Source organism: Phoca vitulina, unplaced genomic scaffold (genome assembly GCF_004348235.1).
Source record: "Phoca vitulina isolate PV1807 unplaced genomic scaffold, GSC_HSeal_1.0 scaffold10, whole genome shotgun sequence".
Classification (NCBI taxonomy): domain Eukaryota; kingdom Metazoa; phylum Chordata; class Mammalia; order Carnivora; family Phocidae; genus Phoca; species Phoca vitulina.
In genome coordinates this window covers 3,928,127-4,072,305 of record NW_022589713.1, presented here as the reverse complement: position 1 = coordinate 4,072,305, position 144,179 = coordinate 3,928,127, and the positions used below count along the sequence as shown (strand labels likewise).

At 38.8% G+C, this 144,179-nt stretch overlaps 1 protein-coding gene and 1 pseudogene across 1 annotated transcript; one reads left to right on the top strand and one right to left on the bottom strand.

Annotated features, from left to right (window-relative positions):
* The first annotated feature begins 40,467 nt into the window (after window positions 1–40,467).
* On the top strand, window positions 40,468–137,872 carry MME (membrane metalloendopeptidase). The gene is made up of 23 exons (XM_032409190.1): window positions 40,468–40,663; window positions 45,241–45,407; window positions 46,134–46,169; window positions 73,226–73,387; window positions 74,352–74,432; window positions 74,519–74,614; window positions 74,734–74,852; window positions 76,542–76,607; window positions 87,137–87,271; window positions 89,423–89,524; window positions 91,126–91,262; window positions 91,372–91,465; window positions 92,612–92,740; window positions 93,501–93,599; window positions 95,974–96,054; window positions 97,346–97,449; window positions 117,637–117,695; window positions 123,688–123,807; window positions 125,286–125,419; window positions 126,237–126,302; window positions 129,115–129,210; window positions 129,541–129,617; window positions 137,429–137,872. Exons 2-23 carry the CDS (start codon window positions 45,251–45,253, stop codon window positions 137,526–137,528), a joined length of 2,250 nt encoding a protein of 749 aa, XP_032265081.1. The 5' UTR covers window positions 40,468–40,663; window positions 45,241–45,250; the 3' UTR covers window positions 137,529–137,872.
* LOC116635202 lies at window positions 102,139–102,627 on the bottom strand (annotated as a pseudogene).
* Window positions 137,873–144,179: the final 6,307 nt, after the last annotated feature.

Genomic DNA, 144,179 nt, shown 5'->3' with positions numbered 1-144,179 from the left:
CGAGTTAAGGGATTTAGGAATTTGAATGTGACGTTGACATAGGGATGTTTGTCACAGGATACAATTCCTAAGAAGTTGCATATTGATATGTATATAAACCATAAATGCAGAACTTATATAATAAATAAAAATGGGGAATTGCAGCAAGTATGTTTGGAAGCCCAGGAAGGACTATCAAGCCACTCAAACCCATGCCACAAGAGAAAATAGCTGACCAGCTTGGAGAAACAAGACCCACTGAATATAATAGCTGTCTCTAAATATTTGAAGGCCCTCTGGCAGAAAGAAGATGGGGCTGATTAGGTATGGTCCAAGGGGCCGATAACGATGCAACCTCCTAAAAAAAAAGGAGCAGAATGTCTGTGACCCTCCTATTCTGCTCCCAGCTCTGAGAGGAAATATAACACCCAGGTGTGCAACCCAGCCATGGTGGTCCCACGCCTCCCAACAGAGAGGACACACAAAACTGGGCAGTATGGACAGGAAGCCTCTGCTTCGCTGATAAACTGGGATGGGCATGTGATCTGTTCTTCTGCAACCTGGCCCCAGGGTGCACAGTAATCAGGAATTGGGGGAAACTGGTATGTGAAAGGAGAGGCAATGTAGATACCAGGTGGCGGCAGATTTTTGTAGAGATTAATAGTCACCAGGTATCAGATTTTTGCAACCCATAGAGATAGTGGCAATCCCAAAGGAAAGCCTATGTGAAGAGAAAGGGCAGATTGTGCCGCTCCAGCCAGGGCAGCCCTGGACACTTACTTTCGCAGCACCTCCATTGATTTGGTCCACTGTGTACATGCCCCATGCTTTTTTCTGGGGAAATCGCTACTGTGAGGATTTGAACGCCTAGGGTTTGGGGGTGTTTGTTGGTTTTGTCCTTAAAAGGAGCACTATCCCAGCCCAGTGTCTGTTTATGGAGGCCCCTGCAGCTCATCTGTCAGAAGAATCAAGTGGCTAAAAGAACTGAAGAGGTTAAGAATGTGTCACTCCAAAATGTAAGACGGGCAGGGGCGTGAGGAGCATGCTACAGGATCCGGCAGGCATGAGAAATATGCTTCAGGATGGGTCTGACAGGTGAAAGGTTGCCCTGAGCCAGGGTGCCACGGTTTAAATCCCACGTTGACCACTGCTTGGCTGTGTGACTTGGGCCAATTCCTCTTTGTGCCTTTGTTTCCCCTCTGGTAAAATGAAGAGGACAATTACGGTACCTACCTCATAAAATGAGGATTCAATGAGTTAATTCATGGGAAGAGCTCATCCCAGTTCCTGATTACAGTCAGCAATCAATAAATGATTTTTATTTGAGTATCAAACTGTTGTTATCATCACTGTGCTCAAGGGCAACAACAGAATCAGACTCCTGCTTCCCCATGGGAAAAGTAAGCCTCTTAAGTAACAATCGAATTCGTTACTCAGTGTCTGGGTGTGATGCTTGATAAATAAAATTACAGAAACACGTATGTCCAAGGGTACGTTGGCGATGCTTCCTACCTCTTTCCTCCTTTATGTCTCCAATGAAACAAGTTCACAACAGACACTATTCTGTCCATCTGACCACTCAGACCATAATTTGAACTTTAACAAAGGTTCATTCAAATATTAAGCTTCCCAGTAGATCTGTAAGCCTCGATACCTTGCAAGCCCCTCACTGTCAATGTTCCAGAAATTGAAGTCTTCTCTTTGTATTCTCTTTGTATTTCTACTATTTGTCAATATATTTAGCCATTTCCAGAATCATCTTTGGTTTAGCAGTGCTACCTTGCTGAATTTCCCTCAAATCCATCTCTCTCTTTGAAGCTCACTACTGAACTTCCCCGATTCAGGGCTTCCTGCCTGGGCTCTGAGACAGGATTCCTACTCTAACCTCTCACTGCCTCTGGTCTCTTTCCTCTCTTCTAGCAACCCTCTCCTCTTCAGCATAGTCATCGTGATGACCTTTCTAAAATGCAGATCTGATCAGCTTATACTTTCTGTTGCCTACAGTTTAAAGTCTAAGCCCCGGGCAAGGTATTTATGGTTCTTCGTGGTTTCAATTTGCCTTTCCAGTCTTGCCATACCCCCCTGCACTTTAGCCTTTGAGGCCACTGGCTGATCCCTCCCCACTACCTCCCTATCCCCACCGCACAGGAGAAGGAGGACCCTTCTGGAGGGTTGCTTTTGCTAGTTGCATTCTCTGAATGCCCTTCCTTCTTTCTCTACCCTGAAAACCTCCACTTAGTCTTTAAGGTCCAGCTCAAATGTCACTGCTGTAAAGATTTCTTTGCCTTAGGCTATCTCCCACAAACTCCCTTGGCCTGGGCTTATCTAGCATTTTAGCATTTTAGTAGCATAAAGGTATAGTTCACTTAAAGGCAACAAAATGGTTTACTGTGCCAATTAGATTAGGGGCTTTTTAAATATGAACTCTCTTCTTAAGCATTTTAACCTCAGTAACTAACCCAATCCTTAGCACATACTAGATGCTCACATAACAGGTTTATTGAGTGAATGAATAAAATGAATCTTTTACCTACAGTATATATATATATTTTTTTTTTTAAAGATTTTTTTTTTATTTATTTATTTGAGAGAGAGAATGAGACAGAGAGAGCATGAGAGGGTCAGAGGGAGAAGCAGACTCCCTGCCGAGCAGGGAGCCCGATGTGGGACTCGATCCCGGGACTCCAGGATCATGACCTGAGCCGAAGGCAGTCGCTTAACCAACTGAGCCACCCAGGCGCCCACCTACAGTATATTTTTACTTCTCATCAGTACAAGCAGATAAAGGGAGATGTACTTCCTTGCCTTGTTTCCAGTTATCTGTTTATTAATTTCTAGCAATCTATTTATGCATGGGTCAATGCCACACTAAAAAGTTGCTTCTGCCTCTCTTTTGGGATGTCAGTGGACTCAGCTAAAGGAAAGGGGTGACAACCACCATTTATTCATTCATTTGATTGTCCGTTTTGTGTCACTCCCTATTCTAGGCTCTGGGGATTTGGGGAAAAGAAAAACAGACAATATCCCTACTCTCCAAGAGCTTCAATTCTATAAAGAAGAGAAAGAAAATAAACAAGTAAACAGAAAAATAAGGTAATTGTGTCTGTTGTTAAGGGCTACGAGAACCATGAAATGGGGTGATGTGTAATATTGGAACTAATTAGGGATGGGGGTTAGACTAGGTGGTTACTTCCCTCACCAGCTGAGAATGTTGAAAAGGAGCCAGCCATGGAAAGATCTGGAGGTAGAGGGGATAGGAGAGCAGTCTAAAGACAGGAATGAGGAGAAGCAAGGAAACAAGTGTGGCTGGCACATTATTAGCAAGGGAACTGTACTGTGGGTCAGATACTGTACTATCTGCTTTCCGTGTTTCAACCTAATACCTGATTACATCCTTGAAAGAAGGCTATCTACATTTTATAGAAGGGGAAACAAGTGGAAATGGAAGGTACAATTATTCAAAATGAATTGGCTGTCTCGAAAGAGCAGGATCAAAAATCAAGCTTAAGCCAAACGATCATTAGATATCATTGTCTCTTTACTGTCTCTCACTAACCCACTGTGAACATGATAAGCAGCAAGTATAGTAGACGCTCTTAACATATGGTTGATGTCAGAATAAACAATATTGTCCACCATTGAGGCTAAGTCTATTATAGGAAGCTTTTTCTTATTTGCAAATTAATATATTTCCAAAAAATATTATTTATTCAAACTGTGGTAAAAACAAGCTTCATTATAATGGAATTCTAATAGATCATACTAAAATACTTATTGACATAAATACCAATAAAACTAAAACTCATGATTAGATGAGGATATAGACTATTTGAACCTTTTTCTAAAGTTTAAAGATAAAATAACAGACAATTACAACATTAAAAGGCAACATTTATCTCTCCAACATTTATCTCCTAACATTTTCCTATTGATGTTAAAACATTCTATCCATTGTTCAAGGCTGAAATAGCAGATTAAACAAATAAGAAAATGCTGCCATGAAGCAACTATGGGCACTTCAAAAATAAGACTTAGTTTGTTTGTTAAAGTTTAAGTTTGTTCTGTTAAAAAAAATTAATCTATAAGAGGTAAGTAACCACCAAAAGGCTAATTAAAATGTTAATAAAAATCCCATGCAACTTTCTTCCCTTGGGCCAGAATGATTTTGAGGTAATATGCAATTTGATTATACCTACATTGGAATAAATTCCTTAAACCAAAGATATCAACATCAACATTAGAGTAGTACCTCAATTAATATATATAGAAAACTTGGCCAGTTGCTTTAAAGAATCAGGCTTCAGATTTTTAGAATGTCCACAAGGAGAAAGATGACCTCCAAAATCCTGTCTAAGAAACACATCTTCCTCTCAACTTAACAAGTAAGATTCACGTTTTGAGGAACTGGTCTTTGGAGAGGAGTTAAGATAGGAATACTTTACCTGTCTAGCAAGTACCAGAGGGTCGTGACAGAGATCATAGAAAGGAAGAGAAGGATTTGGGCCAGTATGTTCCCCAACCATCAGAGAAACCTGTCACCAGTAAATTCCTGATTTCCAGACACATGGCAGAAAATCTATTTTTCCTTTCAGATTTGCTTTTCCTGTCCTGGTGGGAATCCCTTGGTAATAATGAGTATCTGACTTTACATTCAAAAACCTCATTAGAAACAAGGACCACAGTTATCAGTTTGATTTTAGGAGCAAGAGAGGGGAAACAATGTTTCCCTGACCTCCTGGAGTCCAGGAGGTACTTCAGAAGAGGTAGAGGTACAGAGGGGGCTCATAAAGGGCTCCCATTATCTACAAGGAAGCCAACAATTTGCAGGGTTTTCTGTACTTGCCTTTGAGATCTGTGATTGATTAGACTTTAGGAGGCTATGAAGGAATATGATTCAATTAAATTGAGATTTTTGTTAAGGCACAGATAAAGGAGAACTGGGAGTTTTATTTTGAAACCAATGCCCTAGAGTCTTAATAACATATGCAGTAGTTATTATTTAAGGTACTCTCTGCCTTTTTGGTCCTACCCAGCAAAGCTGGAAGAACTTTAAAGAGCATGTAGTTTCCATTTTACCCCATGGGTCCGTGTCTCTTGGTCAGTTTGGAAATCAAGCCTAAAACAACAACCAAAGAAAGTTTGAATTTACATGTAGGATAACAAACAGGTTTCACATTTCCTGCCAAATCCAATCAATTAGAGGTGGCTGCTTGCAGTTTTGCGTTGATCAGAATGGCAAAACACACTGGTCATAATAGTGCTGAAGAAACCAGAATGGATTATTTATGTTTACGGTAGACTCTGAGAGGGACTGTGACAGCACTTCTAAGCATTTGCTGACTCTGATGAAGACATTCAAGCAACAATGGAGACAGATGATTGTTTCAGGAAATTATGATGGAGGAAAAATAAAACTTCCATAGCAAGAAGGGAGAAAGTATAAAATGTGTATGTGTGTATAATGCCTCAAGAGTAAATCCATTCATTCATTCAATAAATATTTGTGTGCTTATTAATATTAATAACATTATAATTTATATATTACATATAAGTATATTTAATGTTTAAGATATTTATGCATTAAGCATATATAAATATAAAAATAATGTAAATTATATGTTATATATGACTAATAAGTTAATAAGCATTTATTGAATGCATCATTCCAGGTGCTAAAGATAGAGGAAACAAAACAAATTTCCAACTCATCAGAAAGATGAGGAAGAACCAGGAAAGGAGAGTGAAAAGAAGCAGTGAGTGAGAGAGGAAAACCACAAGAAAGGAGTAACCTATAAGGCAAGGGAAGAAAGTGTCTCAAGAAGGAGGGAGTGATCAACTGTGTCAAATGCTGCTGGTAGATCAAATGAGGTGAGCATTGGGAAATGATCATCGAATCTGGCAACATAGGTCTGATTGTGGTGGAACTGTAGGGGAGAATAATTAGCCCAACTGGAGTGGGTTCAAAGGATGATGGGAGGAGAGGAAGTGGAGACAGTGAGTGTATACAACTCTTTAGCAGTGTTTATTGTAAGGGGAATGGGTGGTAGCTGGGAGTGATGGTGGTAGGGAGAGATGAAGTCAGGTTTGCGTGGTCAAGTGGATGATCTAATGAAGAATATATTGATGACTCAAAAGTGGAGAGAGAAAACCACAGAACCCAAATGCGGGAGGAGGCACTTGAGAATGAGGACCAGACCCAGTGCCAAGAGGAAGGGTGGGGGCCGTAGGTTGGAGGAAAAATAACCCTTTCATAGTGGCAGGAAAATAAGGCGGAGGATGTGTACACAAGGGGTACAGTGGTTTGATAGGCTTTGTGGTGAGAACGTGTGAAAGTCCTCTTCTGGTGGCTGTTCTTTTCTCAGTGAAATAAAAAGCTAGATCATCAGCTGAGAATAAGAGAAGCAAGAAAGTAGTAGCAATGCAACAGAAATAGAAAAGATGTCAATTAGGAGAGTGAGAATTAACTAGATCAGGGAGATACAGTAGAATCACCAGGTGGTAGCACCAGGGGCCCACTTGAGGGTAATGATCATAAATTTAAAATGAGATTCAGTCCGTTGATACTGAGTAAGTACCTCTCATTTTTTAAATGCCCACTTGTAGTCCAATAACATTGTTGGGAAAAGATACTAAGCTAGATCTTTGAATTTAAAAATAATGGCCAGGGGCGCCTGGGTGGCTCAGTCGTTAAGCGTCTGCCTTCGGCTCAGGTCGTGATCCCAGGGTCCTGGGATCGAGCCCCGCATCGGGCTCCCTGCTCCGCGGGAAGCCTGCTTCTCCCTCTGCCACTCCGCCTGCTTGTGTTCCCTCTCTCGCTGTGTCTCTCTCTTCAAATAAATAAATAAAATCTTTAAAAAAAAAAAAAAAAAAAAAATAAAAATAAAAATAAAAATAAAAATAATGGCCAAAGGAATTTCTATCAAGTTGACTGATTATAGTATTGTATTAAAGATAATTTCCTGATTTTAATCATTTTATAGTGGTTGTGGAGGAGAATTGCTTGTTTTTAGAAAATCCACAGTGAAGTTATTTTGGGGGAAAGGGACATCATGTCTGCAATGTACTCTCAAATGGTTCTAAAAAAGAATAATGTATAAGTATAAAATTAAATATACCTAAACATACATACATATATGTATATAAACACAATATATATTATGTATATATGCATATATACTTAGAGAGACAGAAAGACAGGGAGAGTAAGAGCAAGACAGAGACAGATTAGAGCAAATATAGCAAATGTTAATAATTTGGGAGAATCTGGGTAAAAAATATCTAAGATTTCTTTATAGTATTCTCGCAACTTTCCTGTAAGTTCAAAATTACCTCAAAAAAAGAAAAAGACTGGCCAACTATTTTAAGATCTGTATTTGAAATGAAATACACTTGAAAAATTACCAGAATTTTTTATTTTATTTTGATTCCTCCATATAGTCTTATAACATCACAATTTAGAAATTTTGAGTAACTGTTTAGGATTCATGTTTGAGAAAAAAGTCAAGGCAAGGCTGATGCTAGTTTATTTTGAATCTGTGTCTCAAAGCCTTAGAGAAATCTGCCATTGAAATGTAAATTTCTATTATAAAGAAAGAACATGGCTACACTAGGTGTTACGTAGACCCTCTCTATATTTGCATCTTCCCCTGCACTGTGCAACATAAGAAAAAGCATCTTAGTCAACACAAAATTCCATGAACCATTGTTGCTTCTTCTCACGCCCTTTCCACATTTAGTCCATCAGAAAATGCTGTTGCTTTGATCTCCCAAATCCATCCTGAATCCCTTACCTCAGTCTTCCTCTCTGATTGTCCCTCTGGTCCATGTCCCTACCATCGCTCCCCTGCAGACCTGCTCGCACTATTCTTCTCCCTCCAATCCATTTTCGATGCAGCAACCAAGGGCATCTACTGAAAGTCAGTCATGTCTAAAGATAGCACTGTATGTTAACTACACTAGAACTGGAAAAGAAAAAAAGATGTTCGTGTCATTAAAAAAATAAAATAGGGGCGCCTGGGTGGCTCAGTCAAACAACTGTCTTTGGCTCGGGTCATGATCCCAGGGTCCTGGGATCGAGCCCTGCATCAGGCTCCCTGCTCCGCTGGAAGCCTGCTTCTCCCTCTCCTACTCCCCCTGCTTGTGTTCCCTCTATTGCTGTCTCTCTCTCTCTGTCAAATAAATAAATTTTAAAAATCTTAAAAATAAATAAATAAATAAATAAATAAAATAAAGTCAGTCATGTCTAAATGTTTAAAATATTCCAATGCATCTAGAATTTTCTGGGCCTTGCATATGCCTCCAAAATCTCTCTCTCTTCCCTATCATTCCACATGCTCCAACCACACTAAACCTTCTACAGCTCCTGAAATAAGCCATATCTGTTCCCAGATCAGCAGTCTTGGACTGCTCTTCTCCTGGATCTCTCTCATCTCAATATTTTTTCAGCAAAGATTTATGAAGCATCTCCTATGTGCCAGACACTGTTGTAGGCCTTGGGGGGTTACAATAATGAAAGCAGCAGATGTGGCCTTTTCACAGGCTTACCTTCAAGTCAGTGACAGACTCAGGATTTGTAGAACCTTAAGTGAACATAATTTAGCAGGCTCTCTCTAAAAAAAAACAACCTACAATTCATGGAAGCAAAATTAGATACAATAGTCAATACTTATTTGGAATAAGAGGAAAAATTTCAACCACTTCCTGGGCATTGGAAATTCAGGCCCCTTTCTTCTGAGATACCCGTAATCAAATTACTAGACATGCCTACATGCTAAGGCTTCCAGATGGCAGCCTGCTTCCCCCTCTTTACACTGAATACACCATAGCTTACAGAAATTCCCTGCATTCACAGGGGCTCCAGGTAAGACAGGGGCCCTGAAGCTTAAACTTCATTGACCTCATGGAAAATTGGCCTCCAATCTATGAACAAGACAGATAACATACAATTATACCAAAAAATATTTCCAGACAGTCATAAGTAATATAACAATTTAAAAGTAGGCAATGTGATACAAAATGCATGGGCAGGTGGTATTGAATATAGTGGCAGTCAAGTCCTTAAACTTGATTCCAAAGTAAAGATCATACAAAAGCTAAACACCTACAAAAGTCACAGTTTCTTTGGTTTCTTGACTATTTCTCTTGCAGCAAATTTTCAGAAGGGATTACATGGAAGGGTAGCAGAAGGCTATGTTGCACTTATTATATTACAAAACTGTTTTATATCTTTAAAAAGAGCCATAAATTTAGTTTTCAGAGAAAAGAAGGATTTTGCCATGAGATAAATAAAGCTAATAAGGAAAAGTAATCAAGACAAGCAACTGTCACTTTTATCTTTGAGATGGTGGTTCACATCATCTTGCAGAGTATTTAAGGCATATCAACCTACCCAAAGCACTTTTGGAAATTGTCTTCAAACTCCAGGGTCTCTATTTAAATAGAAGTGCATGGTGTGGTGTCTTAGAGAAATTAATGAAAAGAATGGAGAGGGAGTTCAATTTTAATAGAAGACAAAGAGCTAGAGATGAAAAGAAAGGAAACGAAAATGAAAAAAAAATTCTCAAGTACCTTATCTTAAATGCTATGTATCAAGTTACTAAAAGGTATGGTCATTTAGAGTCAGAGAGAAAAAAAGATTGTCAGTAGCGTCATACTGTCTCAATCTGGGATGAGGAAAGAGATAAACACTCTAAATGTTTCTAAACTTTTATTGAACCACTTCTTTTAATCTTCTTGAAATTGAATTTTGCCATTTTACAAGAACTCTACTTAGCTCTGAAAGATTATTTTAACAAAAGAGTATTTCAATTGAGGAGTTTAGAGAAATTAGTCAAATGGGGTTGGCTGTCTTAATGACCACGCTGGCTTCCATCTTCACCGAGATAATGTGCACAGACACTCAGGAACAAAGAGCTTTTCCCAACTGCTCATTCAAATGCTTCGGTCAGAGAAGTTCAGAAAAAAGGATGCAGATTAGCTGCTGAGAATTCCTGTAATGGAATTCCTTCCATCAGCCTGGTCATCTTTTGTGAGGGTGTGAGGGGTAGGGGCCTGGCTAATTTCTTTTTATTTTAAGATATAGACAAACTGAGGGTTGCTGAAGCAGAAGTGAGTAGGGGGAAAGGGGTAATTGGGTGATGGGCATCGACGAGGGCACTTGATAGAACGAGCACTGGGTGTTAGAAGCAACAGATGACTCACTAAATTCTACCTCTGAAACTAATAATGCACTATATGTTAATTAAGTTGAATTTAAATTAAAAAATTTTATTTTTTTTTAAGACTTTTTAGTTTTTATTAGAGAGAGAGAGTACAAGCAGGGGGAGCGGCAGATAGAGGGAGAGGGAGAAGCAGGCTCCCCACTCAGGAGGGAGCCCGACGTGGGACTTGATCCCAGGACCCCGGAATCACGACCTGGGCCGAAGGCAGCCGCTTAACCGACTGAGCCACCCAGATGCCCCTAAATAAAAAAATTTTTAAAAGATATAGAGCTATGGTTTAAAAAGAAAGGGAAAAACGTGTAAAGAAATCTGTATATGATGAAAAGAAAATGTCTCTCTTCCCATTTCATGCACAGTCCTTCTCTCCAAAGGTAACTAATGAGAACAGTTTCTTAGGGATCCTTCAGGGAGAAGGGGAAAGATACAGACACACACAAATTTAAGCACATATGTGTTTAATGTTTTACACAAATTACATTATATAACAAAGAGAGTTCAAATCTTCACATTTTTTCAATTTGAATAACAGTTGCCAAATTACCTTTCAAAGAAGCGGTATATATTTTTTTCCTACCAGTAGTGTATGAATGTGTCTATTTCTCCATACCCTCCCCAACATTGGATAGCAAACCTTTTTTAATTTTGTTAGTCTGAAAGGTGAAAAAGATCACCATTTTTTGCTTTTGTTGACTTTAATTAGGAAGGAAAGTGAGTATGTTTGCATGTTTTTGGCTATTTACATTTCTTCTTCCATTAAGTATTTATCACCTTTGCATGTTTTTCTACATATATTTGCATGTTTTTCTGCATTCATTTTCTTTTATGTGGTCATTTGCATAAACCATTTGGAAATTTAGAAAAATCGCCATTTGTACCCTTTATCTGTTACAAATACTTTTCCAAGTTAGTCTTTTTAATTTTTTTTTTTTTTACAAAATTATGCTTAGCATCTTCTTGCAAGTATAATTTTTTAACTTTTATGGCTTTGGTGTTTGGTGTCCTGCCTGGAGAGCTTCTCCATAACAAGATTGTATGTAAATTTACCCAACTTTTCTTTTAGTAATTTTATTATTTTATTTTTAATCTTTGATGTATTTAGAAACTATTTTGATATTCACATTATATATTATTTATTCCAGGTATATTTATTTATTCCAAATTTATTCATATTATTTTTCCCAAACGGTTAACAAATTTTTCCGATGTTATTTATGAATCTTTTTTTTCCCCACTGATTTGATATGGCACCTTCATAATATGCTAATTTCCCATAAATAGTTGCACCCATCACTGGATCCTTTATTATGTTTCCCAGGTGTATTTCTTGCTGGTACTAAACTCTTTTAGTTATTTTAACTTGATTACACATTTTATTATCTGGTAGACCAGTTTTCTCTTACTACTTTTCTTTTCCAGGATTGTTCTTTCTTATATTCATACTTTTACTTTCACAAATTTGCTCTGGTAACATTTTGTCTATTTCACCCAGCCCCTCCACCTTTTGGTGTTTTAATGAGATTGAATGACTTAAATTAGTAAGTAAATTAGCATTAATTGATCATTTTTCTTATCTACCCATAAATGAGGTATCGTTTCCTTTACTAATCTCAATAGTTTCAAAAATGTAGTCATAAAAGTCTTACAAATTCTATACATTTCTCATTAAGTATTTATCTTTTTATAACCATTGTGAATGGGATTTTTTCTTCCTTTTTATCCATGTTATTGTTTACTGTTAGAAAAGGTTCTGACTTTTGTATATTAATTTAAACCAAACATCTTGCTAAAATTTATTTTATTAGTTGTAAGAAGATTGTTTTGTGTGTGGTTCTTTTTTTTTTTTTTTAAGATTTTTTATTTATTCATTTGAGAGAGAGAGAGACAGAGAGAGCACAAGCATGGGGAGAGACAGAGCAAGAGGGAGAAGCGGACTCCCCGATGAGCAGGGAGCCCAATGCGGCACTCGATTCCAGGACCTGGAGATCATGACCTGAGCCAAAGGCAGACAGTCAACCATCTGAGCCACCCAGGTGCCCCTTGTGTGTGGTTCTTTTATTTATTTATTTGACAGAGAGAGACACAGTGAGAGAGGGAACACAAGCAGGGGGAGTGGGAGAGGGAGAAGCAGGCTCCCGGCAGAGCGGGGAGCCTGACGTGGGGCTCGATCCCAGGACCCTGGGATCATGACCTGAGCCGAAGGCAGACGCTTAACGACTGAGCCACCCAGCCGCCCCGTGTGTGGTTCTTTTAAATTTGCATCTCTCCTGCAAATGATAGTTTTTTTTCTTTGTTTTTCCTTTTTTTCCTTCCAGTGTTTATGTTTCTTATTTCTTTCTCGTTTAATTTGTATTCACTATTACTTCCTGAACAATATTAATAATATTGTTAACCTTGGGAATCCTTGCCTTCAACCTGATTTTATTTTAAATGTTTATAGAGTTTCTCCATTAAGTACTTTTGTTATGCTGGGTGTTTGTCAAGTATCTTTGTTTGAATAGGGTAAAACTGATTATACAATAATCAGTTTTCCTCTTTTTAGGCCAGTATTATGAGTAATTATATTAATTAATTTTCTAATGTGTAAACATTTTTGCATTCTTGGGATCAACCTCATCAGGTCAAGAAGTATTTATTATTTATTTATTTGAGAGAGAGAGAGAGCATGAGCTGAGTGAGGGGCAGATGGAGAAGCAGACTCCTCAGTGAGCAGGCTTGATCCCAGGACCCTGAGATCAAGACCTGAGCTGAAGGCAGACGTTTAACCAACTGAACCAACCAGGCGCACCTCTTTTTCATTCCTGATCATGACAATTTATCTTCTTTTTCCTTTTTCTTGATCACTTTACCTAAAAGTGTGTCCATTTTGTTGGTCTTTTCAATGAATCAACTTTTGACTTTGTTAATTTTCTTTATTATTTCCTCTCTTCTACTGACTTTGGATCTATTTTGCTCTTTCTTTAGCTTCTTAATGTGGAATGTTAGGCATTGATTCTAGATTTCTTCTTTCTAATATCAAGCATTTAAAGGTGTACGTTTCCTTCTTAGCACAGCTTTATCTCATAAATTCTGCTTTGTTGTATTTTAAGTATAATTCAGTCTACAGTATTTTCTTATTTCCCTTATTTTCCATGGTATTCTTTGAGTTTATCCTGTTTACGGTTTGCTGATCTTGAATCTATAAATTTATGACTTTCAATGCATTTGAGAAGTTTCAGCCATTTTTTCCTCACTTTTTCGTGCCTCTATATCTCTTGCACTGATTCTCTGGGACTCTACTTATGTGCTAGACCTCTTGATATTGTCTCACTAGTCCCTGAGAGCTGAAGTGTTTTTTTGTTTTGTTTTGTTTTTGTTTTTGTTTTCGTTCCCAATCTTTTTTCTCTCTATTCTTCAGGTTGGGTAATTGCTATTGACTTATCTTAAAGCTTACTGACTTGTTCCTCTGTCATCTCAGTTCAACTTGTGAGTCTACCAGTAAGTTTCCTTTTTAATTTATTGATTATATTTATCATTTTAAAATTTCCTTTTTATTTCCTTTCTATAGACTCTACTTATCTGATGAGACTTCCTCTCATTTCATTCTTTTTAGGAGTGTTTTCTCTGTATCACATTGCATAGTTATAATATATAATAGTTGCATGAAAGTCCCTGAGTGTTCCACTACCTAGGTATATCTCAGGGATGACAGCTGTTTGTTCTTTTTTTTTCTCAGGAGTTAGACACATATTCTTGGTTCTGTGTATATAGAGTAATTTTCTATTGCATCCTGGATATTGCAAAAGTTATGTTGTGTAGACTATAGGTCCTGTTGTAATCCTCTGGAGAAACTAATATGACTGAAACAGTAAGATCAGTCATCTCTCTGAGTGGGAATTCTAATCTCAGTTCAGTATTTTGAGATTTCACTAATCTCTTTCAGATCTGGCCCACGCATTCATGAGTTGGTATGAGAATTTTTCGAGTAGTCCAGTTTTCAGATCAGATCTTTTTAGGCCTTTGTTTGGGTCTTTCCTGTGTAAGCATTGTTCCAGGGAGGCATTATTCCAGGGTGAAGCTGAAACTTGTGCATATGGCTCAAAGCTCAGCTCCATTCTTGAAGGCCTTGCTATGGGCTGGTTGACCAGTGCACACAGAGATCAGGAGCTAGGCTGAGACCTGTGTAGGATTCTGTACCCGTGTAGAAATCCCCTTCTCTACGTCCTTCCATTCCAGGACTTGCCTTCACACACACTCTTCAGCTTGTGGTGGCCCCTTCCCCTGATTTCTGTGGGGCCTACTCTTAGAGCAAGGCCACAGAGGAAAGATAAGTTCATAAATAAGTGAGAAACTCACCCCACGTGGCCCATTTCACTCAGTTTTTGCTCTTTTACCATATATCTGCTTTTCTTTCTTTCCAGAGTCCTCGAGCAATTGAGTTTTTGTTCATTTGTTGTTCAGAGTTTTTTCATTGTGATCAGTGAGAGAGATGGCCTATAGTGAGATTATTTCGTGAGATTTTTGCATTTGTTTAAAGATAACCTTTGCCTTAGCGGCTCCTGGCTGGCTCAGTTGGTAGAGCATATGATTCTTGACCTCAGGGTTGGGAGTTCAAGCCCCACATTGGGTATCAAGCTTTTTAATCCATAGTTTCAGTTTTTCCTTTTTCTTATAAAAATACTCATTATTCTATCTTGGAATACTTTTTTCTATTCTAGTGTTTAGTTTATCTTATTCACATATACTGAAGATCTTCATGTGGGATTGACTTTTGTTCTCCACATCTATGACCTGCCCTCTAACTGCTTTAATCTTTGTTGCTTTTATATGAAATCACTGTGATGATCCCAAACCTTTCCTTCATTTCAGAAACTCTGTTTTTGACATGCCTATTCTAATCCTTACTAATTCTAATTTGTTCATTATTTTTGTATTAAGTACTCTGCTTATTTCCTTAGCTCTGAAATCTCCCATTTCATCTTTCTATTATGCCACTATTTTATTTTGTATTTTTTTTTCTTTTTTTTCTGAAATCATGTTCTTCCTAATTCTTTTCTGGTCAGATCTCTCATGGTGTGTGCAGTGGGTTGAATTGTGTCCTTTGTTTTTTCAAAGCCACCAGTTTATATTAATCTGTTATGGCAGCACTAGGAAACTACCCAAAATACCAATTTTGGTACTGGAAAGTGAGATGCTGCAGTAACAAATATCTAAAAATGTGGAAGTGGCCTTGGAATTGGGAAGTGGGTAGAGTCTGGAAGAATTTTCATAGAAAAATCTAGATGCCTTGGGGTGCCTGGGTGGCTCAGTCGGTTGAGCGTCCGACTCTTGGTTTCAACTCAGGTCATGATCTTGCAGTCGTGAGATCGAGCTCTGCATTGAGCTCTGCCCTCAGCATGGAGTCTGCTTCAGATTCTCTCTCCCTTTCCCTCCTGCTCTCTCTCTCTCCCTCTCAAATAGATGATAGATAGATGATAGATAGATAGATAGATAGATAGATAAATAAAATATTTTTAAAAATTAAAAAAAGAAAAATCTAGATGCCTTGAAGAGATAGTTGGCAAAAATATGAATGTTAAAGGCAATTCAGGTGAAGTCTCAGATGGAGGTGAAGAACACAGTAGACAAAGCTTCTATCATCTTAGAGAATACATCTATTGTCATGAACAGAATATTGGGTAGAAACCTGAACATCAAAGTTGCTTCTGGTGAGGTCCCAGGAGGAAGTGAGGGATATGTTATTGTCAAGTGGGAGAAAGATGATACTTGTTATGAAGGACCAGAAACTTTGGCTGAGTTGTGTTCTATAGCTTGGTAAAAGTAGAATTTATAAGTGATGAACTGGGATATTTAGCTGAGGATATTTCTAAGCAGATTGTGTTAGGTTCAAGCTAGTGTCTCCTTGCTCAAGCTGATAGTCAAATGTGAGAGGAAAGAGATAAATCAAGAAAAGAACTATTCAGCAAAAAAGAACCAGAATTTGATGATTTGGAAAATTCTCAGCCTACCTAGATAGTATGCTCTAGAGGCAGGACCAAGGATTCTGGAAAACCTTTTGCTGAATAGATTAGGTATGTAATTCCTGGATCCAAGCAACCATCCCAACCAAAACCGGGAAAGATCTCTGGAGGACTTTCTTGTGTGACGACACAGACTGCTATAAATTACATGGGAGACTAGCAGGCTTCTGAGAATGTTATACCTGCAGAAACACTACCAGACTTGACTAAAAAGGACAGAGGTGGGACAAAAGGAAGGCAGGCCATCAGATTTCTGCAATTCTACCAGGAAAAAAAAAAAGCTGATAAACAGCTTGGCTGCAAATATGTGCGAACCTTCAAGGAAACAGAATGGTTCCAAGAGCAGAGCTACAGATACAAAGACAGAGGCCAGAGAGTGTAAGGCCACTGCTACAGGCCCAGAAGACAGAGCATCAAGCCTTAGATAATTATTCCCAGGCCTTGAATCTAATGGAATTTGCCTTGCTGGGTTTCATACTTGCTTGGGACCATTGGCCCATTTTTTTCCTTCCAATTTCTCCCTTGGGAATGGTAATATCTATCCCATGCTTGACCTACCATTATATTTTGAAAGCAGGTAACTTGTTGTCTAGTTTCATAGGTTCACAGATAGAGAAGATGGTCAAGGATTGCCAGCAATCACCAGAAGCTATCCTCCAGAACCATGAGAGAATAAATTTCTGTTGTTTCAAGTTGCCCAGTTTGCAGTACTTTGTTATGGCAGCCCTAGGATAGCCCTGATGCGGTGTGCAATTTACCATTATCTCTTTGACCTTGGTTTTTTAATGATATATTTCATCTGTTGGAATTTTTTATACTAATTCCTTTTAATGATTATTATTATAATGCTTTTATGTAGCTTTCATGCCATTTCTTTTTGCCTTCATTGTTATTCATTTGAATTTTTTGTCAAAACCTTCTTTTGGTCCCAAATAATTTTGGTTTGTTCTTCTTGTCTTCCTTCCATGTTACTGAGACCAAATTTTTTATTCCATAGAGCTTTGGTTCCCTCATTATGCATGAATGGAAAGAATTAAATCTGGCTATGAACAATCTCAGATAGGTGACCTTGCCTATGTGCTCTCTTATATCACTGTTAGAAATTCACTATACATGAAAATGGGCTAAAGACTTTTTTTTTTTTTTTAAGATTTTATTTATTTGACAGAGAGAGACACAGCGAGAGAGGGACACAAGCAGGAGGAGTGGGAGAGGGAGAAGCAGGCTTCCCGCTGAGCAGGGAGCCCGACATGGGGCTCGATCCCAGGACCCTGGGATCACGACCTGAGCCGAAGGCAGACGCTTAACCGACTGAGCCACCCAGGCGCCCCTGGGCTAAAGACTTTAATGACTATCTTTTGGCTGATAAACATATGGCTAAAATAAAAATGACTGAGTTGGCAAGGATCTAAAATAATCAGAAATCTCATAAATTGCTAACATAACCATCTTGCCAACTGCCACTTGACAGTATCCATCTACTAAACCTGAATCACATGTATACTCCATGACCCAGCAATTCAACTTCTAGATATATACCCAACATGGGTATTATATTCATGAGCTCTCCAAATGTATTCAGGTGTTCTCTAAAAGACATACAAAATATGCTCATGGCACTTCCAAACTGGAAACTCTTCAAATACCTCGACTATAAAATGGGAAAAATGTGATATGCTCTCACAATGAAACCATATAATAATAAGAATGAACAAACCGAAACTACAAACAATGTTGAGCAAAAAAGAGAGAATCTGTTATGGACTTAATGTGTCCACCCAAAATTCATATGTTGAAGCCCTAACCCCCATTGAGACTGCATTAGGAGTCAATTAACATTAGAAGAGGTTATAAGTGTGGGGCCACAACCTGATAGGATCTGTGTCCTTATAAGAGGACACACCAGAGAACTTGCTTTCTCTGCCATGTGAGAGCCCAGCAAAAAGACAGCCATCTGCAAGCCAGGAAGAGAGCTTCCCCCAGAAACTGAATTGGCTGGAACCTTGATCTAGGACTGCCAGCCTCCAGAACTGTGAGAAAGTACATTTCTGTTGTTTAAGCCAGCAAGTCTATTGTACTTTTTTCCCCCCTGGCAGCCCAAACAGACTAATACAGAATCTATTGCGTGAATTCTCCATTTATATAAAGTTCAAAAACAGGCAAAACTGATCTACGGGATTCAAAGTTAGAATAATGGGTGCTTCTGGGACGGGTAGGACATGACTAGAAGCGGGCCCCTGGGGGACCTCAGAGGCACTAGCAACATTCTATTTCTTGATGGAATTGTGCAGTTGTCTTAACTTTGTGAAAATTTGTTGAGATGCACACTTACGACTTACGTATTTTTCTAAATGTATGTTATACAAAAAATATAAGAAAAGTTGGTTTGCTTTTATTTTATTTTTAAGAGCTCAGGACCTTAGTTCACTCCTTCTAGTCAGGCCACAGAGTTGGGGGGTTTTGTTTTTTGTTGCTTTTTTTCTTTTTTAACATGGAACTACTCTTAGATATAGCTCATTCTTCCCCATTCATCAACTTCAAATAGAGAATCACAGATCTTTAATTCCCTTACTATATTTTACTAGCTGTAATTCACAATCTCCTCCCACTCAGGTTTTTTTTGTTTGTTTTTAACTGTAAGACATTGGTTCATAGAAAAGAAAATTGATTGGCTTTAACCTACAGTTCTCCAAGTGTCTCTTCCCTCAGATGATTTTATCTTATTTTCTCATTCAGCATCCTTTATACTAGGTCCCTAAACACTTTTGAGAGACCAGTTAGTTTGGATGATTATTATAATTTTTCGGACTTCTCTATTCAGCTCACCTCCCAGGGGGTGAGCCCTAGTGGACTTGCCTACCTCTCATGTGATGGTAGATAGCAGTTTATATTTCAGACTCTCAAAGGATTTTTCCCCAAGCTGACATCTTTATTCATTCATTTTTCTTCAAATTATAATGACTGTGTGGGAAGGGAAGAAAGGAGTGAGAGGGTGAAGATCAGTGATATTTTTTAGTATATAATTCATCTTCTTTTCCCCTGCGGCTTAGGGGATGGATGGAAGAAAGAATCCTCACAATGCCTGTTACATTCTACCTCTCTTTCTCTGGCTTGGTTATGTATCTATTTGTTTGATTCCTGCTGCCATACTGAAATGTTCTTTCATGCATGTTTGCAGTTGCTGTTTTAAACTTGTTTTTAATTTTTTTAATTTTTTAATTTTTAGAGAAGGAAGGGTATAGGATATGACTTTTTTTTTTTTTTTTTTTTTTTTTTACCATCTTGCTCCAGAAAGCCTAGGCCAAGTTTACTTAACAAAAGAAGATATCAGCTTGGGGCGCCTGGGTGGCTCAGATGGTTAAGCATCTGCCTTCGGCTCAGGTCATGATCCTAGGGTCCTGGGATCGAGCCCCGTGTCCGGCTCCTGGCTCAGCGGGGAGCCGCTTCTCCCTCTGCCTCTCCCCCTGCTCATGCTCTCTCTCTCTCTCTCTCTGTATCTCTGTGTCTCGAATGAATAAATAAAATCTTTACAAAAGAAAAAAAGAAGATATCAGCTTACTTAGCTATCATATATTCTAAGATGCATCAGTAGGTAGTTGATTAAAACAAACTTGTATAAATCCCTATTAATAATAACAATGATAATAATACATGGGTACAGTTAAGTTAAAATTGTCAAAATTTTTAATAAAGACTCCTGATCAGAATTGACCCCAAGTGTTAGGCAGTAGAATTCTATCAGTTCAGATCCAAGAAAGAAGAAGAGCATCTCCCTCTCGTCCAAGCACATTTAGCCACTACATTTTTTCTTGAAGGCAAGGCCCATTTTGTTTACTCTTCACTGCCCTATGCCCCCTGCCAGCACCCTGGACAATGTCTAGTTCTAAATAAACATTTGTGAATGAATAAATTAATTAATTAATGATAATGTAATCACAACAAATAACATATCAGTATGCTCATGTTAGACAAAGAGAAAGAGAAGAAACATCTTTTAACTATCTCTTCACACTTTTAAAGCAGTTTGCCAGCATTGTACCAAAGAGCAAACTAAAGCATTTAATGTAAGTTAGAAAAACCCAAGAAGAGAAAATAATTTTAAAGGATTACACCAGAATTAAATGGGAAAAAAGGACAAATAAAGAATAAGTTGATAAACAAAACCATAACCTGACTCTTTAAAAGGCCACAAATGAACAAATACATTTTAAGCCTCATTAGGAGAAGATTAAAAGCAACAACCCTATATTGATACATTTGAAAAATCTTAATTTTTTCAAATATTAGGGTAATTTTCCAGTAAACCACCACATCCAAAACTATTCCAAGAAGATAAAGAAAACGTGGACTCGTCAAAGAGCTATCCCCGCCTCCTGCCAAAGGATACAGGTTTCAGGTGATTTCATAACTGAGTTATTTCAAATCCTCAAGGAATAAATAATTATTCTGCTTTTAAGTGTTTCCAGATCATAGAAAAAGAAGGATCACTTCCAAGTGTATTTTATGAGGTTAGCATATTGATACCAAAACTTGGCCAGAATGACATTAAAATAGCTAATGCTCATAAAGAGCTTTTTGTATAACAAGCACAATGGCAAGTATTCTAAGAATATACATTCATTTAATTCTCACAAAATGCTTATGAAATAGATACTATTATTATCACCTTTTACAGATAAGAAAACTTACACACAGAGAGGTTAAGTAACTTCCCCAAGATCCCATGATTAGTAAATGGTGGAACTGAGATGGAACCCAAGTGACTTGGTTCTAGAAGACAAGCTATTGACCATTACCTTGCCTGCTTCCCATAGAGAACAGAAACTACAGGCCTTACCTCATTTATGAATGAAGATGCCACCATCTGAGATAAATTACTAGTATGTTAAATGATAAAATGTAGGATTTATTCAAAAAAATCAAAGCTAGATCAATAGTGTAAAAACTATACAATTCTTAAATTCTAGGTAAATGAAAATTTATATGCAGTAAATTCAATTAAAAAAACAAAATAAATCATGTATATATATGTAGGAAAGAAGAAAAAATTCTCATTATTCACAGCCAGTATAGTAAACACAAGAAAATAAAATGAAAAAAAAATGAATAATATAAGAATTCAGTAAAAAGGTCATTGAATAGATTTCGACCCCGGGGAGACGAGACCCGGAAGTCTCAAAGCAAAAGTCGTTAACCTGTTGATTGCTCTCTTGAGTGATAAGGGTAAGGGTAGAATGTGACCACAGATACTTTATGTGTCACCTAAAATTACACTGGGCCATGAGATCATAGGTTACTGACTCCAAGAACAGACCTTTATACCTGCCCTTTGGGAGGCTGGGGACAAAAATGATATTCTGAGAAGTTGCAGCAAAAAGATAGTTCATCTATGTGAGACATCCTCTTTGATCTGCAAATGTCCCTTTGGGCTGGCTGAAAGCTAAATCCCATTATTAAAGGTCCTTTCCTTTTGCTGTGTTAAGTGAAATACAGTTATGACGGTTTACTAATTTTCAACAGGCATTTCTACCCTAATTAGTGCAGGTAATTTAGAGCAAGTATGTTGGCCTCTCTGGTCCTTAGTTTACTTGTTTATAAAATGAGGGGGTTTGAACAAGATAATCTAAGATTTTTTTCCAGCTCTAACGTTCCATGATTCTAGAGTCCTCAGATCCTTCCCAGAGAGCGAGCACCAATGGCTGTACTGGAGGGGAAGTCCTAGGGTCCTGACGACAATAGGAGCAAAATGGTGGTGGGTTGGGGAGGGGGCCTGACACAGGGAGAGTTAAAGACAAACTCCAAATCTTTCACAACTTTGTCTGAGATATGCCTTATAAAAGGATAGCTTTGCATATAACATGTGAAAAAGATGTGCTGAGGTGAAAAACAGCTATATAAATAAAAAGTATCCTAGAAGGGACAGATTATCTTCAGTACACCATACTCCTTAAGGTGTATCCTTTTGGGGTTTCAACCCAAAGCACTGAGGGATTTACTAGTTTCCTTCTTTTGGTAGGCTCTAGCCTCCACTGTTCCTTTCTTGCTGTACAAAATTGTCAAAACACTGCCCATCTCAGGCTCTCAGACCTCATCAAGAATTGATACGTGATCCTAGGGGAAAAGTGCCCCAAATTGAAGGCTCGCTTTCTACGTTACCTCTTTCTCCTGGATCTTGGCCCCATGGTTCTTCACTATTTTATCATATTCTCTTCCTTTGTTTTTCTGTTGTTCACAGTGGGAATTTTGTTCTGAATTACACAGCCTGCTCTTATTGATGGTCACTTTTTAATTCAAACTCCTGTGGTCTCTCAGTCATTTAAAAAAAAAAAAATTTCTCAACAATGATATAGGTGGATAAAAGCTGCTGAGTGATCACAGAAGTACCTTATAAATTTTATCTTAAAAGAGGTAAAAGAATTTTAAAATTACATTTCTAGTTCTCCCAGGTATAAATCAGGCAGAAACATTTATTTTCCGGGCAGGATAACATGATCCTGTGTTCATTATATGATTGATTTTGTTCTGCCAACTAAAATTGATCTCAGCAAATTTTATACCACATCATTGTCTTATAAAGGATACAACAGTTATTGTCAAGCAAAGGCAACCAAAGCATAAAATAATCCTGAACAGAAAGTTATTTAGAATCACATTTTATCATATGATGACCTTCCTGTCAGTGAGATAGTTAGAATGTACTGAATATACTGTAAAATATATCCTTTAGCAACAAAAATACCTGTGTTTGAGTTTTAGCCCCGTCACTGGCTAAGGCAAATTAATCTCTCCATTTTAGTTTCCTCATTTGTAAAATGAGAATACTATGTACTTAATCAGGGATATTTCAAGGGTAAAGAAAACATTGCTTAGGAATAATTATTTCTTAGCATATGGTAGTAATCATGTTCATTATTAGTCATTATGCTTGATCACAGTTTTCTAACCCTGGTTCTACTGACATTTTGGATTAGATAACTTTTTTTCTGAGGGGATGTCCTATATATTGTAAGATGTTCAGATCTTGGCCTCTGTCCACCAGATGCCACAGTATCCCCTCAAATAAAATGTCTTCAGACATTGTCAAATGTTGCCTGAAAAGCAAAATTCTCCCTGTGGAGAACCTCTGTTGCTGGAAAATCACATATATATATAGGACAATCATCATACTCAAGTTGGAAAAATGCTAAATTTGAAGTTAGAATATACGAATTCATAACCTGGGTTTTCCCTTTATTAGTTCCATGACTTCAGAGAATTCCTTGATTTCTCCTCATCTCAGTTCCCCCACTGTAGGTACACACACACACACACACATATGCACACACACACATACGTGTTATAGGATATGGATGAATATATGTAGCTATTTAATATTTGTGGCAGTTCTTTTTATACTTAAAAGTACCATACATGAATAAAATGTAAAAAAAAAAAAAAAAAAAAAAAGCTCTGTTAAGCTATCTCAGAATTTCACTGGCCTGGCAAAAAAACAAAAATTGCTGGTCTATTGATGACCCTACCCTCCAACTTTGAGGTCTTTTTTTTTTTAAATTCCATACATCACCAAATGCTCACCATAGCAAGTGCACTTCTTAATCCACATCACCTATTTCACCCATCCCCCACCCACCTCCCCTCTTGGTAACCAGCAATTTGTTCTCTATAGTTAAGAGTCTGGTTTGTCTCTCTCTCCCTCTCTCTCTTTTCTCCCCTTTGCTCATTTGTTTTGTTTCTTAAATTCTACATATGAGTCAAATCATACGGTATTTGTCTTTCTCTAATTCTTTTTCACTTAGCATTATACTCTGTTCCATCCATATTGTTGCAAATGAATGGCAAGATTTCATTAATTTATATGGCTGAATAATATTCCATTGTATACATATATACCACCCTTTCTTTATCCATTCACCTATCAATGGATACCTGGGCTGCTTCCATAATTTGGCTATTGTAAATAAAGCTGCAATAAATATAGGGGTGCATGTATCCATTTGAATTAGTGTTTTTGTATTTTGAGGGTAAATACCCAATAATGTGATTGCTGCATCGTAGAGTAGTTCTATTTTTAATTTTTTTGAGAAACTTCCATACTGTTTTCTACTCTGGCTGCACCAGATTGCATTCCCACCAACAGTGCAAGAGGGTTCCTTTTTCTCCACATCCTTGCCAACACTTGTTGTTTCTTGTGTTTTTATTTTAGTCATTCTGACAGGTGTGGGGTGATATCTCATTGTAGTTTTGGTATGCATTTCCCTGATGATGAGTGACCAACGTTTGAGGACTTTTAGAAACAGAAAACTGGGCATCACATAACCTTTTACAACAAAGTTGAATCTTACTAAGGAGTTCGAAACTCAAATCAACAGGTAGACAAAAATTATGCAGAGCCAAAATTACCCTTGAAAACACATTGGGAAGGTGTCAAATTGGAAACCTGTAAAAGACCTCAGTAATTAAAATATGTCCAGTGTTTTGTCCATATTGAAATAGATACCTGTTTGTTTCGTTGAGAACCAAATAAAGTGTTCGGTTCATGTTTAGAGGCCATGTTGTTTTTTTTTAAAAGTATATTTCACAACTGTATTAATCCTCCAATTGGCAAAATACTCAGGAGAGGCACAAGAGACAGGCCCAGGAAAAGTAAAAAAGAGGCAAGCTTTGTGTTTCATTTATTTGTTCACTCTCAGGCACATACTCATTGTGTGGAATAATAAGGAACAGCACACACTGTTTGTGTATTTATTATTCATTGAACTACACAGATCCTGTTGAATTTAAGCAATTCAATTGCTTTGATAGGATTCCTCTGGGTACTTCTCCACTTCTCTATGCCTTTGAACCTACTGTGACCTATACCTGGAAGATTTTCCCCCTCAATCTACTTAATGAGCTCCTAGATGTCAGCGTTAGTTTCCTAGGGCTGCTTTAACAAAACACCACCACCGGTGCCTTAAAACAACAGAAATGTCTTGTCTCGCGGCTCCAGGCTAGAAGTCCAAAAGCAAGGTGTTAGGAAGGCCACGCTTCTTTTAAACTTGTAGGGGAGAATTCTTCCTTGTTTCATCTAGTGATCAACCAGGGACTACAGTAAACAATGAATTGAGATAAAGAAAAGAAGAAGTTGTGGGTTTTTTTGTAAGGATAATAGTTAAAATATTGATATAATAATCCTGGAAAAGTAAGAGAAAAGAACTCATGCTGGCTAATGTTGGCTTTGGGAACGGAATGTAGGGAAGAATAGAGATAAAAATGTTAGGATGTGGGAACTTACTATATGGGCAGTAATAAAGAAGTCATTAAAGACCACTTGATGTGGCAAACCTAGATGAACTTGGGCAATGCTGATTCTGTGAAATTTGCTGGGTCACAGGAGCGTGAGTATGTGAAGTGTCCCACAACTGGAGGAAAAAGGAGGCCTGCCACTCAGGAAAGGCCCTGGACGAGTTGATGAAGGTTTGTTAGTTGTGTGCCATGAGACCAGAAGCCTCATGAAATTATAAAGAAGGATGGGTAAGCACAATCAAGGAAGAAATGGTAGGGAGATGAAAGGAGGAGAAAAGATGCTTTGTTCAGTGGACACATGGAGGAAAAAAAGGGTGGGATAGACCAGAGTTAGCACCGTGCTGTGGAACTGAGAAGTGAAAAATTCAGGAAATACATGTATTAAAGACTTTTAAAAAATCACAGGGCTAGAAATAATGGAGAAAATTCAAGAAGGTTTTCCATAACAAGGGGAGAGGATTAGTCAGAGCGGGACAACTCAGAGTTGAGAGGTTTGTCCAGGCCCAGGGTAAGGCTGAGCCCGCAAGCGACTGATTTGGACGGCGGATGAGCATCCTCGTCATCGAAGAGTACTAACCTGACCCTTTTTCTTTGAGACTTTAGAGTAATATTAATCACTCCCTGCTAGAATGTGAAATTGTGCCTTAGCAATTTATTGGAGATATTAGAGGGGGAGAAAAATTGTACTTTACTGAGACACCTTTTTTAATTTTATTAACACCTACTTTGAAGTGTTATTGGAGAAATTAATCTGACCCTGAATTCCTTAGCAGAAAGAAACTCATTGAGTTTCAAATGAGTAAAAAGCAATACTGTCAGTTTAGCAGACTAGGGATAGGCTCCATTACCTTTAGCTATTTTAATACCCTGATACTCACTCAATTTAGCAAGAATGTGACCAAACCTATCCCTTATCTTTGTGATGTCAGACAACCCCAGCAGAAATACCTTATTGGGATCTGCCTCCCTCCCCAGCTCCAGAAGCAGGGAAATGGGCATAAGCAGAGGGAACAGGAAGAGATTAGTTTCCCTTAGGAATGTAATTGCCTCCTCCGCCAATAACCATAGATATCACAGGTGGGCTGGGGGACAGACAATAACTCTTCTATGATAATACAGTTAGTTTGCTAGGAGCGCAAACAAGACAGAGCACATTGTTTAATATTTTTGGAGCTTTCAATTACATAAATTTTGCCCTAGTCAAATGGATCCTACTAATTCTTTCATTTCTTTAATTTTTCTGGCCTAATTTTAAAAGATATGGTGTATTAATGCATACTGAACAAACTTGTGAAAGAATATTCCCAAATCACTATACTGGAAAAGATTTTATAACAATTAGTTACAGCAGTGAGTTTTGCTTAGGATTTGGCATTCAGATATTTTAAATGGTATACTAAAAATATACACTAAAAGCCTCTATGTGCATACATCTGCATGTACAGATCAGGGTGAATTTTCAAGACTTTTCATTTAGACGTAAAGAATGTAGGTAAATGCAATAATCTGAACTGGTAAGAATGACTGACTGACTGGTAGAAAGGATTAAGAATGTTGGGGTTAAAGATAAGCTTTATCTTTGCAAATGAATTGCTACGGGGCATAAAGTAGAAACCGTCAGAGTCGAAAATCAAGATATTTCTATTTCATTTGGCACTTTTCCTGGAAACTACGGATCCAAGCGAAGTTGGGAATTGATTACATTTACCATGTGATTGTATCAAGGTAAGATGCAAACTTTCCCACTCAGAGGTTGCTTAGAAGCCACATTCCTTTTCTTTATCTTGCCTGTCCTAGTTTCGACTATTTATAATCAGCACCCCCGTTCAAGGTCAGAGTCAGAAAGAACCAGAGATTTAAAGGTAGGCTGTGCCAAGGCTGAACAGCTGTCCCCAATCTGGGTTCTTCCTGTCGCTGCTGTGGTGTAGTACTCAACCCCCTGCTCTTGCCGCAGATGTCCACAGGAAATGCATCAGAGAGGTCTAACGGGAGGGAATCAGATGCACATGTTCCTTAGTATGTGGTGATGGGCATCCTCAAAGTGCCTGCCACAGACAGCCCTCCCTCCGAGCTAGAATTGGTTCCAGGCTTGTGAATGCCAAGTGTCCACAGAAGCTGTGCTGCAGAGTCCCCACTCTTCCCCTTTCTCTATTCGTTGTCAATAAAGGAATTTCAGAGCTGCTCGGGAATGTGGGGGGATGACCACAGCTCTGTAATTGAGCTTAGTCACGTCCTCATGTGAGGGGAAAGTGCAGCATGTCCCCGTTGGGACTTTGCTGCCCTGCAATATCAGACCACATGGAACAGTTTAGCTGGAGAATAGGCTCAATTCCATGTTTTGAAATTTAATTTTCGATCCGTCAGTTATGGTCAATCAGAAAACTGCTTGGTGACTGAAACATGAAGTTACAATGTTTCTGAGTCTTATTTGTCCCATCGGCACAGTTAATAATTGTGTTTGGCCCATAACAAATAATGTAGACGTTTTGCTGACCTGCCGGAAGCAACAAACATCCCATTGTTATATTCTATCACATGACAGAAATGCTACAATTTCAACAAGATGTCCAACATCCTATCCACCGCTCACCGCCAAATGTTCCCTATCTCAGTGAAGTGGCAGATTCACCTCGTTGTCCCAAACTGCAGGAGTCACTCTAGATTCCTGCTTCTTCTTTACCTTCAATATTAAAAAAACACAAATCCTCTGGATTCCACCTCGAAAATATTTAACCGCCTTAGATCATTCAGTTATTTCAAAAACATTTCTTTTTTTTGTTTGTTTTTTTAAGATTTTATTTATTTATCTGAGAGAGAGAGAGAGATCACAAGCGGGGAGTGGGAGAGGGAAGAGCAGACTCCCGGCTGAGCAGGGAGCCCGATGCTGGGCTCGATCCCAGGACCCTGGGATCGTGACCTGAGCCGAAGGCAGATGCTTAACTGACTGAGCCAGCCAGGTGCCCTCAAAAACATTTCTTCTAAGAATCATTGCACTAGCTTTTTAACAGACGTCTCTGCCTACATTTTTGTTTCCTCTGTCCATGCTTTCCATGACTAGCAATGCAGCCTGGTCGTTCTCACGTACACTCTGAGCTTCCTGCTCCCTTGATCAAATTCCACCTGATTTTCTATCGCCTGCAACAAAGTATACACAGTTTGTAAAAATTCCTTCATTATCTGGTCCCTACCTCTTCAGTCTTCTCTCAAGACACTGCTCCCCATCTGTTCTCCCTCCCCATGCCTTTTGTGTTTCAGCAATACTAAACCATTTGAAGTCATCAAAATATTACAATGTATCTCTCATATAATATTCAAGGCAGAGAGAATGTTCTCTATGTTCTCTCTGTCTTGAATGTGTTTTCCTCTCCTCTATCTAGCAAATTCCTCAAATCGAATAAAAAATGTGTTAAGTGATGAAATATTCTGATATGCCCAATGGTAAAAAGTTGCCTATCACATATCAAATGAACTTTGTATATAACTCAATTATGAAAATTACCATGTTCTATTGTAAATGCTTGTTTGCATTTCTCTTACCCACTAATCTATGGCTTCCTTGATTACGAAATCATCATATCTTTTGTTTTCTTTGTATCTATACAATCCTGCACAGGATTTGCTTGCTTTTTCACTCAACATTATTTTTCTGAACCATTCATCCTGATTTGTTTGGCTGCAGTTACTTATTTTGCATTCTGAGTAATAGTCTAGTATTCCATTTTATGAATGTATTACAATATCTTACCCACTCTCCCATCAATGGACTTTTGTGTTGTTTCTAGTTATTATTATTATTATTATTATTATTATAGATGATGCTGTGATGAAGTCTTGCTCATATCTCCAGGTGCACATGTGCAGGCTTTTTTCTAGAATATGTATCTGCAGGTAGAATTGCTGGATTGTAAATCATGTGCTTTTTCAACTTACCAGATAATGCAAATGTTTTCCAAAATGGTTTGCTAGAGTTTGGTTTTTCCCAAATCTATATTGGTCTGTCAAACTTTTATTGGCCTAGGACAATGAAATGTAATGTTTGGGGCTGTCTTTTCAATGGAAATCATTACTGTCTTTGCCAGAAAAGATTTATTGGCATTGTTTTAAACAAGAATCATTTCCATTGCTCTCATTTTCCTATAAATTCCCAAACAAATGCATTTGCATTACTATTGGTTTCCACTAAAGGCTACCATTTTATAGTTGCAAAATAGCTTGGTCAATAGAAAGCCACCCAAGGTATACATCCCAATAAAGTCAGATTATCCTGGGGGATCTGTTAGCCAAGGATCTGCAAACTATAGCTGGCTGGCCAAATCCAGTAGTGGTCAGTAGCCTGCTTGTATAGAGCCCACAAACTAAGGTACTTTTTAAAATATTTTTAAGGAGTTTTAAAAGGAAAAAAAAAAGGTATGCAACAGAAATATATGTGGACAAAGTCTAAAACATTAACTATCTGGCCCTTTACAGAGCAAGTTTTCCTACTCCTGTGCTAGCCAATGCTCCAAATTCCATTGAAAAGATAGCCAATAATATCATTTGCCCTTTATAAGGACAACTTTTTTTTTTTAAAGATTTTATTTATTTATTTTAGAGAGAGAGAGAGAAAGAAAGAGCACGGGAGGGAGGGGCAGAAGGAGAGGGAGAGAGTAAATCTTAAGGAGACTCCAAGCTCAGTGTGGAGCCCAATGCGGGTCTGGATCCCAGGACCCTGAGATCATGACCTGAGCTGAAACCAAGAGTCAGATGCTTAACCAACTGTGCCACCCAGGAGCCCCAAGGACAACTTTTTTTTTTTCCTTTTCTGGCAGATTGTACAAATACTCTTCCCAGTGATGTGTAAGAAGTCAGCTCGAATAAAACTTGGGTTTATGTTGGAGTTTTAATTGGCATTTACCTATTAATGAGATTGTGTATCTTCTTATATGCTATGGTCATTTTTACTTAGCCTTTGTTTTAATGTCTGTGTTTTATCCATTTGGGGGGATTATCTGGCTTTAATTTGCAGTCCTTTATATATTCCAATAATTTTCCACTTAGTATGTTGTAGATCTTTCCTTAGTGCACTGCTTTTTATTTTCTTTACAAAGTTTTTTGGCAAACAAATAGAATTTAATGTGTAATTAAATTTATCCAACTCTTTATGTTTTAAACCTTTTGGGCTTTGAAATCATTCCTTATTGCAAGGTCATAAAGACATTCTCTTATATATACTGCTAAAAAAAGAAGAAATAAGTCCCAGATCGAGTCACTTGTGCTAAGCCCCACTTCAGCAAACCAAGACTTAATACCTAATGTAATTGCAATTTCAACCTCTCCCTGGAATGTGATCTTAAACCAGTCAATCTGGTTTAAGCAGTAGAGAAGTAATCTGCCTGATAGACCCCTTTCAGTCCCCAGAGGAAGATGACATAACCCACTCTTCCATTGTCCCTGACCCCTTTGCCTATAAAAATCTCCCATTTTGTACAGCTCTTTGAAGCTCCTCTCTCTTTGCTAGCTGGGATGCTGCCTGATTCATGAGTCATTGAATAAAGCCAATTAGATCTTCAACTTTCCACAGTTGACTTTTTTAAACAGATTTGGTGGCAGCAGGGGCAAACATCAGATGCAAACTCCTGATAGCTTCAGAGAGGACAAGAAAAACAGGAGTGGTAACCTGAGAACCCTTTGAGTTCAGTCCTTCTCGCCATTGCCATTTCCGAGGGCTGTGGGTAAGTTCCTCTCAATTCTGGGCTCCACTCTCTTTATGTCAAGCTCCAGATCTAATTGACTTTCCAGCCAGTTCCCTATTTGATTAGAAACCCCAGCCCTTGGTTCTGTCCCCAGATTTCTACATTGGGAACTGCTGGTGACTTAGTTGGCAGTTTCACATTTGTTTGGAATCCTTCCCCAGATTCCATGTTGGGAACTGCTAGTGGCAGCTGGATTTCCCCATTTGTTTGCAATCAGTCTGCAGTCCCCATTCTTTGGGGTCCATTGGTTCAGTCGTCTCCCCAACCCTTAGATTCCACATTGGGAACACAAGGGAACCCAGCTGGACTGGGTTCAACTTAAAAACTGGGCTGGGTCCATGATCATACTGGATCCAACTTAAGAACTGGACTGGATCAGGGATCAGACTGGGTCCAGCTTAAGCTGGACTGGGTCCTCTAAGTAAAGGCTAGTGTTCATGGGAATCTTGGAAGATAAAAAGCCACAAAACTTGATGGGCATGGGGTGAGCACTTAAAAGCTGTTAGAGTGTTTGCCACCTAACTCTAAAGACTCCCAGGTTAGGATAAGTTGGTCCCAGAACAGGTTAAATTGACACTAGCTCACCTGCCAACCCTAAGAAAATCTCTGGGCAATGAGGTTCACTCTAAAACACCACACAATCTCCATCCCAGTAGCACATCTTCATTAGTATTAGTTTGGCTCCAAGAGACCCACAGGGTTAGCTGAAGAAGAATGGGATCCTTGTTCTAAGGAGGTAAGTGTGCCACCTTCCAGCACACCTACTTATTTGATGTCTAATTGCTATGGTCCTGGAACTTATAAATATCTACAATAATGACAAAATCTTGCCAAAAAACCTTTTGTCTCCTGAGAACTTATAACTCTCAGGTTGGGGTTTCCAAAATATGGCTGGACAGAAATGTGGGTTGGATTCCATTTGTGGTTAGGGTCCTACAAAATTTCTGCCAGCCCTCCGGGAGGGAATTTACAATGGCCACTATGAGGACTGTTCCAATTAGATAAGATCATTTAAGAAGTGCACTTAAAAATAGTGTTCCCAAATTAAACAAACAGAATGAGATACCTATTTTAATTGGTATGCAGAAGGCTTCAAAAGGCTTCAAGGTTCCAAAATAACTGTGTTGAAAAAAAATCACCCACACAAAAATGACACAAGAAGTACCTAAAACGAAAGATGGACCTAACTCCTATAGCCCCACTCCTTCCTCCTTTATAGCACTCATTCCATCATTTATCCTCTGTCTAAATTGTCCTTCCACTCTGAAGAGACTATAATACTATAAACAAAAGTTCATCAAGTCAGAGGTCTCACGGATGCCCCTGTATCTGCTGTCAAAGGAGGACCTCCATATGGACCCCTCCCAGAGTTGACAAGACTCTTGAGAATTATCCAGTAAACTGCTACGTTATCCCCTTAAACAGCTAAGGGAAACTAAAATTAAAATTAGTGAAAACCTTGCCAAATTCTGGTAGATACCAGAGCTACACCCTCTGCTTTAAACGCTACATGTAGCCTGCGGATGAAATCCTAGGAAAACTGGCAGAAGCCAGCTAAGGGTAAGGGTTCTCACCAGAGTTAGCTCTTCAGATCTCTGTGTGTAGCGCCTGATAAAGAGAGAAAAATAAAATAGCTTTTGCACTCAATTTGTGGGTGTCTCTTTTTTTTTTTTTTAAGATTTTATTTATTTATTTGACAGAGAGAGAGAGACAGTGAGAGAGGGAACACAAGCAGGGGGGAGTGGGAGAGGGAGAAGCAGACTCGCCGCTGAGCGGGGAGCCTGATGTAGGGCTCGATCCCAGGACCCTGGGATCATGACCTGAGCTGAAAGCAGACACTTAACCACTGAGCCACCCAGGCACCCCAATTTGTGAATGTCTCTTAAGTCCAAGGTGCTGCTTAGTATTGCCAGAAATATTTACTGTTTCCCAGCTGAAACTGAAGGATATTTAAAAGGATTTTTTTAAATTGTTGGTCAAACTAGAAGTTGATATTCAGAACCTGATAGGATTTTTTGGTCTTCTCCCCTAAGCCAAACTAACTCTTATCTTCTTATCTAGGCCATCTCCTTGAAATGCAAACTTCAGGGAGGTAATTCTCAACAGATAGGAAAAAAAAAGGGAAAGAAGCTTTAAGATATAAACTACTATAGAAGCTCCTTTACCCAAAATCTAGCCCACAGCTTCCGTAAGATTACTTATCAAGGACAAGTGTGTATTCTCCAATTCTTGGGTGAAATGTTCAGTATGCTTCTATTAGATACGTTGTTAGTATCGTTATTCAGATCTTCTATGTCCTTACTGATTTGTGCACGTGATTTATCAAATATTAAGAAAAGTTTGTTAAAATCATCCTTATTGTGGTGAATTATTAATTTTTTTCTGTAGTTCTTCTGTCATTTTTTGTCATATTTAAAATGTATGCTCCCAGATATAATCAAGTTTAGAATTGTATTACCCTGCTGAACTGATTACTGTCTTTTTTTGGGTCAAATTTAAGTCTATTTTGTCTGATTACAATATTTCTATACCAGTTCTCTTTTGGTTAATATTTGTTTGATGTATCTTTATCCATTGTTTTGCTTTCAACCATTTTATAGTCTTATGTTTTAGGTTGGTTTCTTAAATAGAAAATAGCTAGCTGCGTTTTTGTTTATTTATTATGTTACAATCTTAGTCCTGTAACTGGAGAATTAAGTCCAATTATATTTATTGTAATTGATATATTTGGATTTATTTCCACCATCTTATTTTTGTGCTTTCTGTATGTCTTTTCTAATATTTCATTTTTTTCTCTTTCCTTATTTTCCTTTAGGTTGCCTTTTATTAATTCTAGTTTTTTCTCTCTGCAACATTTGAACTTATGCACTCTATTTCTCCTCACTGAGTAGTTACACTAGTAATTTTTGCATGTATAATTAATTTAATAAAGTCTAAAATTAATCAATATCATTATCCTCCTTTCTAACAACATAAGTGAGTGCTGTAAAGTGCTTTAACTCTAATTAAACTCTCAAGTTATACACCATTATTGTCTAGTATTCCAGTTGATCTTTTTTTTCCCTTTATTAGTTTTTATTTAAGTTCCAATTAACATGCAATGTAATATTAGTTTCAGATGTACAATATAGTGATTCAACGTCTCCATATACCTGATGTTCATCACAACAAGTGCCCTCCTTAATCCCCATCACCTATTTAACTCATCCCCCCACCCACCTTCCTTCTGGTAACCCTCAATTTGTTCTCTTTAGTTAAGAGTCTACTTCTTGGTTTGCCTCTCTCTTTTTTCCAACCCCTGATTGTTTTTTTTTTTTTTTTTTTTTTTAAAGATTTTATTTATTTATTTGACAGAGAGACAGCGAGAGAGGGAACACAAGCAGGGGGAGTGGGAGAGGGAGAAGCAGGCTTCCTGCGGAGCAGGGAGCCCGATGCGGGGCTCGATCCCAGGACCTGGAATCATTACCTGAGCCGAAGGCAGACGCTTAACGACTGAGCCACCCAGGCGCCCCTGTTTGTTTTGTTTTTTAAATTCCACATAGGAGTGAAATCCTATGATATTTGTCTTTCTCTGACTGACTTATTTCGATTAGCACTATACTCTAGCTCCATCCAGGTCATTGCAAATGGCAAGATTTCTTTCTTTTTGATGGCTGAGTAATCTTCCACTGTATACATATATCACATCTTCTTTATCCACTCATCAGTTGATGGACATTTGGACTCTTTCCATATTGTGATAATGCTGCTACAAACATTGGGGTGCATAAATCCCTTTGAATTAGTATTTTTGTAGTCTTTGGGTAAATACCTAGTAGTGCAATTGCTGGATTAGAGGGTAGTTCTATTTTTAACTTTTTGAGGAAACTCCATACTTTTTTCCAGAGGATGGCTCTGCACCAGTTTTCATTCCCCCAACAGAGCACTAGTGTTCCTTTTTCTCCACATCCTCACCAACACCTGTTGTTTCTTGTGTTGTTGATTTTAGCCATTCTGACAGGTGATATCTCACTGTAGTTCTTTTTTTTTTTTTCATTTTTTAAAATTTAAATTCAATTACTTAACATATAATGTATTATTTGTTTCAGGGGTGGTACAGGTCTGTGATTCATCAGTCTTATTATATAATACCCAGTGCTTATTACAACACCTACCCTCCCCAATGTCCATCACCCAGTTACCCCATCCCCCCACTCCCCTCCACTCCAGCAACCCTAGTTTGTTTCCTAAGATTAAGAGTATCTTATGGTTTGTCTCCCTCTCTGGTTTCAACTTGTTCCATTTTTTTCTCTCTTCCCCTATAATCCTATGCCTTGTTTCTCAAATTCCACATATCAGTGAGATCATATGATAATTGTCTTTCTCTGATTGACTTATTTCACTTAGCATAATACCCTCTAGTTCCGTCCATGTCATTGCAATTGGCAAGATTTCGTTTTTTGATGGCTGCGTAATATTCCATTGTATACCACCTCTTCTTTATTCATTCATCTGTCGATGGACATCTGGGCTCTTTCCATAGTTTGGCTGTTGTGGACATTGTTGTTATAAACATTGGCAGGTGCCCCTTCGGAGCACTACATTTGTATCTTTGGGGTAAATACCCAGAGAGGGAACCCTCCTACCTTCTTTGGTGGGAATGCAAGTTGGTGCAGCCACTCTGGAAAACAGTATGGAGGTTTCTCAAAAAGTTGAAAATAGAGCTCCCTTATGACCCAGCAATTGCACTACTGGGTATTTATCTCATTGTAGTTTTGATTTGTATTTCCCTGATGATGAGTGATGCTGAGCATCTTTTCATATGTCTGTTGGCCATCTGTGTGCCCAGACTTTTTTTTTAGTCAATGTTTGCTTAGATTTACCTATGTTGTTACTATATTCTTTGCTTACCACTCCTTCCTTAATATCTGATCTATGTAGTACTAACTCAGGCAGGCTGACTCCAGGAACCCAGGGGAGGGTCCCACAGGACCTATCAAGAGGGTCCTTGGCTTCACACAGGATAGAAATCAAATGTGAGCTGGAGAAAGTGAAAACAGTTTACTGAATAGGGTGACTGACAGAGAATAGCAGCAGATGCAACATCTGGGAGACTCGGAAAGGAAAGGAGAATGAGTCTCATCATTGCTTGGGGCTAGGCGTTTATATTGGAAAAGGGTCTAGGGTATGTGTTTCTTCAGGAATCCATGGTTGGGTCCAATCAAAGGTGAGTGTCAGGGCGCCTGGGTGGCTCAGTTGGTTAAGCGACTGCCTTTGGCTCAGGTCATGATCCTGGAGTCCCGGGATCGAGTCCCGCATCGGGCTCCCTGCTCAGCGGGGAGTCTGCTTCTCCCTCTGACCCTCCCCCCTCTCATGTGCTCTCTCTCTCTCTCATCCTCGCTCTCTCAAATGAATAAGTAAATAAATAAAATCTTTAAAGAAAAAAAAAGGTGAGTGTCAGGTGAACAATAGGTGTTATTCCATAAATTACTGAATATAGCGGTATTGATGCCACCAGGCGTCAGCTGAGATTTGTTTGAAGCTAATGTCCTGGAAAATGTTTGGGATCTGGCTCGTCTTAGGTGTTATCAGGTGTTTGGGGCCTAGGACAAAATTCAGAGAACAATTCACTTTCTTGCTTCCCCTTGAAGCGGGAACATACCTTCTTTGACTTATTCAGAGGCAAAATGTGGAACTTGAGTAAATGGGGCCTAGCAGACAAACAGCAGAGACGGAGCCTAGAATTTCTAAAATGGAGTGCCTTCAGCTTCCCTACTTCAGTATCATTTTGTTTTATAAATTCATCCTCAGTAAGTTCCTTTAGTGAGAGTTAAGTAATAATAATTCTCTCAATTTTTGTTTGGCATAGTCTAGCTGGAACCGCTTTATTATAGATTTTTAACTTGGGAATTTTCAAGTCACATAATTAGTATAAATCCTAGCCCTACTGTCCATCTGAAGTCTGGCCTGATTATGAATTTTCACCAGAAGTTTTTGGCATAAATATACCTACCTGAGTAAAGCTGAAAAAAGCAAACATATTTATGTTTGGGTGGGCAGGCGAGGGAGGGGGTGGGAATAGGGTTTGAGTTTTGTTTTTTCTTTTTTCTAGTTCACCTTTGCACTACAGATGTTTCTTTTCAGTGGCCTCAGCTTTATGTAGGAGTCTGTGACCTGACTTTTCACCTTGCTCTGTTAGTTGTCCCTGGCACTTCTAAGTCCTGTTAAAATTGCAGCTCTAGGTTTGGTGAGGCCTACAGAGATAGGGAGATGCCCCCAGGGCAGCGCCATCTTCAGTACTTACAAGGCTGTCTGAATTCCTGGCTCTTTACGATTTTGGCTTTTCCTTCACTTTCTTGCTGGCTCAGTGGTGCATTTAAAGGGCCTTTAAAAAAAGACTTTTATCAAGTTATCAAGCATTTATAAGTGTTGCATATAAGGACAGCTTTTAAGGATCTATTCTGCAACTGGCCAAAGCCAATGCATTCCATTCTTAATAACTTAAGCATGGTAGCCAGGAGGACTACTTTTTCCTCCATTTCTATAACTCCTCAAATTGCATGACCTTGGACAACCTCTGTAAATCTCAGTTTTCTGAGTTTCATCATGTGGGGGCTCTTTATTAGATCCCTCAAAAGAGAAATCTTCTCAAACTGGCATAACCTCCTTCTGGGAAGGGATTTAGCATATTTGATAAAACCCTTAAATTTCTGGTAAACTTTAATGAGATTAGATTTCTTGTGGGAAACATACTTGACTATCAGCTGAAAGACAGTCTACAGATAACTAACCATGCCATTTTTCCTTTGCTGTACACTATATATCCACTCTTTTTTTCCTGTAAAATACCCTTATCAAGAGTGGATCTTTGAATTGGCTTCCTGTAGGGTTTTTCTTCCAGCAACAAGACAGGATTAAAACTATGATATATGCTTATAACAGAATAGTCTAAAAAGTTCTCATTAACAAATCTTTAATTTTCAAAAGAATTTAAATGAATCACCTTTACTTTCAACTTTCAGCTATAAGTTTAGAGGCACTATACACCAACCAGACTGCCTTATTTTCTACTGGTAATAAGATATTCATGAACTGCAAGGATATTCTATTACCTTCCAAAAGAACTTTTCCTGTTTAAAATTTTTGTGCAAATTGGAAAACAAAATGTAGCTTGAAAAGTTTAAATAGGGGTGCCTGGGTGGCTCAGTTGGTTAAGCGACTGCCTTCGGCTCTGGTCATGATCCCGGAGTCCCGGGATCGAGTCCCACATCGGGCTCCCTGCTCGGCGGGGAGTCTGCTTCTCCCTCTAACCCTACACCCTCTTGCGCTCTCTCTCTCACTCTCTCTCTCTCTCTCTCAAATAAATAAATAAAATCTTCAAAAAAAAAAAAGAAAAGTTTAAATAGAAGTGTTAAGATCAGGCATAAGTTTGACTTGCATTTCCTGTTGATATGCAAATTTGGGGATTATTCTGGCCACGGCACCCCCCAACATTCATTATTATGTTAATGAGAATAAATGTATTACATTTTTAATACATGGGACTCGCTATGAAGAAACTGAGGACTGGCTACATGGGGAAAAAAAGAAAGGACTTTTCTAATTCCTTTTAGTTCACTGTTGATTGTGTAAGGTTGAAATAACATTTTGGTAATTTAGCTGAGCAGTAATAAAAATTCAGCACTGGAGTGTTAGAAGATCTAGGTTTTTCACACAATGAATTTTAGATCACCTATGTATGCTTCAGTCCTTTCTGTAAAATGAGGATACCAGTAACTCAGCATTTGAATCAAAATAAACAAGGTTCAGGGGCACCTGGCTGGCTCAGTCGGTAGAGCACAGGACTCTTGATCTTGGGGTTTGTAAGTTCAAGCCCCACGTTGGGTATAGAGATTACTTAAAAATAAAATCTTAAAAAAAGAGAGAGAATGAACTGGGTTCAACAGTTCACATTCCAGTTGAAACAGTTCCGGATGGTTTTAACTTAGCCAAGCTCCTTATGCTCAGTTGTAGGGCAATTACGTCCGTATTTTAGGGTTGCGTGAGGATTAAGTGGCATCTACCACATGCACCAAGAAAGAGTAAAGCATAGGGATATGGACAGAGTACTCTTGAAGCCTTTATATTAGATTTATCTATATTAATCCAGTTATTTAATGATTGCTTTAACTTTTAAAAAACGTCTCTCCATTGTATTCCATTTACTATTTCATTAGCAAGTATCACTTTTTCTCCTTGCCTTTCAGCTCTACCATGTAAAGAATGTAAAATCTGTCAGTCGCTTGATGTTAAAAACAGATAATTGCAAGTTCAGGAAAAGTCACTTGTATTTCAGTATGACTTCCCCAGGGTGTGTGTGTGCGTGTCTCTGTGTTTGCAATTAGACATGATTCGAAAAAGGAAAGGGATCACTGTTAAAGCTACTCATATGTGCTTGGCATCGAATAACTGAACTAAAAATCATGTAAGCAAAACAACAACAACAAAACCAATAGGGAAGGTCTAGTTCTTCTGAGCTCCTTGACACTTACAGCTGCTAAAGGCAGCTTTTATAAAGGAATCACCTCTGTACAAAAAGTATTTTCTTTTTCTTAAAACTTCCTCGAGAAGGAATCGCACATCTTATATGAAAATGGTGTGCTGCTTGGCTCCATTAAAATGACAAGGGTCCAGACACATAACTAATTTTATTTAGTAGGTAGAGCAGACACACCTTAGCCTATTTTTCCTGTGACTCTCTCACTCCCCATCCCCAAGCCTTCAGATATACACATCATTAGATTCCCAAGAGTCAAGAGGTGGGAGTGGGGAGTTTCAGTACAGAATATAGCTCTTGACATCATTTTGGTCTGACCAAGAAAAAGAAAGGAAGAGAGGGAAAGCAAAGAGAGGAGGAGAAAGAGAGGAAGAACGAAAAGGGGGAGAGGGGGTAATGAAAGAAAAGAAAGACAGAAAGAAAACAAAAAAGGGGAAGGGAGAGAACCTAAACAATGAGAAAGGAAGGAAGCTTGGATGGAGGGAGGAAAAGGAGCGAGAAAGAGAGCGAAAGAAGAATGTGAGAAGAGAATCATTTTTGTCTCAGGTTGACTAGGGAGAACAACGGAACCTTCATCAGCACTACACAATCTCGTAGAGGCCATGTACTGTTTTCTTGAAAGCCCCGAAGCTAAGCAATTCCAAGAATATTTGGCAAAGCCCTTTTGGGAAGGGTGAGGTGGAGAGGGGGGTGGGTGCTTTCTCGCACACTCGCACACCCGGCCCCCACACAAGATGTGACAGGGTTCGGGAGACCTAGAAGAAACCTTCAGGTCACCCGGGGAACTGCTCCTCTCGCTCGTCCTGCGGCGGTGAGGCGGGGGGGTGAGGGCGCCGAGACGCGCGGGGCGCGGAGATGTGCAAGTGGCGAAGCTTGACCGAGCGCAGGCGGGAGCAGCCGCCCAACTCCCGGTGCGGGATCTGCTGAGAGGCCACGGTGAGTCTCTCCGGGTGCGGGTCCGAGGGATGCCCGGTTCCCCCTCGCTCCCCCCCGGGCCCTGGCCGACGCGGGGCCCGGAACGTCCCCGGAGTCCCGCCTTGGCTCGGCGCCGCCGCCCGCAGCCCGGAGCCCGCGCCGCTCGGGGCGCGCTGGGGCGGACGCACCGACCGACCGGCGCTCGGCGGGGCTCCCCACGCCCGGCCCCGCACGCTCATTGGTCGGGATGTGTCTGCTCAGCAGCCTCCAACTTCTCCCGAATCCCACTGGTGAGTCCTGGGAGAGCGAGCCAGCACCTGGGAGCTGGGGAGAAGGGTCCGAAGGGCGCGAGAGCGCGAGAGCGCGAGAGCGCGAGAGCGCGGGCTGTGGGAGCCGATGGGACGGGCACGGGGCGGGCACAGCCGGCCGAGGGGAGCGGCTGCCCGGGAGGCGCGCGGAGCAGGGACGGCGGCGCGGGTCTTGCGCGACCGAGCGCCCGGGACCCTGCGGCCGTGGGCGAGGGAGGCGTGCCCTAGGAAGGAGCCGCAACTAGAACCTGAAGAGTGAGGGAAAGGGGCAAAGAGGGTGACCTGGGAGGAGGGCTCTGCGAGTGATGTCTGGTCGACTCCTCAGGTTCCTTGCCACAGCTCCCTGCAGCCTCTGCCTCGGGGAGTTAGGTTTGGTTGCCGACATCAGCGCTACCGAATTGCAGGGGGACTGATTTGGGGGCTGGAAATTTGCCAATCCGCTGCACAGACACTGATTTTTTTTCCTCTTTAAAGCAAGGTTTGTTTTCATTTTGGTCTCTATCGGATTCTCTCCTCATTTGTAACTCACTTTTCTATTTTTACTTTTCGTAACCTGAAGATCCTTTCGTTATCCCACCTCTTCAACTTGCCTTAACCTTAGTTTCCTATTATATAATTTATGCTGAGAGCGTGCTTGAATCACGGAGGGTTGGTTGGCGGGAGTAGAGGGGAGTTCCTTTGTAGATGAGTTTCCTTACCTAATCGGTCTCATTCTATTTGTATTATTTGGAAACAAGGGTAATTGCAACCAAACGTTCCTCTTCAGCCACTTGATTGAGTCTGTTCCTCCCGCATAGGTGATGCAGACGGTAATTTTATTAAACTGAAAAGTAGTACCTGACTTGCAATGTCAGCATTTAGAACCTGCTAATCCGCAGATCAGCTTGAAGGCTTGCAGCGTCTTCACTCTCTTGCATTATTTCTGGGTTCCAGCACATACAGAAATTTGTCCGATACTTTCTTGAACTCGATGCTGTGACTTTTACTGAACAGCTACACTGCCTATGGGAGTAATGTGCTTGGTACTTTGTGTCCAGAACTCCCTATCCCAGGCCCGGGGAACACCTGCAAATTAATGTCCTGGCAAAAAAGGGAGATGATTTCTCTTGAATACCTGCCTCCTCAGCTTCTGCAGCCACAGCCTAAATATGGAACCTGTTTCTCCTGCTTCCTGTGCCTCAGTTTCCCTAATACAAACTGTTTCAGTAGTGTACCCTCAGGGGCTTGCAGAAATGCTAAAGTGGTCAAGTGCTGCGAAGATGAAAATCGCTTTGGTTTATAGACTTCTCTGTAACAAAACGGTTATCCTGTAGGGTCTTTGATTTGACTCTATCGTGAAGTGATGCCTATTCTCAACTGGTGTAAGAATTGCTGCGTTATATTGCTTTGAAATGCAGTTTCTACTTAAGCAAAATAATCATTTATTCTTTTGGTGATGTTGTTAAGCTGAAGTTCACAGATTTCTTGTTGGGTTAGAGCTTCTAGAACTCTGTCCTCTCCTGTGGAAGTGTCTACTTTTTGGTTTAAGCTTTTCTGACCATATCTCTAAATTGAGATGCAGTATTTTAAACGTGTTAGGCATTTTTTAATGGCGTTTTACCTTATATGGAACTGTAAGTACCAACTTCATAATTTTTTTTGTATTCTTTTGTGTAATTTCTCCCTTCCCTGCCTTCCCTAAAACGGGGTTGGGTGTGGTTGAAGTGGATATTTCAGTGGCTGGGAGTTGGTGATATGTTCCATCCTGATGTTCGAGATTCTGACCCCTGTTTACTTACAAGAAAATAGTGAATCTACCACAGGTATCTGGACATGAGTGACAAAGTTAACTAGGAAGTTACACTGGCATCATTTCTGTTTTTGCTTGGTGTGGTTCAAAAGTGCTACTTAGGAGCAAAAGACTAAAATTTTGCAGAGCATTTACAAGAGGGGCAGATGGGGAGTTTGCAGGTGATTCAAAGATGATATCCTTTTGTTGCCAGTAAAAGAACTAACAGCTTTAGTCGCTGCCTTTATTTCCCTATAACAGTTTCTGCAGGCTTAGGTGCACAGCTGTTCAGAGCCCAGCTGCCTCTGTACCCCCATTTCAAGGGCAAGGAGGAGAAGTGAGGAAAAAGTCACCCAGCAAGGAGAAAGAAAGACATGCCTGCCTACTAGTTTTCTTGCTAGTTGGAAGCCTGGTGGTGCCAAAGAGCACCTTTAATTTAACCCTGTGGCTGCCCTGATTCCTAGCTCTAGACAAACTGATTGTTGTTTCTAAGAACTAAAAAGAGAAGCGGGTCATATTATTTCAGAAATGCTTTTCTCTAGATTGTCTTCTGAAACATTAGAGCAGGAGGACAAATGCTCCAGAAAGGGAAATGTGATTAATATTCAGATGCTCTTTAGGTCACTCTTGAATTCTTCTGGGGAAACTGGGAACATATAGTGTCCAAGTACTAAATTCGGTTCCATCTTTTCTTTCCCCAATCACCATCCCTATTAAAACTCCAAGGACCACGATCAATGCAATTCTATATCATAACCTCAGGGGCTGTGAGACTAAGCCAACATGAGTTACATAACCATTAAGTAAGACATTTTAACATTCAGGTACATTACATTCCACTTTTATTGAGCAGACACAGCTTTCATGGTCTAATAAAATATTTTTATTTGATAGTCTGTCCTTGGTTATAGCCTCGTGTAATCAAGAGAACAGCATGCTTAAGACTTTGTATCCAGAACTCTAAAGTCCAGTTGTTGTTCACTTATTAATAACTCACTGGGGAGATTAAATTCCTAGTTATCAGCGGGATCCCCCAGGCCACACTTCAAATATAGACTCTATTTCGACTTTATCCTGTGCCTCAGTTTCCACAAAACACACTCTCAGGCAATTGTGGGTATTCAACGAAGATCTTTAAGAGTATTTCTGAGCGGTCGCTTCATCTAGGAACTAAATTATACGCTTAATTTGTATCAAGCTATAAACAGCTAGTCTGTTAGTTTACGATGCTCTTTTCTACAGTTGTGCAGAAAAATTGAAGTCTGAGTTTTGGTGGATGGTCGATAAAAAATCATGAGGCCTCTAAAAGAAACATAATGAAATTTAATATTTAAGCTTACATCCCCTCGATTACCCTTCCCCTTCTCAAAACTTCTGCAATAAGATCTAAAATAGCTTTTATTGTGTGATGATATATTTTTATTTCTAGCAGTGACCAAATGTGTTCTTTTTAAAGGACATTTACTAGTTGTGTAGTTGGGCAAATTACCTGAATTTTCTGTGCCCCAGTTTCCTAAAGTACAGAATTGGAATATTAATGCCCACCTTACAAAGATTAAATCAATTAGTACGTGTAAAGCACTAAGTGTTAGTAGTGACTAACACATGGGACTCAATAAATGTCAGCTAGTATTAGTAGAAGTATTAATATTAATTTAAATACAAATTAAATAAGTATCTTAACAATAGTTACCCTGACCTGCAGGGTAGAATTTTTTTTAATCATATATTTTTTCCTTCTTCAGTTGCACAAGAAACATTGATTAAGGTTAATATCTTTCATCCCTGGGTGTAAACCACTGACTTGTGACTTAGCGAGTGACCATTTTCAGAATGTTGTCTAACCAGTTAATATATACCCACATCAGCAGTAGCTGTAATTTTGAACTGTAAAAATAAAAGTTGTTTTTAAGACTAAAAATTAACTATCACAAGTGTTTGTTCCTTTTTGTTTTTATCTGTATTCATGTTTCAAATTATCGCTTAGTCAAAACCTCGAAGTATTAGTCATTGATTTCCATGCTTATAAAGGAAGCTACTGGTACAAGATATAAAATTCACCTTTGACGTTGTCCAAAGTTCAGAAGGGTGAGTTTAAAACTTTGCTGTATGATGGTGCAGCAATTATTTGCTTATGAACTGCCGAAGGAATCCTATGTGAGTATTACCCGAGTCTTCTTGTCTAATTTTGTTTGGGTCTTCAGTGATATATCAAAAAAGAAGGGAAGAAAGAAAGGAAGAAAGAGAGAGAGAGAGACAAAGAAAGAAAAGGAGGAAGAAATAAAGGTTGTGACTTGTCATGTCAGATTCATTGGCTCTATACTCTTTGTTTTCAGAATCAGAATTCTGACTTTCAACAACAACAACTACAATTTATTTCTATTTAAAATGAATTAACCTGTTACTTTTATTTAGCTGCATTAAGCATTTGGAAAATTGTACATACTTTTCCTCTTCTTTTTCTCTATTTATTAATTTGTTATTATTAGTATTTAAAGACTTAAAAAATTTTTTTTTTACAGATTTTAGGTGATGGGCAGATCAGAAAGTCAGATGGATATAACTGATATCAGCACTCCAAGGCCAAAGAAACAACGATGGACCCCACTGGAGATCAGTCTGTCCGTCCTTGTCCTGCTCCTTACCATCATCGCTGTGACGATGATCGCACTCTATGCAACCTATGATGGTGAGTTACTCCCACACCTGTGCACACATCCATGCACAAGTGAGTGGAATCTTCATCTTATGCTTTTTTCATCTGCCAAACGAATGTGTTAAGGAGAGGGACACTTAAGGATGGTGGCATAAAGATTCCTTTATAAAATGTAACATCAATATGTCAAAACAATTAACTCTGACTAAAGTACAATGTCTTTTATGTTTCAGCTAAGTTATTAATTGCCAAGCGTATTTAGTGCACTCATGCTTATTTTATTAGGATTCTAATGTATAATTTTATTTGATTAAAGTGTACACAATTTTATGGCCAACCTCAATTAGTGAAATTTGTTGTGTCATTGAAATTCTAAAAGGCTTCACAGGAATCTAAGAGGTCTAATTTAAGTCTTAGAAGTTTTTCACAATAAGGATTAGAAAAGATTGGCTCCTTAACAGGAAAAAAAAGATTACCAGACTAAAACGACTGATTATTTCAATTTAATAGACCTTAGTGTGTAGAGATGATACTGCTGAATGCACTGCTTTCTTCATAATAAAAAATTTAAATTTAGGATTTGCCTATTTTATTTCTGTATGTTTTTTCTAGCTATTGACAATGATATAAAATACTCAGGTTTTAGCTCTTCCTTTAAGGAATTGATTATTTACTTGGCAGTTTTTAAAAGAACAAAAGATAGGGAGAAATTAGAAGACTGTACTGCAAATATTTACGCATATACCCTTCTTTTTCTAGATGGTATTTGTAAGTCATCAGACTGCATAAAATCAGGTAAGAAGATGGTTTTTAAATTTAATAGTTTTACAAGTAATGGATAACATTTAAAAATCAAATGCTAATAGGCAACCATCCCTACATTTTCTTTGTGTATACTTTTATTCCTTATACCTCATTTATTTATAGTAGAGGAAAATCTAAATGTATTAAAGTAGTAGATTAATTAGCTAGTTTATTCTAAAAAAGAATTCAGTCTTTTCATACCTGGAGTGTTTAGTAGGGTGATAGAGAACTATATCTCTAGCTTTATGGAGCTTGCCATATAGTTGGAGAAAGAAAATCAACACACTGAAATGGTGAGCATCGTATCATTATGTTACTTTCTTGATGCAGGTCATGAGAGGGGTAAGAACTAAGGAGGGAGTGAAATGTAGTCTGTAAAGCTAGATGGAGAAGTGAAGATTTGGGAGGGGCCTGAAACAGGGCTAGGGTTTGGAAGTGGAGGTACAGAAGAGGGGATGCCATACAGCGAGAAAGAACAACAGGAGTAAGTCATGTTGTTGAGAAGCAGTGAATGTGTAGGCTTGATAAATAGGGACACATTGTGGAGAGCTTTGAAAATCCATATGTTAGCCTTGATGTTGTAGTGAAGGAGAAATGGCTATTTTACAGAACAGATCACTCACTAAGGCAAAAGCTGAACAATGATTCCAGGACTGCGGGGTTGGGTGGGTTGAGTGCGAAGCCGTGAGCCAGAGAGGGTGGGCCGGTGGGGGCCGCTGTAATGCAGGTGTGCATTGAAGAGCCAGCCTGCGGTGGGATGAGAGAGCTATGTGACAACATGAAGGGAGAATGGGATGGCTCAGTGGAATGGACTTACTCAATGAAGGACGTGAAGGATTTGAAAATGAGGCCAAATTTGAAAACCTAAGGACTCAGGAGAATGGTGGCAATGTGCACAGAAATAGAGAAGTTAGGAGGTAAATTTGTTTTAGGGAGAGATGTGATTAATATGGATTTGGACATGTGGGGTCTGAGCCAGGGGTTACATGCAAGTGGAGAGAGACAGCAGAAAAGTAGAGACGGAGTGTAAGAAGATCTCTCATGCAGTGCATTTAAGATCTGTCCAGGGGTGATAGGTGAAGCCTTGGGAGTATTTGAGTTCCCAAAATGGAGATGAGCTATAAGGGCCAAACTTAAGAAGACACTGAGAATTAGAGTGGAAGGAAAAGAAAAGTCAGAGAAAGGAACAGAGAAAGTGTGTGGAGTTATAAGATGTCACATCAGTTAGAGTGTGGTGCAAAAGAGAACATTTTGACAAGAAGAAAGGTCGCAGCTGAGCACAACACCCTGGGATATGAATACAGTATTTATATCTTGTCTCCTTTGGCAGGAGATTCTAAACCTCCTTCCTAATGTTTACATTTCTTCCAAGAAATAACCTGTCCCAAATGATTTTGAACCATTTGAACCATTTAGATGGTTTTATCTGGGTTTTTGCTATTCATTGACCTTTGCAAAATAATGATAAGAAAATATCTCGGGATTTTAGGTGATAGTCATGATCTGAATGTTTGCCCTTTGTTTTTCTGTATTGTTTTTTGATATTTTCATTGCTATAGTCATTCTGGATCTCATGTGCACTGGCAGGACACCTAAGACATGATATGGGTGGCTGGAGGGAGGTCTGATTGGGACATCAGCCATTGGCTGCTCAACATACTAACAGGGACTTGCCCATCCAAGGGCTTTCCCAGAACAAGAGCAGTTTCTTTATTCCCCAGGAAATGGCTGCACAGATACCCTGGCTGGGAGATGTCCAGGGTCACTGTGCCAGAATCGGTATGGGCCCAAGTTGTCAGTTACCATTTGCTCCTCCCCCAAACCCTGCCCCACTTTTCTCTCTACCTGCTGCTCTTATTATATGCTCATGACCTATCCTGTTTCAAGAAACTCCTGCTTACATATCAACCTCTAATTGTCTCCAAGTTTCTCTGTCCTTAATACACTTGACATGTTTTTTAAGTCTCTTAGTCTATAGATTCTCTCTCGCACTTTCTCTCTTTCTCACTCCGTTTTTCTCTTTTCTTTTTTTATTTTGTTTTTGAAGAAACGGAATCCTTTCCCTAGTTAGGCATAGAGATCTAGGTAGGTTCCTCTAGTGGTAGCTACCCCAATTAGCAATGTGATATCTGGAATGTGGAATCTCAGATGTGACTTACTGCTTAGGGGTAGGGCTCTGGCCTTTTTTAATAGTGTTTGGCAAATCTCAATTCATTAAGACATGTTTGACATGTATCCTTTAATTGTAGGTTATAAATCATACCAAATGTAAAACACTTGCAAAACTCTTTCTTGGCAGAGAAATGTATACTATGGAAATACTGTCAGTGGTAAACAAAGTTGCTGAATAACTCTGTTTTTATTCAGCTCTGTTTGTTTACAAGCTGCTAGAATACTTTCATGTTTACTATTCTTCCTGGGAGAAAAAATAAAGATGAAACTCACTCTCATGGATACAGTATTCACACCCGTGCCTGTTCACACACCCACAGTCCCCTGCTGGTTAGTAAACTTTTTCTGCTATAAAAGATACAACTACTGTTTTTAGAAGTTGCTGCAAATTAACAAAATTCTAGGGGAATTGTTGGGCAGAAGAAAGTATGAAAGAAAGGGAATGAGCAGAGTCCAGTAGATGGAAAGGAAGAGAAAGACGGGAAAAAAGGATGTTGAAAAGAATATGAAGTCTCCTACTGACAATTCTAGATGACTTTAAAAGACTGGGAGAATTCAAACCTAAGCACAGAAATCCTTGAGAATTGGAAAAGTAGGTATTGCTAGACAAGGTGCTTATTTTCAGTGAAAGTTGGTTCTAACTTAAATCTTTCTCTGGGTGGATAAGGATGTCATGGCAAATGATCATTGAGCTGCACAGGCTCCCAGAGACCCAGCTGCCCGCAAAGGGCTGACGTGGACATAATTGGAAACATTGGTCATGACACCCAGGTTTTGACTGAAATGTCACATTTGAGAGAAACGTGCATAGACTCAGGTATGACCATACATCTTTAAGGAGCTAAAGTTGACTTTATGGAGCCAATAAAGCTCTTGAAAAAACAGCCTGATACCTTGCTTACAAGATTCCTAGCAGCCTAACCAGCCCTGTAAACTGAATATGAATGACCTGATGGGAAATCACCACAAGAGCTCACATATAGACAGTCTATGTGCCTCTTGCTCTCTGGGCCACTCAGAAGGATCACCGGACACATTTAAATTACAAACGAGGGGGTGCCTGGCTGGCTCAGTCGGGAGAGCATGCGACTCTTGATCTTGGGGTTGTGAGTTAGAGCTCCACATTGGGGGTAGAGTTAGCTTAATAAATAAATAAATAAATTACAAGCCAGGGGAAAACAAAACCAAAAACTCTTTGATTCTTTGAAGTCAAGTGATAGAAGTCAAGTCATACTGAGGCAAAAATGAAATGTTGTAGAAGGCTGTGGAGCATCTGGAAATGTATTTGGTGTTAGGTACTTTAAATCTGAGCATCTGTAAATTTAAATATTTATAATATACATAAATGATGTTTACAATACATACTTAAAGATAATTTGCCTGTGTATGAAATGTATCAGTTTGAAAGATTACACCAAACCTAAAATAAAACAAACACTACTTAACAAATAACAAGTTAAGGCAGTGTTCAAGACCCTACTATTAAAGCATGAGTAATATTATTCATCTCTTATTTACCCTACAAGATTGTCAAAAATATGGAGTTATAGAGCTTGCTTGTGATTCCTCAAACTTCTCCATGTAAATCTAAATCCTGAAACTGGCTTCCTGTGCATTGCAACCTTACTAACTCAGAAGATTTCAAGGAATCACATGCTTTAAATCAGGGCTTCTCAACTTCATCACTGTTGACATTTTGGCCCGGATAATTCTTTGTTGGGGGAGGGGGCTGTCCCGTGCATTATAGGATGTTTAGCGGCATCCCTGGCCTTTTACCCACTAGATGTCTAGTACCATTCTCCTCCCAACTCAAGACAACCAAAAAATGTCTCCAGACATTGCTATGGTCCCCTTGGGACAGTAGAATCACCTCCAACTAGGTACCACTGGCTTGAATGATCTCAAGAGATCATCCAGTGCCTTTCCCATTGTTGTAGTGGAATAATGCCTCCCTAAAGATACCCACTTCCTATCCCCAGATCCTGTGAATATGTTACCTTATTTGGAAAAAGGGGACTTTGCAAATCTGATTTAGGATCTTGAAATGGGGAGATCATCCTGAATTATTTGGGTGGCCTTATGTAATCACAAGCATTCTTTTAAGGGGAAGGGAGCAGGAGGGTTAGAAACAGAGAAGGAGATACAACCACCCAAGAGCAGGAAGCAGAGGTTGGAGTGAGGCAGCCACAAGCCAAGGGATGCGTGCAGCCTCGAGAAGCTGGAAAGGGGAAGGAATGGTTCTCCATTGTAGCATCCAGAACAAATGCAGCATTGATAACTTTTTTAGAGCTCTATGATAGTAAATTTCTGCTGTTTTAAGCCAGTAAGTTTGTGGTAATTTGTTAGAGCAGTGAGAGGGACCTAAGACACCCTCCATGCTTACTTATTTTAAGGCTATCTCTGAAGAATTCAAACATGCACACACATACACACACAAGTGTTTCCCACCAAGCTGCCCCTTCATTACTAAATTGAGGGGTGTAATACAGAGATATAGGGAAGGAATGTTAAATAGATTTGTAGAGGAGTATAATAATAGAATACAGGTGAATAATAATAGAATATAATACAATAAAATAATAATAGCTAACAGTGAATATTTATATGTCCAGCACTACTGTAAGAAGTTTATATGTATTAACACATTTGATTCTCATAATGACCCTGTGAGGTAGGTACCTTTATATCTTATTTTTACAGATGATCAAACTTGGGCTAGGATTCCAACCCAGGCAGTCTGGTTCTGGAACTTATACTCATGACCACTTCTCCATGTTGCCTCAAAGGAGACTAGGAGTCTATCCAACTTTTAGTACCCTATGTCTGTACATATGAAAGCAGATTGCCTCCCGTCCTGCTAGAACCTAATGCTCAGGGGCATAAGAAGACTCTCTGAGAGTTGAAATAATTAAATCCACACTGAGAAGGAGGAGAATAAATAAATCTCTCTTCAATCCAAAAACCAGCTATTTTACTGAGAACATTGAGCATCTTCATCAGTGATTTTAGTACATCAGATACAACCTGGAATTGAGGGGTCTAAAGAAGCAAATATTAGCAGTGTTGTCTTAGACTGTCCAGGGGATAGAGAAGCCAAGTTTAGATACATGAGCAATACAATGCACAAGAGAGAGAGAAAGACTGCCTGTATAATTGTGCAGGTTGTATATTGCATAATTATGGTAGCCCCGAGAGACTGGTTCATGGAGCATCGAGACCTGGATGAAACCTCTCAGAACTGTTCATTTCCTTTCCTCTTTAATTTTCTACTCACCAAGGCAAACTTTTTTTTTCTACCAAGCAAACTTTCGGTGAGTATTTAATTATTAATAGAAAGAAAAGAGACATTCTGTTCACTTGAAAGATAGATTCAGCATGGTGAGATAATGTATTCATATTCTGAATATGAACCTACAAATTCCTGATCATTTTTGCAAGGGTCAGATTCTGGTAATGCCCTAGGTCAGGTATCTTGGCACCAGCTGGCCTTTTCCTGGAAGCAACAGGGACTCTCTGGCTCACTATTGGCCCTGGTCTCTCCTTTCTTGCCTGTTAACAGCCCAGAAGTCTCCATGAAGAAAAATGGCACAACTAGATCAGTCCAGGAATGACTACAGACGACTCTGGAGGGCTACCAGGCACAGGCCAGCCTTTTAGAGTAGGAGATGAGGCTATTTCATTATGTAATTAAGATGGAAAAAGTCCTCCCGGCAATAAGCACGCAGCAGGTACCCACAGCAGGAATCTTAGTGGAAGCCGGCTGAAGCGCACCTTTGTTAATTTAAATGTGGCATGTGATGGTTTGCTTTGGGCAGCTTTCCTGGTGCCATTCTCCTGACAATTGTGGAGCAATACTTGCTTTAAAAAGTCTCCAGTTAAAATTAGCATCTGTCAATCAAATCCTTTCCAAGAAGGGAATCAATTATGTGATAAATACAAACATATGTAACATATTTTTCTTACCTGCTGGGTAGAATTTAAGCAGTAGTGCACTGTCATTTTTTTCCCCCTAAATGCATGGCCAAGGCATGGAAAACATAGATAAGTTGAATGAAATGACTACCGGGGAAGAAAATTAGCAATGCCTGGTAAGCTTATTTGGAATCCTAAGGTTTGTTTTACAGCTGTGAAAATTACCTGTATAGGAAGGAGAGTGGCTATAAACTGTAGCTTAGGCCGGGATGAGGACCCTAGCTTTACACTTACCATTGTAGAATGAGAGGTATGGGGAAGACCCCTCTGTGGTTCAGGGGTCTTGCTTTGTTCTGTTCATCACCAAATCTGTGGGCTAGCAAGGTGCTTTCCAGTAACCCTCTGATATAATATGAAGATCAAGTTGATAATATTAATAGATTATTTAAGGGAAATTTAAAAATAGAGAATTAAAAAATCATAAGGGGGAAATTCCCAAACCCTTGAATCCTGAAAGATTTCATTCCCTCTGATCATTTAGGAAGGGAGATAACAGTGTAGTGGTGGAGTGGGGGAGACCACTTTTGATCCTATTTCTGACTGACTGAAAACTAGAATATATTCTCTCTATTCAACACAACCACACCTCATACCCACTAGAAAGGCTGTAATAAAAAAAAAAAAGTACTAAGTGTTAGTGAGGATGTGGAGACTGGAGCCATCATATATTGCTGGAATGGAAAACACCTCAGTACATCCCAGCTGAATATATAAAAATCATTTTGGAAAACATTTGGCGATTTTCATAAAAAGTTGAACACACTCTTTGCATACGACCCAGCAATTCCACACCTAGCTGTTTACTTAAGAGAAATGAAAACACATGTCCTCACAAGAACTTTTATGTGATTGCTCATTATGGCATTATTCATAATAGCCCAAACATGGAAACATGGAAATGTCTATCAACAGGTGAATAAACAAAATATGGTATAGCCATAAATGGGAATACCACACAATGATAAAAAGTTGACACATACAACAGTATGTGTGAACCTCAGAGACATTATGTTAAGTGAAATAAGTCAGACACAGAAACTGGCCTATTATATAATTCCATTAAATTTCCAGAGAAGGTAAAATTACAAAAGAAGCACAAGGCAGGATAGCTATTGCCTGGAGCTGGGAGTGGGGCAGGGTTGTTGCAAATGGGTACAAGGGAGCCTTTTGGGTGGTGGAAGTGTTCTAAAGTTGGATTGTGGTGATGGTTTTGTACAACTGTATAAATTTACTAAAAAGTCTTGGTTGAAGTTTATGGTATGCAAACTGTAACTCAATACAACCATTAAGAAACAAAACAAAACCACCCTCATCCCTTTTTTTCATCTCCCCAATGTCCATATATAAATAATTATATTTTGATCCTCTGATTGCTATTATATGTTGAGTCCCATTTCTGCAATTCAAAATGAGTATGTGTTGTTTTCAGTGCCTACCAGATCTTCACTAAATAACCTAACTCAAGCTTCTCCATTTGAGCTAGTATCTATTCTTGGATTTTATGAGGGTAATGTTGACGAGTCTCTGAAAACAGAAAATCAAGTAGGAAGTTAAAATTACATCAAAATCGGACATGGGACGCATTGTTTGCATGAGCCGGGGTTTCACTTTCAGAGGGAGTCAGAGATGCATGTGGTATCGGAGGGCTAGGTGAACCAGCCATTTCTGAAACAAGGTCAGAATACGGGGTCTACCACAGAGCAGTTACCATGGATAGTCCTGCTTTTGGAAAAATGTGTTGGTTTCATATATGGGTTCAGTGAAATATTTCCATTTTCACCTGGACTGCTAGTAAGAGTCAAATATGTTTCTACCCTGTAATCATAGGACCTCTTTGTATGCCATTTGATTCATTAGCGTTATTCTTATCCTCCTTTTTCTTTCTCATCCGTTGTATAGGAGTTAGTTTATGTTGCCTTGTAAGGCCACTTTGGATTCATTTCAATAGGTTAATAATTGGATGAATAGGATATAGACAAATTCCAGCAGTAGATATGGGTAGAAGAAAGGCTGTTAAATAGTAAGCTTTATTTCAAAGAGATAGAAGTGTTATGAATAATTAAGGCACAATCTTTTGAAAGATTATGGCTTCTTTTCCCACTAAGCCAACGTAGCATGGGGGAACTAGGATGCAAGTTTTGGCCACATCCTGTGTTGTTAGCATGTGATCTTAATTAAGTCAGTTTAGCTTTCTGCGTTTTATTTTCCTTATCTACAAAATTGGAATTATAGTGTCTCATTTTACAGAGAAACAGTAAAGACTAATGACAGCCCATTTCACATTACATATCCTTCAGGGAGGTGCCCCGTAGGTATAATGCACAGATATATTCCATTTCATGTGTTTTCTTCATGCAAGTTACAGATGCACTGTTTAAAGCTACTTATGGAGAATCAAAAAGCAATCAATATATTTTTAAAGACGAAAGCGTGGTCAAAAGAGAGAGGGAAAGGGGCGCCTGGGTGGCTCAGTCGTTAAGCGTCTGCCTTCGGCTCAGGTCATGATCCCGGGGTCCTGGGATGGAGCCCCGCATCGGGCTCCCTGCTCGGTGGGAAGCCTGCTTCTCCCTCTCCCACTCCCCCTGCTTGTGTTCCCTCTCTCGCTGTCTCTCTCTATGTCAAATAAATAAAATCTCAAAAAAAAAAAAAAAAAAAAGAGAGAGGGAAGGGAAGGGGGACGGAGAGAAAGTAGTACATTCTATATATTCTCGGGTAAAATTTGTCATCCCTTATTAACATTTTCCTTGACTTCTGTGCTCTATCTTAGCACAGGGGATGACAGGTCAGCCTGTGAAGAAGTTAAAATGAGCGGATTCAGAAATGGGCGCTTAGATCCATGTTTTCTATAAAGCAAAACCTACCCACAGGCACACTGATTTGAATGCGTAGTTACCCTATGCTCACCCTTGCATACTCTCACCGTTAGCCCTTCCCTTGCCACTGATTGGCCCCTTGAAAGTAAATAAGCCAGAGACCTGTTGCAATAAGAGAATAACCGGATCCTTGCTGTTCAAAGTCTGGTCCATAGGCCAACAGCATCAGCATCGGCATCAGCTGGGAAACTTGCAAAAGTGTGCATTCTCGGGCCCCACCTCAGACCTACTGAATCTGCAGCTGCAATTTTAGTATAGTCCCCAGGAGAATAGTGTGCACAATAAAGTCTGAAAAGTGCTGAAGAATAGTGATTCTCAACTCGGAGTGCTTATTAGGATAATTGGGGAAGCTTTTAAAATATACCCGTGCCAAACCATCTCTGACACACAAAAGTTCCTGTTCCTTCAATGGAGTGGTTTCTGTTAGGTGTCAGGAAGAAAAACATTTTAACTAAATCAACTGACATTAAGGTACGTAAGAATTATACGGATGTTTGCGTTTTTAAAAGAAAGTGTATGTTAACCAATGAATTGCTTTAACAGGTGCAATTTCAGGCTGTGCTACCCTGTGTAAAGTAAGTTAGAGTGGGTGAGGCACTGGGCCAGTTTGTCTGCTAGTAATGGAGAAGTTCAACCTGGCACGTCCTCTTGAATGTCCCTGGAATAATGTGGGCAGGAATGTTTTCATAGAGACTTCAGAACCACTTCTTTCCTCATCCGTTCATTCATTTATTCCTTCATCTCTCCATTCATTTAATGGTTTTTTTTTTCTAAAAACATTAAGCGAGCACCTTCTAAATGTTGGACACTTTTCTAGACACCCAGGAACGTGAACCCAGATACCCCCTTGACCTTAGGAAAGTGGTAGTCCAGTCAGCATAACAGACCAAGAAACAAAATGACCACATGGTTTGGATAAGTGCTATGACAGAGACAAGCAGAATGTGCTCTAGGCCCTCTGAGAAAGGAGCAGCTGAACCAGATCAGTCATGGGGGTGGGCAGCTAGAGTGATTGTAATGGGCCGGGAAAGCATTCTCAAGAGGAAACGTCACCCACTAAGTTCTGAAGGATAGTCAGAGATTGCCTGGCTAGTGGAGCAGAGAGCAACATGTACATGGCGCTAGATGCAACGTGCCAGTGAAGGCTTGGTGAGCTTAGGACCTGCATATGGTTTATGATGGCTGGAAGGATGCACCAGGCTAGCAAGTCATGGTACTGGAAAAGTAAATGGGGGCTTGATCATGTACTGCATAGCTTGTAATTCCTCCCAAAGTCTATAGAAAATAAAGAAATATCTTACAGGGAGAATCTGAAGGATTTTAAGCGGAGGTGTAGCATTCTCAAGCTTGCCTGCTGTCTAGCTCACACCTGGTAAAGTGGAGGCGAAGACTTACCCATACAAGGGAATAGCATTTCTGTGTCCCAAGTGTGAGGGGGAGCCTGGCAAGATTGGGGAACTGAAGGGATAGCTGTCGGGCTAAGTCATAGAGGGTGTGTATGAGGATGTGAAAGTGGGGAAGAGCCAGGGAAGTGTTGAACGTTGGCACGGAGATAAGCAGGTGTCGGATTTTGTAGTGCATGTTAAAGTGTTTGGACCTTCTACTAATAGCACTGAGAAATTACAGAAGGAAGGGTTTTAAATGAAGCATGACTTGATCAGAACTGTTGGGAAGGATTACTGACTATAACTAAGGAATGTCTGTGGGCAGGAAATTAGGCCACTGCCCACTTATCTGGATGAGAACTAATGGTTGCCTGGGTTTGAATGGTAACAGGGTGGAAAGAATGGACAGATTTTAACATGCAGTAAAAGGTCCCTCCTTTTGAGACAGTATAGACTTGAGATACTAGTAACTCTTCCATGTGGCAAAGTTAGGGTTGGATATAAGGATTCAGGAACCATCAGCATATGCATGATGTGATTGAGATTTACCAGGAAAGAAATGAAGATTTCCAAAAGGGACGAAGGAGGAGGAGTTGGGGAGGTAGAAGAAAAAGCAGTGAAGTGTAAAATCACCAAAGCAAAAAGAAGAGAGTATGTTAAAAATTAGATCGCTGGAGTTAAGTGCAGCTGAGAGGTTGATGAGAAATGAAAGCAGAAAGGAAGAAGTTGAAGTTTCAGGAGGAAGGTGGGAAAATTGGTAAGTCTTGTTCCTGGGGACATAAGAGAATATATCCAGGGGAAAGATGGCAGGACTCCTCTTTAACAGAGGAGGGCCCCCTCTTCCTCTCTTACCAGGAGGTAAGAGGCAATGGTGGTCTGAATGCAAATACGTTTGGAGGCTGGGAAGGATAGGAAGGTGTGTCACTCATCATCCAGTTACTTCACTTTCCGCTGTGAAGTAAGAAGCAAAACCTGGCAAAGAAAGCAGGAGTATCGAAGGCTGGAAAGGGGCAGTGTATAGAGGGGAAGGGAAGGCTAAACAGGGCCAAGTATGTAGGAAGGCTGTGCACAGGATTGATAACCCTGTTGAAGCTGAAGGCCATTATTTGAAATGGCATTAAACCAGGCAGTTACAGGGTTTTCCCAGCATCACTGATAGTATCTTCTACAGATATTTATTGAACACTGCTCTAGTTGCTGAGGATGGAGAAGCGAATAACACAAAGTCCCTGTTCACAAGAAGCTCACAATAAAAAAGGAGACAGTCAATCAATCAATATATAAAATGCATATTAAATATCTCAGCCTAGAGTTGGAGGAGAAAGGAGGGCAGCTGGATAGATTCAGGGTAGGCTTACTTGCAGGGGGCAAGGGAAGGAAATACTTTGATGAGATGATGGTTTAAATGGTGGCACTACAGGTTGTAGGCTGGATAGAAGATAAAGGCAAAGGGAAAACAGAGTGGGCGTAGGGTGAGAGTTCTCAGTGAAGTTCAAGGGCAGGTATAGAGGGAATAAAGAAAGAGAAATACTTCTAAGGATCAGAAGGTCAGAGCATAGGTTACTCAAGTTGAAGATTTCAAAGGTAGAACTATTCTGGGTGATGGCAACCATCATGATGTTACCATAAAAAATGCATGTACTGATGTGGAGTGGAGGGGAAGGTCATGACAGGTCAGAAGGTTAAGAAATTCTATAGCTGAAGAGGAGCAGAGGTGGTCTCCACAGTCCCTGATATTACCTGGGAAGGTGGCGGAACTTTCATGGAGGGGATGACTGAGTGAGGTGTCCGTCTCTAATAAACAGCGATGAATGTCTAGAAAGTTAAAGAAATAAGGTAGTTGAGGCTGGAATGGTCGACTGGCAGAAGCCTAAATAAGCCCCGTGGCGAGTGATGATTTGGATGTTACTTGGAGTGATAATAGAAGGCTAGTTGTGCCTTTCAGTGTCTTGAAATGCTAGAGGGCCCGGGAGCTTCAGGAGGAGGGGTTTTGGTTAAAGCAGAGAGCTGGTGGCAGCACTGAGTGAGCAGGCTTAGCGCTTAATACGTAAATACTTAATTTAATACTTATTTATTACTTAAACACTTAAAATGCTCCTTTAATCCTGTTTCCTCTCACATCCCAGACCCATATCTTTCCTACTCCAGAGAAAAGTTTGCAGGAGATTTCCTTCTGAATGGAGGTAAATGTTTGCTGATAAGAGTTAAGATTCTAGAGTCTTAGGATGTGCCACCTGATCTAGAAATGAGTTCACACAGGTTAGGGCTTTTGGCTCACGCATTGTCATATGTAACTGAATATAATTCAAGTGGGTAAATAGCAACCAGCGAGAGGAAATGGTGGAGGGCCACCTGTCTGGCATACTGTTGTTGAGCTCCACTTGAGAGAATTACTAATGAATTCATTTTTACTTATCTTTTCACTCAAAGTGAATCCGTGAGTTCTTATCTTAAAACAAAATGTTTGTTTAAACGTTTCTCAGAGGCACAATCTTCCTTCAAAATTAAAAAAAAAGAAAACAACCCAAAACAGATTTGTTACATTTTAGAAATCCAAATATCTTTTAAAATTTTTATTTATTCATTTAATTTTATTTTGTTTTTAAAGATTTTATTTATTTATTTGAGAGAGAGAGCACAAGCAGGGGGAGGGGCAGAGGAAGAAGGAGAAGCAGACTCCCCGCTGAGCAGGGAGTCCCATGCTGAGCTCCATCCCAGGACCCTGAGATCATGACCTGAGCCAAAGGCAGACCGTTAACTGACTGAGCCACCCAAGTGCCCCTAATTTATGTATGTATGTATGTATTTATTTATTTAAAGATTTCATATTTAAGTAATCTCTACACCCAACATGGGGCTTAGACTTACACCCCAAGATCAAGAGTCACATTCGCTACCAAATGAGCCAGCCAAGCACCCCAAAATATCTTTTTAAAAAATTTCAGTCCAGAGGAGTCTAACAGTAGTAGGACCTTAGCTGTGAAGCTAAAAAAAGGGGGTTCAGTCCACAGCACAGACTAGATCATTGGGCAGTCAAATTGGAATCAATTAGCAAGCAACCAATAGCCAGCCCTGCGTGTGTTTCTCTCTGCTTGATGCTTAAAGCAGAAACAAGCAAGTCACCTAAAAAATGATGGATATGGCCCAAGCCATATCTTTAGTTTTTTTGGTTAATCAAGGCTTTCCTGAACTTCAAAGAAATTCTTATTTAAAGAACTCCCAGATCATTAAAGGCTTATAATAAGATGTGCTTGAGGATCCAGTAGTTACTTAAAAATACTTCCAGAGAAGAAAGCTTTTGTTAAATCCATGGGCTTAATTTTCTGGTATAATGAAATTACCTGAGTGAAATTAGGATGTTTTGATACCTCTGCTAGTCTGAGACCAGATGAATTCATTATCCCCAAACATATGTATATAGCAATTAATGATTTCACTAACTTAGAAGCCAAGAAGCAAAATATTTATTGTGTTTGTTCAGAGAAATAATTTAATTATATTTGAGTGGATCAAGTAAAGGAAGCAATATATAAAAAGTCATTAACCGAACTGAAAATTTCTCAAAGCACTACCTATATTATCCAGTAGCAAGGATATAACAATATGTCTAGAAGAAATGGCACGAGTGATATCTTGAAAACCCCCATAAACTCATATCCATGCAAATATGAATCTTTTCAAAGGGATTATAAGATAGTAGAAATAGACACTATGAAACTTGACATGATATATTTTAACTATGGTAGTAAACTTAAAACCAAGAAAAGAAGTGAGAAGATTTGCAAAGTTTACAAATTGGTTGGGTTCCATGCAGGGCCCGTAGGGCAGGGTCAGACCCATTTCAGGCCCAGGTACTCACTGAGACCACGGTCAGTGGCTCTGACTCCAAATTTGCTCAGTCTCATGCCTCCTGAGCTGCCGCAGACCCCAACTCCAGTTACAGGGGTTCTTACCTTGTCCCTTGGGACCTCACTTCCGGTTCATTCCCCACCTTTGGAAACAGTTTCAGTTTTTCCTTCCCTGTCTTCTGGGCCTGAAATGTAGCTTAGCTCTTAACCTCATTGCCTTTTGCCAGAACTTGCAGAACCTCCTTGGATCAGCACACTGCTGGTTACAGCTCCTTTGTCACAACTGGTTGTGGGTTTTCATCCCTCCATTGCTCTTAGCTGGGAACTTCTTCTGTTGCTGACCCTTATAGTTTATCTAAAATAGAATTCAGTCTCACTGGACTGGCTCAGACTACTTCTACCTGAGCCCAAATGTTTCTTCATTTACCGAGGGAGGAACAGCTCACTAATCTTGTATGTCAACACAGAAAGCCAAGGATCCTGCTTTTCCCTCAGCCATCAACTACCACACCTATTAATTTTAAAATCTTGGAAGAATCAGGTTTTTGTCTTGTTTTATTTAATACAAAAAAATCTAATTTATGTGTGGAAATTTAAAATTTTTTCAGATATTGCCTATCTGACTTTAAATGAACAATAAAAGTCATTTTTACTTCAAGCTTAGTACCAGAAAAAGAAGTCATATCAAAATGTTTTAAGATGCTGATAGAGTACATGTGTGCTTTTCAAAGCTTTTAAATAACAGATGGTGATAATTTACTATGAAAAGACTTACTTAACTGAGAAGGAAGGATTCTTTTGGAATGTCCATTATCGACTAGTTGTGCAAAGTATTGGGATTAGATTCCCTGCTCTGGGTGGAGAGTGTACCTACAATTATTATTGCTTTTATATTCTGTGGAATATACTTTGAGTTATCTCTCAGGAATTGTACATCTCATACTGGTGACTCTTGTCATCGTTGATGATCTGAGGCTCCATCTTTCACCTCACCATGTGGTCATACAAATGGTGCCGTGATGTATGAAACATAGAGGAGGTCAGCCGGCAGCTTAACGTCTGTGGTCCACCAGATCTCTGGATTCATGGAGAAGATCATCCAAGCGAGGGCTCAGAAAATCATAAGCCGATTTGGCAGGGCATGTGTCCAAGAGATGCTTTAGAACCTTGTGACCAGCCATGGAGACAGAAAATAAAAGAAAAGCTGTCTCCATGGCATGCCCATGATGAGGACTTACAGGACAAGGCTGGCTGTTTCCTGCAGCCTCCACAAGAGTAAATGCTCTTTCCCATGATCAAATCCTTCCCCTTCACTGGACAAGGTGACAAAGGCCAAACCCCTGCTTATTAGTTCCCACCTGTCTGTTTCCACTAGTCACAGAGAGGTAGGGCTCCTTCCGGGGTGCTGAATCTTTGGGAATGTAGCTCTTCATCCTTTATCCATCCTGCATCCTTCCTTCAGAGGTTGGCCTACCTTTCCACACCCATAGCCTCTTACACTCCAGTCCTCATATGTCAAGGCCATCACCCACCTTCTCAACCTGGAAAACAGCTTGGTACCTTACTCAAATATTTGTTGAATGACCAATGAATGAATGAATGAAATGCTCCTCTCCACCTTTGCCCAGCTAATTCTTCCTTCACTCCCAGCACTCCTTGTACACCCATAACTCACATCTCACTTGTAGTTAGTTGTCCAATGTCTAGTTTTGCCAACTGCAATAAAAGCTTTGACTTTTTCTATCTTACTTGTCATTCTGTTTACAGGGCCTAGCATGGTGCAGGGCACATAGTAAGTTGTCCATACATATTGGTTGAATAAATAAATCATTTATTTATTTTCTTATATTTATTCTTGGGTTCCTTATCTTGAGGTCACAGAACCACTGCTGTCTAGGCAAAGTGATTTGTCAGGGCACTCAATACACAAATATGACCACAAAGAAGTGTCCTCATTCAGGCTTTGTCCTGCTTACAGAAATCAGATTTCTTGGCTCTGTGTTTCTCTGTCGAGGGTCCTGAGTTCAGCCCTCCTCTGTCTCATCTGTCTCCTCTGCTGGCAGGGAAGTCAGTCACTCTCTTCCCAGTTGTTTCATTTACCTTGCTAATTCTACGCTCCTAAGCTCGAATCAGGTCGGCAAGGAAACAATTTCTGGAGGTATTTCTCTTTCCCTCTATTTTCCTGTTTCAGGGAGAATTTTCAACTCATTTCCTACTCAGGTAAGCATTTCCAGCTCTCTAGGACCCACATTACCACTAGTCTGGCTCTTCTTGTCTGCCTCTAGTTCTCTCGGAGCTCCCGCCCTTCTCCATAACCCATTTCCACTCTTGTCTCATGAAGCCCCTGTGCATTCCTTCTCTTGGGTGCCCTGAATTAGCTGAGCATTGCTGTTTTTCCCTATCCCTGGTTGCTTCATTCACAGCATGCTCATTCAGATTCCCAGCCAGCTCACACATGCGACCACAGGCACACAGACACACTGCACATGACTCCTTGCCTTAGGTTACATATAAAATAAGAGCTTTACCCATCTGCTGAATACTGGGTAAGCTTAGCAATTTGAAAGTGAGAACTGAGCATGGCTAGATAGAGTTATATTAGAGGAGTTCATGTACATTATGAAGGAAACAGTCTTGTTTCAGAGGAAAATCTGCAAGCTCTGAGGGCAGAGATTATACCTGTTTATTCACCGTGGTGTATTTAGTACTGAATAGTGTTCGATATATTGGGGGACTCAAAAATATTTGCCAAGATGAAATGAAAATTTTCCAAGTCTTTTCTCATGCTCCGCAAGGAGAAAATTTTTTTGGAGAAGGCAAATGATTGAGCATAATCCTCTGTGTTTTCGATAATATAAAAGAGCTATTTATTCATTACAAAATATAAACATGTGGAGCCAAACACGACCTTATGTCAACTCAGCGCTTAGTTTGTTATACGTACTGAATTGAATAGTGCTCACTAGAGAAGAGCCTTCTTAACTGATTTTGACTTCAGTATTCTAAAAGCATTGATGACCCAGCTTATCCTCCTGCTGCGATCTTTTTTGCACCACTCTCTAACCAAAATTGATGCAAAGGCAGAATGTCTTGAGTTATTCTCAGTAATTACCTATTACTGAAGTTGCTCTGATCACTCTTTTTCAATAACATGACCTGAAATAACAAAATGCTTACATGGGAGTAACATGGGTATGTAAGCTCCCTGCTTCCTCTTCGGACACACCTGCCAGTGTCCAGGGAGCTTGGGGTCTACCTGACGGGAGTGACTGAGGGAACATCATAGCCTTTTTCCTCCAAAATTCACAACCCAAAACATATTCTGTTAATATTTGAAAGCCCTGAAACTGTGTTACTGTTAAGTTAAAGTGCCATATGTCTAAAAATAATTTTTCTTTTCCAGGTCCAATTTGCATTTTGAATCCTAAAAGATTCTTTGCTAGCAAAAAGCTATTAGAGATTCTCCTGTAATTTAAATACAATATATCACTTAAAATAAGTTACCAGGGCTGCACGTTGATTATAATGTTAATGAATAAAAATGCTCCTTTTTCAGGAAAGATATTGAAGGTGATGAAAAAGGCTATGATGGAATCCCTATTGGAAAATTATTGACTGTCCTCTCTTTGCTGTGAGCCATTCATTTAAATGGGCTGTAAGATAAGGCTGAAGAATTTGGGGAGAGCCAAAAAAGGATTATTATTGTGGGTCCATTAGACTTGAGATTTCTGTGATTATCTCAACAAATTCTAAAATTCAAGGCCAAATGAGGTGAAAAGAATTCATGTAGCTATATTCATGTTATGGAGCAATTAAAACCTTAATTGGGCATCAAACCCTTGCCCCCCCAAAAAAACTGGTTGCCATATAATTTAATTTGGATTCTCTTACCCTCTCTGTGTAGCTTCTGAAATTTCTTTAATGTTATTTGGATATGGAAGAATGATACTGTATTAAAAACGTCAACTTAAAATTAGACCTACGTTCTACCTAAAGTCATATTGGTGATCTTGGACATGTAACCACTCTGTGCCTAGATTTCCTTAAAATAGAGGTAATATGTCTTACTGTGTGGAGCAATTAATAAGGAAAAAAAGTTTAAAGCCAGAGAGGCAATTTAACATCACAGAAGGACTCAGACTCTGGCCACCACTGCTTGAGGTCAAACCTTGGTCTTGTTGCTCAACAACCATCCTCAACAGAGATTATACCTGCTGAATGTAATCTAGACTGTTAGTTTATCATTTAATCAACCACTCCTGTGACAAGGAGTGGTTGATTAAATGATAAACTAACAGTCTAGATTACATTCAGCCAGGGAGTGGTTGATTAAATGATAAACTAACAGTCTAGATTACATTCAGCATGAGGTACTCCCCCCGCCCAACCCCAACCTTTCTTTAACCAAGGTATCACAAAAGCAATTTGGGGACAAGGATTTCATTTAAAAGTGAGGAGTGGACCGTGGAAGAATCCAGAATGTTTGTAACGAAAACCATTTGGTTTTTATTAGCATTAGACTGTGTGCTTGCTAATTTTCAGTCATTTTCCCTTCAGGAATGGTCCCCTAGATTCTAGTTTCCACATTACTGCCTTTTGAATGGAGTCCTTTGTGACCCGTTGTGATTACATTGCATTTTCCTTGTGTTCTTTCAAAACGTTCTGACTTTGCCTTAATTTTGGCTGGGGGATGGTGGGAGGAGGGTAGCAGCAGGGGAATGAGGTCGACAATACTTTCAGAATGTTGTCAAAAAAGATTTTTAACTTGTCAAATTTGCCTAGTAACTAATATCAGACTCAGTGTCTATTAATAAGACAAACACTTAGGACAGAAGGTTGGGTCAGAAATGTGTGTCCTAAGGTCTTTACAAGAGCATTTGTTCCTGGATACTCCAACGTTTCTCTGACCTCTTCTAGACACTTCCAGAACAGTCATAAGCCAGGTTGATTATAGTGATTTTAAGGAAATGAAATGAAAATGTTGTGTGGCTTGGAGTCAAAAAGCCAAGGGCTTGGGCTGATTTGGAGAGAACAAGCTGAAAACAGTTTTGCTCATATACCATTCCCTAAACTTTAGCTCCATGCAGAGTAAGAGGGTCAGAAAAGAAATTTTTTCATAGAATCAGATGTGTGGCACTTACATTGTAAATAGATGCCTAACCTATTTAAAATGTTTGACACTAACATATAATTGTAATAATTGAGGATGAAATTTTTTGAATCCATTCCCCCTTAATATTGTTGCCTGTTTTGTACATTTCCTGGATAGTTCAAAAGCCTCAAAGGAATGAAGGAAAAAGTATAGTCAATTCTAATTATTTGCGAATTCCCTATTTGCTAACTCACCTACTGGCTAAAATTTATTTGTAACCCCAGAATCAATACTTGTGGTGCTCTTAGGTCATTTGCAGACCTGAGCAGATTGGTGAAAGATGTGAGTCGCCCTCCACTTGTGTCCCCGGCTGAGGTCCAACAAGGACTGTAAGCAAGGGTCCTTCTCTTGGTCTATTTAATGCCGTATTTTTCATATTTTTTGTGCTTTTTATTGGTTATTTCCTGGTTTAAAATGGCTCCCAGACATAGTGCTGAAGGGCTGTTAGTGTTTCTAAGCACTAGAAAGCTGTGTTGTGCCTTACAAAGAAAAAAACCTGTTAGTAAGCTTTGTTCTGTCATGAGTTAGAGCGTTATTGGCTGTGAGTTCAGTATTAATGAGTCAATGATATATATTAAATAAAATGTCTTTCAATTAAATAAAAACGTACATAAAACAAGATTATGTATTGATCAGGTGATGAAAATGCTGTGTAATCAGAGGCTCATAAGAACCTAACCCTGTATTTTCCCAAGGGTCGATGACTCTGTACTTGCTAATTCAGTGTTAGTTGTGACTTTACAACAAACTCCATCAAATAAAAAGAGTTGACCATATTCATAATTCCCATGAATTCATTCTCATGGAAAAGCATCAGTGATCTACTAAGTAGGAACCAACTTTAAATAAGGTTAAGTCCACAATAAAGTGCCACAACACAAAGCTTTATGTTATCCAGTTTATTTATTTGCTCCTTGTGGCAATCATATTTATTTCCGATTTCCCTTATTTTACTGACAGTTTCCCCAGGAGCACTTGACACATGCAGAAATTTCTTTAAACACACACACACACACAAGACCAGAAAACTAGCCTCTAGGGAATGTACATGTATAAACATTGAAATATTTCTTGTGCATAGTGCCAAAAATCCTGTTTTCAGTTAGCAAACTATTGATGTTGTTGGAAAGCAGGGTATAGGGGCACCTGGGTGGCTCAGTCAGTTAAATGTCTGCCTTCAGCTCAGGTCGTGATCCTGGGGTCCTGGGATCTAACCCCACATTGGGTTCCCTGCTCAGTGGGGAGCCTGCTTCTCCGTCTCCCTCTGCCCCTTCTTGCCCCCCCCCCACTCGTGTGTGAACGGGTGCGCTCTCTCTCAAATAAATAAATAAATAAATAAATAAATAAATAAATAAATAAAATAAAATTAAAAAAAGCAGGGTATACAGGTAGGAAAGGGGGATCATGTGGCATGGAAGCCATTGGCATTCAAAGACAGACCAAGGATCTCCCCTTCTTGAGCTGACAGGCAGAGGAATTCTAGTGTAACTGGCATTTCATCATGTCTAATTATGTCTGGCCACTGGTGGAGTGGTTGTGCCTCAGGTCTGTCCCCTGAGCGGCCCAGGAGGCTCCTGAGATTGGAGAGAGCTCATCGTAGAGGAATAGAAAGTCAAGCTCAACAAAAATGTCCCTTGAACAAAGCCTTGCCCATCAGAGAAGAGAAATAGTTCTGAATGGGGTGCAGGTTTTGTTATTATAGTCTCCCCCAAACCAGGCCTATTTGTCCTTGTGGTTCTTGGGAGAGGGAGGCATGGAGGTAAAATGTAAGTCAGCTATTTACCTGGAGGCACCAGGAGTCTCTTTGGGTCTCCTCTAGGACAATGACAGATGACAGAAAGGCAGTTTCACACAGTTCCTACACCAGGAGCTGGGTCATGGGTGGGGTCTGGGGTGAGAGGTTGTGGAGGCCAAAGGCAATAGAATAGAGTGGAGGCCTGCAGGGTGGGGAGTGGGCTTGTAGACAGGAGACACATGTGTGGCTTCCTGCGATACTGTGCCAGGGATTTATAAGGGACTGAAATGCAGTTAGAAATATAGGTTGTCATGATAGGAGCCCATTGACACAGACTGGAAAAGCAAGAAGAAATATGCCTGATTCATCTAAGTATGAGTATGGTATTGGATTCTCTTGTCCTCATTTTCCATGTTTCTCTGTTCTCTAATCTGATGGTTTTCCCAAGGCTGCTTATTAGAACCACTAGGGAAGCCTTAAAAAAGTGCCTGGACCATCTCAAAGATTCTGATTTAATTGATCAGGGGTGAATTCTGGGTGTCTGGATGCTTAAAAGGCTTCTAAGGTAATTCATATGGTTAACCAGGGTTGAAAAGTACTGCTCTGAAACTTATCCCTGAGAATTTTCACTCTCCAGAACCCAGTGGATTATATCCAAAGATCGATTAGGCAGGAATCCTGCTACATGCCCACTTCAAGAAGGTGCACTTCTGGATGTGCCTTTGAGTACAAATCGCCTCTATTGCCACTCACCTCTCTGCTTGCCCTGCTGTGAAGAATTCATCTGTTGTTGTTTTAACCTCTTCCTTCTTCCTGGATACTACAGACCTTCCAAGTCCTGATGCTTTCTTGAGACTACCTTTGACCCAGGGCTAGTTGCTGGTGATAAGATTGACATTAGGGAAGGAGGGCAGCCGTGCTTACATAGTGGCAGGCAGGGGAGGAAGTAGAGGGCAAGGGGAAAATAAAGGCAGCTGAGAAGGAGCGGAAAAGAAGAGAGAATGCAGATCACTGCTTCTCACACAGCCCCATCTGGTCTACCCAAAATATGGAGGGAAGAGGTGGTGAACTTGGAGCCCCCATGGGAGCCTAAGTGCAAGGCCTGGGGCTCCATCATTTACTAGCTGCTTGATCTTGGGGAAATTACCTAATCTTGTACAACTGAAAAGTGGTGAAGCTCAGGGATTCAAAACAGGTCTGCCTGATTTAAGGAACCCAAACATTTTCCCAGCTTATACAGCATCTTCTAATCCATACCCACACAATGGACCCTTGGTAATGAATACAGTAATTAATAACTTCCCAGATGGTAGTTGAGCTTGTTTTAAAATTCCTATAGTCAAGGAATTTGGGAGAATGTTACAAGAAGATTAGTTAGGAAAAAAATTGTGTGTCATATATTATCAGCCTAGAACATTTGGAATTGTCATTCATAAGAAATAAGCTCATTATTAATAGAAGATTACTTTTCTTGTCTTTATGTGACTGTTTTCTTAAATGAAAAATGCTTTTTTTTCTTATTGCAAAAGCAATGCATGTTCATCTAATACAAATTGGAAAATAAAGATAAGCAACTAATACAAAATTAAACACACTCATAATCCACCAACCTAGATATAACTGCTGTAAACGTCTTTTAGACTTTCTGTGCTTTTATATAGATTTTTTAAAAAGTGTAAGTACTGTTTCTTTCACTTCACAAATACCTGGTCAGCAACATTCCGTGTCAATACGTTTGCCTTTCCTACATCATTTTTTATGTCTGCTGATGAAGGTGAATACTTTTATTTGTTTTTAAACTACATTTGTTTACTCAGAAGTCAGAAACACACAGATAAGGAAACATCTGAAGAGCCCAGGTGTGGCTCTGTGGAGAGGTTGAGTAATTCAAAACAAAGTGCAAAATATAAAAACAATTACAACCAGTTTGACAGTTGTGTGTCTGTTTCCTACAGCCCTTCTACCCACAGGTCTACCGCTGACTTCAAAGAAAAGTCAGCACAGAGGAGTCCGGAGGATAAGGTGCAAACCGAGAATCAAACCCATGATAAGAGATTAAAGGAAGCTTGATCAAAGACCCAGCATAAAAGTGCTAGCTCATGACTTGCCTTGGCCCATGGCCCCAAAATATTCACCAGAACAGAGAGCACTCTTTGAAGTGATTGGAAGTGCCCATGCTCAGATGAGCTCTCTGGTCAAAGGGGAGTTTTAAAAAGTGGCACAGGAAGGAGTTGGCAAAGTTGCCTCTTCCTGTCTCTGGCCTGCACAGCCCTCACAAATTGTTTGAGCACTGCCTCTTTGGTTTGTTTTCCAGATAGAAGTCGTTTCACTGGGTGTCAAGTACGAATTCAACCTGATCGGGGAAAGATCACTTGTTTCCTTTGTGGGAGATGTGAGAAGTGTAGAGGCATTTCACATGGCAGCGGACTTGTGCTCACAAGCATGAAGCTGCTCCACTGCTCCTCCTTTTTCTTCAAGGTGTTTAAAAGAGCATGAGATATTTCCAAACTGGCAGTAAGACTTGCTCATTAGTGTCCTTGTTCATTCTACTCACTCATTACTCGTTCACTGCTCTCCCCTCCTTGGAGTTTATTACTCCTTGTGGTGTTAGGACATAAACCATCCATTTCCCCAGGTAGGGGAAGAAAATGGAAGTGCTCCCAAAATGGCAGTTGCCTCTACAACATTCAGTTTAAATACTTAAAAGTACTTTAAAAGACAAGAGTTACATAAAATTGCTAAAAATGTATGCTTAGAACATCTTTGGTTAGCACTTCTTTCAGGCTCCAATTTTCTGGTTTTTCACTTTTTATATGATAATTCTCCAAGTGTTGAGGGTCTTTATTTTCACATCCCCTGTCATCATCTCTTCATTTCCTTCGACGTTTAAGGGAATTACTTTTTCTACCTTTTTGAAATCCATTTCCTCATCTCTACCTGATGTTTCAAGTTAGAGTTTTTACTGACAAATCTTGATTGAGTGCAACATGAGGCTCTGTAAGAGACCTGGAAAGCACATTCCCTTCTTTACTGGAACCACACAGTCTAGGTGAGGAGATCATGGTTTTTCCAACAACAACAAAAATGAATACGATGGCAGCTGATACAGATTTTGTGAGGATAGTCCTTAAAGAAGGAGGATTTGAACTGAGCCTTGGAAATGCCTGAAATCTCTAAACATGAAAAAATTAAAAAGGATATTTTAACAGGGGTTGGTGCACCATGGTCAAAGTTACAAAAGCAGAGAACTATAGGCATTCACAGCAGAAACTGAGCACAGTCATTTAAACTGGGGCCGATGGCGCATGTGAGGAAGTGGGGAGAGAGAAGCTTCACAGGATAAAATCAGAGTGAGAATATGCTGTGGGATCTGGATTTTTCTTCTTCTTTTAAATTTCTCCCAGAGTCATTTATTCCATCCATGATTTTATTTGTTTTCTTTTTATTCATGTATAATTAACATGCAGTGTTATATTAGTGTCAGGTGTGGATTTTATTATCATATTTGTATTATTTATATATTTTTCTGGATTTTATTATAAATGCAGACGGAGCCTATTGAAAACCTGAGTGGAAATGGCATGCGAAAATGTTATGGCAATAATCGGGCTGGCACACAGGATGGATTGGAGTAGGGAGAGGCCTGGGGCCATAACCTGGGCAAAAGGGCCTAGGTAGAGCCTAAGAGAAGGAGGGCCCAAAACAGAGCAGAAACAGTGGGCATTGCGAGGATGGGATGGACTGGAGGCCATGAGATGAGAACTGGTCTGACCTGCAGGAGCAGAGGAGGGGGTGTATGGGAGGAGAGAGTAGGACTCACAGATGACTCAGTGCGGTGGTCACACATAACCATTTGTGCATATGCCTTTTATGAGGTGGGAATACAAAGAGGCTAAGTTCATCAACAGAATGGTCAGGAAGACACGTAGGTGTCCACAATCAGAAACCTCATCTGAGCATTCAAGACTGAGTGAGGCCATGAGCTCTCAGGAGTTCAGAGAAAGAAAGAGTCCCTGAAGTGTGGAGTCATGGGAACTTCAGGGAAAAGATGGGACATACGCTGAACGCTGAATAATGGGTAGCATTTGGGAAGAAAGGGAAGAGAAGTTAGAAGGGTGGGGTGAGGGAGAGAGAGGAAATAGTACCGGGTAGAGAAACACAGGAGTGTTTGTGGCACATGGAGCAAGCCTATCTGGTTGGAGCAGAGAGTTTGTATAAAAACACAGAGGCGGGATATAAAGAGAAAAGGCAGAGAGAGACTTTTGACTAGTCTCGGAAAGATTTAGAGGCCAACTTAAAGAGTTTTGTAATTTAACCTGGGCAGTGTCAAGCCATTGACATTTTCCAGTGAGAGAGTGACTAGCAAAAGTGTATCTGGGGAAGTTTCATCTGTGAAAGATGTGTGGGATATATCCAAGGAGGGAGAGGGTGCTAGCACGATGAGTAGATGGGGGACTGCTAGTTAAAAGAGAGTGAGAATAAAAACTGATCAAGGCAAGAGTACAGAAAAGAGGCAAAAGAGTTACCAAGAAGCCTAAAGGGCAGGGGGAAATACAGAGTTTTACCCAAGGCCCAAACCTGGGAGGCCGTGATACGGGCCGTGCTCTACACCATTGTGCACAAGCCCAAAGAGGACTGGTCTGGAGACGACCCGTAGTTTAGCGTCAGAGACATGGAGCTTGAGGGGGCAGCCAAGCAAACACACCCAGAGGGTGATGAGAAGCGGGGACTTGACGTTCAGCTGGAATATAGACTGAACCATCATTCCCAGTTGAAAAAAGTCCGCACACCTCAGCAATTGTTTGAAGTTTTTAATTAATGAATTAATTTTTTCAGAAAGCGAAGTGTTTTCAAAAGCTCGTTTGAGAACTTACCCTCTCGCGATACAGCTGCATTCTCAATTGCTCTTTTGTTTTCACTGCAGAACAGTTCAACTTGTAGGAGAAGGAATGTGGGGAGGTCAGTGGGAAGGTTTTCTAACTATTCCAGGTGTTAGAAACTGTGGGCGTTGGGCCTCCTGGACGTAATATCCTCCTCAATGGCAGTAATTCCTATTTTATGCACTCTTCTATCAACTGCGGTACCTAGCACAGTGTTTTGCACACTGTAAATACTCCCTGTTGGCTCATTTGCATTTTCATCGTGGTTCTCAAAGATAAAAGAGTGGACATAAGAAAAGCTAACAAGCTTACAGCCAATTTTATAATGACAGACTCTACAAAAACAAATGCAAATCAGATGTCCAATTTGAATTGCAAAAATATTGTAAGCAAGGTCCAAGAAGTAATAACAGCAGCTTCAGATCTTTACTAAAATGATAAAATCCATGAAGAGTCCTACAGGGGCGCCTGGCTGGCTCAGTGGGTGGAGCTGTCGACTCTTTGATCTCGGGGTTGTGAGTTCAAGCCACACGTTGGGTTTAAGGATTACTTAAAAACAAAAAACAACAACAAAAAAAACCCAAAAAACAATCCCACATCCCTTGGAGTCTCAGAGACATTCAAAATTCACAGCACCTTGAAGAGTAAAGTCAGCAGCTAAAGTTATTAGAGTAAAGAGACACCTTGTGTCAGCCCCAGGCTCAGGCTGGCTAAGGCAGACTGGTATTCTCTTTTTCATCTGAGATAGGAACTAGCAAGAACTTCAGTTATTTGGAGGTGGGGGTAAGATGTAGGATGGGAGGACCAAGACCTCTCAGAAATACACCCAACCAACTATAATAAAGGAGAGGAGGACTATACATAGATAGTCATCATTCCTCTTCAATTGACAGTAACGTAAGAAAGAAAAAGGAGCCTCAGTCCAGTTGACTTGATCATAAAAGAGAAACAACAAGGCTCTTGTTCCCCCTTCCAAACTACTTAAGAAATATACCCTTCATTTTATCTCGTTCTTTCTCTGGTCTTTCAGCCGCTCGACTGATCCAGAACATGGATGCTACTGCTGAGCCTTGTACAGACTTTTTTAAATATGCCTGTGGAGGCTGGTTGAAACGCAACGTCATTCCTGAGACCAGCTCCCGTTACAGTAACTTTGACATTTTAAGAGATGAACTAGAAGTCATTTTGAAAGGTTAGTGGAGTTTGTGTCTATGCATCAAAGATTTCTCTCTTAATATATCCATTTTTTAAAGATACAACTCTTAGCCATTATGGAGAATGTCACAGAAGATTAAAGTCGATAATCCCTCCAAGTTTTGTGGCTCACCACTAAGTCACTCTGAGGGTGGTAACACTGAAATGGATATGTTGGCATCTCAGCATTCCTGCTTTCATGTGTGGGTACACGTACGATAAAGCTCTGTCATTCCTACAGATGGCATCTTTATGCCATTTCACATAAGAAGAAATTAATTGATTGCCACTAAACACTACCTCCATTGTTTTTCCACTCTGGTCCTGGGTCGAAGTCAGTATTGAGTCGTTACTGTGTTGAAGATGTTACTGACATTTGCATCCCAGAGCAGGTATATTTATTCTAACCCATCTAAGACATTCTCCTTGGGAAGCTGAGGAAGTCTTGTCTAGTCTTCTGCTATCCTCCATCTTCTGTTCCCCTCTTCTAGAAGTTACTTTGTAGAAACACAATTTTTGCTATTTTCAAACATCCAAACAAGTAGAATAATTCAGTCAGTTTATTTGGAGCATGAATAGTACAATCACACAAAGATAATTATTTCCAGCCATAGATAGAAGACTATCATATTAAATTCCATATTCCTCTGCATTATTATTTCTTTTTAATCTCAATTTCAAAAACAGTAACTTATGTATGGCAGAGCAGTACACCTCACTGTTCACAAAAAAGATAATCTCGTCGAAAAGGCTTTCATCTAACTTGGCTAATGAAATCAACTCCCAGTTCTGCACTAGGAATAAGGTAAGGGGTTTAGCTTTTCCTATAGAGTTTAGAATGGGGACGGAGTGAACCTACATACACAAAAACAAGCTTTTTTTCTGAACCCACATTGCAAATGTTAATTACAGCTGCAAATGAGCAATTTTATTGATGTGTTTTATTAAATGCTCTATTTCAGATGTTCTTCAAGAACCCAAAACTGAAGATATAGTAGCAGTGCAGAAAGCAAAAACATTGTACAGATCTTGTATAAATGAATGTAAGTGCTCTCCATTTTATCTCATTAACAGTGTGCCCAAATATGCAAAGACTTCATAATGAATTTATTCTCATTGTTTTCAAAAGCTGCCATTGATAGCAGAGGTGGAAAACCTCTACTCAGTCTGTTACCAAATATATATGATTGGCCAGTAGCAACAGAAAACTGGGAGCAAACATATGGTAAGGCAATTTTTCCCTCTTTTTTAAAAAAATAATTTCCATGTAAAATCTGTGTTATTATAGTATCATATTAATGCACTAAACCTTCTAAAAGTATACTTCACCTTTCGTTGCTTTAGGTACTTCTTGGACAGCTGAGAAATCTATTGCACAACTGAATTCTAAATATGGGAAAAAAGTCATTCTTAATTTTTTTGTTGGCACTGATGATAAAAACTCTGTGAACCATATAATTCATGTAAGTTTGTGTGGCTGACAGCCAAAGTTATCTTTAAATTGTGATAAAATGTCTACATACATTGTTATTGATATTTAGAAATAATGCATATTCTCATTTGAATTGCATGAGCAAGATAGTAATAAATTCATGCTCTGTCCCCAATACCTGGATTTCCAATTTTGGAAGTATTTTCTTAATGCTGTGTTTTAGACATTCATCTCTCCCTTCTGCTACCGTTGGTCTAGATACTGCTTTCTTCATAAAATAAAGAAATGAAAGGGCCTCCTATTTAGAAAAAGCACCCGATTTCTCTGTGTGTTCATGAAAAGAGCATGGTTTGGTTTACATAAGTAATGCAAGTCTAGAAACCAAAATTTCTAATTGCTTCCAAAAAGAACATAGAAAAGGGTTTTTGAATACAATTTTGGTTGTTACTAAAGAATATCTGAACTTTTTTTTTCGGTGAAAGTAAATAAAATATTCTTTTAAAATGGATTTATTAGATTTTTTTTCTCATGTAAGCCATTCATTTAGGTTTACTTAAGGCGCCACCTAAGATGAGATTAATACCTAATGAGTATGTTTGGAATGGACTAAAACATTTACAGAACTTTTATTTGGTTTCCTGTAAAAGAAAGTACCTCAAAAGCTGCAAGTCACAGATTCATATTTATGTCACTATTGCATAAATCTTTATGGCCATTTTTATCAAATCATAAAAGAGATTGAACCCAGCTCTCTTCTACAGTGGACCCCTTTCTCCTTCCAGAATTCACTCCTTTGGCTCTTAAGTGCCAGCATCCCCCCTGGTCACCATGGAGAGATTTCCTAGGGGAAATTGGAAGGTTGGAAAGGGGCTGAGCCCTACCTGTGGTGACACCTTCTGGCTCTTTCCATACCAGTACTCTGGGTTCTGTTTCTTTCGTATTGTCCTGGGCTCTTTACAGCTGCTGGCTTTCTCACTCTAATCCATCCGTGCTCTCACTTGCCCCGGACCCATCTAACCATGCAGTGCATAGGAAGCAATCTTACAGAGCTGGGAGTGTGTCCAGGTGGCTCTCACTGGAAGACAGTGGACCAGACACACCAGAGCAGAGCCTTGTTTCCTCTTTCACACACCCAGCTGCCAGGATTTGAGCAGAGCAGGAGAGAACTGAGGAGAAGTCTCCTCTATCCCCCTAGGGTAGGGGATGTAAAAAAAATCTCTGGCAAGATTTCCCCTAGCCAAACAGTTCTAGAGTTACCATAGAGGTTTCCAATTTTTGTTTTTTTCCATCCCAGTTAAGGGTGAGAGTAGAAGAGAATGTCCCCCAGGAGAGCATATTAGGATCTCAGGAAGCCAAATGTCCTGTAAATGTATAATTTAGAAACTTCCAAGTCCTAGATTCTAACATGTTTTTGTCCACCTGCCCCTTCCATTTTGCATTAAAAAATCCTTCCCAGTGTATTTTCATTCAAGTTTTCTTTGGTTTTCCTCAAATACCTGCAGCATAATCTTCCAGATTGCCTAACTACCCATCAGTGTAACACTTCCAAGTGGTGTGGAAACCATTGCCTAATTTGTATTCACTCATTGTCTGATTGTCACCCTTATAAACAGCAAGAACACTAGGATCTTGTTCATACATAGATAAACATGCTTATATGTTGTCCAACTGTCCCACATCAACTGAACGGTTTATTTTCTTCCTTGTATATTTTTTATAGATTGACCAGCCTCGACTTGGCCTCCCTTCCAGAGACTATTATGAATGCACTGGAATATATGAAGAGGTAAACTAACAAAAACACAAAACTACGGGAACAATTGGTGTAAACTTATAAATAATGAAAAAGACTTAAGGCCAGATTTAAACTTAACCCTCTGTGTTCTTCACTCAGAACAGATACTTAATATTATACATAATAGTGAGCTTCCTTTGACTGAATGAATATTTTCAGCAGAATGAATGAAAGTCTCCTGAGAAATAAGAAAACTTGGAAGTCCTGATTTGTGTCTCGATTCTTACTATTGAAGTCAGATGACCCATTTTGAAAAGTGAATTTTAAGTGTTTCATTTCCTCTATAAATTGAGTCATTTAAAAACTGAACAGACGAATCATGGTCTAGGGTGGTGCCCGTGAGGATCGGGGAGTGGTCTGTGGTAAGACACATCCTACTCTGCGGACCCTTTCAGAGCTTTTGGATGTGACACTTAGGGAACTACTTAGGTAGGAGCTTCAGGTTCAGACAAACCTTTGCAGCCACCTCCTGACTCTAACACTGGTCAGTGAGCCAAGGGGCATCCTACACCACAGAAAACTGCTGGACAGCCTGGGGTGTTTCGTATTGTCTCAGAGCCTTACTGCGCTCACACTATGTCCATGTGCCTAGGCTTATTGATGTAAAAAAAACAACAGAAGATAAACTTAGCCATGGGATGGATTATCAGATACTCGTGGAAGACGTTAGTTCTATAAATGTTTTCCTCGTCATTATTTTGTAACTCAGAAGTAAGTTAAGTTTACATTTGATGATCCTGATGAGTTACAATGTACTGGTTATGGCTGAACTTGCACTTAGCGAAAATGATTAGCTAAATATGTTTATGCCAAAATTTATTTTGCCTTATTATTAAGTTTAAATGACATGGACTAAATTCACTGTACAGTATCTTTTTGAGTGGCTACCCAACATTGAAATGAAGAAAAAGATGTATTATAAAAGGCGACAATCAGTAGCACAGACAGTCAAATGGAGGTGGGGTATTTGAGTTCATGATAATCTAGTTACTGTGTGGGTTGCAGCTATTATGGGCTTTTCGAGCTACTTCCTATTGCAGAGCTGAGGGTGATTGAGGAATTTTTGACTCATTATATTACATTGTCATCATCATCAACTGGGTTGTTTTTCATATTTAAGATTGTGCCCTAAAAACATCAGATTTTTCCAATACTAAAAATATGTGGTTTTTTTGTACTTTAACATCTCTGATATCAAGGCTGACCTGGCAGTCAGTGTATACATTTTTCCCCCCAAAAAAGGTGTGTTAAGATGAGGGTGTATTTGTGCATTTTATATTCAGTGCTATCTCATCATCTGCAACAGGTCACACACTGGCCGTCATAGGCTTAAGTCTGTATAGAAGCATTTTTGTTTAACCTGCAGTTTTGTCCTGTTTTTAAATTTGGGATTAGTTGCCAATATTTTTATTTTTATTTTTATTTATTTATTATTTTTTTATTTTTTTGCCACCAAATGTTAAGAAAACATTTTATTTTCCAAGTTTTTAGTTGCCAATATTTTAAAAACTTGTAAGATTTTACTTGAGAATCCAGATTTCTTGACAAATTAGTAGGATTGGAAACCCTAGGCCTGCATTCCCATGTGGCGGCGGATGGACAGAGCTGTTTGCTTCTTTCCACTGGGCATTTGTTCTCTAGGTTTGAGCAGTCCTTATTTAGATGACTATTAATTTATATTGACTTCCTGGTCCCTGTATGCCCCTGAGTTTGTAAGTTAGTTGGATCCTGGTGAAGCTACGGTAACAGAAAGACCTAAAAATAGTGAAGCTCCAACCAGAGAGAAGCTTATTTCTATCTCCCATGATAGTACAGAAGGAGGCAGGCAGTCCAGGTGAGGAAGAAAGCTTCCTTGACCACCTTATTGCTCGAACATCAACCTCTTCTCATGTTTGTTATTAGTCTGTTTGGGCAGGTTTGGTTCACCAATGCTCTGTTCACATTTCATGCCACAGGAAAAAGAAGAGATTTCTCTCTATGTAAGTGATGCAGAAGTTGCATGTATTCCATTGCTTAGCACGTTGTCATGTGGCTACAACTAAGTATTGAGGAGGCTGGAAAATGTAGCCTTCAGCTCGGTGGTCACGTATGTGCCTCTTTAAAATTTGGTTGACGGGGAGGAAAGTTCTGTTACTAAAAGGAAGAAGGGGATCTTGGACACTAAAGGCATTCAGCAGTCCTGCCACAGTTTGCATCTCCTGGTCTGGGAAATGCTATATTTATAGTCAAATGACACATTGGTGATCAAATCTGGAATGAGTAATATATTTATAAAGTTCATGGGAGAGAAATCTGAGGCTCTGAGGTTTGCCCTAGAACACTCAGAAAAGCAATAGTAGAACCAGAGCTAGAACTTTTGTCCCTGTCCATCACTCCTTCCGTTACATCATTCCAACTTCATAAGAATATTAATTTATACTAGTAGGGTTTTTTAAATGAGCAAGTGATAGAGAAAACCCAGCAGCACTGGCATTTACAGCTTGGAAATCATCGGTTCAAGTTAGGTGCCCTTCGATGATGGGCACTTCCACCTGTAATCCCTCACTTAGTTTCTCTTCTGCATCCCCAGCCAGCTATCAGGTAAAAGTTAGTTCTAGTTTTCCCACTACCTTGCTATCTCTGAAAAAAGTTAACCCCCTTAAATACTTTTTCCTCAGCGTTGTATTGCTTCATGAAAAAAAATGATGAAAAGGATAAGCTAACGAAATGACAGCTAGTGGGAAAGTCATAAAGCTGGAAGAAGTCTTAATATCATTTATCTGTGTATGACTGGTCTGCATTGATTTTTCTCTCTTATAGGCTTTTATATATGCTCTTCCCTTTGTCTGGAACATTCCATACACACCTGCCACCTGCCCAGCTCCCTTCCTTTCTCCTCACCTTTTAAATTGACATTTAAATTGTACTTCCTCATGACGGCCTTCCCTGGAACTTTTAACTAGATGAAGATACCTTTATGTTCCCATATTACATGGGTTTCTGGATACATTTTTATTTAAGGTCATTCCCTGGCCCCCCAGGAAACTGTAAAATTAGTGAGAACAGTGGCATGTCTCATTGATTCTTTGCTTTATTTCCAGTATCCAGGTCAGATTCTGACCCTTATGAATTATCAAATGAATACTAAATGAATCAGGGGATAAATCAGTGGATGAACAGTTGAAGGGGAAGATGGCAGAGAAGAGAGGAAAGAAAAGGGAAGGTAGAAGCACCCAGTCCTTCGAGGTCCTTCCTAGTTCCTCATCTTGATGTTGGGGCAAGTGTGAGATCTAGAACCTCAGTAGCTGACAGGCTGTATTTCCTAAGCATCTTACACACATCTCACAAACTGTGCCTCCCTTTTCCTCTTTTTAATCTCCAGTTCTTTCTCTGCTACATTCAGTTTGCCTGAGATGTATGCACACATTCAGTGGGTCCCATACTTTTGCACTCCACATTATTTTATTGGAAATAACCAAGAGAAGTTTTGAGGATTAACATGAGGTCACCAACTTTTTACCAAGAAAGGTGTTCCATCTTTGACTAGAGAAGCCTGGCTTCTTTGCCTGTCACACTAGCCAATAATTTTCAAACTCTACTGTGGAGTCTGGTTCTGCAGATATGCTTCAGGGGCTGGGGATGAGGGAGGGTCACACCCCCTCTGATCAAAAGGACCCTAATCATAGATCTTGATCAAATCATTACCTAAGCCCATTTCCCCAGGTCCTCCTTGACTTCCTAAACCCATTCTGCTTCATGGAAGCGTGGGTTTTGTTTTTTTGGTTTTTTTGTTAGGTTTTTTTTTTTTTTTTTTTTTTTTTTTTTTGCTTTTGATACCCTCCAAATGGAATTTTTGTGTTGTGATAATTATGTGGCATTCAAAACAGTAAAATGCCTTGTGCTGTTAGACAACTAAGTAACGAAAATAGATGATGCATTTTTTTTCCAAGAACTATTTCTCACCTTCTTCCTCAAAGACAAAACCTATTTTTCTCTTGTTAAAAGAACTTCCTGCCTTTCAAACTTATTATGTGCTTTTATTCTGGCAGTTTTAAATGTTATATTTTGAAAAATGCATATTGTATTTCTCTGGTTATTGTTCTAAACTTAAACACTTCTTTTCCTTTTCATTTTCTGTACTTTTCCTCTCACTTAAAGAGGGAACATGCTCTAGGGCAGTAGAAACCAGAGATATATATTCTTATATTTTTTTACATGACAGGATTGTATGTTTTCTTTTTTTTTTTTTTTAGATTTATTTATTTATTTGCGAGAGAAAGAAAGAGAAAGCAGTGGGGAGGAACAGAGGGAGAGAGAAACTCAAGCAGACACTGCACTGAGAACAGAGCCTGACACAGAGCTTGATCTCATGACCCCCGAGATCATGACCTGAGCCGAAACCAAGAGTCAGATGCTTAACCAACTGCACCACCAGGCACCCCAGGATCCTATATTTTCTTAATAATTAGGGTTACTCATGCACAGACTTAAAGAGCTAAATGGGACATTAGAGGATTTGGTCCAAACCCTTATCTTACAAATGAGGAAACAGAGACCCAAAGAAGTAAAATGACTTGCTTAAACTCACAGATTAAAAGATCCAGGTGTCAGTTAAGAACATTAATTGTAGACAATAGAAACCTACTCTGATTAACTTGAATGACACACTACTACGTCAAAGGACAGAGGTAGTGAGATTTAAAACAATTCGATCCCTTCCAAGGGTATAAATTTCATGCAAGGAAAACAATATGAAAGATACACACTACCCATAAAAAATAATCATCCCATCCATGGAATTTTTCAATGCACCCAGCCTTATGTGAGGAAGCTCTTGTACATTGATTGATTCACTGAAAGAAATGACAGCCTGAATTTTCTTAAGGAATCACTTACTTTCAGAAGAGTCTCTGAACTCTGTATTTGGAGATAAATTGGAATTGTTTTCAAAGCTTCCCTTTCTTTCTCTCTTTAGATTATCTAGATTAATTCTTACCTTGTCCTCTTTTGTAAAGAAATCTGTAGGTTAGCAACCCTAAATATTTGAGCGTAACCGGGTTACAGATATGTATATGCTCTGTGTTTGTCTGAGAGGGTAGAATCAGCCAGAGTATCAGTTTCCAAACTTAAGACCTCTGTGTGTCAATGGCAGGGCTCTGTGGAGCCACACCTTCACGTCTACATACTCCAAGACAATCCATCATGATTTATGTTACTTGCTTGTACACCAACAAGATAATTATTTGAACAGAGCATTTCAGGGCTAAAAGAAAAGTGAGGGAACCACTGGGTCTGGTGGATGAGAACCCAAGGAGGTGGGGCAGGAATGGGAAATGAGAACTATAGGAGATAGCGTTATGAGGCATGGCAGGGAAGAAGGAGTTCAGAGTCAGGAAGAAATTGAATCCTCTTAGAAAAACTGGGGGTTTATAAAAAATGGAGGTGTTTGAGGGTTAAGAATAGAGGACTTGGAACATGGCCAGGATGGTTGGAAGCCAGAAAGAGATGATCCAGAGTCTGCGTGTCTGAATAAGAGAAAATACAGAGCAGGAAAGAAGGAAGGAGCACAGGCTGAGCTTTGCAGTCCTTTAGATGAACAGGTGCAAGCTGGAACTGAGTTAAACCTAGAGAGGATTTTGTTTGCCCACTTATCCAAAATACAAGCTGAGAGAAACTGTTCCAGACTTGGGCTGAGAATCTGATGTCACAGGAAGTGAGGGAAACTTACTTCTTAACATACTTAAAATTTAACTTCATTTTTTTAATCAGTAGGTATTTATTGAGCTTCTACTATGTGACAGATAGTTTTCTAGGCAGTAGAGATACTGAGGAAACAAGACAGAAAAAAAGTCCTTGTTCACCTGGAACTCATGTTCTGATGGGAGGAGATAGAAAACAAAGAAACAAGTAAGTAATTTAAGGAAATAAGATGAATGCAGACAGTAGTGTTACAAAGGAAACGAAACAAGGTGATACGATATAAGGTGAGTGACTAGGGATAGCGGTGGGTGGATAATTTCGATGTAATTTGATTTGGTTTTTAAAAAGATCACTCTGGCTGCTCCTTGGCTGACTTGATAGCACAGATCCTACAAGGGAACCTGCTGACCTCATTTTGTCCCCTCTGGGCACCAGGTGACTAATAAGAGGTTTTAGCCAGCCCAGGTATCTGTATTTAACAAAACATAAAGGAGCTTTTATTTTTTTATATTTTAATATAATTTATTAAATTATAAGTTCATAACCATTAATTTTTCATAATGATTGTGTTTAGAAAAAAGTATTTTTGTTTTAAGTCACTGAGTTTTGGAGTGATTTCATTTTTCTGCAATAGCTACCTGGAACAACAGTAGAGATGAGATGTTACACGAGTGCATGGAAAGGATTTCTATCCCAGATTTGAGTGAGGGAAGACAATAATTCCTGATTCCCAGCATCTCTGAGTCAGGGCACTCCTCCTCAGAGAATGCCCACTACTTCATCATTGCCACAGGAAGCTGAGACATAAAGGAGCTTTTAAACTTGAGACCTAGTGAATATGACAAGACTCGTTTTGGCTGTGTGACATTGACAAGAGAATTTTTTGAGATGGATTGAATCTGGCTTATAAAAGGAACTACATGCATCTTCCCCAAAATGTGCAATAAACCTTAGAAGTTACACAATAAGGTTCTCCTCATTAATAATCTGATGAAAGCTCCAAAGAGTCCCCATGCTGGTCCACAGTGGATCCTCTTGTTCCTGTGTTTCTCCTGCTCAGATCAGGGGCTCTTTCTGTATTCTGGTGCTCAGGAATGGCTGTGTGATTCTGATAACTGCCGTCCCTTTTGGGGAAGAAAGTCTCCATGTGCTGGCAGCTGCATGCTCCCTGACAATGATGTTTAAACTGCGGGGGGGGAGGAGGATCTTTTTGATGGGAAACCTATCTTTCCTGCTTGATGTCCCCTGTGTGTTCCTTCAGGAAACTTTCTGTGTAACATTATTAAAAATCCCCGGGCATCAGTAGCTAAGAAGAGCACAGTTCTGTGACTTTTCAGTCACTTCATGCTCCATATGCCTTCCCTAGAAAGGGAAGGCAGAAAATTGGTAAGAGCTGGGTGTCCCAGAATAGAATCTTTGGAAATGAAACTCTTGATCCTTAGGTGGTTGTCATACCAAAGTACCCAAATATCAGCCAATCTAACTGGAAAGCTATCTGTTCATCCTTGGGTCTTGCTGTTATTCATAGACAAAGATACTAAAGTTTAAAGGACAATAGTCAAATGTCATTGCTGTCTTTCTCTTTGGCAACCAACAAATACCAGCTTTTTTCTAAGCAGGAGAAGCCCAATTTCTGAACAGAGCCAATTTATAAATACCATTGCTTGGTCCTGCAAAATGAAGATTGTTCTACTTAGAGTGACAATTCACAGTCTTGGGTGTTAGTAAATATCATCTCGTTGATAGCGTGTAATTTAAAAACTCACAAAACTGCTGTTATGGATTTTACCATAAAACCATGTAAAACCAATGATCATCTTTGAACCTGCTATTACAGGAGTTGGGATTTACAATGTCTTATTTTTAAAAGAAGGGCTATGTAGGTATTTAGGTGGATTCTTTTTCACATAAAGGATTCGCCATATGAAGGCTTCAACAAAAACTACCTAATGATTGTCAAGATAGTTGGCTCTGACCTTGTCCTGGTAACTAATTGCTCTCTCAGTGACAAAATAGAAAAATTGAATTTCAATTTTAAAAATATCCTAGCCAACCTACTATTTATTTATTTATTTATTTATTTATTTATTTATTTATTTTAAAGATTTTATTTATTTATTGGACAGAGAGAGACATAGTGAGAGCAGGAACACAAGGGGGGGGAGTGGTAGAGGGAGAAGCAGGCTTCCTGCGGAGCAGGGAGCCCCATGTGGGACTCGATCCCAGGACCCTGGGACCATGACCTGAGCCGAAGGCAGATGCTTAACAACTGAGCCACCCAGGTGCCCCCCTAGCCAACCTACTATTTAAATGCTAAAATATATGTTGATTACTTTCTCCCCAAATCATGACAATTACTATCATTTGGCATATTACATATCTACAAAATATCTTAAGGAAGAAAATTAAAACCTTAGGGTAGAGAATCATATCTTGTAAAAAGGATTTAACAGCAGGAGTAAGCCTGGGTTCTGACAGCTACTAGATAAATTTGGAAGCCAAGAAAGATAATCAAGATACTAAGACACATGTTCTAATCAGTCACATTGGAATAGTTGCCAGGTAATGGAGCTCATTAGAGGAAGTAACGTATTCCATGTAGCTGTATTAAAGAGTCCAGCATCCCAGACGCTGCTGATATCCTATGCTTCCAGTTTTCTGGGAAACTTCACCTGCTTGGCAGACCAGAAGCACCATCCAAAGTTCTTGTGCTTGCCTTTTGCCAAGCTCTATAGTCTTTAAATGTATCTGTAAAGATAAAGATACTGGAGTAGAACCAGTTTGCAGAGTCAAGGAAGTGCAGGAGAGCATTCTTGTTATTGCTTTCTTACCTCATTAACAAAAAAAGTGTCCCACAGAATAAAAAAACAAAAATCTCAGCAGGCTGATATTGGAAAATTCAAATTACCATTCCCTTCATAGTAGTAATTCACTGCTGAATGCAGATGAATTCATATTATTTGAAATATAGTTAATTCAAAACACTGCATGCTTATAGTTTGGAATAGTTGGTCCTGTGAGATATGAATTCAGACATATTTGTTTACTTCCAAGTGAAACAAGAATTCTGATCGCCTTTTAATAGGAAAAGAGTGGACTTGGTGAAAATACACATACAAACATCCTTTTATCCCTGTTACCTTAGTGATTAGGTTTTAATACAGGCCCACAGCTGAAAATAGTTTGTTCAACTGAGTAGCAGATCCATGTATGGAGATGTTTGCTAGATACCCCAGCATTACAGGGTATCTGTAAAAAGGGAAACCCTCTCCCTGGGGAACAGTTTACTTAGCATTTACTGAAGGTCATGGAATGCCAGTATCTAAACCTTACCTTAAGCTGTCTTCTTGATTTTCAAATTGATAATACCTATACATCTTGCTTGATAAAATATTTATTTCCCTGTAAGTTTTATGTTTGATCCTCTTGATGAGTTGCTGTAAATTCAGATGTACCTTTCATACTCACAGTGAATATAAGTGTGCCCCTTTCACTGATAATGAATGAGTAGGGGGTATAAAACCCTCTTGAAATTACAAAGTGTTAAGCACTATATAACCTTCCTTCGTATTTGCCCTGGGAATGAGTATTAGAAGCATAGAAATGCCCATTAATCCCACCCTTGTGTGGCATGACTTCCCCAATCATGGTTGTCTGTCTGTCATTAAGCTGGTGCTGGGAACTTGAATTTTGAGTAAATTTTAACAAGGTGAGACCATAATTTATTTTAATTGCTGATGGATAATAATGGCTGAATAGCAATGGTTGAGATTTACGGAAGTGGTATTCAATTTCCTGCTGTTGATGCCACTCTGAATTTGAATAAGGCACTTATATATTCTGTAAAAGGTTGATAATGTAACCAGTTTATGACTTACCTCACAAAGTTAAAATGCATGTGAAGATAAAACGGAAAGAATTTAGGTCCTTAGAAAAGAGCCAATATCCAAATCTAGAAATTTTACATTAACGTATTAACGTGAGCCAGCTATAGAATTAACTAAAACCCCCAGGCTTGTGGACCTCATGAGAACACACTCTCATTTACAGAAAAAAACAAAAAATAAAACAAAACAAAACAAAAAATTCCACAACAACCCCAAACACAAACAAACAAAAAACAACTGCTTGGCCAGAAGAGATGTAAAGACGTCCTGTGAGTCTGTGGCCATCTCTTCATGAACAGTTTAAAAAGATATATAAGATATATATAAACAGAGAAAACTTGAGAAATGGAATTCGGGAAAGGAATTTATTATTATTTAAGAAAAAATACTAGGTTATTGCTTATCAAGTGTTTTTGCAACTGTATTCTTAGCAAGGCAATTTAAAATAATGATTAAAAATGGGGGCGCCTGGGTGGCTCAGTTGGTTAAGTGACTGCCTTCGGCTCAGGTCATGATCCTGGAGTCCCAGGATCTAGTCCCCATCCGGCTCCCTGCTCGGCAGGGAGTCTGCTTCTCCCTCTGACCCTCCCCCTCTCATGCTCTCTCTCTCTCTCTCTCATTCTCTCTCTCAAATAAATAAATAAAATCTTTAAAAAAATAAAATAAAATAAAATAAAATAATGATTAAAAATGGAAAATTACAGAACTCCCAAACCAAATGGTTATAAATTACTTAGTACTTTCAAAGTGATACTTTTTTGTTCTGCTCTAGTTCAAACACCTGATGACTTTCTAAGAATTTGTGCAGGGCATTTCTTTCAGGATTTAGAAAAAGCCTTCTATTTTATTGTGCTTTATGTGTTACCAAAAATTAATAAATAAATTTTAAGTTAAATTACCATGATAAATATTTAGAATGTTCTCCAGCAATTCATTGCTATTTATTTCTTCCAGGCTTGTACAGCATATGTGGATTTTATGATTTCTGTGGCCAGGTTGATTCGTAAGGAGAAAGGACTGCCCATCGATGAAAACCAGCTTTCTTTGGAAATGAAGAGAGTTATGGAATTGGAAAAAGAAATTGCCAATGTAAAACACATTTTCTCTAATTCATTGAATAATGTTATCACTCTTTTTTTTTTTTAAGAATGTATTTTTTACTTGAGAGAGAGTGAGTGAGAGAGTGCACAAGCTGGAGGCGGGGTGAGGCTGAGGGAGAAGCAGACTCCCCGCTGAGCCAGGAACCCCGTGGGGCTGGATCCCAGGACCCTGGGATCGTGGCCTGAGCCGAAGGCAGATGCTCAACTCACTGAGCCACCCAAGCGCCCCAGTGTATCACTCTTTTCTTTCTTTCTCCTCTATCATATTATAAAGGTAAAAGGTGCAACTTTTTAAACAACTGGTAAAAATGCCTAGCTCAGTAATGAATCATTGACTTTAAGAAGACCTTTGAAACTGTAGAATTTTGTAGTAAACTGGGTTCCTGACATCAAGGAGACATAACTAAGTTTGACAAATATTAAGCCAGATACACTTAATTACCAATTATAAGTGGATTATACCAAAAGCCTAACTATTTGCAGTCAAACAGTTGTTGAGATGTCCTTGAGACTCAGGGCACATGTGATTGCTAACTATCGAGCAAAGTTGTTTTAGTTTTGATGTGTGTAGTTTTACTTTGTTTTATTTTAAAGTTTAAGGTGATCACAGAGATTGACTATCCCTCTGCTTAATATTAGTCCCTGAACATTGCCACGTGACGGCTCAGTGTGACCGAGTTCCGACTGTCAGCCTGGCTCAGAGGATCTGACAGGAACAGCAAAGTCATAGGATGTTTTCCTGAGTTTCCTCTGGTTTCAGATGAACGCTTGGAGTCTGAATTGGCACTTTCTTGTCTGACATTCCTCTGACAGAGTCTGCAGTCTCAAGGAGTGAACTCTGTCTAAGCAGCATCAAGGTTACTGATTAAACCCATTGTCAGTTTCAGTCTAGAATCTACAGGGCTCTCCCTGACGTTGTAAACAACAGTCTGTGCTCCTGAATCCCCAGGTGCTTGCCACCGCCATCAGAATCTTGAAGACTAAAGATCTTTGAGGGCAATTTTAGGTTTCCTGGAGCTATGTGACACCCAAAATCTCCAATCAGAACCAGAGTTTGCTTGGAGCTGCAGCTGGATGAATGGCAGTTGGATGGGTTACATGTGGTTCTGTGCTGAAAACGGAATTGTTAGAGGAGAACAGTGTATTGCCTTGGGTTTCTGCCATTGCACCTTCCCAGACCATGTTCTCCTTTGATCAGCCTTAGCTCTCTGATAATCATATCTTACCTCAAAATGATTTGTGTCTATGTTTTTTCTCCTCTCTTAGACTCAGGTTGGGGTAAGGTCTTAGTCTTCTTTGAATCACCTGTGCAGCTTATTATCCCGTTCAGATGTTCAATAAATGATTTTTTAAATAGTGAATAAATAAGTGACCTAAAGGGGAAACTGGAGCCATTGTCTCTGAGAAATAATTCCCATGTTAAACTTCCACCTTTCATCTCTCTTGCTTTTTCCTATTTCAGCCACTAGTTGGGGAGTTGTTACTGCATTTCTTTTTTGATTCTGTGAAAAATAAATGAATAAATAAATAAATAAAACTGGATGCTGTTGAGTATAGAGCATTCTGAACTGGTTAGGCAGGATAGGAGGACAGCACAAAAGTAGAAGGTGCTAGCACTCTCCTCAGATAACTGTGCTGTTTACTAGGAATTTTTTCTCTTGCTTTAAATTCTTGCAGAAGTCATTGTGGCTTTTTTTTTCTTGTCTGGATTTTAACTGGGATACTGAATGGTGGCAATGCGGAAGTGGGAGAGAGTATTTGAGAGATACATTGCAGATGACTGTATTTGAGAAAGTTATCATATAAAACAATCACAGAACAACTGAGCTGACCATGACCCTTAGAAGAAAAGAGGACTGTGGACACTGCCTAGGGGGTTCAGCGGTTGTCAAAGCATAAGAAGATTTTTGAAGAATCTTATACTTGACACAGTAGCCAAATCTTGATGATTGTTACTGAATATACTTAAAATCTCCTGAATTTTCTTTTTGATATGAATTTATTTTAACCATAAACAAGTATACAAAACAGAACTTAAATTATATTGTGCCTATTCCATATTTCTTTTCCCCTCATAGAGAGTTATGTTTTTCTGAAGTATTCTTAGTTCTAAAATAATGATCAAAAATTAAATCCATAGGCTACAACTAAACCTGAAGATCGAAATGACCCCATGCTTCTTTACAACAAAATGACATTAGCCCAGATCCAAAATAACTTTTCACTAGATATCGATGGGAAGGTAAGTAGCAAGTTTCGTGTTCTCTGTTATTGTGCCGTTTCTAAAATTATAACAATGAAATACAGTTTGTTAAAATTCAGTGATTACTTATTTATTGAAATAAATTGAACTTCAAAATGAATTTAGATGACACCAACCATTTGACTTCATGATAAGACTGGAAAAAAAAACACAGACCTATGTGAAATCACTGTATTTGCTTTAGTTAAAGTGAATTTCAAAGGTAAAACCCCTTTCAAAGCAGCTGTGCAATGATACTAGGAACTGTTGTAGCAAAGGGTTTGGAAAACATTAAAATGGAAAATCCTTCTGAGAGACCATTATATAGCCACTGGACTTGGACAGTCAAATAATAAAATCACTAGATTTCTTTTTAACTCCTAAAAAGGATAATTTATTTATAGAACTTGCCATATTCTCATCAAGGCCATCTATCGAGATGTTCAGAGCCATGATGGAGAAATAGAACCCAAGAAATAAGAAAAATTTGTCTCCTAAATTCCATTATAAATAGTAGTAATTCATTAGCTAGGATGCAGTAATCTCTTTTGGGGACTATGTGTGTATCCTTGTGTATTAGTTGATGCACATGATCGGGAAGTGAAGCAAGATAGGAAAATCTACAAACTATCACATTCAGTGATAGAATTCTCTTTGGCCCTAATTACAGTTAAAAAAAAAAAGGACTTTGTAAAGGCATGACCTATTGTTAGGAATTTGTCACATAGAACTGTTTAATATAATAAGGGCTTCATAAATCCATTTTGAAAGAATGGTCCAAACCACCAAAGAGAATCAAGAAAAGCATATAGCACTTAATACTTAATAAGTGATCAGTATATTTATATACTTACAAATGTATAAACTTCTCAAACACTGAAATACGGCTGCAAGATTTGCATAGTCTCCATGTCTATGGGTTTTTTCTTATATCTACTGGTGGTTGAATAACCACAATTCCCTTTTAGAGAATAAGAGATAAGATTTCATCTTTTAGCAGCTCCAAAGTGTAAAAATTGCACGCCTATAGACCCAATATTGATAGTTTCAAATGTGTTGTTTGGCTTCTTTGGACCATTCGTGTTGTATCTATAACATTACTGTACCTCTCCTATGACAATAGTATGCTTTCATTTATAGCAGGATCTCCACTGAGGTGTATTACGGTGTTTGAATGGATTGTTATATCCACTTTTAAAAGATAAACACTTTATACCCATTTAAATTTTTGCATAAACTAAGGAAGTTTTATTTTTAAAGCTAGATTTCTTTTTTGTGTGTGTGAGTTAGACCAAGATGGATGACACTGAGCTAAATTTCTAGCTGTATATCTTCTATCCTTAGAAGCTTTGCTTTTGCTCTTAAATGGTTGGCTTACTGCTGCTATCTGAATAATCATGCTACAGAACTAAGTTTTATTCAAAAACTGATTGGAACAATGGAGGAAAAATTCCAAACAAATGTCACACTGACCATCGTGATAATTATATAGTGATGCAAATGACACCCTAACCATGTCTGACTCCATAACCATAATTGAGTCTTAGAACCAAGAAGAGAAATCCAAAATTACTGAATGTTTTCTGCCTGCTTTTTTCCAGCCATTCAGCTGGTCAAATTTCACAAATGAAATCATGTCAACTGTGAATATTAGTATTCCAAATGAGGAAGATGTGGTTGTTTATGCTCCAGAATATTTAACCAAACTTAAGCTCATTCTTACCAAATATTCTGCCAGGTAGGTATGTCAGAGTGACTATGTCCTCAAAATTTACATTTAATATCACTCTTTAGAAGCTTTGCAGCCTCATCTTTTCTGTTGCTGGGTGGTGGGTTTTTTTATACAGAGATCTTCAAAATTTAATGTCCTGGCGGTTCATAATGGATCTTGTAAGCAGCCTCAGCCGAACCTACAAGGAGTCCAGAAATGCTTTCCGCAAGGTGAAGAAAAAATCTCTTTTCTTAAGACTTAAAGCATAAAGAGATACATGGTTATGAAGGCTTGCCATGTACAGTGCTAGAATGTGGTGAACTTTGCCAAGAGTCAACATGCCAAGTATTGGTTATTTCGCCCATATTTAGGAAAGCCAGCTTTCATGGGCTTTGCCATCCTGTGATTGTCTACTCTGGCGCCATGATTGAATTGCTCTGGAAGGAGATGCATTTGGTTATTGGAGCAGCTTGTGAAAGAGTACTGGCTTGGTTTTTTGTTGTGTTAAAAGTAATTGCAAGGGTATATATCTCAATTAACTTGACTTTCAGGTGCTTGTAGCACACTAGACACACAGACAGATGGACTACATTGATATAGACAATCCACTGAGAGCACACCTACCTGGGGACAACCATAAGGCCTTTTATTAGGCTGTACCTTCACTATTTAAACAATCATCCTAGTAGTCCTGTGGTGAGGGGAGAGGGCAGGAGGGATAGAAGAAGGAGACATTTTGGCAAATGTACTGGTTGGTGTTATGGAAAGGAAATAACTGTTTAATTGAAATTTTTAGCATTTACCCTTTGAAAGAAAATGTAGACAAATTTTTAAAATTAAAGAATGTAAAAAAGGTATCTTGCTCAATTTCCCTTATTTCAGTTAATCCCCTCATTAGTGCTTAAATTTATATACGTACAGTTCTTCTAAGTACTGAAAGTTCAGCCAAAACATTAAAAAACAGGAATGTGTTTTCTTGTATACCAGATTTCTCCCCGGTTACATATATTGAACATTACTTCATGTTTATGTTTATGCAGTTGGAACTATTATTTTTTTGTTTGGTTTTGGATGGGGGGGCATTTTGTTGTTGTTGTTTTCTGAAGCTGTCTAGAAGGATATTCACCTGTAATAGCCTAAAGTTCTACTGGGACATGCTACCGAAAATATACCTTGTTTTCGGACTATTTATAAGTAAACTGTCCAATTGGATTACATTTTGTCATGGGCAAGGACAACATGCCTTGTAAGGAGAAGCAATGAACATTTGCAAGAACTTAAGGGACATAAAGAACAGAGTCCTGTGGAATGTGTGTTCTCCTTTGCTGTGGCCATCTACTTGTGTTCAGATGCCATTTCCTTTCTCTTACCCACAGGCCCTTTATGGCACAACATCAGAAACAGCAACATGGAGACGTTGTGCAAACTATGTCAATGGAAATATGGAAAATGCTGTGGGAAGGCTGTACGTGGAAGCAGCATTTGCTGGAGAGAGTAAACATGTGGTAATGTTTTCAGCACGATACTGTATCAGTTAGTTGTTTGCATCGATTAGCAATTACAATAGTTCATAATTTGGCTAGTTTTATTAATTGGCAGAGAATCTCGGAATCATAATTTGTTGTTATTTCTCAGTGAATCTCCCCCTCCTTCCCCCAAGGGTCTGGTTATGTTTCTAATCTTAAGATTGTCTAGTCCAAAACCAATTGTCCATTTTCCAAAAGCAGTGTATTCAGAGTATCCACTCATGTGTTCTGATGATAGAGACATTTGTAAAGTCTCCTGTTAGCAATTTGACCAAAAATCAGTGTTTTCTGAAAAACTTTGAAAGTAAACCAGAGTTTATTTGAAATATTTAAAAAATGTACTCCATTTTTCATTGTTATTGAAATGAAGACAGTGGAACTTAAAGTTAAAGAAACTATTAAAATACTACTTCTTAATTGAACTACTAACAGTGATAACAGTTACTATTTCATGTGAATTCTTTTATAATCATGGAAACTATTACATTCTAAAGATGATTTTTTAATTAACGCATATATAAGACCTATTTAATCATTAGTGTTGGTGGTAGCAAAATTCCTTTAAAAATATAATTATCCACATATATCCATTTGTTTATGTCACAGTTTATCTATAAATTTGCATGTATTAACATATTATTGAGTCCTATAAAGACAGCTTATAGCCCTATTTTTTAAAATCTGTGTTACCAAAAATTAATTCATCTCCTAAATTTGTCTTCTGTTCCTTTGGTTTTAGGTTGAGGATTTGATTACTCAAATCCGTGAGGTGTTTATTCAGACTTTAGATGACCTCACTTGGATGGATGCTGAAACGAAAAAGAAAGCTGAGGAGAAGGTAAAATAAATAAATAAATAAATAAATAAATAAATAAATAAAAGCAGAGCTAACTATTAAACAATTTCTTTACAAGAAAAGATCAACTTTTAAAAGAAGTTCAGAAAAAAATTCAGGGATTGCATAAAATGAAAGCAATCTCCTTCAAGATGTCATGTTTCCAGGAACAGTTTTCATGGATAAAGATTTGTTTCTACGATTTTCACCTCTTATTATCTCTTTACAAAGAGATAATAAAAACTCCTACTCTCCATGTTCAATTCAAAATTTTGAAAGATCCCCGATTTTCCTTTTTTTTTTTTTTAAAGGACTCTTCAGAAAATAAGAAGAAAATCCTATATGAACAATAAAGCTCTGAAAGATACTATCAGTGGTTCATATTTTTCCTCTTTTTATAAAACATACCCAAAGGGACTCTGCCAAAGCCTAAAAATATCCTTTCAATTTTTACCGCAGATTTCCAGCTCAATTTTTAAAACATGCCTTATTTAAATTTTTATATGACCCAGGGAGAAAAATACTAAATTTCTGTCAAGCAAAGGTAAGGTGATGTATTACTTAAGTATTACATGGTGATTTACGGTTAAAGAGATGTTGAGGGAGCCTTTTTATAACTATTCCTACCTACCCCCACTGTGCACCTGTTATTGGAACTTCTAATATCTTGCCTAAGAACAAAGGTGTCAGATGTCTAAGGAGATCTTAGGTTTAAACTCACTATGATCATTTGTCTTGATAACTATATAAAACTAGAAGGAACATGTCCAGTGGAAATTGTATATGCTTTGGGAGTAGTATTCACATACAATCTGATAATTCCACTGTAGTTGAGGTGGCAAGAACAGACCATTCTTCAAACTGAAACAGAAAGATTTTATGAACCTATTATAATACAAAAACCAAGTGGTAGTCTAGTTCTTTTCCAGGATTAAAGCATGTGAAAGGACTATCTTTTTCAGCTATCCCAAAGCTGTGGCTAGGTTAGGTCTAGAATTTAGGCACTACAATATACCTATCTTTCCATCACTGACTAGGTCCTCAGAAGTTCAGGCTGGATTTATTCCTTTCATGTTTTTCTATCTATCTGTGACATGGTTCTATTTGATGTAGCCAACTGGATTGTGCTTGATCATCATTTCCCAAGGTGGTATCACAAGCCAATGGACCCATAAGTAGTTCCATGAAAAAAGGGTCCCTTGCTCAAAGAATTTAGGAAACTGGTTCCTGTAGGAAGCCTTCCCTGCTCCCACCTTACCCTAGGTTACATGCTCCTAGGGTATGAACTTAAGGCACCATATCTAATACTCATTACATTTTAGACTGCAGTAAAGAAGCCTGCTTAATGTTTCTGTCACAGTATTTACCCAAAGTATTGGACAATAAATCCTTTTTATGTAGACCCATTTCTATAGAGTCTGTGCCTCTTAGGACACTCTTTGGGGAAGTGTCTTCTAGAAAATAAAAAACCTTCAAGAGGAGGCTGATTGTAATGGGCAATGGTGTGGAAATCTACAAGAAAACAGACTTGGGCCAAACTGGCTTATTGACACATATCCTGTCTGATCCGCTGCGGAAATCCTGTGCTTATGAAACAGATTTGTAACATAATTAAATTATTTAAGAACAATGTAATATGATAGAATCAAAAGTCAAATATCTTTGAGAAAAATGAGAGAAATAAAAAAAATAGAAATAGAGATCATAATAGGAAACAAGTAGTAATAATGAAATAATAAAAGTAAACAATTCTAAAATAATAAAAATAAAAATTAGAAATGATAGTAAGCAAGCGGTCAATATGAGCTGGTATAGCAAGGAAAATCCTGTTCTCTACTTTTTTAAATAATGCCACTCATTTAACTGTGGGCAGGTAGGTACGTTGGCTTTGGGGACCAAAAGAGAACATACAAACTCCAGGACTCAATATTCAGAAAGAATATTAGCACTAAACCTAGAAGCCCATATCTGTTTTCTCAGCCAACTCAGTGAAGTGGAAAGATAATTATAAGCTGCTAGAATGGAAGCTCTAAATATTACCCCTCCTATAAAATTGAAGAAAAAAGCGTTTCAGAGGAAAAAGTTCATAGAAGTACAATACATGTGGAACGATGACTTGTCAGTTTTCATTTTGATTTTCTTGGGAAAGCTGGAGCCTATGAGAATAGGGTATTAGAAGCAAAATTTCAGAGCTGTTTTTTGTTTATTTTGAACCCTAGGGAGAAGCCATTTCAAAGATCTCTATTTAAGTGTTGTCAAATACTATTTTTGTAAGCAATATGGATCAAGTTATTCAATTGCTAGTCATGGCAAATTATAATGTTTGCATTTGGAAGTTATGTAATTGCCCTTACATTCAATGTTTTAATTTTCCTAGGCCTTAGCCATTAAAGAAAGAATTGGCTATCCTGATGACATTATTTCAAATGATAATAAACTGAATAATGAATACCTCGAGGTAAGTCTCTATGAAGACTGTGCTAATGATACCTGGGCCTGGTGGTAATGTCATTTCTAGCTGTGGGGTGCCAGAAATTATGTGAAGTAGCCTAAAGCCAAAGATCTCGTTATATAAAGCCTTTTACACTGAAGCCAAAACTATGTTTTAGTTTTAGCCTTTTGTTTCATCGGCCTGGTTCATATTTGGGTTTTGTTATTTTGGTTTCCATATAGTCCATTGAACAGTAGTGGGAGAATCTGGTGTCCTTTAAAGTGCATCAAGGGGTAGACATCAGAGTGATGAGCAACAGGCGGCCCTCAGGCTCCTTATCTCACCTTGTACAGGCCTGAAAAGTCAAGTCTTCAGTTTTCCTCCACTTTCCAATTATTCCTCCACTGGATAAAAACCAGGTCATGCCTCTGTATTTAAAAAATAAAACAAAACAAAAACCTACTGTTTGAAAACCAGAAGCGATTTTATTCCCCTCTGGTAATGTAACAATGAAAAGGGAACAGAATCGATTCAAGTCACTATGCTATTGATTTCAGACCCAGCTGAGGGTCCTGTTGCTAACCTTGTGGTCCCCGCAACTACTTTGAAACCCTGGTGACAATAAGGTGATCCTTGCCCAGACCTGGGGATGACAGTGATTCCTAATCCATTGATTACTAGCATCACGTGGGGGTTTGCAAACCACAGTGTCCTCTCCTCTCTTCCAATTTGTAGAAAAGCTTGACTATTTCTTGTAAGTGAACAGGCTGCAGCATGTGAGTCCCGGGGGCCCTGTCTCAGGAGTCCAGTGGCTAAGAGCAAAGACTCACAGATAAGTACTTAGGTTCAAATTCCAGCTTCACCACTCACTAACTTGGGCAAGTGACTTAATTGTCTGCATGGTTTCTTCAGCTTTAAAATGGTGGTAACAGCCCATCTTCATAAGATTATATTATATTATAAGGATTAAAAACATGTAATATATAAAGTGCTGAGAACAGTGCCCGGTACATAGTAAGTGCTAAATTAAGAATGGACTCTTGTCTCATCTGTCATGTAAGGGTTAATGTCAATATAGGAAAGCTTGTCTGACACTTGGTTTCATTTGATTAGTTACAGAAGAATAGGCTAAAGTAGTGATTCAGTTAAAGCAGCAGTGACATGTAGTATAGAACTAGGCTAATGAGAATTAAATCCTTCTTTGGTAAGTTTTAATGCTCTCTGTTAACTTTATTAACTGATACAATTTAAGAACATATCCCCTATGCTTTTAGCAAAAATTTTGCCTAATTTTCCCAAAATCTTTTATGTAATATAGTTGAACTACAGGGAAGATGAATACTTTGAGAACATAATTAAAAACTTGAAGTTCAGCCAAAATAAACAGCTAAAGAAGCTCCGAGAAAAGGTGGACAAGGATGAGTATGTATATTCGTTTCTTATATGTTCATTCAGAAAAGGGGCTTTGTCCCTCATAGTTGGGTTAAGAAAAAGAAGTCGATTTAAAATAATGTTAAAAAAGTACAATGTCTGTCAATGGAGTGAGTACCTCCAAGAGCATCTAAGACTATCATAGTAGAGATGGGTCAAAGATTTAAGAAAATTAAAAATTTTTTTATTAAGGTGTCCTCAGGCTACCCCCATTTCTTTGGTTTCCTCTCATTTACTGCCTATTTCCTCTACTCTGTGGACAAGTTTCTCAAGAACCCCTTAGCCTAGGTAACCCAGAGCTCTTTCAAGCCTTCTGTGAGACTGTTATCTGTTTGTGGACAAGTTTCTCAAGAACACCCTAGCCTGGGGTGCCTGGGTGGCTCAGTCATTAAGCATCTGCCTTCTGCTCAGGTCATGATCCCTGGGTCCTGGGGTCGAGCCCTGCGTCAGGCTCCCTGCTCGGCGGGAAGCCTGTTTCTCCCTCTCCCACTCCCCCTGCTTGTGTTCCCTCTCTGGCTGTCGATCTCTCTCTGTGTGTCAAATAAATAAAATCTTAAAAAAAAAAACACCTTAGCCTAAGTAACCCAGAGCTCCTGCAAGCCTTCTGTGAGGCCGCACCTGCAATACTGAGAATGGTCTTGCACCCCCAGCCCCACCTGTTTTCCATGGGCCAGTCATCCCACAGCCCCATCCCCTTCCTAGACTGCTCCTTGTAACACCATCAACCTTGTGGCAGCCAAATAGATCATGGGAGTCGCCTTCAAATGCTCTTCATCTCTGCTTATTAGTGGCATTCGTACTTCATATTAACATTAACATTAGTTTAGTCTTGAGTTTTCAACTAAATGGGTGTGGCTAATATATTTATCAACGTGTGTTTGTGCACTTAGATCCCTAAAGCTGCTTATGTTGACTTTTTCTTGCTAGGCTCTTAACTCCTGGAGAACAGGGGCTATCCTTCCTTTTGACTGTTCAGCACAGTGCTGAACACATAGAAGGTTTTTCAGTTAAAACCGAATGAATGAATGAATGAATGAGCAAATGAAAAATAAACATACTACCTTGATTTGCATGGTAACAGACAAAATAATGCCAGTGAGGTGCTTGAAACCAATGCACTCATGTGCTCATTTATTCTTTCATTTATTCATTTATTAAACTACTATTCTAGAACACTGACTAAGTCCAGGTGTTACTGGGAACTAGGAGAATCGAAGGTGGACCTTGGTTATATTATATTACATTACAAGATCAGAGGGTAAGAAAGATATGATATAATAAACCCTACCACCAGAACGGAAATGTTGTGTCAGGAAAGGTACAAAGTGATAGTGGACTGTTTGATGGCAGGCTGTTCTGTTCCCAGTTAAACCAAGTACAGGTTGGACAAAATTCCTAAATGACAATGCCAATACATTTTAATCCCTACAGAACATTTGAATCCGTCAGGTACCCTGAAAGAGAGACTGATTTCTTTTGCTCACCTCAGGGTTTATACTGCAGCAAATGTTGTATTGTCTGGTGCTAGAAACAGGGCTGCAAAGGCTGGAGAATGTTGTGCCCTAGCTAGCAAAGAAGGAAGAAGAATGGGTGCATATGGTTTGTGTTATAATCAGTTGTGAAAACCTATTTCTAGAAACCCACAAAAAGTCACCAAAAAGAATATGCAGTGGGTAAATTTATAATCTGAGAAGTTTCTTACAAGTCTGAAGATTTTCATTTCTTTAAAAATACATATGCTCACAATTCATAATTGTCAGTACCGTGTAAAATATCTACAGAGAAATATTGTCAGGTGGTGTTTCTGAAAATAGCTAATATAACCTGCACCCATATGACACCAGAAGACTGTTTCATAATTTTAAAAATAGTTGCTGAATTATTACTTGATGTTTTCTTTTGAAGTTAATGCAGCCCAAAGTTCTGTAATCATTTTGTAATACAGTTTGCATTTTTCATTCCCTTTCATCATATGTGTTGATTTTCTCCTGAGTCCTCTTCCCTTACAATAATCACAAGTGAAAGCTGTGTACAATATTTTTTTTTTTGAAGATTTTATTTATTTATTTGAGACAGAGAGAATGAGAGAGAGAGAGCACATGAGAGGGGGGGAGGGTCAGAGGGAGAAGCAGGCTCCCTGCTGAGCAGGGAGCCCGACGCGGGACTCGATCCAGGGACTCCAGGATCATGACCTGAGCCGAAGGCAGTCGCTTAACCAACTGAGCCACCCAGGCGCCCTGTGTACAATATTTTTTTAAAGATTTTATTTATTTATTTGAATGAGAGAGAGAGCACGAGCAGGGGGAGCAGGAGAGGGAGAGGGAGAAGCAGATTCCCCACTGAGCAGGGAGCCCGATGTGGGGCTTGATCCTAGGACCTGGAGATCAGGACCTGAGCCTAAGGCAGATGTTTAACCAAGTGAGCCACCCAGGTGCCCTTACAATATTTTAATGAATGTTTCATCGGTAGCATGCATAGCTCACTAGAACCTTTTGCGCCCTTCCCATGAGCTTCTTGATAGTCAATCACAAGTGCAGTATGTCTTCTAAGGTCTTCTGTGCCATGCCAGCCTAGTTTCTTTTTCTTCTCCTTCTTCTGCCTGTGTACTGAGTACAACGGTTCTAAACTCTGGCTGCACATCAGAGTCACCTGGGGGGCAATAGAAATAGTACTGAGGCCTCAACTTCACAACCTTCACTTGTGATGTACTTGCCTGTGGATGGGGACCCGGATACTGGTATCTTTTTCAGTACCACCCCCCCAACTTCAGGTGAGAACCCCTGAGTTAGTGTTAGCTCCTTTTTATTAATGATACTGTCCATTGTTAATTTTGTGAAATTTTTTTTACAGGGTGAAGCTTTAATTTGGCAGTTTAGCTTTAAAATTTATTTATTATTTTTTAAAGATTTTATTTATTTATTTGACAGAGAGAGCGAGCACAAACAGGGGAGTGGCAGGCAGAGGGAGAAGCAGGCTACCTACTGAGCAAGGAGCCCAATGCGGGACTCGATCCCAGGACTCTGGGATCATGACCTGAGCCAAAGGCAGAGGCTTAACTGACTGAGCCACCCAGGCGCCCCTAAAATTTATTTTTTGTTTTCCCAAATGTTGCAAGCACTTTTGACAATTATCACATCAAATCATTAGGACTGTACAGTTCCTTGTATTTTTTGAGGTTTCTTGTAGTGATTGATGGTTTTGGACCCATTTTGTACCTGGTTAATAGTAAGAAAGTCACTATGTTTTCCTTACTTTTTTATGTAGCACCAAGTTCAAATCCTCACTGTGTCTGTCCAGGCAGAAAACATCTACTATGTCTACTTTGTTCTCGTTGTTTGTAGTTACCTCTCAGAGAATTACATTTTCAGATGCTCAGGTCCTCACTGCCACAGTCTTGCAGGAGAAATAGGTGTCCATACCCACAACTGAGGGGACAGAGATGAGAAAAACTATTGATTATGTAGGGTTTGCACTGTAGGGTATTGTAGAGAAATGATGTATTAAATTTTCAAGGCAGCAATTAATTTAAATTAATTCAGTCAGTTATCCAAATAATAAACTTCTGGACCTTTTTTTTCCCTCACTGAGCAAACTCGTGTGCTTCTTGGCATCTTCTACCATCGTTATGACCACTGAATATTTGCACCTGGCCCAGATTCATTTGCTGAGCTTCAAACCCAAATGTCTAGCTACCTATGAAACATCTCTATGTAGGTGTTCCATTGACCCTACAAACACAGCATTTGCCATTTTGGGCAAAAATTGATCATCTTTCTCCCTATATCCTCATATTTCCCCATATTTTCATCAACTTTCACCTTATTGCTATCAAGACAGAAATCAGGAACTCATCATTCTAGACTGATCCCTCTCTCTCATCCCTGACATTTGACAGTGATATCTACTTCAAATCCCCATTCACAAAAAAAAGTTTATGCCCACCAGCTGCTAATTAAATATTATATAGGTATTGTGAGGGGATCTGCAGCTTATCATCTCCATGATCACTGACTAAATTCAGACATGTCTCATTGTTCACCAGAATTATTACAAATTTTTTCCTAATCTTATCACCAGTCATCTTACTTTCCTTCAGCTTATTCTCCATACTATGGCCCTAGAGATTTTTTTTATTTTTTATTTTTATTTATTTTTTTAGTAGTCCCATTATATATATTTATTGAGATATAATTTAAAATTTTTTTCTCCAGCTTTAATGAGATACAGTTGTCACACAACACTGTGCAAGTTTAAGGTGTACAATGTGTTGATCTGATACATTTATATATTGCAAAATGATTACCGCCGTGACATTAGCTAACACTTCATCCTGTCACATGATTGTTTGTTTTTTGTGGTGTGCATAATAATAGAGTTACAGTTCTGTGTCTTTGGATGAATTTATACATCCAGGTTACTGCCATCCTAATTACAACATGAAACATCCCCATCCCAATGTTTGTTTAGCACCTCTTTCCACTCAATTCCACCACATGGGCACTTCTGTGTCTTTTTTCTTTCACGGAGATATTTTTCAAATGCATCCATGTTGTGCAGATCTTGTATCTGTCTCTTGTATGGGAATCATTGCAAATCATTATAATGTCTGACCTTTTGTGTCTAGCTTCTCTTGTTAAGTTCTTTGTGGAGATGAAGAACCAAAAGAATTAGCAGTGATGCTTATGGAAAGAATTTGAGATTCCATAATGGACAAAGGGAGTAAATGTTAGGATCTTGGCAGTAGCCAAAATGGACTATTGTGTGGCCAACAGAATGGTCTGGGAGAGCCTTAAAATTGGAGCATGTGCTGAGTTGGAAGGAAGGTATCGGGTGATCTGTATAAACCAGGGAAGCAGGGTAGGCACCATCAGGGGGTGCTGGAGGTGCATCCATGTTTCTCTTGGAAGAGCTGGTCTTGACTTCCACCCCAGCTAATTGCTGTTGTTTAACTTTCTTGAGTTTTGCTCTATGAGTCTTGAACCAAACCTGTGGTACCGTGGGATGTATCTTCAGTTTTGAGGCCATTTCTTTCTGAAGGCTGGGAGCGGGGTAGGGGTTCTTGCTGAACAAGAATTCCAGATCTGCCAGTTATTACTCAGTGAACATTGTTCGTTTCCTTTGGGAATGCTTCTGGTGCTTTCCTTTAGGAAGGTCCCCTGCGCCTGACATCCTGAGATCTAGATGTGTTCGCATGCTCTGGTCCTGTGTCAAGCCTAGAGATTTGTTTTAAAGACACAGATTGAGTCTTGTTATATCCTGATGAAAACCTTTCAGGATATCCATGTTGTCGGCCCCATGAAACAGGTACAAAGCTCTGCATTCCTCCCACCAGCTCTCCAGAATTCCCTTAGATTCACCCTATCCCCACCCCCAGCATTACCCAAAGCTCCAGCCATAGGAATTATTTTAAGTGATTGCTCCATCTTTTCTTCCTCCTTGTCCCTTACCTCAGACCACCCTTTCTGCCCTTGTTCATCTAACAGAAACCTATACATTGTTGGACTCAACTGGAATGTTACTTCCTTATTCTTAACACCCCATTGCATTTTTCTCTTCACCTTGTGCCGGCACTAGCCCTTGTTAAAAGCAGAAAACCATGTATTTGTGTCACCAGAGCTTGAACACTGAGGAACAGAATGTAGACCCTTCCTCAGTGTTCATGGGGTTCAAAAATGTTACAATAGCCAGTTTGTGATCATGCTAATGAAATTGACTTGGCTGCTAAGGTAAAGATTATCGCATCCCGCCATTTCGCCATCATGGTTGGTGAAGTTATGCAACAGCTCTCTGCTATTCTCCTTGTTTAAGAGATTCAAAAAATTGAGAAAGTCAGGAAGTCTGTATGTGATATACCTGATTTAATCATTTCACTAAAACGGCCTCCTGCCCATTTGAGCAGCTGACAACTGCAAAGGGCAGGGATTTAAATTTAAAAAGCTTGGTTCTTGTGGTTTCTGAGTGCCTAGTGTTTCGAAAATTATCTCAAACATTATGTTCTCTGGGTTTTTGGTGCCAGTTTGTAAAGAATTTCAAATATGTCATATTATCAGATAATAATAGTGCTAAATTGAGAATATAATATCCATTGGCAAAATTACTTAGATATGATCTATAATGATTTACTTCCAGTAACATGATTATTCACTTAGAGTCAAAAGAATAAACAAAACTCTAAAAAGAAAAAAATGCACAAGAATAATAACAAAAAAAGAATTCATTTTCTTGTTTTTTATTTTATTATTATTATTTTTTTAAGATTTTTATTTATTTGACAGAGAGAGATACAGCGAGAGAGGGAACACAAGCAGAGGGAGTGGGAGAGGGAGAAGCAGGCTTCCCGCTGAGCAGGGGGCCCGATGTGGGGCTCGATGCCAGGACCCTGGGATCATGACCTGAGCCGAAGGCAGACGCTTAACGACTGAGCCACCCAGGCGCCCCTCTTGTTTTTTAGACTTGATGTTATTCTGTTCGTTTTCTGGGACAGAACTTTCTGTGATATCATTGTGATGTGGCAGTGTTTGTAAATCATGACCACTGAGCCATGGAGTTACTTACCGTAAACTACAAAGACTTATTTCATTGCTGTATCTTTCCCACTGTTATGCATCAAAATAAAAACAGAGACATTGACAGGAACCAGTTCAATAAGCATTTTATTGAGCGGCTATGCTAAGCACTGTAAAGGATGCAGAGGAATAAAATGTGGCCCTACATCCAGGAGCTCACCATCTAGGGCAAGAAGCAAGTGAGTAACAATTAAATCTGATAAAAGGCAGAGTTTGGTTGGTGCTATTAACAAAGAAACAAAGTGCTAGGACAGCATCTTTTTTTTTTTTAAGATTTTATCTTTATTTGAGACAGCACAAGCAGAGGGAGAAGCAGACTCCTGGCTGAGCAAGGAGCCCAATAGGGGACTCGGTCCCAGGACCCTGGGATCATGACCTGAGCCGAAGGCAGACGCTTAACCGACTGAGCCACCCAGGCATCCCTAGGACAGCACATTTTTTAAAACGACAGTTAAACCTTTACTTATTAGTGAAACATTCTCTGGAAGCAACATGTCAGCATTTATTTATTTATTTATTTTTAAGATTTTATTTATTTATTTGAGAGAGTGAGAAAGCGAGAGACAGAGCAGGAGCTGAGGGGGAGGGGGTACAGGGAGAGAGAGAAGCAGACTCCCCGCTGAGCAAGGACCTGAGCCGAAGGCAGATGCTTAACCAACTGAGCCACCCAGGCGCCCCAACATGTCAACATTTAAATTAATATGGATGAGACCAGAGGAGCCTCTAGAATTAAAACAAAACAGAATGGTTGGTTCATTTATCTTCCCCTTTATTTCTTCAAGCCTGCTGTTTTTTTCTGATCTGAGCTAATTGGGTGGCAGCACTCCCCCAAACAAGCAGTTGGCCCCCCGAGGCTGGCAGCCCAACAGCTGTAGCTCTCTGTGGTTTTTCCTGAAAGGCCGACACCACCAAAAACGACAAGGAGGTTGGCACCCTGTGAAGTGACACTGTAGTTTTGCCACTGCAGTGAGTCATGAACTCTCTCAGTGTCCTGGTGCTGCCATTTACTACCTGTGGCCTTTTAAAAGTCATGTAGTTTCCTTATTTATAACATGAGCGGGGTGATTTAGACTGTATAACATCTCTAAGGTTCTTTCCAGCATTAAAATTCTATGGCCCTAACTGTGAAGGTTGATAAGAGCCAAACAGTTTTCCTCCTTGGCTTCTACACATCAAGTGACTCAAGAGAAAAGGAACATACTTTCCAGAGGTAGAGACGTACCTCACTTCTTTATAAAATATCCCTTCTGGGGGCGCCTGGGTGGCTCAGTCAGTTAAGCGTCTGCCTTCAGCTCAGGTCATGATCCCGGGATCCTGGGATCGAGTCCCACGTCAGACTCCCTGCTCAGTGCGGAGCCTGTTTCCTCTCCCTCTGCCTGCCACTCCCCCTGCTTGTGCTCTCTCTCTCTCTCACAAATAAATAAAATCTTTAAAAAATAAATAAATAAATAAATAAATAAATAATACCAAAAAAATATCCCCTCTGATGCTTCCCCTTCACTGTATTATTTCTAGAGTCAGTCTTCTTTCTCATGAAGTCCTGTATCAGTGAACTTGGTTATCCCAAGAAAAACAGTATGGAGGGCTATTATATTATGTATGTGGGCATTATATGTATTATGGAAATTATATATGGGTAAATGAGGTGGTACAGAGGTGGCGTTGATAGGAACTGTCCAGGGTGGGTATGCAGAGTGCTGGAGACTTGAGACACAAATGAATCTCCATGAGCATAGATATGTGGGGAAGATTTACAAAAAAGATTATTTGGCTCATCAAGTATTACTGAGCCAGAAAGACAGAATAACCGCTAGAGCAAACTTGGACAAATCATTCTACTTCCCCATGGCAGTATCAGCCTTGGAATGCTCATGTTCTACACATGTTGTAATAGATTAAAATTTTAGATTTCCAATCTTTTATGCTCCCATTAAACTGACAGGCTTTGTGCTTTTACAGTGTGTTTTGGGACCATAAGCAAAACACATTTTAGCAGTAAAAACATTCCTGCTTTTTTTTTTTAATTAAGTTTTTTTGTTTTAATTCCAGTATAGTTAACATATAGTGTTATATTCGTTTCAGGTTGTACAATATAGTGATTCAACCATTCTGTACATAGTGCTCATCGTGATAGGGGTAAAACATTTCTGCTTTTTTTTTTTTAAAGATTTTATTTATTTATTTATTTGAGAGAGAAAGAGAGCATGAGCTGGGGGAGAAGGAAAAGGAGACTCCCCACTGAGCAGGGAGCCCGATGCGGGTCTCAATCCCAGGACCCCAGGGTCATGACCTGAGCCAAAGGCAGATGCTTAACCGACTGAGCCACCCAGGTGCCCCCATTTCTGCTTTTTTAATTAGCATCCAAAGAAGGTTTGGTTTTGTTTTGTTTTTATAGGGGAAGGGGAAATAGAGAGGGCAATTAAATAATTTAAAGATTGAAGTTTTAAACTCGGAGAATTTTGCAAAAGAATTCTGGAACCTTTACACTAGCGCACCATCTTGAGGGGATGATGTTCAGTTGTGCATGGTTCTTGGTGGCCATGGCTCTCTACAGCCTGCGTGGCAGCAGTGCTTCACCTCGGCCTAGTGCCTTCCCCCCTCCCACAGTCCCAGGATGAGAGGGTCATCTCTCTTGGAGGACCCATTGAGTGCCTCTCATGTTCCCAGCACTGTTCTAAGCCCTAGAGATACAACTGAGAACACAGCATGAAATAAACAAGTGAGACTATATCAAACCAAAGAGTTTCTGCACAGCAAAGGAAATAATGAACAGAATGAAAAAGCAACCTATGAAGTGGGAGAAAATAGGGCAAATCATATTTCTGGTAAGATGTTAATCTCCAAAACATATAGGGAACTTCTAAAACTCAATAACGAAAAAAGCAATAAGGCAATTTAAAAATGGGCTAAGGCCTTGAATAGACATTTCTCCAAAGAAGACATACAAATGGCCAACAGACACATGAAAAGATGCTCAACATCACTACTCATCAGGGAAAGGCAGGTCAAAATCACAGTGAGCTAACATATCACTGCTGTCAGTATGATCATGATAAAACAAACAAAAAAGACAAGTATTGGTAAAGGATGTGGAGAAATTGGAGCCCTTGCACACCATTGGTAGGAATGCAAAATGGTGCAGTTGCTATGGAAAACAGTATGGAGTTTCCTCAAAAAATTAGAATAGAACTACTGTATGACCCAGCAAGCCCCCTTCTAAATATATATCCAAAAGAATTGAAATCAGGATCTCTAAGGGATATTTGCCCTCCCATGTTTATTACACCATTCATAACAGCTAAGATGTGGAAACAACTTGTTTCCATTGACAGATGAATGAATAAAGAAAAGGTGGTATATGCGAACAATGGGATACCATTTAGCCTTTAAAGAGAAGGAGATTCTGTAATATACAACAACATGGATGAACATGAGGACATTATGCCAAGTGAAATGAGCCAGACAGAGAAAAACAAATACTGCATGATTCCACTTATATGAGGTATCTAAAATAGCTAAATTCATAAAATAAAAGAATGGAATTGTGATTACCAGGGACTGGAGGAGAGAGCAGTTACTAATCAGCAGGTATAAAGTTTAAGTTAAGCAAGATCAATAACCTCTAGAGACCTTCTGTACAGCATTGTATCTACAGTTTACAATAATGTATACTTCAATGTGGTAAAATGTGTTAAAAAGATAGACCTTCTGGTACGTGTTCTTACTATAATTTTTAAAAAAAGAACATCACTGCCTTCATGGACTTACTGTCTAATGAGCTAGACAGACAATAATGTCAAGTTATATCATTGCTAAGGGTTATATGGGATGGAAGAAGTTTCAGTTCTTTCCTGAAAGATCCCAAGATTATTCTAAATCAGGAAAAAAGTCACCAAAAGAAAATTCTGACAGGGGTGCCTGGGTGGCTCAGTCGTTAAGCATCTACCTTCAGCTCGGGTCGTTGTCCCATGGTCCTGGGATCGAGCCCCGCATCGCTCTCCCTGCACAGTGGGAAGCCTGCTTCTCCCTCTCCCACTCTCCCTGCTTGTGTTCCTTCTCTCGCTGTGTCTCTCTCTGTCAAATAAATAAATAAAATCTTTTTTAAAAAAAAAAAGAAAATTCTGACAGAAGTGATCCACCCACCCATATATTTCCCAGTTTGGGAATTTCTCTGAATTTGGTATATCACACAAGTGAAGGTGCCATACATCTGTGCATATAAATGTCCAAGATTGTGCCTTGTTGCCAAACTTAGAACCACATGCAATTGGTTGACTTCTAGGAAGAAAACCAGGTTAGTGATTTCTGTTGCATTTGGTTGAAAGAGAAGTGGATTCTCCCAATGTCATGTCAGAATAGGAGTCAGAGTACTTCAGTTATGTTAACAACTGTTATGCAACAACAATGAATAGTTTAATGGGACTCTTTGGTCCTACTGTGCTTTTATCTTTGGGTAAAAAATACTGCCCTTTTACAGAACAGTGGAAAGAGATTGTGCTTTGCAGTCAGGTTAGGGATGGGGGGATGGTGGAACGTCGGAATTAGACAGAGTGGGTGGCCCTGGGTTAAGATTCTTGCTCTGCCACTTACTGTGTAAATTTCGACAACCTGCATAATATCTCTGAGCATCAGTGATTCCTTTATAAACTGAGGAAAATAACATCTATTTTTGCCTTACCGGGTTGTTGCATTATATATCATATAATGTGCCTGTCATATAACTTAGGTGCTCATTAAATAGTAGCTGTTGTTTTAGTCTGGTCATGATGGGTCTTCTAGAAAGACTTCATGTAGTGTAGGCGTTGCATACTGAAGTGTATTAGGGTAAGGGGGAAACGTAAGTGTGAGGCAATTTTATTTTTTATTTATTTATTTATTAACATATAATGTATTATTTGTTTCAGGGGTACAGGTCTTTGATTCATCAGTCTTATACAATTCATAGCGCTCACCATAGTACATACCCTCCCCAGTGTCCGTCACCCAGCCACCCCAACCCTCCCACCCCCCTGTACTTCAGCAACCCTCAGTTTGTTTCCTGAGATTAAGAGTCTCTTACGGTTTGTCTCCCTTTCTGGTTTCATCTTGTTTCATTTTTCCTTCCCGTCCCCTATGATCCTTTCTCTTGTTTCTCAAATTCCTTATATCAGTGAGATCATATGATAATTGTCTTTCTCTGATTGACTTAGTTCGCTTAGCATAATACCCTCTAGTTCCATCCATGTCATTGCAAATGGCAAGATTTCATTTTTTGATGGCTGCATAATATTCCATTGTGTACATATACCACATTTTCTTTATCCATTCATCTGTTGATGGACATCTAGGCTCTTTTGTGAGGCAATTTTAAAAGGAGCACTTTCAAAGGGGCAGTCCAAGATGGAGGCATAGGAAGATCCTGAACTCACCTCCTTTCATGGACACACTGAATCTACAGCTACATATAGAACAATTCCCTCTGATAAAGACCTGGAAACTAGCTGGATAGTTTCTTCATGACAAACAGTAAAAGGCCCAAATTGAGATGGGTGGGAGAGGCAGATAGGTAGTCTTGCCAGAAACCCATCCCTGGTACGGTGACCCACAATCAGGAGGGATTTCATAAATTTAGAGCTTCCTCCTGAGGAGTGAGGAGTTTGTTCCCCACCTCAGGCACCCCAACCCATGAGACCTGCAATGGAGAGATATTGCCTGTGAAAACTAATGGGATTCAAATCCAAGAGATGCAAAAGGGTGGAGGGAATGGAGATAACTCTCTTAAAGGGCTCACCTGCAGACTCAATTCACTCCAGAGACCAGTACAAAAGTAGCAGTTTGAAAAGGGCCTAGACTATATGTGAAGGAAATTCATTTGCTAATCTTAACGCATCTGTCAGAGGGCATTGGCCTGTTGGGACTCTGTGGGGACAGAGGTGGGGGTGGGTACTAGTTTTGCTCTCTCTACCTTGATAGCATATGCAAGAGTGCCTCACTCTGTGCTATTCTGCTGCCTTGCTGAAACCAGTGAGTGCACGCAGGAAACACAGAGGTGTTCCTTAATTAACTGGCTCTGGTGGCCAAGGGGCTTGTGTTCCTGGATTCCATAGGACTGTAACAATTTGAGAGGTGGTTTTTGGCAGGCAAGCACCCCCAGGGCACTACACAGACAGCAGGTTGAAACACACCTCCAGTATTTCTGTAAAAAGACCTATTTACTTGTCGTGGAGCTTCAGTCTGAGGGGCAGATTTCAAGTTTGCCACAAATCTAGAGACTATGGAGGTGCTCTCAGAGAATGTAGGCTGGGGGACACCATCTTTGTGCTCTCCCTCGGCCTCACTACATCTCCCCAGTACCTCCCAAAAAGGAGCTTATACATTCTTCTGAAGTACCAATTTTTATAACTATAACCCAGAGACACTTGCAGATCACTTGATCTGGAGGCCAGCAGCGTTTATGATTGTAGTCCCTCAAAACTGTATATAGTTGCACGCTTCAGATATTGCTGCCTGAGGGCCTTCCAATCAACCTGAAACTGTGTACTAAATGAGATTCCGCCCTTTGGAGCACTGACAAGTCTTGGCACACCATCAACAACTGGGACCTATAACAAATAAATCAGGTTGCTTTGACAATTGCAAAGCTTGAGAGGCAACAAAGACCTAGGGCAAAGTTGAAAGATAAGGTTCCTCTCCTACACAAGACCACTCCTTCAACAGTTTTTTGCCTAATACATAGAAACAAGCAAGAGTCAAACAAAATGAGAAATCAGAGGAATATGTTCCAAATGAAAGAGCAAGTTAAAACCTCAGGAAAAAAATTATAGTGAAATGGAGATAACTAACTTATCTGATAAGGAGTTAAAAATAATGGTCTTAAAGATGTGACCAAACTCAGGAGAGAAATGGAGGTGAAAGACCTGTACACGAAAAAAACATGGATGACAGAAATTGAAGAAGACACAAATAAATGGAAGGATATTCCATACTCCTGGATTGGAAGAATTAATAATGTTAAGATGTCCATATTACCAAAGCAATCTACAGGTTCAACGCAATCCTTATCAAAATTCCAAAGGTATTTTTCACAGAAACAGAACAAGATCCTAAAGTTTGTATAGAAAACACAAAAGATCCCAAATCACCAAAGCAATCTTGAGAGAGAAGATAAAAGCTGGAGGCATCATGCTCCCTAATATCTAACTATATTACAAAGGTGTAGTAATAAAAAAAAAAGTATGGTATTGGCCCAAGAACAGATACATAGATCAATGGAACAACAGGGAGCCCAGAAATAAATCCACACATATATGGTAGTTAATATATGACAGAAGAGGCAAGAATATACTGGGAAGCATAATCTCTTCAATAAATTGTGTTGGGAAAACTGAATGGCCACATGCAAAAGAATAAAACTAGAGAAATATACCATACACAAAAATTACCTCAAAATAGATTAAAGACTTGAATGTAGGACCTGAAACACTTAAAATTCCTAGAAGAAAACCTAGGCAGTAAGCTCCTTGCCATTGGTCTTGGGAATGATTTTCTTGGATCTGACTCCAAAAGCAAAGACAACAAAAGCAAAAATAAACAGTGGGACTACATCAAATTAAAAGCTTCTGCAAAGGAAACCATTAACTCAACAAAAAGTCACCTACTGAATGGGGGAATATATTTGCAAATCATATATGCAATAAGAGGTTAATATCCAAAATACACACACACACACACATATATACCACAATCCAATTAAAAAATGGGCAGAGGATCTGAATAAACATTTTTCCAAAGAAGACCTACAAGATGGCTAACAGGCACATGAAGTGATGCTTAATGTTACTAATCAGGGAAATGCAAATCAATCACAATGAGATACTACCTCCACCTATTAGAATGACGATTGCCAAAAAGAAAAAATAAGTGTTGTCAGGAGAACTCTTGTGCACTATTAGTGAAAATATGAATTTGTGCAGCCACTATGGAAAACAGTATAGCGTTTCCTAAAAGTACACATGGAACTCTACCATATGATCCAGCAATTCCAATTCTTGGTATTTATTCAAAGAAAATAATAACACTAATTTAGAAAGATATATGCACTCCTTGTATCTATTGCAGCATTATTTACAATAGCTAAGATATGGAAACAACCTAAGTGTTCACTGATGGATGAATGGATACAGAAGATGTGATATATATATATATATATATATATATTTATACATATACATCATACACACACACACACATGCATATACACAATGGAATACTACTCAGCCATAAAAAAGAGCGAAATCTTGCCATTTCTGACAATGTGGATGGAATTTGATGGTATTATGCTAAGGGAAATGAGGCAGACAGAGAAAAACAAATACTGTATGATTTCCCTTATACGTGGAACCTAAAAAACAAATGAACAAACAAAACTCATAGATACATAAAACAGAATGGTGCTTGCCAGGGTGGCAGAGGGTGGCTTGGGGGTGGGTAATAGAGGTATAGGGGATCAAGAGGTACAGACTTCTAGTTATAAAATAATTAGTCATAGGGATGTAATGTACAGCATGCTGATTATAGTCAATGTGTAGTGTATATTTGAAAGTTGCCAAGAGAGTAAAAGTCATCACAAGAAAAAGGAAAAAAAAAATGTTCATAACTTTGTATAATGACTGGCAACTGGATCTATTGTGATGGTCATTTTGCAGTGTATACAAATATCGAAGCATTATATTATATACCTGAAACTAATATAATGTTATATGTTAATTATACCTCAATTTAAAAAAATTAACTTTTCTGATCCATGGAAGTGGTATATCTTTTCCATGTTTTTAAGTCTGAATTTCTTTCAATGGTGTTTTGTAGCTTTTCAGCGTACACATACTTACACTTCTTTTGTTAAATTTATGCCTAAATGTTTTATTCTTCTTGGTAGTACTGTAGATGGAATTGTTTTCTTAATTCCTTTTTGGATTGTTCATTGCTAGTGTATATAAATAAAAGTGTGTTTTGTATATTGAAGATAAGTAAACAAAAATGAGCACTTATATTTTTAAAGAGTTTGGCAAGGAAATGGCATTCATCATCGTACTGAGCTGGAATGGAAGATGAGAGGCTCCCCTTTCCCCTTAGTTTACATATGCCTTTCCGAATTGTATCACTTCGTGTGTAAGTGTATGAGGAAAAAGTCAGAAAAGCATGCTGTGCCTTAGTTTCTATACCTGAAAACTGGAGGTGTCATCTGTCTTCCATGACTGGTTTGAAAGATGGATGGTATCTAGGAAACTCTGAAGGCTTGGTGAGAGAATATGAATAAATGTAAAGGGTTACAGTGGTTATTGCAGTTGCAAAATGAGAATTCTCCTTTCCACCAGTACTTGAGGAAAATAGAGAAAACCATTGTTTTGTTCTGCTGATTTTAAAGGAGTTGCTCTGGGACCACTAGATGCTGGGAAACTGAACACTTTCAGGGAAAGGAGCATTAACAATTTTGTTGTTTTAAGTTTGAAAGTTACACATGAGTGGGTGAAAGAGGCGTTTTACTCCAGGTGCTTTTGCAATCCAGTGGGTTTATTACATCCAAAAGGCTGCAGGATCAGGCTGTCGACTTCTGCCTTTCTTCCTTGCTGTAAAAATGATGTCTTTGTGCTTTCATTTCCTCACCGCCTGGCTTCTTCAGGGTAATAAGAGATAGAAGAGAAACACCTGGTCCCCCTCTCAAGTGTATTTCAGTTGTATTTCCCATCCACACTGTTAGCTCAGCTTTGAGGGCCATGCTACTTATAGGGGCCCTTCTTTGTTCTGTTGAATGCCCCCAAACAAGAATCAGTTCACCTGACAAAATTATGGCTCCAAAATTAAAAATAAAGTTTTCCTCTTTCTTGCTTTCCTATTCCTCACTGAATACCGCACACACCCAAACCCCTACACACAGAGACCATGGGAGGCTGGAAGAAAAATCAAAGAACAGGGTCCTACTTCATCTCTTGGGTCTAATACCTACTCCAGGAGGCTGCTAGTGTCTGGCCTCCAGTCTGGACTTGAAAGGTATTCTCAGGTAACCTGCACTCTCCAGTATTTTAGGGCGAGAATCACCTCCATTTCTCTTCTGTTGTGCATTTTCTCTTTTCTGTGCTGCTATTCAGCATCAAATTTATGTGTCCCATAAATGGAAGCTTTTCCCAAAACTTTGAGGCTACATCCAAATCAGAATAACTTATAGTTTTTGTTACATCACGATTTAACTTGAAAAATATTTTCTTTGTCCTAATTTAGCTTTTACTTTAACGTAATGAGATATTTCATGACTGACCAGACGTATTAGACATTGAACCTCGAGCTGTTATCATTTTATTTAAGATGTAATGATCCAGAGGTGCCTGGGTGGATCAGTCTGTTAAGTGGCTGACTCTTGGTTTTAGCTCAGGTCATGATCTCAGGGTCCTGGAATGGAGCCCCGCGTCCTGGCTCCCTGATCAGCAGGGAGTCTGCTTAAGGATTCTCTCCCTCTCCCTCTGCCCCGCCCCTCACTCATACACATGCGCACTCTCTCTCTCTCTCTCTCAAATAAATAAATCTTAAAAAAAAAAAAAGATGTAATGATCCGATCACAGTACTATAGGTTCCTGTCATTCCCAGGAACAGTATGCTCTGTGCTTTTGAATCCAGGTAATCACCCAGGGGTGGTCTGATGACGCATCGTGAAAGTTCTCAAGGAAGAAAAGGCAAACACTACACACCAGTGCTCCGTGAACTAACCACCATAATTCTAATTTTATTTGAGAGTTCTGTGGTCATAAATAGCTTCGTATTTTCTTGAAAGTATAATTCACCATGGACATTTTAATATGTAAAACACTCCGTCCTGGAAAGTTATAAACATGAATCAAAATGCAATCTTAAACCCCTCACAGTAATATAAGAGAAGAGCAGAAAAGCACTAAAACAAAGGTATGACATTTATTTTTACAAAAGGAATAAACATGAGAAGGGTGTATAAACTTCATCTATGCCCTGCTTTTGAGTGCTGTTGTGTGAAACATTAGTTTCATAAATCTAACTCCTTCCCTCTGTACTCTATTTTAAGAAAACATTTTGGATTGGCACACTGTCTTCCCTTTTTAGCATGTGCCTGAGTTCAGAACCAGTTTGCCTATTATTTGTGATTACCTGTAAAAGTCCATGCAGAGTATACTGTTACTAAATCAGTTCATAATTGAGAAACTGAACCTTAAAACAACTGAGATCTGGAAACATGTCAAATCAATTTTATAACAATTAAAATTAATAATTTTAAGCTATTTATGCATAAAATCTGCTGCCATATTTGCTATCAAAATGTTGAGGACACATCAGAAATACCTTTCTAAAGAGTCACTGTAAGGAATGCTGTTTCTCCTCACAGGGAGCGTGAGCACATATTCCATTTTGTCCCTCCTGCCAGACGACTTAGAACCATACTTGAACCTAAGTCATAATAACTATGTGAATATAGGTAGACATAGTCCTGATAAATCATTTTTTCTGATCATGAGTTTTACTTATATAAGTATTTCCTTTTGTAATGATTTTTGGTCACGCAAACAAAATCTGCTTGTTCTGTATAGTTCCTGATCTCTTGATTTTAGTCTTACCATCCCCAGGTTTGCATGTTTTTGTTGTGAGTCGTCACAAGTCATGTGGAAATCGAGTACAGTTGAATTAAAATAAATACCATTATATGCTTGTAATCCTCAACCTGCAAGAAATTAAAATACTGATGACGCAGCTGTGATGAAGTTGGGACAAACTGATGTATCAGTCACACCATCCTGTTTGAAAATATTTTTCTCTTTTTAAAATGACAGTGACGTCAAACTAAAGAAACACATTGATCAACCATCTCCCCTCTGTCTTCAAACTTATTTTCTTTCTGAAGAAAAATTCACAGAAATGTTATCTGGATTTTTTTTAATTCCCCAATTTTTTATATGAATGTCTTCATCATGTTATTGGAGATAAAGCCCATACTTAATTAGAATTTATCAGACAGTTGTTATATATGGCCCTCTCTCAGTTCTTTTTGAGAGATCAAAATAAGACTCCCATCTGACATCCCACAATAGTTACTGAAATTGTAGCTAAAATGCTGACATGGGCAGCTGACTTTGTACTGCTTACCTTGCAAAGCAGGGTCTGGAAACAGTTCTGATTTAATCTCATTGTACTGATTACTGTAAACTCCTTCCATGAGTAGGATAATAATTGCCCATTAATTGTTGTCCTGAAAGTGGTATAACTACAAAGAAGTCATTAGCTAATAATATAAGATTGTCTTAAGTGTCTGCATGTGTGCTGACATTTAAGAGGTTATCTGAAGTCAAGAATTGTCCATTTTTCATTGACTGTATAGAGATATATGTAATGGTCTTTTAAGATGGGGATATTACTCCTGTTGCAAAAAGGTGCTTAACAATGATTTTGTTTTTTATTTTATTGAAGTATGGTTGACATACTATATTACATTAATTTCAGGTGTACAACACAATGATTCTGCAACTCTATGCATTATGCTATGCTCACCGCAAGTGTAGCTACCATCTGTCATCATACAACCCTATTACAATACCACTGACTGTATTCCCTATGCTGTACCTTTCATCCCTGTGACTTATTCATTCCGCAACTGGAAGTCTGTACCTTCCCCTCCCCTTCCCCCATTTTGCTCATGCCCCCACACCCCTCCTCTCTGGCAATCGCCAGTTGGTTCTCTGTATTTATGGGTCTGTTTTTGCTTTTTGTTTGTTCATTTGTTTTGTTTTTTAGATTCCACATATAAGTGAAATCATGCGGTATTTGCTTTTCTCTGCTTGACATCTTTCACTTAGCATAATACTCTCTAGGTTCATCCATGTTGTCACAAGTGGTATGATCTCATTCTTCTGTAAGCCTGAGTAATATTCCGACAATGCCTATTGTTATGCCATCGTCACAACATCTGAGCAGAAAGATATGGGAACGTTGGCACCCCCAGACAGACAAATCTACTTATGAACCACCTGGATTTCATTTTGCAGTTATCATACAAATGTATACCTTTGCTCAATTGGCTGGAATGCTGCATTTAAAAAAAATAATTTAAGATGGCAGTAGTCAGAGGCAGATTACCTGAAACTAACTACCTGACAAGGGGATATCTCAGTGTCAAAATAAACTAGGAAATTAAGAAAAATTTATACTTGAATCTGAAGTTTTAACAGCTTGAATTTCAATATTCTGTCAACTGCTCCAGAATTGTTGGTATACTTACCTAGTATTAGGAACATAAGGGTAAACATATTTCAATATAATGTCAATCGATTTGCAATTTCCAAAAAGATACATCTGAATGGGTTTTGTACTATGAGATGCCTCCACAAAAATTCCTACAAGTGAGGTAACGGATTGCAGACCTGGATATATTCTGATTTTTCAAGAAGTAGAAATACTTTCAAATGAGATGTCTCACCTAGTGAGCTAATATTAATTTGTTGATCATATTTCAAAAAGAAAGTTAAGATTCATCTTGGAATAGCAATAATGCTTTTATTGTGGTGAGCAGATTGAATTAGACACTAATAGTATAATTTGTAACAAGTTCTTATGTTTTCCATAGGTGGATAAGCGGAGCAGCTGTAGTCAATGCATTTTATTCTTCAGGCAGAAATCAGATAGGTAAGGCCTATTCCTAAATAATTCTTTAATATGCCTCTGTTGTTACCAACTTGTAGTGCATTGCATGTCCAATTTATAGCACTCCCCATAAAAGCACAGCTGAGGCTGAGTTATTGATTTATTGAATATACTCCTTGAAAGTAAATGCATCCATGTACCTCTTTTCACTATAATAGCAAATTTTAAGTTAGTACAAATTACATTAAGTGATTTTCTTTCTTTTGCAATGTTCTCATTTGTGGCTAAGTGGTTTATCTTATGTCTAAGTGCTTTTATTTTATTTCTAAATACTTTTTAAACATCTCTTATAATTCCATTAAGTTATATTGACTTTAGGACTCCCTAAGCATCAGAATCTTAAAGGGGTTTAAGGTTCCAAGAACCAGCTTTGCAGAGATCCAGTTCTCCTGGCAATTCTGTAAGCTGGCTCTGGTGGAGATGGTCCTGATCTGTATCACCCATTTTTCTAGACAACTCCAGAAGGTCTCAGAAAGTTGAAAAGTCGGTTATATTAGGTTGAACCGTGTGAGATTGCATTTACTTAACTACTTTTAATCAAAAAAGAAAAATATATATGCTCACTAATAGTAATACTATAGGAATCTATAGAAATTAATACATGAGTGAATGATATAATGAATAACTAAATGGCTTACTATAACAAAGATATATTGATTCTCTTCCTGGGAAGACCTTGAGATCTTTAAATTCTTTCTTAAGTATTACATAGCTAGACCCATTTTTTCCCAAGGATTTTAAATATGTGGAAAGGCACCCAACAGATTCAGTACTACCGAGGGTATACTAAAAACACTACAGTCAGCTTCTCTGGGTGCACCTAGTTCAGCCCTTCATTTCTAAGTGCAGTCAGGAATCAAAAGGGAAGATAATTTCAGCATTATTCTAAAATAAACATCTCAGAGTCTGCCCTGAACCTCATTTTTCATGAATTCTGTTACTAATTAAATTAGATTAGAAATGATGAAAAATCCTGCTAGATTTTTCATACCAATTTTAAAAGAAATTATGACCTTTATTTTATTTTAAAGTTTGATTATAGCTTTCCCCATTGCTTTTAAACCTAGGAAGAGTTAAAGTAAGAAACTATCTACATTTTCTTCTAGTATTTTTATGGTCTTTATTTTTGGAGTAAATCTTTAATCCATCTGGAATTTATTTTGGTTCATGACATGAAAATGAATTATATAAAATAATCAGAAAAGTTTATTTATATAACGTATAAATAATAAGGAAGGCATGTGCACCTGTCAAAACCAATTAGCTCAAAGTCTAGGCTAATACATTTCCTAGCTAGTGCAATGATTACCTAAACTCAGACCAGCACCTGTTTAATGATCAACTCAGAACCCATGCAGTCTATCTTTTGCAATGTATTCCTAGAAACCATTCAGACCCTTTCTTAGAAGCATCTTTCTCTCTGCAGAGGCTTACCTTTGTTTTTTGTTTTGTTCTTTGAGAAAGAGAGAGAGAGCATGCATGTTCACACACGTGTATGGGGGTGGGAGGCAGGGAGTGGGGGGCAGGGACAAAAAGAATCTTAAGCAGGCTCCACACCCAGCACAGCGGGGCTTGATCTCATGACCCTGAGATCATGACCTGAGCCGAAATTAAGAGTCTGAGGCTTAAACGACCGAACCACCCAGGTGCCCCCACTTTGAAGACTTCTTTTTGATATTCAGTAGTTCTGTCAGTGTAAGATCTAGTTCATTCTGGACTTGAACTTAAACAGGATAATGACCTTTTAATGGAATTCCAAGGCAAAGTGAGACAGCCTGGCCTTTGTTCTGTATTAGGATAGACTAAGGGATATAGCTTCATTTTAATCCAGCTCAGGAAGGACCCTGGATCCTATAAGACCTGACACTGATCCATTCCAACAAGAAGACCCATACAGAACCTCAGTAGGACCACCCTGGCATGTTCATCTCTTCAGCCCCTCTGTAGAGCAGATCCACACAGTTTAGACTGAGACAGTACCTTGCTTGGCTCTGAATTACCCCATATCCCAAGAGCCAGCTCAAAATTGGTTCGCCTCAGAGATTCCCTGATCAGAGAAGACCAGGGAATGTTCTCAGTTTGAACTTAATACCCTCAAACCAAAGAAGCACATGGCAAAAGGAAAAAGAAGGTAAAAGTGGCCCAACATTTCACAAAATAGATAGCTATCCTCTGAATAATCAAGAATTGGCTACAATAAGTGTTCTTAATAAGAAAGACCTTTTAAAGACTCTCAAGATAAATTCATTAGATAGAAATTTGAAATCTGAAAAATTGTTAATGTCTTTTCATATGCTTATCTGCTAATAACAGCAGTTCAGAAGAAGGGAAAGTGTCATGCAAGAGGAGAAATCTTTGACGTGTATATTTTCTCTTTGACAATTCTTTTAAATCTTCAAAGTGGAGATTGTCTTAACTAAAAATAATTGAAGATCCAGACCTCCATCTTTCTTCTTAATCTCAGAAAACAAACGAGGGTTGCTGGAGTGGCAGGGGGTGGGAGGGATGGGGTGGCTGGGTGATAGACATTGGGGAGGGTATGTGCTATGGTGAGCGCTGTGAATTGTGTAAGACTGATGAATCACAGACCTGTACCCCTGAAACAAATAATACATTATATGTCAATAAAAAAAATTTTTTTTAATTTAGAAAAGAAGGAAATCCTTCAAAAAAAAAAAGTGAGTCTGTGGCTCTGCGTGTGTGTGTGTGTGTGTGTGTGTGTGTGTCTGTTTACATACATACAACTTTTAATTTTGATATCATGCATTATAGAATTAGAATTGGTATAGAATAGCATATGTCTCGGGACACCTGGGTGGCTCGGTCGGTTAAGCATCTGCCTTTGGCTTGGATCGTGATCCCGGAGTCCAGGGATCGAGCCCCGAATCAGGCTCCCTGCTTGGTGAGGAGTCTACTTCTCCCTCTGCCTCTCCCCCAGCTTGTGCTCTCTTTCTCAAATAAATAAATAAAATCTTTAAAAAAAAATAACATATGTCTCACAAATGACCCTTCCATCCTCACACAAATACCTTAAATTAGATCACATGCAATTTCTCATGGGATTGGCCTTTCTATGTTTTGACAAAAAAGAACTTGTTTTATTATCATATAAGGAGTTAATCATATTAATAATTTCTTCTTTTTAATTCAATTCCAACCACTTTTTGTTATAACTCACACAGATAGACTATATTCTAAATTTTATGCACCCCTGCCACTTCACATCAATTTAAAAAAAAAAAAATCAATTTCCCAGACAGGAAGGCATACCGAAAGTATTTAATTCACTGTCTCTTATTCCCCATACATTTGCTCCATAGAGCTTCAGAAACCTTCTATGGATTATTTAGTGTATTCAGCCTGGGTGGTGTATGACTACCTTGAAATAATTAAATTTTGTAAAGTTACCTTACTTGTTCTTAGGAATCTTATTTTCAGACTTGAAAATCAAGAGCAAATGTTTCCAAACATATTGATATCCATTTAATGTAAAAAATAATATTTAACTTTTTCCACCCAAAATTGATTTTACCTGATGTCATCTAACTTTATATCAAAGATTCTAAAATTGAATTGTTTGCAGCCTTAAAAAACTAAACCAGGGAAGTGAGGGCATGGGAGATAGGAAGAAACATAATTTTTTGTTTCATGGACCAATGACTTATTTAATTAACTAACTTGTTGACAATCGTGAACATAAAAAATGTACAACTAAGCAGTTGGTTGTTATCAACAGTTATGAAGTCTACTAGTAACAGCAATAGGCTAATGGGGAAAATCCTCATTACTGAGATTTAGTTGACAGTGTAAAAGGAGAAATCATAATTTGCAAAGCTGAACTTGAAGACTAGTATTTAATATGAGCCATAAAAATCTTATCACTTGCCTGAAGAATGACATATCAGGATATGATTAAAGCTGCAGGATCTTTACAGTTAATGTTTAGTCCTGATAGCACGTTTCATAAGAACATTTTATATAAAGAGTGGATTTTAATCAAAGCACATAGTGTGGGAGATAGTATTCACTTTAAGTTAATAAAGTACTGCACATAATTTTAATACTTTAAGCTAAAAATAATTTCTTGGCACTGTTGATAACTCAGGCAGCTACATGTGAGGTATAACTTTCATCAGAATCCTCCAAGGACAGCAGTATTTATTTTCTAATTATTTTGTCATTTGGATGTTATGGCAACTTCCCAGATTTTTTTTTTAAGTTCTGAAGAGCACTTAAATTGTCCAGCATATTTTTAAAGTCTCTTCTGTAAACCTCTAATATTTATCTTTGAAATCCATGCAAGGCTCAGCCATATTCTCCCCACCTGAAAGATAAAGAAACAACATTTGCTACTATGTGAACTAGATCTTAGATTTCTTAAGGTCAGGGCCCTTCTCTTATGTTCTTGGAGTCCCACATAGTGATCCCTTAGGGCTTTATATGCAATAGGTGTTGATGCTAAAGATTTTTTTTTTTTATTACAGAACATAATTCAGTAGATACTAGAATTTTAAAACATGAAAGATGAAATTGCTAAGTTATGAGCATTATGAGGGGAGGAGAGAGCATGAGGGAGATGAAGTAGAAGAGGACCATGGAGCCAAAGGCCAGGAAGAAGATGCTGTATTTAGTTAGAAAGCATCAAAGCCATCCTTTGGAAGGCTTTTTAGCAGGGGAGTGATAATGACCAAAGTTACACTTTAATCTGGCTGCAGGATGTATTAGATTTAGGATAGGTTATAGTTGGGTGAGACAGGAAATGGAAAGATCATGTAGGAAATCAAGTAATTCTTAAGACAAAGAATGATCATAGGAAGTGGGATGATGACAATAAGACTGACAGGAGGAAATAAACAGAAGAGATGCTCCTGGAAGGAAGGTACATGACCTGGTCTTTTCCTAAATAGACTGTGTAAGACCTGGTAAAAAACAAATAAATAAAATACCTAAAAAATAAAAAAATGGGTATGTAAGAGAAGTAGAAAATGCTCATGTCAGGTGATTGAGACCCTTCAAATGCCACTAGTAGAAATAAAGTCAAGAGAGTGATGGCTTAGAAGAGAAAATGATGAGTTTCATGTTTGACACATGAAATTTAAAGTTTGTGAGACATCTAAGTGTAGAAAGCTAGCCAAGTTAATGCAGATGTCAGGGTAGACATAAAAAATAGGTGATTTATTTATTTAGTAGTCTCTGGGACACCCTGGTAAATTTATTTGCTCACTCATTTATCGTTGACTATTCACCTATCAACATATTTCCTAAGCACCTATTATGTTCCAGGCACCATTCTAGTTTTAGGTGCTGGAGATAATGAGTAAAAAAAACAAATGGACTCAACAAATAAACAAACAAATATACCTATAGACACACAAATGTCTTCTCTCAAAGGACTGATATTTGAAGCGCTGGAGCAAGTGAGGATGATAAGAACGACAACAACCAAAAATGAGGAAATAAATAGCCATAGATGCCTTGTTGAAAATAACACAGGGCAATGTGGTTGGGGGATGCCTCCGATTGAGTAGTTCTGTTTATTTAACAAGCTATTGTAGATGGATAAAATGTTAGAGATGACATTAAAAGTGATACTTGTGTTATTTTTTTTAAAAAAGTAGTATTTATGTTATTAAGTAACTGTTTCTCCCAAATATTTGCAGTGGGGAAAAGTCCTTCTGAGTGAAGATGATAATTTCCCCTAGCTCTAAACTCCTCATAGAGAAAAACAATCTTAGCAGAGTTTGTAAAGTGAATTGTGATTATAAATCATAGATCATGGTGCCGCTTTGGGATGAACTCTTTGTTGTCATCAATCATAAAAGACCTACATTTGTTTCGTCACAGAAGATTTTTGTATACAATAAAGTGAAACTGACAAAACTGGAAAGTAGCTCAGCAGGCAGGAAGCCCAGCCCAGGCCTGCCATCAAAGAAGAATGCCACAAATCGTCTTTAACCATCTTCTTTCCTTGTAGTCTTCCCAGCTGGCATTCTGCAGCCCCCCTTCTTCAGTGCCCGGCAGTCTAACTCGTTGAACTACGGGGGTATCGGCATGGTCATAGGACATGAAATCACCCATGGCTTCGATGACAATGGTAAAGTTCAGCAGACACTTTCCTTTGGCTGAGACACATCCTAATAAACCTGAATAGAGTTATTATACTTGATCAATACAAGAACACATTTAATCATCAGGGTATCATTGGCTAGTAATCATACTTTTAGCGTTCCCTTTAAATTGTTGCTTAGGAAGATCAGAAATGTCTAGTTGTAAGATGAGCAATGTGTGCTTTGCACTCTGACAGAATAGCACAAATATTCACATTGAGAAAACACTGTGATCTTTGTCAACACCAATGATAATGTTTGGTCTTATTTCGTGATTGTTTATGTATTATCTATCTGGACTTCTAGAGGACAGGATTCATGTCTTAAAATCAGATGTAAAATCAAAAAGTAAGGTGCCTGTAAGACTTTTAAACTGCTAATGGACAGGACCTTTTTTTTTTTTTTTTTTTTTTGGCACCCTTTACCTAATTCAGGACCTTGCAAATAATGGACACTTAAATGTTTATATGCTGCCTCAAATGGCAAAAAGAGATTTAGAGTTTCGATGAAATTTGAGAGGCATAGAAGTAAAGACATGAGATACATAGAGAAGTGATAGTTGAAGCTATGACAAAAATTGGTTTGCAAGTGGAGAGAAGATAGGAAGAAAATAATAGGGAGAAAATAATTAAGCCTTAACTAGAATATAAAGAAAAGGTGACAAAAAAGGGTACAGTTTTGGAAAGGACTTAATACATGTTTATTAACTCAATTCAAGTATATAATAATTTTCTCAGGTGGGTACTAATACCACTTCCATTTTTTTTTTTAATAGAAAAAAGTAGAGGCGCATGAAAGACTTGCTCGAAGTTACAAAGCTAGGAATTAGTGGAATCAGGATGTGAGTTCAAGTAGTTTATCTTTGTAGCCCTCTTCTCATTCACTACATCATAAGTAACTACTTAAAAGGATGATAAAATGAAGTGTTAAAACAGGGCATCTAACAAATGCCACTATAGCTCAAAAAAGGGAAAGATCGAGGTACTTAGGTTTAGCAGGAAAGCTCCAGGAGGAAGGATGACTCTTTCTTTGTGCTTGAAGTAGAGGGAAACTCTGAGTCCTCAGTGTCTCATGAGGGCTTTGAGATACGAAATGAATGCAGAATAAAAATAGTGTTTTTCAATCTCAAAATATCAAACTAAACAGACTTGGTCCATATGAAAACCATCCAAGAGAAACAAGGCATGATTTCAGGAGTGGCTTAGCTGGTGGCCTTGGCTGAGATATCAGGAACCACGTGGGTACAAAGCCTGGATCAGTACTAAGGCCCATCAGCAAAGCAGGCCCTCACAGTCCATGTTTCATCAACACGGGATGAGAAAGGGGAGCAATTCCTCTCATTACCTGTCCAATTGAGTGTTCTCTCACACAGTGGTATTTCAGTCCTTGCTTTTTGAATTAAAGATATCTTATTGTAATTCTTGATGTAATGAGTTCCCCTTTTATTTAAATCATTATATTACAGGCAGAAATTTTAACAAGGATGGAGACCTTGTTGACTGGTGGACTCAACAGTCGGCAAATAATTTTAAAGACCAATCCCAATGCATGGTGTACCAGTACGGAAACTTCTCCTGGGACCTAGCAGGTGGACAGCATGTATGTTCACATTCTCTTGAAAAGTTTTAGATATATTCAATCTTTGTTGTTGTTGTTTTTATTGTTGCTTTTATTTTATTTGAGTATAGATGACACACAATGTTACCTTAGTTTCAGGTGTACAACTTAATGATTTGACAAGTTTATACATTGTGCTATGTTCACAAGTATAGTTACCATCTGTCCCATTACAGCCATTACAGTATCATTGACTGTATTCCTTATGCTCTGCTTTTATTCCTGTGACTTACACATTCCATAACTGGAGGCCTGTATCTCCCTCTCCTCTTCACCCATTTTGCCCAAACCCCCACCCTCTCCCCTCTGGCACCCATCAGTTTGTTCTCTGTATTTATAGTTTTGATTCTGCTTTTTGTTTGTTTATTCACTTTTTTTTAGATTCCATTTATGAGTGGAGCCATATGGTATTTGTCTTTCTCAGTCTGACTTATTTCACTTAGCATAATACCCTCTAGGTCCATCTTATCTCATTCTTTATTTATGACTATATAATATTCCATTGTGTATATGTGTTGCCATGTTTCACTTCTTCCTTATCCATTCGTCTATCCATAGACACTTAGGTTGCTTACATGACTTGGCTAATGTAATGCTGCAGTAAGTAAATATATCTTTTCAAGTTAGTGTTTTCGTTTCCCCTGGGTAAATACCCAGTAGTGAAATTACTGGATCATATGGTATTTCTATTTTTAACTTTTTGAAGAATAGATATATCCAATCTTAAGTGCATTATCGATGCCTTCTTAACAATCCAAATACAGGTAAGGATCTTTAAGCATCTTTTGTTTTTTAACAGCTCAATGGAATTAATACACTGGGTGAAAATATTGCTGATAATGGAGGTATTGGCCAAGCATACAGAGTGAGTAATAATATTTTTTCCCATCTTAGTGATTGGAGTGTATATTTATCATATTTAATCATTCATTTAAAGCCTTTTGCAAAAGGCACATATAATGTAGGCAGTGAACAATGAATAGAAAGTAAAAAATACATGGGGGAAAAGGGGATGGTAAGTATGCTAACCAGAAAGGGCAGTATGGTTATGATTGAGCTGAACAGTCTAGGTTTCTGAGAGGCTGAGAAGAGGAAACCTGGAATGTCATATCAGCAAAAATGAGGAGACATGCAAGTTTCACAGAGGAAGCAACATTTTTCTAAGAAATAAGTTCTGAAATAAATGTTTTAGAAAAGGTGCGTCATCAAAAGGATTATTTTAGTCATTGATCAATGTACTAAATAAGACCCTCAGTTTCACAGCAGGTGAAGCAATATTTGGGAACTATAATCAGCATAAACCACAGTCCAGTTACAATGACCCAGTGAGAGACTGAAGTGATATAGCTCCAACACATGGCCTTGTAGTCATCCAAACTATTATACCCAGAGGAGTATATTGATGGAACATCCCTTAGAATCTCATTTAGCCTTCCATTCATTCTTGCTTTCAACAAATACTTGTTGCGGACTTTACTGTGTGTTTGGCACTATTCTCAGTGTTGGAGACACAGCTGTGAATCCTCCATAAAATGTGTCATTATTTGATGATTAGAGCAGGGATTAAAGGATGGTCTATTTGATGCCATGTGCACAAAAAAAAAGTAGAGATTTTTCACAAAAGAGTAGAAGAATAATGGTCTTAGAAGCAACAAAAAGGAGTGAGGGTAGTTTTGAGTGTTTCTTCCAACCCTGAGGTAGCTGACATTTGGGACAATGAGCAGCAACTGCTTGAGAAGGTACAGGGGACAAAGTGCCCCAGGAAAAACCAGACTTCTCTAAGACAAAGATGTATGTAATATTCTATGCAATGGATGAGGATGTAAGATTATTTGTCCACCATAGAAATGTATGGGTTAGAGGGGAGGGGGAGGGCCTCAGTGATTGGGCCAGGAAAGGGGAAGCTTCAGAACAGTGTAAGAGAGATGACTGGGAGGGCCTGTGTCTTGGCAGTGACCATGGATGATCCAAGTGTGTGGTTTGGGAGATTAAGCTGCCTGCAAAGTTTACAAAAGAATGAGTCCCAGCAGAATCCTGGGGGATGGTAAATTGATGCTCCTTTGAATGCCTGGTAATATTTTGACTAGATGCCAGGCAATGTGCATTTTACCTTGAGGGTGCTAGATATTTTTTTTTCCTACAATTATTTTGAGCTTTATACTTGGACATGATTAAATTCCTCAGAAATGGTTTGATCCTTTTGGACCTTGCTTTTACAACTTTTTAGATGGGACTAGGGTAGTGCTCAGTCTAGGGACAATTATTCTCCCCTGCTGAGGCAAGACCCTACTGTGTGAATCTTGAAAGGCCCATCTGATTTCTAGAGATCCTCTCCTATATAGCTTTCTCCTCTTTAGGGCCCTGTCATTGGTGTCTTTGAACTCTCAGGTCCTTCTCCTCAACTAAGGCAGTCCCTTGGGCTCCAGTTGAGTTTCTCTTCTCTACATTGTCGCCTGGAAATGCTTAAGACAGTAAGCTGGGGCTATTATAGGGCTTACTTTATTTGTTTACCGTCTCAGAGGGATCACTCTCTTTTTTGCCAGATGTCCAGTGTTATGCATACCATTGTTTCATATATTTTGTCCATCATTTGTTTGTTTCAGCAGGAAGGTAAATCCAGTCCCTCTGACTCCATCTTGCCTGGAAGTGGAAGGCGTTGGCACCATTAATACTCCCACAGTTATTTCTAATATTCAGACAGATTAAAAACCATTGCTGTAAAAATGCAACCAAAATCTGGGTTGATGGTACTTCCATGAAGACCTTCACCTAAAACAAATACAGACTTATTATAATGAAGCAGATTATAATTTGTGATACATGGAATCATAGCATCTAATACTCTGTCCTGTTGCTAGATTGTGAGCTCCCTAGGAGGGAGCAGTCTTCCCCATGTTCCTAGCTTCTTTACATAATAGAGACTCAATAAATCTGTGTTAATGGCAAGGAGGAGGAAATGAAATATATCTTCTGCTTATCTAATTGATCACTTTCCTTTGTATTAAGTTGGAAGTAACACATCTCAGAAAGTTTGTTGTAAATTCCTTAAATATGTTTAGTAGAGGAAAACTACATTTTCAATGGTATTCATAGAATTTTAAGAATTAAGGACATTTTCTGACATTCTAGTAACCTAAATTCCTTCTTCCTAATGTAACTGAGGTTCAGTCTATTTTGCCCTGTCTTCTGGGTACCACAATAATTGCTCATCTTTATTCTTAGAATCGTAGGGTACTAATGTTTAAGAGATCTTAAGGAATCCCTTGACTTTTGGCATGAATCATTCAAAGTCTGGTGTAAATCTTTTTTGCTAAGAGTGGTAACTGAGCTAAATATGGCAATTACAGACTGACTCCCTTGGCAATCCATTCTTCCAACTGGCAAGACTTATCCATCTATCTATAGAACAACATTTAGATAAGTTTTTTATCATTTATATAAGTCATCCATTCATTCAACTAACATTTATTGATCAATGACATTTTCAGAACATTTGTAAATGAATTCTGGTTTTCTTTCTAATCCATGAAATAGTTGTAGGTTGCCATATGTAAATAGATTATTATGGTGATCCCAATATAAAAGGTTAATTACTGGATTACATGGTCTTTTGCACAGATTTATACATAAATTTAGAAAATTATAAACATCATGTTTCTATCTCATTAACTGCCTAGGCCTATCAAAATTATGTTAAAAAGAATGGTGAAGAAAAATTACTTCCTGGACTTGACCTAAATCACAAACAACTATTCTTCTTGAACTTTGCCCAGGTATTGTATTTTTCTTGATTGATAGATATGAAAATCATTTTGAGTTATAATTTCATAGTTAATGAGATATTGCATGCTGAGTTTTCTTGTTTTAATCAGTTGTGGCAGAGCATTTGACTTGACTGACTTTCACTGTTTGTAACAGACTATTAGCTCATATTAATGGTAATTATGTTCCTGGTTGCCTATCACTGAACATTATTTGAAGAGTAAATGGTGGAGAAATGCAGAATTCCAATTTAAATTTTGCAATAGAAAGTGGACCTGCCCATACAAATAATCTTTGATTGAACCTAAGCACACTACTTTCCTTTATCTTCCTATCCCTAGGTGTGGTGTGGCACCTACAGGCCAGAGTATGCTGTCAACTCCATTAAAACAGATGTTCACAGTCCAGGGAATTTCAGGTGCGTGGGTTTGAACAGCAGTCAAGGTGCTCCAATATTGACTCCATTACTTCCACATTTGGAAATTGGCCTTTTCTAACTCTGACTATAAAATTTGGAAATCCAGTTTTGTTTTTTCTTTTGAGGGTCATGGATAGAATCAACAGAACACAACAGGATAAATGTCATGTTTACATAAGCATAGCCTTGACTGCTCTTATCCTCAGAATTTATGTGACCTGTGCTTAGTGCTTGATGGATTCCAACAAAGATGTTGCCTGAGAATCATGTCCCTATTTAAAGCTAGCACAAAGACATTTTTAAGAGGCTATGAAAAGTTTAGGCCTAGCACCAATGAGTCGCCCTTCCAAAGAAAGATTTCCATTCAACATAAAGAGAAACGTGGTTTAATTAGAGGTTGTCCAACATAAAATAGTTATCCCCAGAACTCCAGGAGAGAGTACCTTGAAGCAGAGGTCAGAGGACAACCCATCAAGGATGCTGGAGAGAAATGCTCTGTAGAGTGGAAGGTTGAGTTAGAAGAAATCTAAAGTCCTTCTGAGATCAGAAAATCTAAGAGAGCAATGTATTGAAAAAGAACCACTCTAACCAGCGTTTCAATGTTAAATCCTGGATCCTCATGTATCCAGTTTAGGACTAAATTATTAATGCTCCCCCTTCCCACATACTATAACACTTCATCACTGATTTACTGATCAACAACACTTCTCAGGCAGGAACTCTGAAAAACAAACTTAAAATTTCGTAGAGTGGTTGGAAAATAGCTTGAGAACAAAAGAGAATTAATGGGCTGAGTTTGAAAAGCCCTTCCTAAAATAGATATAAACATACTGCCTGGATCATTCACTCCTGGGGAAAAACCACATTCAATTATGAAACAATAAAATAGCATATTTACAAATTAAAGAGTTTACTCAGCTTGTTCTAGTATCATCATCGTAATCACCATCATTCGGTATTTGCCTTAACTGTTCTTTCAAAATTCATTTGCTCAACAACTGTTTATTGTATACCCATTAAGTGTGTAATCCAAGGTAAATTCAGTCTTGCTAGAATAATCAAATTAACTTCTTTTTAGATAATGAGCAGCAAAAGTCACTGGATCAATTCCCATTGTAGTTTACCCAAGTAACTTTTTGTTTTCGTTTTTAGAAGTTGTCTTTTTCCTTACTGAAGTCTTCAGAAGTGAAAATACAGGAATTTAATTCTGAAGACAACAGAGGGCAATTATAAGCTCACATAAACCATGATAACAATCTAATTGGTCAAAGCTCTTCCTTCCATATCCCCATGAACTAAAGCATATGTGCATAAAAACCTAATGAATTTAAGTAATATTATTGTAATACCTGGTACATCTGGCATACCCTCAGAGAATGGGGCTTGCAAATTGAAAGATTTTGATAGCTAAAATTTGTCGCTTGAGTATTAACATTTTCATCTTAACCACTGGATTAAAATTTCTCTGTTTAAAATACATTTTCTACCTTATTGCCTTATAAACACAGTATCCTGAACAAAACCTAGCTTTTTTTTTTTAAATGACACAGACTATTGTTATGACTATTAGTTGGCATTTTAGTGTTTATTAGTTTAGTGAAATCCTCAAAAGCTAGAGTATGGGGAGCTATTTATTCCTACACTAAAGAGCCACCAATGGGGATATGGTGATGCTTTTTTGACTTTTCATTTTGGCTTTTTATTAGGGTTTTCCTGTTTGTTTCTTCCCTAGTTCTCTTGGCTGTTACTACATTGCCTGCCTTTTGCCATCCCATTCCTTCACTCTGATTAGCTCAGAAAGCAGATCCTTATACTTGGTGAAAAAAATGAATGTAAGCTTTGAAGGAAGAAACACTTGAGTTCCACCCATGGCTCTGCCATTTATAAGCTGTTACTTAACCTTTGGGTCTCAGTTTCTAGATATTTTAAATTAGGATTAAATTATCCTGAGAGTTGTTAAGAGGCTTAATGTTAATATAGAAGTGTCTATTACATATATGTGTTTGAAAATTAGTGCTAGGATTATTTTTAGATAAGAAAGGTGTGAACAGAATAAGAATCCCCAGGGGTAAATATATGGACTTTGCAACATTTTTATTACCTGAGAGTCAAGGGCTTTTTGTTGCTCATTTCTTATGTCTGGATAGTTCAGAATGTCAATAACTGATCACTGATTAAATGATATATAGGTAAATACATAACTGTTTTCTACCCTCAATTTTAAACTGAAAACAATTTTATTATAAATATGTAAAATTTGCTATCTGTAAAAATACATATTATTTTTTTATAAAATATGTAAATTATTCACAACTTTATTTGTAACTTCCTTTGTTCTGGTGCAAAAGATGCCTCTTTGACTATTTTTCGTTTCTAGTAAGAAAAGTATGTGTTGTTTTTTAAAAAGGGTAAATGGAATGCCAACCTTTTGTCAAGGAAGTTATTATTTTCTCTGGAGGTAAAGGGATTTCCTCGGCAAAAGGTTGAGGTTACATTTAGTTTTGGAAACAGGCTGCTTCCTGGCTGTACAAAGTAAAACATATTTTTTTAAAAGCCTTAAAAACTAGCAGACATTGAATTGCTATTGAGAAATTGTGCATAGTGGTTTGTTTAGAAACATTTCTGAAATAGAGAGAGATTTTGTAACCTTATGCTTAAGTACGGCAGTATTAAAACAGAAGGCAAAATATACTTGATATAAAGCTGCATCTATAAAACCATTTGTTAGGTTTGAACTGTAATTGTTTTAGTCTTCCTAACTAAAGTCTTACGTACTTTAGATAAACTTTTTTTTCTTTTCTTTTCTTTTTTTTAAAGATTTTATATATTTTTTGACAGAGAGTGAGAGACAGTGAGAGAGGGAACCCAAGCAGGGGGAGTGGGAGAGGGAGAAGCAGGCTTCCTGCTGAGCAGGGAGCCCGATGCGGGGCTCAATCCCAGGATCCTGGGATCATGACCTGAGCCAAAGGCAGACACTTAACGACTGAGCCACCCAGGTGCCCCTATAAACTTCTAAAACTTTAGTATTTAGAGAGAAATTTATTTATTTATTTATTCGTTTGAGAGAGAGAGCATGAACAGGAGGAATGTCAGAGGCAGAGGGAGAAGCAGACTCCCAGCTGAGCAGGGAGCCTGATGTGGGGCTTGATCCCAGGACCCTGGGATCATGACCTGAGCCGAAGGCAGAAGTTTAACTGACTGAGCCACCCAGGCGCCCCCAAAACTTTAGTATTTAAAAATAAAAACATTTCCCCTTGATGTTCTAGAAATTGAACTCACAATTTAAATGACTTTTTTTTGGAAATTCAGTTTCTGTTAGCCATCCCCATCACTTGGAATGGTTGTTATGCTAATATTTACCATGTAATCTACAGATGTGTCTCTAAAGTTATTCAGATGTAATACTTCTAAACAATATATAAGGGTCTGATAATTTTTTTAAAGCAAGTTCAAAGGGACAAAGTGATACAAATGTATACACTACCTAAATAGTAAAGGTGCTCATTTAGATGCTTAAATTGCTCGATATTATCTTCCAGTCAGAATAAAAGGGCACTTTACAGAACTAACACCACTAATAAAGCAAGACATTTTTTCCACAGCTTAATTTCTAGTACTTTTTGTAAGATATTCTTTCTAGTGTTTTATGTAGACATTTTTAGGTAATATGGCGATTTTTTCCCTATTATTCCATGAGTTAGTATGCGTATGCTAAATCCTGTTTGAAATACTAATGTTTCTTCTATTTGCCTTAAATATTAGCACTGGTTTCTGATAATTTCTAAATGTCAGTTTGGATTTTGGTGAACCTTGTAGCACTTGTTAATCTTCAAACCACATCTGGGAATCTATTCAGGCATTTATTTCTTTGTGAATTTATAGTGGAACATAAGCTGATCAATGTGACCTTCCTTTAACAAAACCATGAACAACAGTTAATGATAAAGATTGGATAGTTTATTTATAAATGAAGCTAGTTAACCTTGTAAACAAGTCATTCATTTAAAAGAATTAACAAGGGATGCCTGGGTGGCTCAGTCAGTTAAGCGTCTGCCTTTGGCTCAGGTCATGGTCCCAGGGTCTTGGGATCGAGCCCCATATCGGGCTCCCTGCTCAGCGGGAGGCCTGCTTCTCCCTCTCCCACTCCCCCTGCTTGTGTTCCCTCTCTTGCTGTTTCTCTCTCTCTCTCTCTGTCAAATAAATAAATGAATAAAGTCTTTTTACTAAATAAATAAATAAGTAATAAAAGAAGTAACAAAAGGTTGTCAGAAGACCAATTAATTGCAAAAATCTCATTCAGTAATTAAAAAATCCAGTTAGGCACAGGCAGGAGTAGTCTTCTTGGTCGCCTGATGTTCAACTCCGTATCCCTTAGATGTTTTTAAAACAAGTGATTATTTGCCAAGGGAATAAACAACAACAGTATAATAAAACATTTTATATAATAAAGTCAAAATTTCAAGTAAATCACTTTAAGACATAATCAATAAAAGCCATTTATCTTCTGTTATCATAAACACAAACATTTCACAGTTTTAATATAGCATGAAATTCATGTAAGTCCTTTATGTAATATTAATGAAAGATGACCCCACTCTTAAGAGAAGGGAGTCATTTGATTAATAATGTATCTACTTTCTGAAATAGATTATTTATGTCATCTATCCAAAGAATTAATGTAAACAATAAGACATTAATCAGAGTCATGGGAAGGTAAGTGAAGTCCTGGTACATGGTTGACCTAATTATTCAGAACCAAATGATCTAAGTGAAGCTTTTGGATGGAAAGAGAAGAGCTGGAATGGAAATGGAGAGCTGAGTGCGCATTAGGTTGAGTGTTGCTACATGGCTAACTGCCATTGGTGCTTTGTGAAGACTTCCCTTCTTTGAGGTGTATGGGCTTTTTGTTGTTTTTTTTTTTTCATTTCCCTCATGTTTTTATGACAAATGTAGAATTAAGTCATGGGTTTGGACATTTTACTGAAGTACTTGTGCCCGTATGATTATATCTAAGATACAGTCCTTTAAAAAAAAAAAAGTTTAATAAAATGAAAACAAAAAAGAGCAGCTCTTCTAGTCACAGGATCCCAGATGCTTTCCCTGTCCATCAGGGAGCTTGCTGCTCAATTTGAGGAACAATCAGGTCATCGTGATGACTGCCACTCAGCTAGCGCATAGGGCTTCCTAAAGTGGAAAGGGGATTGAATTAAATGAATCAAAGTTTCTCTCTGTCTCAGAGTTCATGAGCCTAGAAACTTAAAAGACTAAAGACTAATACAAATTCCTGATGTCTAAAATCTTTTTATTCCTTGGGGCGGCTGGCTGGCTCAGTAGTGCATGGGACTCTAGATCTTGGGGTTGTGAGTTTGAGCCCCATGTTGGGCATAGAGATTACTAAAAATAAAATAAAATCTTTTTATTCCTACATATATGACCACTTTTGACCAAGTATCAGGTGAATTTGTTCCTGGACTTTCAGATATAAGAAATGACACATCATCATCATCATCATTATTATAGCAAATTAATTCAATCTCCAAACTCCCACCCTAAGCGGGGAGGTAAGAAACTTAATTTCAGTAGTTTTCAGTGTACTCCTTTTTAGGGTTGTACAGGAATCCAAAGACCCAGAAATTAGGGAATTAGTCTCCACCTCCAGCCTGCCATGGCCACTGCTGCTATCTCTGCAGTTCAGAGGCTCCATCTGAAGTCAGGTGGCTCCATTTCCTTCTGGTGGTCATGGGCAACAGCCTCAGGAACCACTGCTCTTGATGTTCAGGCTCCCCCACATTACATGCCACCGTATCAGAGGCCTCTCAGGGCCCTGCTCACAATGGGAGGAATGTCTTTGTCATTCACACAACCCACAATTACTGGGCCCCTTCTCAGCATTGCGGAGGCCAGTCTTCTCCATCTCAAGTGGACTAATAGATATAAATTCCCCAGCTCTGGCCCCCACCCCACCTCAACACCCCCATACCAGGAAGATTCCTGTTAATCTTTAGGACTCCTCTAGGAGTACTAAGAAAAAACACACAACCAAAAAAGTTTACATTCTCCCTGAAGGATAGGGGAGTTGTGATGTTGGGGCTGGAGAGATAGTTGATGTGGTAATGGTTAACACATTAGGAAGTCAGACTTTTAGAAATTAGGTATGGATCTGTCTTTCCTGGAATGGGGATAAGGAAAAGAAATGCTTGCTTTTTCTCATAGTTGGTCCATAGTTGCAAATAAACACAAAAATGCTAAGTAGTGTTTTTCTTTATAATGACCTATTCCTCCTGTACATGTAATCACCATGACCAGCTGACAGTGTCATTTATTCAGTTAGTATGCACTGACTCCTACAGTGTACAAAGCACTGTGGTAGGCTTTGCAGGGAGGGCAATGGGGAGGGCAACAGGGAGCAAGAGATACACAGTATTTTGCCCTCAGATTACAGTGTAGTGGTGATGTCACGAAGTAAAGAAGGAGAACAAATCATTGTGAACCAATAGGGCTACTACAGGTGGGAGGAACTAATCTGGACATTCTTTGAAGAAAGCCTCTGAGGAGGGGTATTTAAGTACAGGCATGAAAGCTGAGAAGGAGTAAATCATGGAGTCACTGGGCAGTAACTTTCAAGGGAGTGGGGTCCATAGGAGCAGAAGGCCCTAAAGAGGGAAAGAAATTGGCTGGTTTGATGAATGGAAAGTTGGTCTGTGTAGTTTGAACCTGATGAGAAACAGGAAGAGAAACGTACTATGAGGAGGCTGGGAAGGTCGGCTGGAGCCCTCAGAACATTGGAGGCCATGGAGAGGAGTTGAATTTCATTCAAGCCCCTGGAAGATTTTAAGGAAGGGAATTAGGGGATTTGACTTAAACTTTAAAGGTCATTCTGCTGTGTGGAGAATGGGTCAGAGGAGATAAGACTACAAAGATTTATACTCAGCACACCTGCCATGTATGGAGATCTCAGTAATTAGAACACACTCTCCTGTCACTTGCCTGAGGTCTTCCCACCACCCTCGTCTGTTTGCCTCCCTGCCCTTCCTCCCAGCCCAAGGTGGGTGTGGTGGCATGGTCCCAGTAGGAAGAGAAAGGAAGGAGGTGGTTTGGGGTTGGTGTGAAAGCATCACCTCTGCATCATTGTACTGACCTCTCTCTCCCTTCAAATGCTGCTTGGTGCCGCCAGTGGGTCGGACGGTGTTGTTTTTGCCCACTGGGGTCAGAGATAAGAAGACATTGACTTTTTGCCAGCCCTTTCCAGTTACTCAGGCTGAATCCAGTTTCTGATATCTATGAATTCTTTTGGAAAAAAGAAAATAATGATCTTCCTTATTAGATCAAATCAACAAATACCTATTTAAAGTCTATTATATGTAAGTAATTGTGTGAGCCCTTCCAAGATGTAATGAAAAATCGTGATTTTATTTTTGACCAAGCTCTTCTTATAATAACCGCAATTCTGAATATGAACTATTCATTTATTTTACAACACGCATAGGGTGTTTATAAATTAACTCCCCGTGACAACCATAAGATGCAGGTACTATTATTATATGCATTTTACAGAAAAGGAAACTGAAGCAAAGAGACGCGAAATAAATACAACTCATACGCGGGATTCAAGCCACACAGTCTTCAAAATCTGTGCTCCGATACTTTACTTGTCCATTTAAAAATTCTGTTAATGAGTAGAACTTTTTTTTTCCTCTCAAGCTGTAAATTCCAAATTCCGTCAGTAGGCCTACATCGAGAAATCCTGTAGAGCTCCTACATGGCATGGGCCTAAGTATCAAATGCTGATGTGACTTTTGTCTGTTTCACAGGATTATTGGGACTTTGCAGAACTCCCCTGAGTTTTCAGAGGCCTTTTACTGCCGCAAGAATTCATACATGAATCCAGAAAAGAAATGCCGAGTGTGGTGATCTTCAGAGAAAGCGACGTGGCCCTTGGCTAGACTTGCCGACACCACAGAAATGGGGAACTCTGTCCACAGAAGTCATTGTACTTACGTGGGATGACAGAGCATCATATTAGAAATGAAGTTAGGTTATTCTGGAAAAGGCGTGGAGAGAGGAGGGGGGTGTCTGGTGTCTATCAAATCAATCACTTCTCACTGTGTAAATAATGCTTGATCTCTAAAGATATTACGATTCATTTCTGTTTCTCATATGATCTGCCAGTTGATGTCATCTCTTGAAAACAATGTTAACCCCTCGATGTAGACTGGGATTGCTAATCAAAGGGAAATTAAAGAGATTGAAGCACACAGTTGGCTCCAAAACACAGCAGTGGCATGAGGGTTAAAAACACATTGCCTAACTACTTATTTTTACTTTTATTTGTAACATTTTCACTCCTACAGAACTCTTCCAAAGAATTCTTATACATACTGGGGCCTTGGGACTTCATGTAATTTTAAACCGATTTTGCCAATCATCAGTTTATTCATTCTGAGATCATTTTATTTTAAGCTGCTCTTAGGGCTAAAATGAATGTCTGAAACTGTTTTTCATTGTACCTGCTTTCACCGATACTGAAATTCTTGAGGGTCCCTGCAATTTTCTAAGCAATTTCTTGCTCTCTCTCTCTCTCAAAACTTGATCTTTTTAAGAGATTTGTAGTAATGTATAAATAATAATTTTTATATTTAATTATTAACTACATTTATGGCTAAGTAATTATTATTATAGTTAATCATTGAATATTAACATTTCCGACAGAGATAAATAGTTACGGACCAAGATCTGTAAAGTGATGTACAGATGAAGATTTGAGACTTTTTAAGCTTACCAATCATATTGATAAAAAGCTTGAAGCACAAACTCTGGGTTAAAAATTGCCATTGGACAGTTGTCTGAAGCAGAATTTTCAAAATAAACTCTGTCCCTGAGGTGGCTATGAGAAAAGGACAAAACTGCATCTGTGTAGCTCTGCATCTCCTTCTCTTTTCAGGTTTGTCATCTGATGGAAATATTTTGATCCTAAATTGGAATTGTGAGCCCATTACTCACTGAGCCTGCTGTGGCGGCAGTCTAGCTCTGGAGAGTGCATTTCTGAATATAAATGAGAGGCTTGCCCACCTCGGACAGACCTGCGTCTGAAATCCGAACTCGCCTAGAGTTCTGGGAGGGGCCTGTCTAGTCCCTGCTAGGAACTCATCTCTTGAGGCTTTATCTTCTTCTCTTTCCCTGTCCTTTTGGCTAGTTTGGTTAACTTCATTACTTGATTAGTATTTTACAAAAGAGGCGTTTTCCTTATTTTTCCTAACAAAATGAAAATGAGGGAATTTCTATTCAAAATATGAGTGTTGGTTTTCTTGCTTCTTGAAAACTGCATTTATTTACCTTTTTTTAAAAGTTATGAAAATGCAGCGTATACCCGTTTCATTAAACGTAAGTGTACAGCTCAGTGAACTTTCTCCAACTGAACACAGCCCTGTAACCAGCACCTTTAAGAAACAAAACATTACTAGTGCCTTAGAAACCCCTTCTTCCAACTACCACTTCCTTCCTCCAAGGACGACAACTGTCCTGACTCCTAATATCACACATTAGTTTTAATCGATTAGCATGTATTCTTTCGTGTCTGGCTTCTTTCACTCGTGTTACATTTTGAGATTCATCTATATTGTTGCATTCGATTGTGGATCTCTCATTGTCATTACTCAATAATATCCTATTGTGTGATTATACTACAATTCATCCATTCCATTGTTGATAGGCATGTGAGAAGAAGCTTCCAGTTTGGGGCTATTACAAATGGTGCAATTATGAGCATACATACTTGCATATTACCCATCTTTTTTAACTTGAGATTTTAATGAGCTCGTTTCCACAAACATTTTGCCGAGTTATTATAAATATTGAAAATATAGTTTTCAACTAGCCATGGATATCCTCCTCCTCTTCTTCTTATATCACTACCACCATTATTATGGGTAATTCAAAGTATACTTGTGGATATATTTCCTTAAATAAACTGAAAACACTTATAAGTAAGATTCGTGGTTGGAACATTAGGAGCATCCAGTTCTGAAGAGAACAACTACCTTTGAATCATTTAATTTCCATCCTGTCAGAGCAGCTGAAGAGCAACTAGTACAAATTACAAAAAGACACTAGATTCCCCACTCTTTAAAACATCAGACTCCCATCTTTATGGAAGGACTAGAGTGACATTTTCAGGGGGGAAAAAAGCCTTTCTAATGCCTGGATCTCCTGTGTCTAGAAATAGGAGATTTCCTGGGAGTGAGGGATACACCCAAGTGAGAAGACCAGTACCTCCCCCTCTCTCACACGTGAGGATATTATTAATTGTATATGGCATCGTTGTTGAGTTGTATGGGTCTCTCTCAACCAGTCCCAATCATTTGGAGTTGTTTCATCAGGTAAGGCCTATCTGTAATCTCACGCATAAATCCGATTTCACTGTGGCTGAATCCTGGTCAAGGAAAGACCTTAGAAGCTGAGACACTAAGGGTTGGGAGCTAATATAACTCAGGGATGAGGCTAGAAATAAGTTCTCATTGGTAAGGAGTCTGCCTCCATGCTGCAAAGTCCATGTGGATTCTGGGCATGAGGTGGAAAGAATGCTATCTTGGGAGAAGAGTCTATTCTAGCCCTAGTCTGCCATTAATGACACGGTGACCTTGGGCCTTTGATCCATTCTCTTGGGCCTTTGCTTTTCCCACCTGAAATAAAAGAAAATTAGATTCTATCAGTATTCTCAACAAGAGAAGGAGAATGTGTCCAATAACTTCTTTGCTTGTAATCTGTCCCCCAGTGAAGAACCACTGCATAAGATAATTTCAGAACTCATGTAAATACCTGAGTCCAGTTAGACCACATTGTAGTTCAAAGACAAGGACTAAAGTTTGATCTCCTTAGGGTCCATGCTGCTCTTACTAGTTTTCTCTAAAGCCTTTATTATTCCTGTTGTCTCAGAGGGAATTCTCAAAGTAGAAGATAACTGTTAGTTTGGAAATGAGACTCGCCCTGTCAAAGATAGAAAATCAGAAAGTTTTATCAGTTCCAGTCTCAAAAATACAAAATAAAAACAAACATTTTTCATAGTATTGCTTTTCTGCCTATTCCAGGCTCCCCTATGTCTTGAAAAATGTTATGGCCAAATGGAGCTTTCGTCCCTGCCGTCTTACACTTCCTGCTGGCCTCAAATTGGGTCTTTTAAAAATGAATGATATAAACTATTTCACCAATGTTTTCTTGGGTATGCCACCCCATTCTTCCAAAGATACCATGGTTTTCTGATCCGATTTCTTTGCAAAAGTTCAGTGAAAAGGTTGCCAAGTGTTATAGAGGGTCACGGGTATAACCAGATGATGGCTTAGGCAGAAACAAAAGTTGTCTTTGTGCACCATCCCTGGGCTGAAGGATTTGACTTGATTAATCAGGTGAAGAGAGGACCCACCTGTGACTGTTGTCAAAGTGGCACATGTATATTGCATTCTAATCTCTTCTTTAACAATGTTGTCTTAATTTTAACTCCTTTGTATTTTGCATTTCCTCTAAAACAGTGAGAAATACTACTGTTATTTTCCACTTTGTAGCCAAACTCCTGTGCTTCTATTTTGTTGTTCGACAAAGCAGATCCTCTAGGTTGTGCAAAAAAAGCCTGACAGAAAAATGAGCATAGACTCTTGCCAGAAATAATGATGGGCTCTCAGCTTGAACGGTGCGGGAAGACCGGAAGTCTAGCAATTGTGACTAAGTGTTATATTTCTGAATTTCCTTTCCACCCAGAAACTAACAATAATTTTTTCAGGTATCAGACAAAAATGGGGTCAAGTACAGTATCTGGATTATCTGTTTACCTTGGTGCAAATCTTTCAAAACACATGCTATCGATGCTCTATGTCTCCTGAAATATGGCATCAAAGATGCGATGCTAAGATGTTCATGGCAGCTCTACCTTTAATATCAAAGCAATAGGAAGGAAAAAATGAAATAGGAGAAACTGTTTAGATTTGTTCAAAGAAAATATAAAGAGGCTGCAATGGTAGGGATATGTAAGAAAATATCAAGAATGGTAAGGATATGTAAGAAAATATCAAGAGGCTGCAAATGCATTATGATTTCAATTATGTTAAAATATTGTTGCATAGAAAAAGAGTTGGAAGAATATATGCCAGAAATTAGTAGGGAATATCTCTGAGTGGTAGTATTATAGGTGATTCTTATTTCATTTTTTCCTCTGCATTTTAAATATTTCTATGAGGTGAAAACATTACACCTTAAAAGTCATCTAAAAATGTTACTTGGAAGAAAGTAGGAAATAAGGGAGAGAAGATGGAAAGGAGAGGAATGGGGGAAATTGAGCCCCCCCAAAAAAACCTAATTCCTTTGAATTTAAGATGTTTTCATTTATTTTTTTATTTTTTTTTTTTTTAAAGATTTTATTTATTTATTTGAGAGAGAGAGCACAAGAGGGGAGAGCGGGAGAGGGAGAAGCAGACTCCCTGCTGAGCAGGGAGCCCGATGCGGGACTCGATCCCGGGACTCCAGGATCATGACCTGAGCCGAAGGCAGTCGCTTAACCAACTGAGCCACCCAGGCGCCCAGATGTTTTCATTTATTTAAGAAGCTATTCAGTTTCGCAGCTCAGGCAACTTAGACCCAAGGAATCCGGTGAAGGAGATTTTGGTCAGGAACCGCCTTGCCCCACAACAGGCCAGATCTGTTTCCCAAGGTGGCTTTGACACACACTGCTTGACACAGGGCAGGGGAATTTTCAGACCTTCCATTGACTGCGCTCAAAGTGGCTCACTGAGAACAAACCCTGTGCTCCAGAGGTCTTTTGTTCTTTATTCCCCCTGAAGATACTAATCTTGCCACTCTCTCCCACCAGGTCTCCCCCTACATAACACCCTAGCATTTACCAAATCCTGGCCGTGGTTAAGGTTACAGCCTATAACTAAAACAGTAGCCAGTAAATTATACAGTGATTGGCCGAAATGCTCTACCTGGGAGGCACCATGATTTACCTGGGGGTCAGATACTAAAATTTAGAGGCTGAACAGGGAGGAAACAGCAGGATACAGTGAATCCCAGGTAACTCCCTGCTTATGTGTGTTTCTTTTTTACTTTGGTCATAAATGAAGATCACACTCATGCTAGTTTAGCCAAAACTAGAGATTTTCTTGATCCACGATACCAAATGTGGGGTATGTCTGAGTAATCGGTCCTTCTTTCCATGTGCCTACCTTATTGTTGCAGACTGCCTTTCTCCAAAAGAAAGCCATGATGGTCAACCATGCCCAGGCTCAAAGATTCTCTGCTTCCTTCACAGGGGAAGGACAGGATCTAACTACAGTCCACTTTTAATATCCTAGAGAAAACCCAATGAAAATCCTAGAGAAAAAGCCCATTTTGGAAACATGTCTACCTCAGTGGAAAGGGCATGGGGAAGTGGTGAGGTTGTACAAACTATGATCATTGATCCCCTTACCCTGTCCTCAGAGAAGGGTAGCTTTCCAAAAGAAAAGAAATCACCATTCCTAAGAGAGAAAGCAAAAGAAACAGATATCCGAAACACTGGTAACACTAGATACTTCTTAAATGCTTTGCAAGATATCTCAGTTTGGATTACATTGTACACACTAAATTTTGAATAAGTGTCAACTTTAATTTTGTGTAATCAAAATGAAGATATGCATTTTAGTTAGAAAAGCAGACTGAAAGTCAATAAAAGGGTAAAAAGGAAGAGAAATAATATTTATTGTGAGCAAGACACATAATATAGGTTGTTTGTATAGAGTTTCCACTTAATATAAGTAACCTGTGAGGTAATGTTGGTTCCCCTGTTTTACAGATGGTGAATTTGAGTTTCACAGAGGTTAACTAATTTGCCCAATTTCACACAGGTAGTAAATGATAAGGCCAGAGACCAAACCAGGGTGTGTTGAAGTCCAAAATCTACATAAATTTACCATCAAAGCTCTCTGTATCACTATAAAATGCATTTCAGCCCACCAAAATAAACTCGTTTGTGGCTCATAACTCCCAAAACACATCCTTTAAGAAAAACTAATGAAAAATATTGTATTCTCCAATACTTCTATGGCTTTACGGAAGCCACTGTAATTTTTAAAAGAACATTAAGTATTTTGAAGTTATACCAATAGATACTTCTAGAACATCTGCTCTTCAAGGTACTGTATTAGAAACAAAAATAAAAATAATTAGAAAAGAAGAATAAGACAAAGTAATAGTCTTTGGCTGGCACTCCGCTTATTTACTACATCCATTCATTTCTTCCTTGATGGAACATCAGGCACCTTTATGCACATAAAAAGGCCTATGAGATTATCTTTTACTGGGCCACTAGGAAAGAAAAATAAATGAAGAGAGCTGGCCTTTTAATATAGTGGAGACATCAAAAATGTACACAAATAAATGCAGCTGAATGTGTGATGTGCCAAGAGATACAAGAAAACAAACTTTGAGAATTCAGAAAAATTTTCTTTCCTAGCATGCCAGGCATTCCGGAAGCAGTAACACCTACGTTGCAGTTGGTAATATGGGTGGGATTTTGACAGTTGGAGAAGGAGGCAAGGA

Excerpts from the sequence above, each read along its gene's own strand:
- MME (XM_032409190.1), top strand. The coding sequence starts at position 45,251 with ATGGGCAGATCAGAAAGTCAGATGGATATAACTGATATCAGCACTCCA. Across the intron at positions 76,608-87,136 it reads GCACTGGAATATATGAAGAG|GCTTGTACAGCATATGTGGA; the intron begins GTAAACTAACAA and ends TATTTCTTCCAG. Across the intron at positions 129,211-129,540 it reads TCTTCTTGAACTTTGCCCAG|GTGTGGTGTGGCACCTACAG; the intron begins GTATTGTATTTT and ends TCCTATCCCTAG.